Consider the following 144,179-nt stretch of genomic DNA (forward strand, 5'->3'; position numbering starts at 1 on the left):
CTCATGAATTTCAACAAGGCCTGCGGAGGCACAGGACAGCACACACACACCAATGTGATCAGGTGAAGTCCACTTTACTAGAGCATCAGACATCATTTTATACATTAGTTACATCTGTACATGCGTTTAGCTATTTTACTATTGGTTGCACACATTATTCACGCACTGTCCACGCGTCTAGTTACACTTAATGATTGGTTATATCAACACTGTACACGCGCATAAACATAAAACATAATTGGTTATACTAACTAAAACATACAAGACTTGTCTCAGTCTAATTGGTCAAGATAAACTGCCGAAGTGAGGTTGTTTGTGCCAAGTTCTCTTTATCGTGGAATGTGCACCTGTGTTTTTCTAATTGCTATCATCTTTCTTATTTTTGTCTTCTGTTTATTCTGTTCAAGGCCTTCTAAAGGCGTCTGGAATGCTCTTGTGATCATTAGCTAAAAATGTTCCACAACAAAGGCCAAGTGCAAGGTCCTGCACCTGGGTTGGGGCAATCCCAAGCACAAATACAGGCTGGGCGATGAAGGGATTGAGAGCAGCCCTGTGGAGAAGGACTTGGGGATATTAGTGGATGAAAAACTGAACATGAGACAGCAATGTGCGCTCGCAACCGAGAAAGCCAATCGCATCCTGGGCTGCATCAAAAGAAGTGACCAGCAGGTTGAGGGAGGTGATTCTCCCCCTCTACTCTGCTCTCATGAGATCCCACCTGGAGTACTGTGTTCAGCTCTGGGGCCCCCAACATAAGAAAGACATGGTCCTGCTCGAGCAGGTCCAGATTTGGGCCACGAAGATGATCAGAGGGCTGGAGCACCTCCCCTATGAGGACAGGCTGCAAAAGTTGGGGTTGTTTAGCCTGGAGGATAGAAGGCTCTGGGCGACACCTTATAGCAGCCTTCCAGTACCTAAAGGGGGCCTACAAGAAAGCCAGAGAGGGACTTTTACAAGGGCATGTAGTAATAGAATGAGGGGTAATGGATTTAAACTGAAAGAGGGCAGATTTAGATTAGATATTAGGAAGAAATTTCTTTACTGTGAGAGTGATGAGACACTGGAACACTGCCCAGAGAAGCTGTGGATGCCCCCTCCCTGGAAGTGTTCAAGGCCAGGTTCGATGGGGATTTGAGCAACCTGGTCTAGTGGAAGGTATCCTGCCCTGCCCAGGGGGGCTGGAACTAGGTGATCTTTAAGGTCCTTTCCAACCCAAACCATTCTATGATTCTTAAGAACATGTTTAAACGAAGACAGATGTATTACTGACAAAAATGGGACATATTTTTCTGAAGAACAGGGTACTACTATACTGTTTGTGTAATCTATAACTCAAAGCCTTTACTGATTTGTCAGACTTTCCCTGCAGGCAGTATCAACTTGTCCATTATGGGCATTAAGTCTTCTAGCAAAAGCTGGTTTTTTTCCTTGTGTTTAGATATTAGGGTTATCTAGTAGGTTAGGACTTTATCTGAGGCTCATAATAAGATATATCCTACTCTAAAAGATTAGTAGCTACTTTTTCCCCTTATTTTTCCACTGTCTTCAAATTATTTGAGGTCTAAGAGCTTCATGAGTAAGACTGACAAGAACAGAACAGATTTATAACAATAAGAGGCCTAAATGGTATCTTGGACCATAAGAAAGAAAAAGGATAATAGAACATGCATCAAAACAAATGGGTAGAATCTACTACAAGTAAGCTGCATTTGGTAAGTGTTGATGGCTGGGACTGCTTGAACAAAAAAATTAGAATTGTAATTAAGAACAAGTAATGACTATACATCCCCGAATCTCAAAACTGAAACGAATTCTGAAACAGATACAGCAAACTGAAGAAATACATGCTCACAACGCACAGCATATAAATGGGCAAATCTGTGCTAAAATCATGCCATTGCTTACTTCAGTTAGGTCAGTAGAAATATTCCATACTTGAAAATTCTGTTTATGAGCATAGTTAGTTCAAAGTCTGTTTCTTGAGTAGGTATTAATTTGTGTTGATGCATATTTATTTATCATCAGTTGAATAGGAGCATAAATCATACTAGTAAAATCTAATTCTGTGTGACACAATGTTCTAAATGATAGGATTATTTTAAAGAATTCTCAGTCATGGGTTTCTCTAGGTTTGCTTTATTAACAACTCAGAGTTGGGCCACCACCGCAGTGAATGGCAACCTTCCAAAAATTTCTGTCTTATATACCTTTTTACCACCCATTATCCTAGTCCAAAGTCTTTGTAATGTTCCAGTTGATCTCGCTTCCCATGTCATTACTATTCATCATCATCTTATCTCATCAATTCTTCTTTTGTTCCATCCATCATCATCCTGTGGGTTTCGAAGTCCGTCTTGGGTCAGTCATCTTCTCATCCCCTTTACTTTGAAGTCTCGTACCTACACAATTCTGAAAAAATTTGGTTGTTCCATTAACTATTTCACATTTATCTTTGTAAGTTCTACATATTTTAATCACTCCCCAGCTACGCACCTGTATCTTGCTGATTTTTCACCTTTTGTTTGATCTGTCTCTACTGATTAGCTTGACTGGGTTTTAATCCGGTCATGGATTGGGGCTATATAGGGGGGCAGGCTGAGAATGCTGTTCATGGCCTGTTGAGCAGCTCTGTTGCCATTAATAAACTTAACCCATTCTATATAAATTTCTAACAGTCTTATAGTCCAAAATTTTCTAAAATCTTCTACAATTATTATCATTATTGCTTAAAGTAACCACAGTAGGTTTTTTGCCTCAATTATTTATTCCAAGTATTCATGTAGCTTCCTAGTATGCTTTAAACATGTATTGTAGCTAATTAGCTACAGATATAGCTTCGGATATTGGAATATTATCCAAGCAGAGTTCATGACATCATAAATGAATTTATAATTGCCAGTAAGAAACACTTCCCATCTGACTATATGGCTCCAATCTTTGAAACACGAAAATGATGTGTTGCAAAGGTTTACCTGTTGTGGTAGGTTGACCCTGACTGCATGCCAGGTGCCAAACAAAGACGCTCTATCAATCCCCCTCCTCAACTGGACAGGGGAGAGAAAATAATGAAAGGCTCATGAGTCGAGATAAGGATAGGGAGAGATCACTCACCAATTACCATCATGGGCAAAACAGACTCAACATGGGGAAATTAGTTTAATTTATTACCAATCCAATCAGAGTAGGATAATGAGAAATAAAACCAAATCTTAAAGACACCTTCCCCCCACCCCTCCCTTCTTCCTGGGCTTAACTTCACTCCTGAGTTTCTCTACTTCCTCCCCCTCAGCAGCACAGGGGGACGGGGAAGGGGAGTTGTGGTCAGTTCATCACACATTGTGTCTGCCACTCCTTCCTCCTCAGGGGGAGGACTCCTCACACTCTTCCTCCTCCAGCGTGGGGTCCCTCCCACGGGAGACAGTCCTTCACGAACTGCTCCAGCATGGGTCACCCACGGGGTCACAGCCTCCTTCAGGGCACATCCACCTGCTCTGGCGTGGGGTCCTCCACGGGCTGCAGGTGAATATCTGCTCCACTGTGGACCTCCATGGGCTGCAGGGGGACAGCCTGCCTCACCATGGTCTTCACCACAGGCTGCAGGGGAATCTCTGCTCCAGTGCCTGGAGCACCTCCTTCCCCTCCTTCTTCACTGACCTTGGTGTCTGCAGAGTTGTTTCTCTCACATATTCTCACTCCACTCTTCCGGCTGCAGTTGCCGTTGCGCAGGTGTCCTGGTTTCAGCTGGGATAGAGTTAATTGTCTTCCTAGTAGCTGGTACAGTGCTATGTTTTGAGTTCAGTATGAGAAGAATGTTGATAACACACTGATGTTGTCAGTTGTTGCCAAGTAATGTTTAGACTAAGTCAAGGATTTTTCAGCTTCTGATGCCCAGCCAGCAAGAAGGCTGGAGGGGCACAAGAAGTTGGGAGGGGACACAGCCAAGGCAGCTGACCCAAAGTGGCCAAAGGGGTATTCCATACCATGTGACATCATGCCTAGTATATAAACTGGGAGAGTGAGGGTGGGGGGATCACCACTAGGGGACTAACTGGGCGTCGGTCAGCAAGTGGTAAGCAATTGCATCATGCATCACTTGTATATTCCAATCCTTTTATTATTACTGTTGTCGTTTTATTAGTTATCATTATCATTATTAGTTTCTGCTTTTCTGTTCTATTAAACTTTTCTTATCTCAACCCACGAGTTTTACCTTTTTTCCTGATTCTCTCCCCCATCCCACTGGGTAGGGGGGAAGTGAGTGAGCGGCTGCGTGATGCTTAGTTGCTGTCTGGGATTAAACCACGACAGCAGGTTTTTTCCCCCTTCTTAAATATGTTATCACAGAGGCGCTACCACTGTCGCTGATTGGCTCAGCTTTGGCCAGCGGTGGGTCCGTCTTGGAGCCATCTGGCATTAGCTCTATTGGACATGGGGGAAGCTTCTAGCAGCTTCTCACAGAAGCCACCCCTGTAGCCCCCCCCCCCCACTACCAAAACCTTGCCACACAAACCCAATACAACTGTGTTCCAATTTTGCAAGGCACAAGGCAACTCTGGTCTGGAAGTTGCTTGGAGAATAAGCTCTTGTTAGAGGCCCTTTGAGGCTATTTCTGAATAGACTCTGAACTGGGCCTGCTGAGGGTCCAGTAATTTAGAACATTAGAGGAGAGAATTCCTGATGGTAGACTGTGATTTACCCAGTGTTTCTCATCTAGAATGTAGGGCCACTATTGCAAAAACAAGAACTTTCTAAAGTTTTCCTTGTTCCACTGGGAGTCAGCACACTGAACTTTACCTGGTTTCATATGATCCACACTGTCCTGTGGCAAAAACTGTCATTTGAGAGTAACTGAACAGTACCAGCTTCTCGATATATTGTCTAGATGCTTGTGGTATATTAGCTGATGCTTGTGTGGAAGGTTGTCTCCTCTACTTGAAACCTGTCCAGGATGAATGAATGGCAGTGACTTTGCTATCCATGGAATTAATTCTCTGCTTTTCTTTGGTAAAAAAGTTGTGATATCCTGATTAATGGGGGGAAAATACTGCATGTAGAATGAACTGGGAGTAGCATACAGCCCTGAGACATGAAGCTAGTCTGAGTGGCACGTGGCCACTAGTAAGCCTGGCTAGGTCAAAGGTGATTCCTGCAGAGCTACTCAAGAGTTTTTTAGTTCATTCCTCAGCACTCTGGATTATGGGAGAATTGATTGCTCTGGTGCAGTGCTGAATACAGTCCAGTGTTATGCACTTATATTTACTGCACCAGGGTAATTAGTTCCATGAGTTTAGAATTATTTTTTTTCTGCACAGTGCATACAAATGCCTCTGCAGGAGTAAGTTCACACTGAGCGAGGCTTGATTTCTTGGCACTGCAGATAGTGAAGATTTTTAGCTTGACCCCCTGAAGAATAAGTGTACAAAATCTGTTGAGTTTAGCACTGTGTCAAAGTCATGGGCTGTTCTAGGATATAGCTTGGATAAGCAATGCAGGAGTTATTAAACTAAGCTCAACAGTTGCTCAATAGTTCTTGCTTAGTGTTGTCAGTGCTGGGTTCAGGATGACTCTATTTAAAGACATCTTCTGTGCTTTCTAGCAACCAAAGTAAGCAGGAAGGTTTATTAGCTTAGGTGTAGTGCCAGATCTATACAGAAGATCTGGATCTGCATTTAAACAATGATGCCCCTGCAATAGTTATCACTTTGGAGGCCAGGACACTTGAGAGAACAATGCAAAGATAAGAGCTGAAGTGAAGAAATTTTGTGAGCCCTTCACTAGCTGCAGATGGAGACAGTTAGACTATTTTCGCATGTGTACTGTGTCTGGCTGGGATGGAGTTAATTTTCTTCATAGTAGCTTGTATGGTGCTATGTTTTGGATTTCTGACTGTCGTGGTTTAACCCCAGCCAGCAACTAAGCACCACGCAGCCGCTCACTCACTCCCCCCCCCACCCAGTGGGATGGGGGAGAAAATCGGGAAAAAGAAGCAAAACCCACGGGTTGAGATAAGAACAGTTTAATAGAACAGAAAAGAAGAAACTAATAATGATAATGATAACACTAATAAATGACAACAGCAATAATGAAAGGATTGGAATGTACAAATGATGCGCAGTGCAATTGCTCACCACCCGCCGACCGGCACCCAGCTAGTCCCCCAGCGGCGATTCCCCGCCCCCACTTCCCAGTTCCTATACTAGATGGGACGTCCCATGGTATGGAATACCCTGTTGGTCAGTTTGGGTCAGCTGTCCTGGCTGTGTCCTGTGCCAACTTCTTGTGCCCCTCCAGCTTTCTCGCTGGCTGGGCATGAGAAGCTGAAAAATCCTTGACATTAGTCTAAACACTACTTAGCAACAACTGAAAACATCAGTGTTATCAACATTCTTCTCATACTGAACTCAAAACATAGCACTGTACCAGCTACTAGGAAGACAGTTAACTCTATCCCAGCTGAAACCAGGACACTGACCAAGCAGTCTTGATAACACAATGATATTTTAGCTGTTGCTGAACAGTGCTTGCATAGTGTCAAGGCATTCTCCATTCCTCAGTCTGCCCCTCAGTGAGTAGGTTGGGGGTGGACAAGAGGCTGGGAGGGAACACAGCTGGGATACTTGACCCAAATTGACTAAAGGGATATTCCATACCATATAATGTCATGTGCAGCAATAAAACTGGGAGGGGAGTTTTCCAGGAGCTGCCATTGCTCGGGGTCTGGCTGGGCGTTGGTTGGCCTATAGTGAGTGATGGCTTTTGCATCACTTGTGTGGGACATATTTAGCTAACGGTCACAAGTGCATTCCAGACGCCTTTAGAAGGCCTTGAACAGAATAAACAAGAAGACAAAAAAAGAAAGATACCAATTAGAAGAACACAGCTGCGCATTCCACGATAAAGGGAACTTGGCACAAAGAACCTCAATCCGGCAGTTTATCTTGACCAATTCGACTGAGACAAGTTTCGCATGTTTTAGTTAGTATAACCAATTATGTCTTATGTTTATGCGCGTGTACAGTGTTGATAACCAATCATTAAGTGTAACTAGGCGCGTGGACAGTGCGTGAATAATGTGTGTAACCAATAGTAAAATAGCTAAATGCATGTACGGATGTAACCAATGTATAAATGATGTCTGATGCTCTAGTAAAGGGTCTTCAACTATGATCATATTGATCTGTCGTTGAGTCCATGATTATGCTCCCGCAAGTGGCGCCCGAACAGAGACCCCCAAATTCTGTGCTACGTTTGGAGAACGAATGGCAGGATAAGAGGAGGACGGGAGGATCCCGACCGATAGACCAGCTGCCCTGGCTGGTGTGCCCATAGAGGCAGGAAGACAGCGCTGTCGTTTTTTTCGCCCATCAAGGTGAAGACTCACCCGTAAAGGAGGTGAGCGGTCGGGGGAGGAGATGGGGTCTACGCTTTCCAAAGAAGAAGAAGCAGTAGTTAAGCTCCTCCATATACTCTGAAAGAGAGACATAAAATATGATGAAGCTTGTTTAAAGCGGCTTTTACAATGGAACAAGGACAGAAACCTTTTAATTAGTGTGGGTACAGCTTTTGAGCTTAGTACCCGGGAAGCTATCGGAACCTCCCTATGGGATGAAATTAGTGACGGGTCTAAAGAAGTTAAAGGTCTTGCAACTTTATGGAAATTAATTAAGACAACTCTGCAAGAAATGAAAGCAGATTGTAAAGCAGCTGTGTCTGCTTTTGCTGCTCGCTCTCCAACCACAAGTGAAGGGGAAACGCAGGGAGAAAAACATAATGCAGCAAGAGAACTTTTGGCTTCCCGGAGCTTGTCCGCCTGCTCCTGTGCCCTTGACTTCTGCTCCACTCCCTGGGACTGCCGATATTAATCAGCCATCTGACAGTTCCCAAGCCTCCCTAACTGTATGCTTAAAGGAAACCCTACAGAATCAGGAAGCGAGTAAAAATCTGCCTAGGAAAAAACAGCCCCCAGATATCGCCGCTCAACATGAACAAATTATACCTAGCATATACCCTCCATTGCCTCCGTCTACGCCTGGGTCGCCTCAAGAGCACGAAGAGGGGCCGGAGCTCACTTTGCAGCAGTTGCAGTCAGTAATAGAAAAGCTGGCACAGCTGGCTGCTGTGAAGCAAGAAAAACCGCCAGCCGTATCCTTTGATGCACCCCTTCCCCCCCCCCCCCTTCCTCCTCCTCCTCCTTCAAACCCTTTTTTACCTCTGCCCCTCCTTCCTTGTCCTATACCTATACCTCTACCTTCTCCACCTCCCAGGGAACCGATCCCCACCTTTCCAGAAACAACGGACCCCCAGAATAGATGGCGAGGAATTATTCTCGATGCCTTAATTGAGGGAGAAATCATAGCAGCTCCCACAGCGTTTCCAGTTATTGCTGGGGCTGGGGGGGACCTAATCAATGGGTTCCATTTAATTGGAAAATCATAAAAGAAGCAAAGGTTGCAATTGCTCAGTATGGTTTAAAATCGCCTTTTATGCAGGCAGTTTTGTCCCATACATTTTCTGGGTCAACCTTAACTCCACATGACTCGCGAATGCTTGCTAAAACCTTGTTGTCGACATGGAAATTTATTTGTACTGCGCTGGTGCATTTATAGCCGGCAGAGAAAATCATACCAATACAACCTGATACTGCTTTTGAGGAGGCAGTTTGTAAGCAGGCCGCTAACGAGCAGGATTCTGATTCTGATAATAATTCTTTTGTATCAGGCAGGGTGGACTCTGAAAAGGAGCCGGATTTATATCCCTCATTATCTCCACCGCCGCCTGCACTAACACCGTTAACGCACACACCCCGCCGGCAGGCAGGCAGGCAGGCAGCGGGCGGGCAGCACGGGCTCCGCGGGCTCGCCGGCCCTCACCACCGCATACAGGTCCCCGCCGCCCCGCCGCCCCGCCGCTTTCCGCCGCTGCCGCGCCCGCCGGGGCCGCCGCTGTGCCGCCGCCGTCCCCCACCCCCCCACCCCAATCGCCTGGTACTCCCTCTCCAGGGTTTGCAGAACTTAGAACCTGGCTTTGCTGCACTGCCTGTATCTCCTTCTCCTGCTAATCCCTCTAACTCTGTGCCTCTGTCTAATCCGTGACGATTCACTTAATGATTTGGGAAAAATACACATAGCTTGATGCAACGCTGTCGAGAAAAGGCTCTACAGCAAGGAGATACCATGTTTACTTTTCCTGTTGTATGCACACCTGCCTCAAGAAATGCAAGAACCTCAAGAGTTAGAGTTGTTAGGATCAGTCATCATGAATCCCTGTGTGATGTTTAATTACACCCATAACACCACTCGAAAGGGTCAGAATATAAATGCTATTTTGCCTGTATATAGAGATGCTACAGCTTGGTGTAACTATATCTATTCCAGAATATCACACTCTTTTTTCTATTCCAGCTGCTTTACCTGCGGAGATGTTTTTAATTTGTGGGAATAGAGCGTGGGAGAGGAATTCCATCGAAACTTAACGGGCCATGTAGCCTCGGACACTTGCGTTACTAACACCCGATATCAATATGATTCACAGTAAAAGGCTCACGATAACTGACACAGGTTAACTGGATGGCTAACAAGTTTGGGAATTACGGGATGGTTGAAAGATTTGCTTATGCATGGCTTAGTTATTTTATTTAATTGTAATAGCAGTTGTAATGATTGTACCACGTATCATAAAAATAGTTGAACGTATGATTGCAAAAGCATTTCTGTAACTTGGCTTGCACAAAAAAAAAAAAGGGGGAAATTGTGGGAGATTTCATGGAAAATGGGGAACATTTCTTTGAGCCTGATTATTTAGAGTTAGCATAAGTAGGCCGCAGTTAACATGAGTGGGCCGGAGTACGTGACAGCTGCAGTATGAAGGACTTTGAACCACCAGAGAAACAACGGACATGAGGAACTTGGACAGTGGAGCAATTAATAAACAAGATAACAGAACTGCAGAGGCAAGAAGGAGCTGCAAGAGTTTTATCGCAATTAAGAAAGCTGTCATTTCGGCTTAGAGCATTTAGCTGCGGTATGGGGACTTAGGAGTTGGTTTGTATCTTTGTTAAAAATCGGGGTTTCTTTTATTCTTGTGTATTTTATTAGGTATAATGTTGCTTTTACTGTGTTTAATTAATTGTGTTCATAGATCTTGTAGGTCACCTTGGCCAACATAACAGGTCAAGATTCTCTGTGCATTGCAACCGCATCACAAAGCCCATGAACCAATAGACAGGATGGCTATGACTCGTGCAGCGCGCCTGGCCAACGAGCATGCGTCATAGACTCCCCATGTTGCAACCGAGGCGAATTTTGGCACCCGCTGGCCACGTGTGCTGAAATCCGTTCCTCTACAAATGTACAAATACCGGGATTTTCCGAAGAGCATCGGGTGGTGTACGGCAAGGCCATCGTTGCCTCTGTGGGGACGCCCACGTAAAGCTGGCACCTACCGATTGCTGGGCTGAGTTCGCGGAACAAGACCACAAGAATGTACGGATGGTCCATCTTCTCACAGTCCTCGGAGGGACGTAGTCATGGATACCCGCAAGCCAAAGAAAACATCTGGATGACCCTGGCTGACATGACCGGACAAGATTGCTTATGCCTCCGTACAGCAACACTAAGCAATCCCTTTTTCACAGGTTTAATAGGGGGTTCCACTGACATCAACAAAGTTTAAGAACTTATTGATGGAGACCCCTGTCAGCAGGTCATGGACTCAATGGATGGGAATGCCTGGTTTCCACGGATCGGGCATTCACCCTCATTGCCACCCCAGGAATCACAAATTCTGGGATCCCTGAATACAGATTGGTGTAGTATTATCTGATTTACTGTTAGATGTATATAGTATTAGACACACAACCTTGCAAAATAGAGCTGCTCTTAAATCATGGTTAAGATAGTTTTGATTTATCTCGTATGGGTTTTTTTTTTTTTTGTATTTAATTTGTGTGCCTTGTATGTTGCAATGTGTTTAGGAATTAATTGATGAATCAAGTAAGGCTGTGTTAATTGACAAAACAAAAAAGGGGAATTTGGACACATATTTAGCTAACGGTCACAGAGCATTCCAGACGCCTTTAGAAGGCCTTGAACAGAATAAACAAGAAGACAAAAAAAAAGATACCAATTAGAAGAAACACAGCTGCGCATTCCACGATAAAGGGAACTTGGCACAAAGAACCTCAATTCGGCAGTTTTCTTGACCAATTAGACTGAGACAAGTTTCGCATGTTTTAGTATAACCAATTATGTCTTATGTTTATGCGCGTGTACAGTGTTGATATAACCAATCATTAAGTGTAACTAGGCGCGTGGACAGTGCGTGAATAATGTGTGCAACCAATAGTAAAATAGCTAAATGCATGTACGGATGTAACCAATGTATAAAATGATGTCTGATGCTCTAGTAAAGGGTCTTCAACTATGATCATATTGATCTGTCGTTGAGTCCATGATTATGCTCCCACACACTTTTTTTTCTTTTTTTTTGTGGGTTGTTTTGTTTTGTTTCCTCTTACTTATTAAACTGTCTTTAACTCACTCATGAATTTTCGCACTTTTGTCGTTTGGATTCTTTCCCCCATCCCACTGGGAGAGGGGGGGGAGTGAGCAAGCGGCTGTGGTGGTGCTTAGCTGCCTACTAGGGTTAACCCACAACAGCATGGTACTTCTGAGTCTAGGAGCATGGCATTGGGCCCTGAAGCTGGATCCATGTGGATCCAGCTCAGATTAGTGCCCTAGCAGGTACGTGGAACTACTTGTATTGTTCACAGCCTGGTCAGTTGAATCATATTCTGGAGCTGTCAAGATTGGCCTTGGTGTCCCTTCTTTCACCACTGTTAATATATTATTAATTATATTACATTTTGTTACTATGCATAGTTGAGTTGAAAGTTTTATGATGTTGTTGTTCTTTAATTTCTGAACACAAAAATAATTAACTCTTATTAACTCAGTCCACTGCTATCTGGTGACTTCAGTATATCTGAATTTCCAATAACTCTGTAGCTATAATTATTGGCTAATAATAATGAATTTTTTTAACTGTGTATTTCATTGTATTTTTCAGTGGATCCAATTCTAAGACAGTGGGATTCCAAAACCATAGTTTGTAGCGTTAGGCCCTCACTTTAAACAATTAGATCTTTAAGCAATAGAATTTGAAAATTTCAAGACATTGGTGCCTTTTATGCCTCAGACTGAGTGTCTTAACTTGAGATATGCTTAGATACCATATTTGAAAAGGTAAATTATCTGTAGCTTCTTGAAATGAGGGCTTCTCAAAGTAATTTACATTGGTTGATTGAAAACTAAGGAACCAAAAACTAGTTCTTCTTGAAACTTTGGTGCAACTTAAAAAAAGTTTAAACTATATTTTTCAACTTGTCATCAAGTATCAAGACAATTATAAGCCAATTATCAAGACTAACCAACTGGAATATTTTCTTTCATTTTAGGAGCCATCCTGATGTACGTAGATTCAGCGTGGAGACAGTCCAGTGGTATCCTCATGATAAAACCTTGAAAATATGGGATACAAATACTTTACAAGTAAGAGAGAATTTCTACAGCTTCCAGGCTTCTTTCTATACATGTAATTCATTGCACATCTGCGGTTCACCCAGAGCTCAACAGGAGAAAGCATCTAGAAGGATGAAAACCAGCCAGTTGTTAGAACTGTGGGTGCAGCAGCAGGGTGGTGTGATTCTGGCATTCATGTATACCTTGGTGTGTACCTGTCTGTTTCTGAAGACCTGAATGCCTAAACTGTACGAGAGCTTGGAACCCTTGGAACAGTTCCTTTCTGCTTTGATGTGAACAGCTAGTGATTTTATGCTACATAAATTTGCCTACCAAGGACTGGTCTGAAGCTATAATTCATTCTGGGGGATTGTTGTGCCTCACAAAAAAACCCCAAACCATTAAATATTTAGTTTATTTTTATAGCGATGGTAGTGTACAGCAGGGTTAATTATTTTTAGTGACCAAAGCCTAAATACTGCTTTTGAAGGACTGGTTGTCTTGGCATTTAGAAATAAAGAGGACAAAGTGTTTTATATTTAAAAGCAATAGTCATATGGGTTTGGAAAGGACTTACTGGGTCATTAAGTCCAAAATTCTGCTGTTGTAAGCACTATAGACCCAGTTTCTAAAAACTCGTGGAGAATGAGAGAAACCACTAAGAAAATGCTAACCAGTGTAACTGACTTTATTAAAGTTAACAGATTTTGTAGGCTTTTAGGTTGCTCTGAATCATTAATCCTAGCATCTAACTGTTAAACTATGAATTCTGGACTGCAGTTTGTCCTGTTTCCAGTATGCATTAATAGATTTACACTGATGCTATTTGAATGGTGTTTTGTGCATAGTGAAAGAATGAAGAGTCTGTCATCCTAGGGACACAATAGAGAATAAATTTTGACCTCTTTTTTTGAGAGATGTGAAGCTATGTTTTCAGTCACTAAATCTTCTCCTAAATGCAAAGTTCAGTTCACTTTCCAGGTAGTTCTGTGAGCATCACTTACAAGACACAATGTTTATATGAAGGTTATTGATTGACCTGTTCTGTCACCAAATGGTGGTATTTGAAAACACAGAAAACTTAGTTTTAAGTTTATTTTTTTCTATACAATATTTTAGACTGAGACAACAAAAGCAATTGTACCTGAAAGTCATTGTACTGGTTATTAAAGCCAATATTATTTCATTAATTTTTAACACTGACAACGGAGAAAATAATTTTGTATGGTTTTTTTTGTTTTTTTTTTTTTAAGGAATGGAAGATAGCATGTGATGTTTGTGAATTGACAAGGGGCTTCTAAATTTAGTCTAAGTACTTCTTTCCCTGTTGACTTCTCCATATTGTAACCTTCTTGTTTGCTGTTTTTTCTTTTAGCTTTTTTAATTTTGATAATCCTTAAATCTTTTCCATTCGTGCTTCTGATTAGCCAATTTTCTTGGACTTTGTTTGGGTCATCTCCCATGTCTGGCACAGTTGTTCTAGTGTTGCAAACACCTTATGTACTTTGCAGTGTTTGCACGACTGGGTTTCTAACCAGGAAAGTTATTGTTAGTATGTAAATAGTAATATTTGTATTAGTCTAATTTGTAGCTGATACTTGAAAAATACTTAATAATGTGGATTTATGTTCTGATAACATATTTGTGCTCTGATTAATTTAATCTCTTTATTATCAGCCTGCAGGTGTATTTCACTTTGAGGGAACAGTCTATAGCCATCACATATCTCCAGTTGCTACAAAGCATTGTTTAATGGCAGGTATGTATGTGTTTTTAAGAAATTTCCTATGTATTTTGGGGTTATAGTAAAAAGCAAGTAATATTCAGTAGGGTGGTGTTTTCGGTTTTTGTTTTGTTTTGTTTGCTTTTCCTTCCCTTGTCTTACTTTTACAAATTTTCAGTCTTCATAAGATGCAAGGTCATAGGTAAAATAAAATATTTTTGATTAGTCAGATTATGTCGATGAGAATATCACATTTGTTCTTCTGAAACAATGCATCATTCAATTCACCTTCTAGATAAAAATTCCTAGCTATAGTTAGAATTTGAAGGTTATTAGATCCAAACATAATAAATTGTGTAAATGGGGGGGGGGGTATTGCTTATATAAACAATTTAATTATGTTTAGCCAAAAAATATTTAAAGAAGAGATATTTTTAATTTTTAAGTTTCATAAGTACTGTCCTGTTTACCCCCAATTTTTACATTTTTTGTTATATGGTAAATTTACTTGGACTAAAAATGTAAATCTATTAATAGAATGCATTGTTCTGACTAAATGAACTGTTATGCAGCTAACATTTTTTCTTCTAGTTCTTTGTCATTGCTAAGATTTTTTTGTTGCTGTTCTCTCAAATGCTGGGGCTTTTAACTGTCTTTGTTTCTCTTGTTACAGTTGGTGCCAAAAGCCCCAAAGTATAGCTTTGTGACTTGAAGTCTGGATCCTGTTCTCACATTCTGCAGGGTGGTACTTAGTCTGAAACAAATGCTAAACAATAGCTACTTTGAGTAAAGCAGGACCTATAAAACACTGTATACAATGTATTCTTTGTAAGTAACATGACTAATTTATTTAGTGCCAGTTGTGAAAGTTACACAGTGGAAAAAGTTTCTTCTGGGTGTTAGTCAGTTAGCTAATGAATTGGAGAAAACAAATATTAATTAATGAACAGTTACTACAGATGTTTGGGCATTTTCATGATCTAATCAATAGTGATTACTATTTATTACATGGTTAAGTGTTGACATTGGTTTTGTGTTCATGGAAATTCAATATGGGGTGCTGTTTTGTGTTTGGTTTTTTTTAAAAAAAACAAGCAAAGAACAAACAGAAAAACCTTCGCAATTTTTAACAAAGTATCCTGTGGAGGTGCTTGCATGGCTTTATTTAGAAGTTTCTGTATAACAGGCAAGATACTAATTGCTATAGAAGGGTAGTATCTAATCCTTTGCATTTACCCAATTCAGTAAGCCATAGGCTTTTATTGTTCCATAAGCCATTACTTTTTGCACTTAATGAGAATTTGCCCTTAATGTCTTTTTTTCTAATGTTTACTTGTTGGAGGATGAGTATATGTAAACATGCTCAAGTGAAGGCAATCACAAGGTAAATCTTCATGCCTCAAACCAGCAGGGCGAGAGCCAGATCTGATCTAGAACTGTAGAGAAGTGTTAGCTCAGACACAGCAATGTGCAAATGCAGCTCTATTTCTTCACTGGCCAGCTCAAGTCTAAAAGCAGCCTAGGTGCTTTCGTGTGATGAAGAGCTTGAGCTAGTAGGTCCTCCTGAACTGAATCAACCACGATGGGTGTCTCAATGTTCTGTTTCTAGAACTGAGAGCACCAGAGAGTGCAGACACAAAATAGTTCTCTAGAGAATCAGTTTGGCTTAAGCAGGGCTTCTTAATATTGACACAAGAGTTAGTGCTTTCCAGGCACAAGCTGGTTGTGTCTTTGCATGCAGTCTGGGACAGTTAGCTCAAGTGCAATATCAAAGGAACAAGTGGAGGCAGATTATGTACTTCACTAAACTTCATCTAATCATTCTTTACAGAACTTGAAGCGCTCAATGGTGTCTTGAAAATAGATGTGAATATTTTCACATAGGCTCTGACAGCTGAAATGGAGCTAAAAAGTCATGCTTGGCTGTAGTTTACTTAATGGATCCAAATAAATGTGTCTGCCCTGAGCCTTCCAACTATATACTGTAGTACCTGTATTGGAGAATTTTTCCATTATCCTGGCACCACAGACCTTTGATTACTTCAGGTAGTGGAAAGCCAACTACTAGAAGATGTACCAGAATGTATTCGGTTTGCATGGCAAGGTTTTGGTAGCGGGGGAGCTACAGGGGGGCTTCTTTGAAAAGATTCCAGAAGCTTCTCCCATGTCCGATAGAGCCAATGCCAGCTGGCTCCAAGACAGACCCACTGCTGGCCAAGGCTGAGCCACTCAATGACAGTGGTAGTGCCTCTGTGATAACATATTTAAGAAAGGGGAAAGAAAACCTGCACAACAGCAGCCAGAAGAGAGGAGTCAGAGAAACAACTCTGCAGACACCAAGGTCAGTGAAGAAGGAGGGGGAGGAGATGCTCCAGGCACTGGAGCAGTGATTCCCCTGCCCTGTGGTGAAGACCATGGTGAGGCAGGCTGCCCCCTGCAGCACATGTAGGTTAACAGTGGAGCAGATATCCACCTGCAGCCCATGGAGGACCCCACATCAGAGCAGGTGGATGTGCCTGAAGGAGGCTGTGACTCCATGGAGAGCTTGCACTGGAGCAGGCTCCTGGCAGGACCTATGACCGTGTGGAGAGAGGAGCCCATGCTGGAGCAGGTTTTCTGGCAGGACTTGTGACCCCGTGGGGGACCCACGCTGGAGCAGTGTGCTCCTGAAGGACTGCACGCCATGGAAGGGACCCATGCTGGAGCAGTTTGTGAAGAACTGTAGCCCGTGGGAAGGACCCATGTGTTGTGGTTTAAGCCCATCTGGTAACAAAGCACCACGCAGCCGCTTGCTCACTCCCCACCCCTGGCCATGGTGGGATGGGGAGAAATATAAAGGCAGGCTCGTGGGTCAAGATAAGGACTGGGAGGGATCACTCACCACTTATGGTCATGGGCAAAAGACAGGCTCAACTTGGGGAAGAAACAAAATCAATTTAATGTACTACAAATCAAAACAAAACAAGGATAATGAGAAGTAAAACTAAACCTTAGAACACCTTCCCCCTACCCCCCCTCCTTCCCGCCTCAGCTCCATTCCCAGTTCTCTCTACCTCCCTCCCCCCGGCGGTGCAGGGGGACGGGGAATGGGGGTTGGGGTCAGCTCACCACACATTGTCCTCTGCTCCTTCCTCCTCAGGGGGAGGACTCCTCACTCTTCCCCTGCTCCAGCGTGGGGTCCCTCCCATGGGAGACAGTCCTTCACAAACTTCTCCAACGTGAGTCCTTTCCACGGGCTGCAGTTCCTCACAAACTTCCCTGGCGTGGGTCCTTTCCGCGGGCTGATCTTCAGTCACAAACTGCTCCAGCGTGGGCTTTCCCATGGAGTCACGGCCATCTTGGGGGGCCTCCACTCCACCGTTCACCTCCATGGGCTGCAGGGGGACAGCCTGCCGTCTCACCACAGGCTGCAGGGGCATCCACCTCCTCAGGTGCTCCTCCTTCCCCTCCTCCTCGCTGACCTCAATGTCTGCATAGGTGTTCCTCTCACATTCCAATCCCCCTACTCACTACTGGTTCCCCATCTTAAATATGCTATCCCAGAGGTGCTATCAGTGTCACTGATTGGGTCGGCCTGGGCCAGAGGTGGGTCCAGCTTGGAGCCAGGGGAGCTTCTAGCAGCTTCTCACAGGAGCCACCCCTGCAGCCCCTCCCCCGCTAAAAAAAAACCTGCGCCACACAAATCCATAACACCAAGTTTGTGGAGGACTGTCTCCCATGGGAGGGATCCCATGCTGGAGCAGGGGAAGAGAGTGAGGAGGAAGGAGCCAGAGACAACGTGTGATGAATTGACTGCAACCCCCATTCCCCGTCCCCCTGTGCCATTCGGGAGGAGGAGATATAGCGAAAATCAGGAGTGAAGTTGAGCCCGGGAAGAAGGGAGGGGTGGGGGGAAGGTGTTTTAAGATTTGGTTTTATTTCTCATTACTCTGCTCTGATTTGATTGGTAATAAATTAAATTAATTTCCCCAAGTTGAGTCTGTTTTGCCTGTGACGGTAATTGGTGACTGATCTCTCCCTGTCCTTCTCAACCCACAAGCCTTTCGTCATATTTTCTCTCCCCTGTCCAGTTGAGAAGAGGGAGTGATAGAGCAGCTTGGTGGTCACCTGGCATCCAGCCAAGGTCAACTCACCACACAGAAACAAGGTGGTTCACATAGCTCTAAACTGCATAGAAAAAATGTATTTGTATAACTTGGTTTATTTTTTCAGCAATGTGTTTCCTTTATTACATGAAGCGTGACTGCAAGCTTTACATTTAGGACACCTTACACTTCCTATTTCTGTATTTGTTTAACATTTTTTAAAATTTCCAAGTTTTAAAGTGTGTTCGTGTATGTGTGTATATATATATTTTACTCACCACTAAGCTGTACTGGGTATGCATTTGCTAAGACAACATTTATCTTAATATCTTAATATTTGAGACGTAATGGGTGGGGGGAATATCCCAAATTCAGGACCAGAGTATTGAGGGTAAGCTGAATAAAGTCTTAGTCTTAAGTACATAAGATAAATATACTTTTTATTAAACATTTTGAAAGGATTTGAAGAAAAACAGATGGAAATTTCCATCTGCATGTGAGAATGCCATTGCTAATAATACAAAATTTAATAACAGTATTTAAAGTAAACTCAGTAGCTGTCTGTGCTAGAATGTATTTTGCACAGGTAAAACCATCTTTCTTATCAAAAGTTATACACATGTAATACTCCATGTATCACTTTCAGCTCATTGCAGTCCCACTCAAGCAAGAGGAAGAAAGGGAAATAACCTCTAGCCCAAAATAATCTGTTTTCACAAAATCCAAATTTGTATTACAATTTATATAATTTATATTATTTTTCTGGATTGCTGGATCCTATAGAACCAAGTATTTGCTTTTACTTTTAGTTATTTACGTAAAATGGTGTGTACAAATATTTTCCTAGAAAATCATACAAGCTTTCTCATATCATTTTTAGGTCACAGGCAAGAAGTACTGGCAGTGTCTTGGTCCCCGTGTCATGAACATGTTTTGGCAACAGCAAGGTAGAGATGTTGCTGTACTGTTATATGCACTAAAAATGTCTGATGGTAAAATTTTATATATTCATTATGCATGTTTTTTATAATTCAAATACACTGTTAAAGTTAATTTTCATAATTTACTTTAACCTATTTACAGCTTTGTAGATCTTGCCTAGAAAAACTAAGCCTGAAGAGCTATCAGCTTATTTTATAGGAAGATTGTACAGAATTTTGAAATAGTAATTGCATTTAAAGGTATAGGAAAATGATAGAGCATTATAGAGATACTTACTTCATACTGTTTATTAGTGTGCACATTGTTATCTGTTTTATAGCAAAGTAAAACATGTTTAACTCAAAGTATCGTCCTGGTTAATCACGCTCAATTATGTCAAAGAGCATAACGCAGGTAGCTTAGCTGATGGGCAATAACTTTCCAATCTGTAGAAATTCAGTGAGTATGGGCACGTTTGGGGTTTGTTTTTTTTTTTTTTTTTTTTTTCCATTCCAACCATTTTCAGTCTAAAAGATCCTCTTGGCTTTCCTATAGCTCTTGCAAATGTTAGCTGTTGATTATAATGTGATATTTCTCTTCTCTGTTTCTTGGTTGGCATGTTTTTTTCTTTGAATTACAGAAAGAAATGGCCATTTTATAAGTTGAGAGTGAAATTTGAATAAGTTGATATCAGAATTGCATACCCTTGGCTTGGCTTGTGATGCCAAGCTTCTGAAAGGCTCAACATAGTTGGGAAATTTTCTAACAGTGTGATTGTTTGTTTGTTTGTTTTAGCAAATGAAAAATTGTTTCCTTGTTTTTCCATCACAAAAATAGTAGCAAATTTTAAGTATTGATTTGTTGACATCTCCCAAAAACATTTTGCTTCAAAGTCATATAACTATAAACTACATCTACCTATGTTGTCATGTTGCCTTATGATAATTGCATGTTAAACATATTTCTCATGGCTCTGTTTCTTAATTCAGTACTATAGTTGGACTACTATTTCCTAATAACATAACTTAGTTTTGCATTCTGCTAAGACAAATATGGGTGAGAATGGCAACACTGAGGTAATGAAGTGAGGAGAAACTGACTGATACTGCTGAAAAGAGAATCATAGAATTATAGAATGGTTTGGGTTGCAAGAGACCTTTAAAGGTCATCTAGTCCAACCCCCCCCTGCAACAAGCAGGGACATCTTCAACTAGATCAGGTTGCTCAGAGCCCCGTCCAACCTGACCTTGAATGTTTCCAGGGATGGGGCATCTACCACCCTCTATGGGGCAATCTGTTCCAGTGTTCACCACCCTCATCATAAAAAAATTTCTTCCTTATATCTAGTCTGAATCTACCCTCTTTTTTAGTTTAAAAAACCATTACCCTTGTTCTATTCCAACAGGCCCTGCTAAAAAGTCTGTCCCCCTCTTTCTTATAAGTCCCCTTTAAGTATTGAAAGGGCCGCAATAGGGTTTCCCGGAGCCTGGACTAATTTTTGTATTAGGAGATGTGACTGTTTTCCAAAACAATTGTATGTTTGCTTGTGATCACTTTTGGGGGAGGCAAAATATACTTTTCAGTTTTATGTGGCTTGCATATGAAACGTGTTATTTCAAATTTCTCTAAACAATACTCGGCTCTTCCATAGGTTTGACAGGAGATTGGAACGATCAGAGAAGAGACACATTTTCTGGGTCTCTTTCACATGCTTCAGTTTCAGGCACTAAAGAAGTTTATAAACTCTTTCTTGCTCATTAGAACTGGCTGAAAAGATTAGCCAATAGAAACTGCATCATCAAAAATGGACAACAGTAGGCTTTTATAATAAGGAAGCTCTTTGTATGCCTTTAAGAGTATTTCAATGAACTACCTGCAGTTTGTTGCTTACTTTACAGTCAGCTCAAACCTCAACAATATTTCTATTTATGGTTTTAGAATGTTTGTTTACAGCAAAGTAATGTGTTGTCAGCATATTCAGTTGGAATACCACTTGGAAGTTAACAGAATCAATCTGTAATGGAGGGAGCACAAAAGAACAAATTACTCATTTGCTTTGTCAGCTGTGGAATGGATCTGGAATAATAAACAGTTGTTTTGTTTTGGTCAGTTAGTATATGTATAGTATACATATTTCCACTATTAATGCACTGATCTAACTTGAGAAACACAGGAAAAAGCATGTAGTACCTCAGTTAGAAGACTGCTTACCTAAGAAGCAGTTTGATTTGGTATATTTTCCAGCTGTAGAGCAAGAGATGCAGTTGTTTTTGTTTAGCTGGGGTGAAAAGTGATTTATGTGGTTGGGGATTTTTTTGTTTGTTGGGGTTTTTGTTGTTGTTTTGTGTTGTTTGGGGTTTTTTTTCTCTAAAAGGACAGTTAAGTTGCTGGGAACTGTACAAATAGTTTCAGTAAATACATCTGCATTGATGACTTACTGCATGGGAAGTGGTCTTTTCCATGAATTACCTCCTATCTGTATTTGGGAGTCTTGTGGTGCACACGGGAGTATACTATTGGAGTGCTCAAATCAAGCTGCACATCAAGATGCCATATGAACGTTCCTGTTTTAATTTTCTGTTCAGTAAAGAAAATTGTTGTTTCCTTCCTTTATTTTGAAAGAAGGACATACGAGGTAGGTCAATTTCCATGGGATTTTAGCTAATAGCAATAATGGTCTGTCATTGCTATCAGGAAAGGAAGAAATTTTACTCTACCTTGGAAATCTCTTACTTCTGCTGCTTAGTTTCAGAACACAGACATTTAAATGAAAGGACTTTTCTATCCCCATGCTACCTATGTTTGCCAGCTTGTTCTCATCACTTCGTATACAGACATCTTTCTGTCTTCAAATCACCATCACCAAAGTAGATAATGCAGTTTGTTCACTTTCCTACCCCAGCTGGATTACTGTTTTTTGTTTTTTCTGTGCCTGTTAGTTCATAGGCTATTTTACAATTTTCTTATTTGACATGGAGTAGCTTGATCCTGTCTCGCTTTTTCAAGTCCAGAATTATATTTTCCAGAGTACTGTATTTTCACATACCACCCAGAGGTATTGTTTTAAATAATTTTAAGGCACCAGCAGACAAATAAATGCATATGCAGGTGATACAAGTTCACGCTATAGTCCCTTTATTTCCCCTACTAACTAGTCCTTTTGCTCTCCATAATTTTTTTCTATACCTTTCAAAAGGTATAGAAATTAATCCATGCATATTAATTTTTTTGAGCAATGAGCCAAATTTTGGCCCTAGTGGATTGTTTCAGTTAGTAAGATAAATGAATATTGGAGTCGTACACATCTTGTGTACATCCTTTATCACAAAAAAGAATAGAAAGTACTGATTCACTGAGTATAGGAAAAATCAAATAGAAGGAGGCAGGTTTTCTGTTTGTCTGTGTGCTCAAAGGACAAAGCCAATTCTTAGGATCTTTCTTCAGTTCTTGTTTTGGCAGCATCCTTTCCTTTCCATTGCTCCTTTATTAAGCAGGAACATTTACACTGAGTATACCCATATAATTTACTTTTCCCAGCCTCCACTCTGTGGGAGAATTTGTGGGAGAAATTGTGGGAGGACGAAGGAAACTGCACAAGGCACAACTGTTGTTGTAAGTTTGCTAACTGCACAAAGGCACAATTATTATGAGCTTGCTGAAGAAGAATGCACAAAAAGTAGAACAAGGTCGGGCGTACGTGACTGATAACAGGAGGGCGACGTGACTGAAGACAGAGTGCAAGACAGCATGCAGGCGGAGGAAACTATTTGCGTGATTAGAAGACTTTATCCAATTAGACTATTGTTTAAGCGCGCGTGAACGGCACATGTTAACCAATCAACAAATGGCTTATGTGTGAGTAGATACTAGAAACATATAACCGAGTGTTGCGCAGTTAATAAACGGAGAAATCGTTTGATCCACAGTATCTGTGTTGGTCCGTTTTTCTCCCCAGGGCGAGTCCCTGGAGATTTGTGTCGTTTTCCCTAGATTGTCACAGCGGAGAAAGTGCGACACCATCCTCCCTTTCATTGTACATGCCTTTGTTATGAGCAGTGTTGTGGTGGGAGTTGTTGCTGTTATAGCTCACATGCTGTGGAAAGGAGTTTAATTGCTCTATCTATCATCAGAATAATATGCCTCTTAAAACTACTAGCATTAACAAGACTTAACACAGTCAGTATTTACAACACTTCCGTATAAAATGAGCAGTAGTATCCACAAAGGACATAACATAAGCTCCAGATCTCATGAAAATATCCTCTCAATATTTAAAAAAATAATAATAAAAAAATCAACCTACGTGTATGCTAATCAAACTCTCTTTGTACAGCTTTTATGATGATTGAGAGAGATTTCTCAGGACTCCTTTTTGTTATATTTTTCTTACGTAAGTGCTCTTCGCTATAAAAGAGCATACTTTAATAATAGAGCAAAAAGAAGACTTCTTCCTTGCCTGGCTCATCCTGACTGATGTTTATATTTGCCTCAACTTTGGACTCAGGCAATCGATGTACTATGGATCAAGAACCTGACAAAGCAAGACATTTGTATTAGAATATTTACCTGAAATTTTACAAATCTGTTAGCTTATAGTCAAGTGATTTCATACTTACTTAGGAATTTTGTTTTTGTTTTTTTTTTTACTATAGCCTGTGAGGTTTAGGTAGGGAGCTTTAAAATGAACCCAGAGAGTTTTACTAACATTGTACATATGAGTGGGTCTCTGTTTTTCAGCAGAATTAAGAGCATAAGTTGCAGGACAATACTATTTGAAAACAAATTATATTATATATAATGCTATGTAGTACTAATGAATTTAAACTAAAAATATTGTTATTTTATTAGAAAAATACTTCTTTTAAATCATGAAATAATTTGTGAATTTCAGATGTTCATAGTGGACTTATCCCTCTTCAAGAATATATATATATTGTTATGGGTTTGTGTGGCGCGGGTTTTTTTTTGGTAGCGGGGGAGGGGCCACAGGGGTGGCTCCTGTGAGAAGCTGCTCGAAGCTCCCCTGGCTCCAAGTCGGACCCGCCTCTGGCCCAGGCCGACCCAATCAGTGACAGTGGTAGCGCTCTGGGAGAACAGATTTAAGAAGGGGAACCGGTGGCGAGTAGGGGGATTGGAATGTGAGAGGAACACCTATGCAGACATCGAGGTCAGTGAGGGAGGAGGGGCACCTAAGGAGGTGGATGCCCCTGCAGCCCGTGGTGAGACGGCAGGCTGTCCCCCTGCAGCCCATGGAGGTGAATGGTGGAGCAGAGTCCCCCGAAGATGGCCGTGACTCCATGGGAAAGCCCACGCTGGAGCAGTTTGTGACTGAAGATCAGCCGCGGAAAGGACCCACGCCAGGGAAGTTCAGGAAGAACTGAAGCCCGTGGAAAGGACCCACGCCAGGAAGTTTGTGAGGAACTGCAGCCCACGGAAAGGACTCACGTTGGAGAAGTTTGTGAAGGACTGTCTCCATGGGAGGCACCCCACGCTGAGCGGGAGGGAAGAGTGAGGAGTCCTCCCCCTGAGGAGGAAGGAGCGGCAGAGACAAGGTGTGATGAACTGACCCCAACCCCCATCCCCTGTTCCCCTGCGCCACCGGGGGGAGGAGGTAGAGAGAACCGGGAGTGGAGCTGAGGCGGGAAGGAGGGAGGGGTGGGGGGAAGGTGTTTCTAAGGTTTAGTTTTACTTCTCATTATCCTTGTTTTGTTTTGATTTGTAGTAAATCAAATTGATTTTGTTTCTTCCCCAAGTTGAGCCTGTCTTTTGCCCATGACCAATAGTGGGTGAGTGATCCCTCCCAGTCCTTATCTTGACCCACGAGCCTGCCTTTATATTTCTCCTCATCCCACTGTGGCTGGGGGGGGGGGGAGTGAGCGAGCGGCTGCGTGGTACTTTGTTACCGGCTTGGCTTAAACCACGACATATATGTATGTCTTATTTATCGTAATTCTAATACTTTGTTGTAATTAGTTTGTTTAGAGGTAAGCTATGCTGTTCTCATGAATGTACTTCTGTATTTTCTCATTAATACAGTTTTGATGCCTGATAGGAACCTAATTAGACTGATATACCCAACTGGAATATTTCCTAGCATGGTTTGGAAACTTCCACTTTTAACCTTCGGTGACCTTTTTATCTGTATAGGACTTGTCAAGAGCTTGAAACGTACAGACACTAATAAGCTATACTTTTTATACTACTTTTATTTGCAAAGGCTTCCCACACACCTCACAAGCCAGGTCTCAGAAATGTAGCATTTGCTTCTATCCCAGCTGCCCTTATAGGGAACAGTATTGAATTTTTCAGTGATGATTTAGCTGTGGGTAGAAGATAGGCATTTTTATATATCACTCTTAACTAGTCCATAATAATTTAGGAAGTTATTCCTTATTTGCTTCTTCATGAGTCTGTCTCTTCTAATATCTTTACTTTTATCTTCCCCCTTTACTTATGCTGTCTTTCTGCTTGCCCTTCAGTTGTTTTCATATTGCTTATTCATCTCCTGCTGTTTCTTAGTAACTCATGAGGGAGAATGCAGAATCTTTCCCTAAGTTGCAGATGTTTTTCCTCTGTTCATTCTTCCCCAAGCAAGGGATGACTCGCTGAGAAATCCTGAGGGCTAGTTCTTGCATTGGCTGGACTGGTGCTTCTGTTCTTTGCCATCCTACTAGCATATGCACTTCAGAAATGTAGTTTTCTGCAACATCAGTCAACTCTGATAAGCAAAGGGCACTTACAGGGTAGAAGGTAGTGGTAGGTCAATTTTTGTTCAATCTGTGGACTAAAGTCTTCAGTAAACTGGGTTTTAAGTATCTTTCTGAGGTGAAAACACTTAATAGAAACTAGGCTGAGAACACTAACTCACTTTACACTTACTGCCTGAAACTGAATAAAACAATGTGGTCAGGCCTACACCCACTACCAACTACAAGAAACATTACCTTTTTGTTTTCCATAGTCTAGTTTAAAGGTGGTCTTCTTTAGGCTTCTGTTTTAAAACTAATACTTAGAAATTGATATATCAACATTTATTGTGTGTATGTGGCATATTTTGAGGAGAACATGCTGGGAAAATGTAATTGCTTTGTCTTAAAGTGGGTTCTTTAAAGCCTTATACGTTACATTTCCAATTGATGGAACTTAAGAAAACATAATGTGTATCTTATTTATAACTGTATACTGTTGTGTGTAAGGAGTTCTTTTAATAGTTTCAGTATCTGAGAGAAAATTATTATGTTGGATCATCTGGGAAAATGTTTAAGGAGGCAATTCCTGAACCAATTCTTATCTCAGTGATAATTTAGGTGCTCAGTGTAGGTCTGGCATTCAACAGCCTGTGAAAATTCTATCTCTAAGTGTGGAACTGCTGATTTTTTTAGGCATATCTTTATTTCTCTTAAAGTTTATATTAAGGAAGAGTGAACTTAATGAACAGAAAAATTATTCTTTTGATACATATCTGGATTTCAAAATCTCAGGAGTTGTGTTAACATTGGGAAGCCTATTTAAAATTAATTTTATTGGGTATTAATGAAGAAATGAAATTGACCTTTCTATGTAAAGTTATTTCCTGTAGTTTTAGTTAATAGCTAACTGCATAATCCTTCATTTTACAAGTGAAATATGGGGAAGTCTGTAATGAAAGTAGAAAAGGACTCAAATTCACCATCCTTTGTGGCTGTAATCCAGAATTTGCCTTTGTACCATATGGTAGTACCATTGCTGTTTATACCAGAAGAACTGATAACTATTCTTAGAAGGCATTATAATACTGTTGACTGCTGTGTATTTCAACCTAATTTTCAGGTAAGTAAAGTGCAAACAATATTCCAGTCAACCTGGAATATTTATGCAGATTGCCAAACCATTTGCACAGAAAGTGATAACTTTTCAGGGATGTTCTTTAATTAAAGATCTTGACATAACAGGGAGTTCTGTGGCCTGTGTGTCAAGCGAGAAGAGTTTGGCCAAGTTCTTGTGATGGCCCTTTCTATATTTGTGTCCTGGTTTCAGCTGGGATAGAGTTAATTGTCTTCCTAGCAGCTGGTACAGTGCTATGTTTTTGAGTTCAGTATGAGAAGAATGTTGATAACACACTGATGTTTTCAGTTGTTGCTAAGTAATGTTTAGTCTCAAGTCAGGATTTTTCAGCTTCTCATGCCCAGGGAGTGAGAAAGCTGGAGAGGCGCAAGAAGTTGGCACAGGACACAGCCAGGGCAGCTGACCCAAAGTGGCCAACAGGGTATTCCATACCATGTGACATCATGCCTAGTATATAAACTGGGAGGAGTGGGGGTGGGGGGTTTGCTGCTCAGGGACTAACTGGGTGTTGATTGGCAGGTGGTGAGCAATTGCACTGCGCATCATTTGTACATTCCAATCCTTTTATTATTACTGTTGTCATTTTATTAGTGTAATCATTATCATTATTAGTTTTCTTCTTTTCTGTTCTATTAAACCATTCTTATCTCAACCCATGAGTTTTACTTCTTTTCCCCGATTTTTCTCCCCCATCCCACTGGGTGGGGGGGAGTGAGTGAGCAGCTGCATGGTGCTTAGTTGCTGGCTGGGGTTAAACCACAACAATTTGGTTCCTTCCACTATTCATTTCTTCTCATGTAGGTAACTTTTCAATATATCTATATTATTTTTTTTCCTTATATTATCATTAATAAATCATATGCATTAAGGCTTTTGCCTGTTTTCTGTAAGACTGAAGAGAAAGCATTTGTCTTTCTCTGAGACACCTAAGATTAATCACAGTAAGAAAGAATGGGAAGTACATTTTGGTGAAGTGCATTAGTATTGCTATCAGTACTGAGAAACCTCTCAAGTACTTGGCTAAGGTGATCTTGCTCAAATGCCTGTAGTTATACCAATCACTTGGATCTATGAACGGTTTGATGCAGTTGTTGAGAACATGATGAGCTGCTTAAATTAATCTGAGTACATTTCACCTAAGAAACACCATGGCATTACCAGGGACTCATGGTGCTGGTAGCCTTTTATTTTTTTCCTCTCCCCTTTTTAATTCTCCTCCTATGGTATATTTTTCTCTGTAATGAAAGACTTAAGGATAACAAAGCTTCATTTGTTATGAGATATTTTACAACAAATTGTTCTTATGGCTTGTGGTGTGGCAAGAGCAGAGTGGATATTAGTATGGATTTTAAGGCTGTTACATAGTTGCCCTCAGGTGTTGAGGACTGTACTTAATGTTCCAGCTCCTCCTTTCTCGTCTTTTGTTTCTGAAATATCAGGCAGAAATATTTGAGGCAGAAAGGGCAAGTGGATATGTTTTCATGACCTCTCATATAATACATCATATAATTTAACCTGGTAGTCTTTGCTTTGAGTACAGTAACTTTGACTGAAACAACGTTTCCCTACCACTGAGATGGACTTCACTGAAAGTTTTGGACACACTATAGATGAGGCAATAGAGCCTAAGCTAATAAGCTTTACTAGACCTGGAAAGCAGTTCTGGGATGAATAGGCAGTGAGATACTGGATCCACTGAAGAGTGGAATATTCATATTATAGCTAAGGCACATCTTTTCTGGACTGTTCTTGACTAGCTTGAAAAGCTCTTTGTGTTTTTAAGAATAGTTTCCAAACAAAAGTGCTAGTGTGTTTATATTAAGTCATCTTTGGAGTTCCTTTTGGTAAGCTGAAGAGATGAGGCTTATTAAATCTCACTGTAAATCATGTTTTCCAGCCCTGGAAATGCATATCTATAGTGTCTCTATCTTGGCTTTTAAGATCCTTAGAAAAGGATCACATGTGTGTGTGTGTGCGCACACAAGAACTGCATCAGCCACTATAGCTATAGGTTTATGTTGGCAACAATTTCACTTGTTTATCCATTGTGATTCCTGATTCTCTTTCAGAATCACCCTTTTCCGGAGTTCAGTTCTACACTCTCAAAGAGTGACTGGATTTTTTGTCTTTTCTTTAAATGTCCTTGCTTTTGGTTGTATTAAATTGTTACTCTAATGGAATTACATTACTATAGTCAGTGTGTCAACACCAGAGGTAGTGGTAGTGTGATTTTGTCTGTTTATGTTCACATGTATACTTCCAAATAGCTCATTCTGTCTTGAGAGAATTAAGTACTTTCATCAGTCTTCATATAATTCCACTAGAAATGATGATTTCCCAGTTAAAACTCCTTTTCTGAGAATGCAGTCATTTGTAAAATTTAGTTACCTGTTTTATTTTACTCTTGCAAGCAGTATTAAATCAATATGTTACAAAGTTATTCACAGCTGTGTATTTCTATTTTCAGTTAAACTAGTTGTAAAGAAAATCAGTTTTGCTTGACAAAACCTGCTTTGTTCCAAACTCTGACTGGTGTTTATATTCCTATATCTTCACTCTACAGTAACTGAATCTTTTAATCACCTTTTCCTTTGTCTTGTTTAAGATTAAAGAAAAGTCAATTAGTTCATTAGTATCAGTATTATTCCACTTATTGATGTGCAGAAACAGACTCCACAGTCAGTGAGATTGTAAAGTAGGTATGTTCATTCAGCGCTGGGCAGCACGGGGGGTAGTCCCACCAAAGTCGTGCGCGCCTGACTCGGCAGTTCACTTCAAATTTATACAATCAAGTGTTAGATATTCACAATATGCCTATACATATGCATGACCTATCCCCACTTCATATTAAAATGAGTTCCGAGAGGTCATTTCCATAGTCTCCTCTCAACTGTGCTTGCGCAGTGCCTCCTTATGGTGGTCGTCTGGTGGTCGCAGAGATGAAGATAGACGACTCCATCACCGCTAGTAACCTTTCTTCTTGCGCAGGCTCAGTGGTTTCTTGGTATTCACCCAAGCCGCAAGACCAGTCTTAGCTGGCTCTTGGGGCCAGCTCCTGCTTCTTATCAGGAACTGTCTCTGCCTCATTGGCTGGTTCTTGGGGCCAGCTCTTCTTATCAAGGACTGTCTCTGCCTCAGCTAATTTCAACAATGTAAGTGCTAAACATCATCTTTCATCCCCCTTTATTATGTCTACTGAGATTCTTTTGACTCCCCTTGTCTCACTTATTTTTGTTGTTTTTCTGAATGGCATATTAGCTCACTTTCAGCTTTGTAGTATTTCAATATATTAAAACATAATTAACTTTAACAGGCCAGAAGTTTTCTTAGACAACTCTTCTAGGTCTCTCTGATATAAGGTATTCATTTACTGGTGAAATGTTAGAAAGCCATCTGCTACACATCTTTCTTTCTTATTAGTACATTTGAAATTATACGCTATCATCTTATGAAACAAGGTCTACATCTGTTCTGTATAGTTTCTACCATTTCCATCTAGTATTAAGTCTATGTCGTTGTTAGTGTTTTCTTCATATTAATAGTCTTTTAAACTTTTTTTGCTCTCTAACCCTGCTGAATGATTTTCCTACCCACCCCCAAATCTGGTCTTTAGATTTTCTTACTATTTTTTTTTCTATGTTCAAAACTTCTAAGTGATATTGGTTGCTGCCAGTCCCTCACTTTCTATTAACTGTATTTTAATCACTTTGTTTCATAACTGAAATACTCTCTAAAAGGAACTTTAACTTTGTACCAATTATGTATTTGAGGTGAGAAGTGTCTTCTGTTTGCGCAGAACCATATAATCAAATATAATCACTGATACCCAAGCAACTATCTATTTGCAATCCAATGATATTACTCTGTTTGCTCTTATAAGGTCCAAATTAATTAGCAGGTTTGTGTGGAATACCTTTTGTGTTTGAGATATTATGTGGAGCTGTCACCACAGTGGTGTGAGATTTAGTTAATGCGTGTATATATATCCCTTCTGAGATCCTGGGAATAGAGCCATAAAATCCACTATATTATTGTTGGCCTAAATTGTTCTTGCATAAATTGCTCTCTGAAGTTAATAAGATGTTAGTCTGCTTGAGTAATAAGAACTGCAGAATTTGGCCCATTAATAAGAGCCATTAATCTAATGGGAGGTAGGTAATTTCAAGGGTGGTGTGGAAGAGGAAATCCTCATTGTGAAATCTTAGATTATGTTTACTGTTGGATCTAATATGCTAGACACCATTGTACCATATTAACTGCTTAAAATAATTTAAGTAAACAAACAAGACCTGCGTCTCCCTTTCAGAAAAAGAAATGGAGTAAAGCGCTGTCTTGGTTTCAGCCCAGCCGGTAACAAAGGACCACACAGCTGCTTGTTCACTCCTCCCCCACCCCCTCCAGTGGGAGGGGGAGGAGAATCAGAAAGGAGAAAAGAAAAAAAAAAAACCCGAAAGCTCGTGGGCTGAGATAAGGACAATTTACTGGGACAACACAAAAAGACAAGTTACGACAACAGTACTAATAAAAGAATATACAAAATGAGTGATGCACAGTGCAACTGCTCACCACCTGGAACCCAATGCTCCACCACTTCCCCCACCGAAAGCCAAGAGCACTCCCCTAGCCTGCTCCCCATTTATATACTGAGCATGATGTCACATGGTATGGAATAGCTCCTTGGCTAGTTCAGGTCAGCTGTTCTGGCTGTGCCCCCTCCCAGGTTCCTGGGAAAATTAACTCTGTCCCAGCTGAACCCAATACAAGCACCATGCACAAATAACATGCCATAAAATATTATGCATGTATCAGGAAACAATTTTGTTTTAAATTATAGCTACTTCTGTTGTTCAGGAAATACCAGTGACATCTGCAAAGGTATTTGGCAAATCCAGTGGTAGGCTAATAAGTAAAGATAACTGAAAGTTAAATTAGGTTTTATTTGAAATCTTTCTTAGAGTTTTAAAGCATAATATCTCCATATATTGTACCATAAACATGCATGGAGCATGTTTATGGTACAATATATGTACCTGTCCTATACGGTACCATACACATGCATGGAGCTCACTGGTTCTTCTTTTGACTGACTTAAGGTATGAGTCACCATTTCAGGTTGTAATAATTAATTGTAAGCATTAGTCAATGCAGTGTATATTAACTGAAGATCTTGCAATGCCAGAATCAGAAAATGAGACAAGTAGTAATAAAGATTAAATGGAAGTATGTTGATGTCACCATTACATTTCTCACAAGGAGAGATTTTGGGGTGGGAGGAGTTGTTTTAAAGTTCTAGTGATATTCTGTATCCTGTCAAAGACAGGATGCTTGAGTAGAGTACTGCTGACAGGATGAAGCAGGATTTGACCTATACCTTGGTGTAACTTTGACCTGTCTTCTTTTAAGAAAGATAAGTAGAATTTTTCTCTCTCATAAAATTATAAATTCTAATCTTGCATGTGTTATGCATGAATAACTTCATTCATGGGAGCAGTTTTACAAAAGTATGTCAGCTCTCTTGAATAAGATTACCCACATAGATGGGTATTTATAGGAATTAGGCATGAAGTTCCTGCACAGTCAGCATAATTTATGCAGTTCTAGAATTAAATATACATAATATAGAAGGAGACTTTCTGCAAAGACAGAACTGCAATAATTTATTGAACTTATGTTGAATCATCTTATTAAAATAATTACGCACATATGAACAAAGTTGCTAGTTTAAGTGTAAAAGCCAACATGTTTAAAGCAAGACTTTTATACTGTCAGCTTGAATACAGAAAAAATACTTTATATGTTTTACTCAGGCAGTTTAAACACACGGCAATACTCAGGTGTTGTCAGACATCGCATATAGCCTTTGTTCCTAAATAAATATTTCATATTCTTTTTTTCCCCAGCATCATATCTATCTCACTGTTCCGTAAATTTGTATAAGAATCATTTATGCTTGCTTTCTTAAAGGAACTTTATAGTGGTAGCAAGGATTGCAATATCCTTGTGTGGATACCAGCTCTTCGAGAGCCAGTTCCTGATGACATTTCGGAAAAGGTAATAAATATTTTGTCAGCTTGAACTATACTTTTTATGACTGTTATACTTGGGGGGGATTATATGTGAAGTATGTGTTTCACCATCAAAATTTGTAACACTTCCTGATTAAGAGGAGAATTGCCTATTGTTCCTGTGCAATCTTTTGATTGTTGTGGAGTTTCAGGAGGGCATTTTCTTTCGTAGTCTAATAAAGTATTTTGCACACTTCTAGCTTCTCATTTAATTAAAAGTAGTACTTGTCATTTAGCTATCTGTAGCAGTGCTACATATCAAGGTGCCGCGATTAGATCACTGGTCGGCCTGGACCAGGGAAGAGACAGATAACACACATGGTGTGAGTGCCAACTCCGTCCTTTATTGCGCAGTTAATTCCTTTTATACTAACAACGGTAGGTGGGATTACTGATATGTCATAGGGAGGCGACGACTAGCCTTCTACCTTTCCGTGACATCGCGAGATCTTCCGAACGGTGTTCCCTACATCTCCCCCTCCTCGTGTCCAACTAGCTCCCATTGGTTACACACACTATTCATGCACTGTCCACGTGTCCAGTTGCACTCAATGATTGGCTGCATCAACACTGCACACGCGCATAAACATAAAATATAATTGGTCATACTAACTAAACATACGAGACTTATCTCAGTCTAATTGGTCAAGATAAACTGCCGAATTGAGGTTGTTTGTGCCAAGTTCTCTTTATTGTGGAATATGCACCTGTGTTTTTCTAATTGGTATCTTTCTTATTTTTGTCTTCTTGTTTATTCTGTTCAAGGCCTTCTAAAGGCGTCTGGAATGCTCTTGTGACCGTTAGCTAAATATGTTCCCACAACAATTCCCCCTCCCTTTTTCTATTAGAAGAGTATTAGCAGATCTAGTCACCACCATCCGCGAACTCAGCCCAGCAATCGGTAGGTGCCAGCTTTACGTGGGCGTCCCCAAAGAGGCAACGATGGCCTTGCTGTACACCAGCCCGATGCTCTTTGGAAAATCCCGGTATTTGTCCATTTGCAGAGGAACAGATTTCAGCACACGTGGCCAGCGGGTGCTAAAATTTGCCTCAGTTGAAACATAGGGAGCCTATGGCACATGCGGTCGCTGGCCAGATGTGCCGCACAAGTCATAGCCATCCTGTCTATTGGTTCACGGGCTTAGTGATGTGGTTGCAGTACACAGAGAATCTTGACCTGTTATGCCGGCTAAGGTGACCTACAAGATATATGAACACAATTAATTAAACACAGTAAAAGCAACATTATACCTAATAAAATACACAAGAATAAAAGAAACCCCGATTTTTAACAAAGATACAAACCAACTCCTAAGTCCCCATCCCGCAGCTAAATGTTCTAAGCTGAAATGACAGTTTTCTTAATTGCTATAAAGGTCTTGCAGCGCCTTCTTGCTTCTGCAGTTCTGTTATCTTGTTTATTAATTGCTCCAGCGTCAGAAATTTGTAGCAGATACCCAAGACGTCACAAGCCAGGAAAGGATAACAGCAATCTGTAAAGAAAAACACTCAAACACTACAAGGTTAGGGCAGGACGAACCATGTGACTAGGGACCCATTTCAGTAGCCCTTCAGGTATCTGTACACAGGTGTACCCCCGCCTGAGGCAACGCAGCTCAAACGGTCCGTCCCATTGGCGTGTCTGGGGATCACGCACACGGACCAACGGGTAGGGGTCTTTCTCTTCCGTAGTCGTAAAATGTCGTTGCACCGTCGTCTGGTCCAGGTCCCCCCGAATTGTCTGATTTAATGAAGTTAACGCAGTTAACAGGAGACGCTGTGCACGGAGAACAGGTGAATTATCCCGTAAGCAAGAGGGCTCCGCCTGGTCCCCCTCCCTAAGACGATCTAGCAGGGCGTTCTACAATGGCCTGGCCGGTGCTGTTATAAGGAATGCCATGTACAAGGGCTATACCCCAGATTGCACAAAATCGTTTCACCTTTTCCGCAGTATAAGCTGTACCATTATCCGTCTTGATCTGTCGTGGAATCCCCAGTTGGGCTATGCAAGCACGCCAGTGTTGTACAACCGCCAAGCTATTCTGCTTCCTGTGCGCTGTAGCAAGAATATATTTAGTATAGGTGTCTACGGTAACATGCAAATACTGTAGTGGCTTAAAGGGAGCGTACTCCGGTCCACTCATGCTGACTGTGGGCTACTTATGCTAACTCTAAATAATCAGGCTCAAAGAAATGTTCCCCCATTTTCTATGAAATCTCCCACAATTTCCCTTTTTTTTTTTTTTTTTTTTTTTCCCATGCAAGATTCCCTTTATTTCACAAAAGAATCCAACTTATATATGTTTCAACAAAGATCCAGAAAGTACCAACGACTCACAGCCAATACTACTAGCACAGGAGGGCATATCTGGCCCAGCTGGGATGTTTGCCAGTCCTCAGAACAGTTAAAGATAAAAACATTCCATAGACATACTTGTGACTGTCTTCAGCCACATCTTCCCAGGCCTACACAAGGCCATCCTCCAACCTGACCTTGTAAAACTAGTTCTTCAAGGCTTGGCAAACATGCAGCACAACAAATTCTAACGGTCACTCTTGAAAACAAATGCCAGGTGTTCTGAGCTGCTCCCACATCTCCCCCTTTTTTGTTTAGGAACATCAGATTCACGAGGAAGGCAGCGAGGACTCTAGCTTCGAACTGATGCAATCCTCGTACTGCTCCTCAGGTGATTCTGATTGCTGCAAACACACAAATGATTAATAATTCTCCAATAGCAATATAAATTCAGATACACAAATTTAAACCTTCAAATCATGTTTTTGGATTTAAGCATTCAACAGCATTAGACAATTCTTTGAAAAACACCTTATTCTGCTAATTTCGTATATACACTTTCATTCCCTTGTAAAGGAGTTACACAGAGCCCTTGTTTTTGAAATTCCCAATTGCAATGTAATTTCATTCTATTTTATAATGCATTTTGTCTATGTGATGGGTTGATCCTGGCCGGACACCAGTTACCTACCATAGCTATCCTATCACTCTCTCCTCCACAGCTGGACAGGGGAACGGGAAATGAGGTTTTGCGATTAGTTCATCACACATTGTCTCTGTCACTTCATCCTCCTCAGTGGCAGCACTCATCACACTCTTCCCCTGTTCCAGCGTGGGATCTCTCCCACGGGAGACAGTCCTCCACGAAGATCTTCAGCATGGGTCCCCTCCCCAGCGTGCAGTCCTTCAGGAGCACACTGCTCCAGTGTGGACCTCCATAGACCGCAGGGGAACGACCCATCTCACCATGGTCTTCACCACGGGCTGCAGGGGAATGTCTGCTCCGGCGCCTGGAGCATCTCCTCCCCCTCCTTCTGCACTGACCTTGGTGTCTGCAGGGTTATTTGTCTTACATGTTCTCACTCTTCAGCTGCCATGTCTGTGTGTTCTGCAACCGCATCTCTCTTCCCCCTCTCCAGCTGTTTGTTTTCATTAATTTAATCTTTTTTTTTCCTGTCTCTTCCTCTGTCTCTCTTTTTTTTTTTTTAAATTATTTTTATGCAAGCCAAGTTACATGAAATGCTTTTGCAATCATACGTTCAACTATTTTATGATACGTGGTACAATCATTACAACTGCTAATATTACAATTAAAATAACTAAGTTATGTATAAGCAAATCTTTCAACCATCCTGTAATTCCCAAACTTGTTAGCCATCCAGTTAAACCTGTGTCAGTTATCGTGAGCCTTTTACTGTGAATCATATTAATATCGGGTGTTAGTAATGTAAGTTGTCCGAGGCTACATGGCCTCCTGTTAAGTTTCGATGGAATTCCTCTCCCACGCTCTATTCCCACAAATTAAAAACATCCACGTAGGTAAAGCAGCTGGAATAGAAAAAAGAGTGTGATATTCTGGAATAGATATAGTTACACCAAGCTGTAGCATTTCTATATACAGACAAAATAGCATTTATATTCTGACCCTTTCGAGTGGTGTTATGGGTGTAATTAAACATCACGCAGGGATTCATGATGACTGATCCTAAGAACTCTAACTCTTGAGGTTCTTGCATTTCTTGAGGCAGGTGTGCATACAACAGGAAAAGTAAACATGGTATCTCCTTGCTGTAGAGCTTTTCCTCGACAGCATTGCATCAAACTATGTGTATTTTTTCCCAAATCATTAAGTAAATCGTCATGGATTAGACAGAGGCACAGAGTTAGAGGGATTAGCAGGAAAAGGAGATACAGGCAGTGCAGCAAAGCCAGGTTCCGTTGTAAGTTCTGCAGACCCTGGAGAGGGAGTACCAGGCGATTGGGGTGGGGGGGGCGGGGGCCGGCGGCGGCACGGCAGCGGTCCCGGCCGCGCAGAGGCCGTGGGAGGCAGCGGCGGAGGTAATGAGGGATATAAATCCGGCTCTTTTTCAGAGTCCACCCTGCCTGATACAAAAGAATTATTATCAGAATCAGAATGCTGCTCGTTAGCGGCCTGCTTACAGACTGCCTCCTCAAAAGCAGTATCAGGTTGTACCCGCCTGCAAAACTTGCTGCAAGGCCGCCGCTATCGGACGCGCTTCCCGGTGTTGCTCTCTCTCCAGTACATGGCGTATCACGTTACCTAGGGACGAACCGGCTGGCAAATGAGAGACAAGCGCTGCGCTCTGTGGGTTAGCTTGAGCCCTAGCACATTCAAGCACAATCGCCTCTTTAGCCGCCTCCGGGAGGTTTGCCGCCTACACAGCAAGCTGAAGCCGATCTAAAAAGGCAGTAAACCTCTCGGCAATCCCCTGCGGAACTTTCACGCAAGGGGGGTCCGCTCTATCCATGGCCGCGACACGCCCAAGTGCGGCCAAGGCAGTTGTTGCAAGTGCCGTAAAGTCACGCCCGCGTATGCCCTGTGCCTGTGCCTGAGGCGTTGCAAACCGTCCCTCCCCCATGAGCTGCCGAACCACCCGCCGCAACTCCTCTCATGGATACTGGGGGGGGGGCGCATCAGGTCCTGCTGGTGCCGCCTCTGCAGGAAAAACCTCCGTCTCCGCCGCACCCTCCGTGCCCATGTCCGCAATCAAAGACGGACCACTCTGCGAGCCCCGCTCCACGGCCGCCCGCTCCGTCTGAGTCCGACCCGCTGTCCCCGAGGGCGCTGTCCCCGCTGTCCCCGAGGGCGCTGTCCCCGCTGTCCCCGAGGGCGCTGTCCCCGCTGCTCCCGAGGCGACGCTGCACCCGCAGACGCAGCAGCTCGCGCCGCCAGCCAGCACGCCTCAGCCTCCCGTCCCGCCGCGACCACCTGCTCCACCTTCCCCCAACTCTGCGATCGTTCAGCAGCTCCGCGCTCGGATCGGAGCAAGGACTCCCGAATCTCTCCCCAATTTGGGGGGCTCAAAACTTATCTAGGAAACTCAATGTCCCCCCGGCGCAGCATCCATTGGATGCATTCGCCCGTGGGGCCCCTCCAAATCGAACCGCGGGCACCCACCTCATAAGCTCACACCTTTAATACCTTAATCGCTTGCGCAAGCTCCATCGTCGCCTGTGCGGCCGATCACGTCGGGGTCACCACTATGTAGCAGTGCTACATATCAAGGTGCCGCGATTAGATCACTGGTCGGCCCGGACCAGGGAAGAGACAGATAACACACATGGTGTGAGTGCCAACTCCGTCCTTTATTGCGCAGTTAATTCCTTTTATACTAACAACGGTAGGTGGGATTACTGATATGTCATAGGGAGGCGACGACTAGCCTTCTACCTTTCCGTGACATCGCGAGATCTTCCGAACGGTGTTCCCTACAGCTATCAGTCTTTCAAATTCTACTTTAGCTTCCTTAATTTCCATACTGCTTTCTGTAGTTTATGCTATTCTGGATTTAGAAAGGTGCCAAAGATTGTATTTTAATTTGTTTAGGAATATACTATGTACTAAACAGTAAGATTAGGGATGGTACACTTCATAACCAAATATTTTTGATGCAGAAATATAATAAAGAAGATTCTAAATGAGATTACTTCAGTGTCTGAGGCAAGATGTTCAGGCTGTTACAGGGAAGATCATATGTAGCGCTATTTTCCAAGAGAGTACTATTTCCCTATTAGAATTAGAGGTGGGCAATAAAAATTACAGTGAACAGTTTTGGGGGGGGGGGGGAATTCTAGACTTTAAAGAAACTGAAACCATTCACAGAATCAGTCTGGCAAACTGTACTAATGTTAAAAATCAGGAGATATTAATGTTTTGGCTCATAGCTGTATTGGGTCTGGCTGAGATGGAGTTAATTCTCCCCATAGCAGCCCTCATAGTGCTGTGCTCTGCATTGGTAGCTAGAAAGGTGTTGATAACACACCAGTGTTTTGGCTACTGCTGAGCAGCGCTGGCACAGCATCAAGGCTGTCTCTCCAACATTTTTGCCCCCCTCAACGGCAGGCTGAGGCTGGGCAAGATCTTGGGAGGGGACATAACCAGGACAGCTGACCTAAACTAACCAAACAGATATTCCATACCATATGACATCAGCTCAGCAATAAAAGCTAAGTAAAGGGAGACGGAAGGGGGGCATTTTTGTCTTCTGGAGCAACCACTACGCTTACTGAAGCCCTGCTTCCCAGGAAGTGGCCAGACATCGCCTGCTGATGGGAAGTAGAGAATAATATCATTTGTTTTTCTTTGCTTTCGCGCGCGACCTTTGCTTTCACTTTATTAAATTGTCCTTATCTCAACCCACTAGCCTTTTGTTATATTTTCTCCCCCCAGTCCAGCTGAGGAGGGGGAGTGATAGAGCGGCTTTGGTGGGCACCTGGAGCCCAGCCAGGGTCAACCCACCACAATAGCATACAAAAATTCCACTTTATAAAATTTCTGAAATGTTCCATTTTGGATGGGCAAATAAGAAATGTAACATTTTTGTAACATTTGCTTTGCAATACAACTTATTTCAAAACTATCCTACATTTAAGCAAAGAAAAAAAAAAGTAACTGCAAAGGTTAGATATCCTAAAACCAAAATGTGTTCAGTTGATCTGAAATGAACATTTTTGCTGTAACTGAGAATTCTAATGTGTGTGAATTGTCTTTTCTTAGTCTGAAAACCAAAACCAAACCCACAGCAACAGCATTATTTACCCAGCTCTGATTAGAACTGGCCCTTGAAATTTGACATGGTGGAGGTATGTAATATGTGCCATTGTTTTGAAATCTGTTAAACTACAGCTGCTCTTTGCAAATGTTGTAGATGAGCACTGCCTCTGAAAGAAGCAGTTCTGCTGTCCCCAGATGTCCTGGGTTCAGCTGGGATAGAGTTAATTTTTACAGGAACCTGGGAGGTATGGGGGGGGGGGCATAGCCGGGGCAGCTGACCTGAACTAGCCAAGGGGCTATTCCATACCATGTGACATCATGCTCAGTATATAAATGGGGAGTGGGCCGGGAGGAGTGCTCTTGACTTTCGGTGGGGGAAGTGGTGGAGCATCGGGTTCCGGGTGGTGAGCAGTTGCACTGTGCATCATTCTTTTTGTATACTCTTTCATTAGTACCGTTGTTGTTGTTGTAACCTTTTTTTTTTTGTGTTGTCCCAGTAAACTGCCTTTATCTCAACTCTCGAGGTTCCAGGTTTTTTTCTTTTCTCTCCTCCGTCTCCCCCCTATCCCACCGGAGGGGGGCGGGAGGAGTGAGCGAGCGGCTGCGTGGTCCTTTGTTACCGGCTGGGCTGAAACCACGACACCAGGCTACTAGTTCCTGCTTCCTCTTGTGCTAGAACAGATATTTGAGTACCTGTACGGCCAGAATCTGAACCCAGGATAGAAGTAAACAAGAAAGTTTTACCCAGAGTCAGAACTGTGATTTAGTGCACTGCATAGCTGCACAAACCCTTTAGCTTGACCCTGGGGGGGGCTGAGGTGAGAATTAGTTGTTGGATATGGCTGGAAGCCAGGACTACTTCTTGAGACAGTAGTGCTCAGTTATGCTGGGCCAGGGAAATTATGACTTTAAAACCAGTGACACAAACCAAACACAGTAATATTTATCTGTTACATTTTATACTCAGACATTTTTAAAACTTCTAGTCAGTGCTCCAGATATTTTTTGTTGAAATTGGAATTAAATAGAGTACTATTTCTTTTCATAACTTATCCTGTCTCTAATCAGCAGAATGGCCAAAGAAGTGGGTAAAAAAATCCAGTACCTATGAAAGACACAATGGTTTGTCTACAGATAGTAATTTAAGAAATGCCTTTAGCATTGCCCTTATTTAATTTTAGTATTTTTAATTAAGCAAACCACTGAGAGAATTTTTATTTTCTTTAGTCTTTGTCTCAACAACATTTAAATCCAGCATATGAAAATGCATGGAGCAGCAGTGATGATGAAGGCTGAATTTCAATTATGTGCTGATATGAAATTGACATTCAGGCACTGCGTTCATGGACTTTATCTACAGAATTGGATATTGTCAGATTTAATATGACTGGATTTCTGGTACAGTTCTATTAAAGCAAGATCTTTCAGAAATAAGTTTCCGCTTTTCTCTGTGTCTTTTTCAGGGTGCCTGATCAAGGGGAGCCTAGTGACGAAGCCTTCTTACTCCAGCTTCAAGAGGCATCACGCTCACAGGCTCTCATCCTGCTGGGGGACTTCAACCACCCCGACATCTGCTGGAAAAGTAGCACGGCGAGCTGTAGGCAATCCAGGAGACTCCTGGAGTACATCGAGGATAACTTCTTAGGCCAGGTAATAGACAGCCCTACCAGAGGGGATGTGATACTGGACCTGATGGTCACCAACGCAAGTGAGCTAATCGGTGATGTCAAGATTGGAGGCAGCCTGGGCTGCAGTGGTCATGCACTGGTGGAGTTCACATTCCTGAGGCATATGGGTCAGGCAAAGAGTGAAGTCAGGACCCTGAATTTTAGGAAAGCAAAATTCCAGCTGTTCAAGGAGTTAGTCAATAGGAACCCCTGGGAAACTGTCCTCAGGGACAAGGGAGCAGAACAGAGCTGGCAGATCTTTAAGGATGCTTTCCATAGAGCACAAGAGCTCTCGATCCCCAGGTGTAAGAAATCAGGAAAGGAAGGCAAGAGACCAGCATGGATGAGTCGAGACCTGCTGGTCAAACTAAAGGGCAAGAAGGAAATGCACAGAGCAGTAGAAGCAGGGACAGGTATCCTGGGAAGAGTATAGGGATGCTATGGGATGGGGTCAGGAAGGCCAAGGCGTGGCTGGAGATGAACTTGGCAAAGGACGCAAAGAATGATAAGAAGGGGTTCTACAGGTATGTCAGCCAGAAAAGGAAGGTCAAAGAAAGCGTACCCCCCCCCCCTTGATGAACACAACTGGCAAACTGGTAACAACAGGCGAGGACAAGGCTGAGGTAGTCAACAACATTTTTGCCTCAGTCTTCACTGGCAATCTCTCTTCCCACACCTCTCGAGTGGATGGACCGCAAGAGAGGGACTGGGGGAGCAAAGTCCCTCCCACTGTAAGAGAAGATCAGGTTCGAGACCACCTGAGGAACCTGAATATACATAAGTCTATGAGATCTGATGAGATGCATCTGAGAGTCCTGAGGGAATTGACTGACGTAGCTGCCAAGCCACTCTCCATGATATTTGAAAAGTCATGGCAGTCAGGTGAAGTCCCTGGTGACTGGAAAAAGGGAAACATTGCACCCATTTTTTAAAGAGGGTAGAAAGGAGGACCCTGGGAACTACCAACCTGTCAGCCTCACCTCTGTGCCTGGGAAGATCATGGGATAGGTCCTCCTCAAAGTTATGCTAAGGCACATGGAGGACAGGGAGGTGATTTGAGACAGCCAGCATGGCTTCACCAAGGGCAAGTCTTGCCTGACCAACCTAGTGGCCTTCTGTGATGGAGTGGCTACATCAGTGGTCAAGGGAAGAGCTACGGATGTCATCTATCTGGATTTCTGTAAGGCCTTTGACGTGGTCCCCCACAACATCCTTCTCTCAAAATTGGAGAGATAAGGATTTGATGGATGGACTATTTGGTGGATAAGGAATTGGCTGGATGGTTGCATCCAGAGGGTAGTGGTCAACGGGTCAATGTCCGGATGGAGATCAGTGACCAGTGGTGTCCCTCAGGGGTCCGTATTGGGACCAGTACTGTTTAATATCTTCATCAGTGACATAGACAGAGGGATAGAGTGCACCCTCAGCAAGTTTGCAGATGACACCAAGCTGTGAGGTGCAGTTGACATGCCTGAGGGATGGGATGCCATTCAGAGGGACCTGGACAAGCTCAAGAAGTGGACCCATGTGAAACTCATGAGGTTCAACAAGGCCAAGTGCAAGGTCCTGCACCTGGGTCAGGGCAACCCCCAGTATCAGTACAGGCTGGGGGATGAGTGGATTGAGAGCAGCTCTGTGGAGAAGGACTTGGGGGTACTGGTGGATGAAAAGCTGGATGTGAGCTGGCAATGTGTGTTTGCAGCCCAGAAAGCCAATCGCATGCTGGGCTGCATCAAAAGAAGCATGGCCAGCAGGTTGAGGGAGGTGATTTTGCCCCTCTGCTCTGGTGAGACCCCACCTGGAGTACTGCATCCAGCTCTGGTGTCCTCAGTACAAGAAAGACATGGACCAGTTGGAGCAGATCCAGAGGAGGGCCACAAAACCGATCAGAGGGCTAGAACACCTCTCCTATGAAGAAAGGCTGAGAGACTTGGGGATGTTCAGCATGGAGAAGGGAAGGCTCCAGGGAGACCATACTACAGCCTTTCAATACTTAAATGGGGCTTATAAGAAAGATGGGGACAGACTTTAGTAGGGCCTGTTGCGATAGGACAAGGGGTAATGGTTTTAACCTAAAAGAGGGCAGATTTAGATTAGATATAAGGAAGAAATTTTTTATGATGAGGGTGGTGAAACACTGGAACAGGTTTCCCAGAGAGGTGGTAGATGCCCCATCACTGGAAACATTCAAGGCCAGGTTAGACGGGGCTCTGAGCAACCTGCTCTAGTTGTAGATGTCCCTGCTTGTTGTAGGGGGGTTGGACTAGATGACCTCTAAAGGTCCCTTCTAACCCAAACTCTTCTATGATTCTATGACCACCTTCCTAGGGATGGAGGTGAGGTTGACTGGCCTGTATTTCCTGGATACTCCTTGAAGACATGGGTGACCTTTGCTTTTTTCTAATCCTCAGAAACCTCTCCTGTTCACTGTGATCTTTCCAAGATAATTGAGAGTGGCCTTGCAATGACATCAGCCAGCTGTGGCTGCATCCAGTTGTTGCATTAAAGGGTAAAGGAATTTGGCAGGAAATAAACCCCCTTGCATTCCAGCTTATCCTCAGATGTCAGAGAGGCTGGGGGCGGCTAGGTTTAGTTTCTGAGTAATGTCCAACTCAGCGCTATAAGTCCGGTCGCACAATGATGGATGCACTTATAGCACACTGCACTCTCGGCTTAGCCACGTTCAATGCACGAGAATTACCAGACTTAGGGAGTTTGGTTGCGTTAACGAACTATCACGACTAGATTAGTGAGCAGCACAGCTTATTAAAGCAACAGTACAGGTTCTTTTGGATTGCTGGTGATAAATACACTGTCTGCAAAGTACGTGCAAATAATAATACAGTCGACTACAAGCACACTAAATTATGAAAGAAAAGAGCTCTAAAGAATTCTAAGTTTCCTGGGGAAGCCCTCGGTACAGCTGAGTGTTTGAATCTCACCCAATAGGTGTCCCTATGGGGGGGAAGAGAGGTTCAGCCCATCGACTGATCCCAGAAGTCAGTGATGTCCTCCCAACTTGTCTATGATGGTATCTTCCCTAATAATCTTCCTCCTTTTGGATCTTTTTATCCTATTTTTCCTTTTAGGTGGAGCTTGAGTGACTCTAGTCATACATACCTTTACTTTGATTGGTATAAAGTTCTCTTGCTTTGCTTTTAAAGGTATATGCTAGAAAAAATTCAGAGCACATGCTCAGTGAGGGGTGGTTGCACCTTGGAGGTGGGTAACTTTTGGGATGGAGGTGTGTTTTGGTATTATAATGAGCAAAGTTCACCCAAAGGACATGGTTTTGCATGCCAGTACCCCAGAAGAGGGCACGTGATATAAATCAGAAGTAGGGCATTAGGTCAACAGAACCCCCATTATTTTACCTCTTTGCTTCAGTGGATTTAGTGCAGGGACCAACCGTTCTTGTTCCTATCATTCCAGTTCCCTATCCCTGTGATCACAGAGCCTGGCCGCGGCGTCTCCACTCCGCTCTGCCCTCTGTGTTACTTTTTGGAGTCAGCACACCAAGCTCCCCGGTGTTGCTAACATCTAAGGTTGCAGGTTATGTTGCTTAGGGAACTACCATGGAACTGATTCTTTACTTGTCCACTGCATTCCACCCTGGAGGGTCACTTTCCCTTGAGGCGGTGGGGGGTGTCATATTGATAAGTCATCTCCAGCAGTCATTCCACACCAGTCAAGCACCATGGACTTGTGCATGTCCAGTTTGTTTAAGTGTTCCCTAATTGAACCTCTTCCACCAAGTGTATGCCTCCCCTCCTTCAGACTTCCTAGTGGTCTCAGGGACCTGGGCTTGTTAAAGGCCAGTCTTTCCACTAAAGACTGTGGTGAAGAAGCATTGAGTACCTCAGCCTTTTCTATGTCCTTTGTCTCCAGTTCTCCTGCCACATTCAGCAATGGGCCCACATTTTCCGTAGTCTTCCTTTTGCTGCTGATATACCTGTAGAAGGTTTTCTTCTTCCCTCTCGTATTCCTCACCAGATTGAAGTCCAGATGGGTTTTGGCTTTCTGTGGTGAGTTGACCCTGGCTGGATGTCAGATACCCACCAAAGCCGCTCTATCACTCCCCTCCTCAGCTGGACAGGGGAGAGAAAATATAAGAAAAGGCTTGTGGGCTGAGATAAGGACAGGGAGAGATCACTCACCAATTACCATCACAGGCAAAACAGACTCGACTTGGGGAAATTAGTTTAATTTATTACCAGTCCAATCAGAGCAGGGTAATGAGAAATAAAACCAAATCTTAAAACACCTTCCCCCCACCCCTCCCTTCTTCCCAGGCACAGCTTTACTCCCACATTCTCTACTTACCCCCCCAGCGGCACAGGGGGATGAGGAATGGGGGTTGCGGTCAGTTCATCGCACATTGTCTCTGCCACTCCTTCCTCTTCGGGGGAGGACTCCTCACACTCTTCCCCTGCTCCAGTGTTGGGTCCCTCCCACGGGAGACAGTCCTCCATGAACTTCTCCAATGTGAGTCCTTCCCACAGGCTGCAGTTCTTCACAAACTGCTCCAGCGTGGGTCTCCCGCGGGGTCACAAGTCCTGCCAGAAAACCTGCTCCAGCGTGGGCTCGTCTCTCCATGGGTCTGCAGGTCCTGCCAGGAGCCTGCTCTAGCGTGGGCTTCCCACCGGGTCACAGCTTCCTTCAGGCATATGCACCTGCTCCGTCATGGGGTCCTCCATGGGCTGCAGGTGGATATCTGCTCCACCGTGGACCTCCATGGGCTGCAGGGGGACAGCCTGCCTCACCATGGTCTTCCCCACGGGCTGCAGGGGAATCTCTGCTCCAGTGCCTGGAGCATCTCCTCCCCCTCGTTCTTCACTGACCTTGGTGTCTACAGAGTTCTTTCTCTCACATATTCTCACTCCTTTCTCCAGCTGCAGTTGCTGTTGCGCAACTTTTTTTTCTCTTCTTTAAATATGTTATCACAGAGGCGCTACCACCATCGCTGATTGGCTTGGCCTTGGCCAGTGGCAGGTCCCTCTTGGAGCCGGATGGCATTGGCTCTGTTGGACATAGGGGAAGCTTCTGGAATCTTCTCACAGAAGCCACCACTGTTGCCTCCTCCTGCTACCAAAATCTTGCCACACAAACCCAATACACTTTCCTAATCCCATCTGTCCATGCTAAGATAGTTTCTCTGTATTCCTCCCTGCTTCCACCTCTTGTATGCTTCCTTTTTGCATCCTGAGTTTTGTCAGGAGCTCCTTTTTCATGCATGTAGACATCCTTCCACCTTTGCTTGATTTCCTGCATGTGGGGTTGGACCATCCTTGAAAATTAACTAGCTCTCCTGAACCTTTCTTCTCATCGGGGCCATATACTATGGAATCCTTCCAAACAGAACCCTGAATAGGGATCTATCTGGAAATGTGGAAACTTTCCTCTATACTTTTTGTAAGGCTCATTTTCATACTATTGCTGAGTAACTTTTTGCATATCAGTTTTGCGTAAGTTGTGCCATGAATGCGATGTGGGATTCAGTTAAGGAAGAGGTGGGCTGGGGATTATCTGCCCATGTATCTATCTATAGTTGCCTTAGGGGTTTATTGCTCCTATTAACAGCTTGTATCTTTTACACAGGAATTTTTCCAAATTCTCTTCTGGTATCAGTTGATGATGTCATTATTCTCCCTCTTGACTGTTGTCCTCTGCTGAAAGGAGATGTGTTTCTGGTGAGGGAAATTAAAAATATCTCTCTTATCTGGGCAAGAATCCAGGCTCGTTCTACAGTCCAGCACCTGCAAATCTTCCATATAATGGCAGTAGCTGGTAAGTGATGTTTAGTTTCCAAGGTTTGAAACCTCTTAGCACCAGCCAGCATCTCAAACACCAATTTCTCTGAAAATTCTACTTTGGACAATGGTGCATATGTTATGATTTTCCTCAGTATTTATAGGTCTCTGTAGATGTGGTAAACTTATTGTCCTGGCTTCAGCTGGGATAGTTAATTGTTTTTCTTGAAAAAAAGATTACTTTTTTTAAATTTCTGCTGCATTCTTATGGTGGCTGTACTTAATTACTAAGTAAAGTGTTGGTATCTTCAAAATGAAAAATTCTAAAGGACAGTGAAGGTACACTGTATGATGTTTTTCACAGGAAAGAACCAAATAATAAGCCAAGAGTGTCAGTTGCAACTGTGCACCTCTTGCTTCTAAGTTAAATGTGATAATTAAATCTGAGTCTTCCCCTTCTTTTATGACTATTCTGCTTCTATACTTATAGTATGTATTTTTATAGTATCTGAGCACTTTCAGAGCCAGAAATGTGGCAAGTGGGATAATATAGACTTAATTGTAATTCTCCTCCTTGTGTCAGTCAGAAAAAAACCCCACATTTGAAAATCCAGTCAGATGTCAGAAGGGGTGCTGTATTCACGTTGAAATCAAATCATTCACTTGAGAGGCAAGTAGCTGATAGCTGGATTCTAAGTTCCTGTTAAAAATAGGGTTCTACCAGAGAACCGTTCTGGGTATTTACTATTGCTTAGAAGACTTGCTTTGCCTGCCAAGGCAGAGATTTTTATTTGAGCTTGATACAGCAGGTACCAAAAGAGGGAAAAGAATTTATTTATTCTTACAAGAGATCAAAGAATTTCCTTTCACTTCCAGCCTAAGGAAACAATGGAGGTGGGAGTCAGTCTGAGCCAGCCCAGCTGAAGAAATTCAGAGAGCCTAAGACTGTTGTGGGAACATATTTAGCTAATGGTCACAAGAGCATTCCAGACGCCTTTAGAAGGCCTTGAACAGAATAAACAAGAAGACAAAAATAAGAAAGATACCAATTAGAAAAACACAGGTGCACATTCCACAATAAAGAGAACTTGGCACAAACAACCTTAATTCAGCAGTTTATCTTGGCCAATTAGACTGAGACAAGTCTCGCATGTTTTAGTTAGTATAACCAATTATGTCTTATGTTTATGCGCGTGTACAGTGTTAATATAACCAATCATTAAGTGTAACTAGACGCGTGGACAGTGCGTGAATAATGTGTGCAACCAATAGTAAAATAGCTAAACGCATGTACGGATGTAACCAATGTATAAAATGATGTCTGATGCTCTAGTAAAGTGGACTTCACCTGATCACATTGGTCTGTGTGTGATGTCCTGTGCCTCCGCATAAGACAAGCCTCCTTCAGTTTCAGTGAAAGTTGAGTTCTGTAGAGACAGTCAGATAGAACTCTTTGATTATTTATGTCTAGATTATGATGCTCAAAAATAATCTGGTATTGAGACATCCAAGCAAAAAGCTGGTTCTTTTTTTCCTCCTGTACAGACCTGGAAGAAAGCATTAGCACCTGACAATATAAGTATGGTTAACTCCCAAATATTGGGAAGAACAAGTTAACACCATGTGCTTAACTCCCTTTGCCCTTTTCTCTGTGCCCAATATACTCACTCTTACACACATGCTGACAAGACTAAAAACGTAGGGATTTGTTTGCCACCTTTTTTTACATTGTTTGGATTTGTAGTCAGGCCAGGCTTCTCACTGCACAAGACATCTGGGGTTTTTTTTTAATCAAGAAGTAGTTCCTTATATGCTCAGTCAGCTTAGGGTCCAGATATTAAGACCCCTGTCATCGCAACGCTGAAAAATTCTTAGATTTGGGAACATCAATAGAATTGACTATTAAATTTTTTCCCCTATGTTTACCCTTGTGTGTGGCAGTACATTCCCCCTACCCCCATCCCGCCAGCAGGAAACAAAAATTCTCCAGGAAGGGAGGAGGGGAAGGAAACCCTGGAGGCTGCAGGTTGAAATTTGAAACTGGCCAATTGAGATGCGCCAGGTACACCGAGGTGACCCTCCTGGCCAATAGAATTAAATGACCACAGGTCAGATTCGACAGGGGTATAAACGGGGTCCTGCCGGAGGACACGTTGGCAGTCCTCCTCGGAGCAGCGGGTCTGCAGTCGGGGACTCCCCCTCGGGTCGGGGCACCGCCCGAGGTAACTCCTCGAGGGAGAGAGCCCTCAGCTTTTAGGTGAGTGATACACATATTTTGAGTTGTCACTTTACATCTTGGGGATTCTTAAGTCGGCCGTGTAGTATTAATTCTCTTTACATCATTGAGCCTGTGGTTTTATAAAATGTTACTGGACTTCTAACTAACTTTTGCTGAAGAATAAATCTGAGTTTTAACACCTGTTGGATTTGGTTAGCCGTGCATCCATAACATTTTAAATTGGCGTAGTCGGCAGGATGGTGTTAATGGAGGAATTATTACGGAGGCACGGCTGCAGCCCTTCTCCCCCAGGTCTGGACTGGGCGAAGGAGAAGTGGTCTGACCCGGCAGCGGTCGTGGAGAGAGTAGAACTATGCCGCGGAAGTAGTCCGCAAGACAGCAAAGGCAGTGTGTGGGCCTTCCTGGGCTCCTGCTGGATTCAAGCACAGAATCGTGATTCTGCTAAAAGGCAAGAGGAAATAGATTATCTGAAGGTGGAATTGGAGGAAAGGGACGCGCGGCCCCTTATTGAAACAGAAGGGCACGCGGGTCCGCACGGTGGGAGCCCCCGGAGCGCTGTTTGCATGGCCCCTTGGTCAGGACCCGAGCTCGGCAAGTTGCAAGCTAAGTTTTCGCGCAAGCCGGGAGAAACCGAACCTGAGTATTTGTGGAGAGTTTCTCTAACAGGGGAGGATCAGATACTGTTGAGTGATGATGAAGCAAGAAATTACTGGGGACCGGGAGTGTTTCTGAATGATGGACCGACGGGGGATCGGTCAATAACGTCCCGAGTAGCCTACTGGGCTGGGGGTGTGGACCCCAAGGAGGGAGGAGAATCTGTTACTATCCGGGCAAAGGGACTGTCGGAGTTAACAGAGGGGATGCAAAAAGCCACCTGTGTTCAGGCCATGTATGATAGAGGGCAGCAAGGGATACCGATGGCTGCACCGGTGGACCCCCCGCCACCTCAGACCCCTTATTAGAGGTCTGCCGGATGCTTTAAAAATACACGTCCAGTCCCTCAGAGAAAGAATCCAGGGGGCCATTGATCGTAACCGACAGAACCCCCAGGGGCCGGCCGCGCACGTGATGACCTGGGCGGAAGTACAGCACAGCATAGTGGTTTACGGGCGCGAGATGGGATGGGCGGAGCCGAGCGGTGGCACGGAGGGCGGCAGGAAGGTCCGGGCAGCCGGTTGTAAGCTCCGCCCCCTCGAGCGGTCTCGATCTCGCGGGCGGGCGGACCGGAACTACGATCCCGGAAGGGACGCTCTCTGGCGGAAGGCACCGGCACTGGGGGCAGCCCGAGCCGTGCTGCACGGGCAGTCCGCCGGCCCGGGAGTGGGATTGCTGGAGGGGAAAGCTGGAGACCAAAGGGAAGCGCCAGCAACCCCGCCCCCTCGGGAAGAGAAACGGGACCCTTTCGCGGCACTGCGAGAGGAACTGGAAGGGCTAAAAAACTAGGAGCTGTGGTTTGGGGTTCAGGCCGCCCAGTCCGCATGGTGAATACCTGCCAATGGTCTGCTGATAAGGAGCCTTATATACACATTCCTGTGGGCCCAAAACAGATAAGTTTGGAATTCTTAATCGATACAGGAGTCCAAATTAGTGTTTTAAATGATCTACAAGCTAGTGAGCTGGGAATTAAACCATCAAGAAAGGCTATAAACATTAGAGGAGTAACAGGGGCGACAGAAACATGTCCCATAGCTCAAACCCAACTTTGGCTACCTGGGGAAAAGAGAATGACGGCTGTGGAGGTGGCTTTAAGCCCCTATGAGGGAAATATACTGGGATTTGATGTGCTGGCAGGCAGACAATGGGACCTACCCAATGGTGGGGTGTGGAGCTTCGGGGGCAGGGAGGCAGAGGCTATTCATGTGAGAACATTGCAGGTTGCTCCTGCACTACCCCAATCTAAGGTAACCCATGTCCCTCAATACCCACTTCCAGCCGCGGCCAAACGGGGCATTTTGGAAGTAATTAATGATCTGGAGAAAAAGAAAGATCATCAGTTGCACACATTCCCCTTATAATTCTCCTGTTTGGCCAGTGTCTATGAAAACCTGTGAAGCAATTCTTACAGCTTGCCCGCAATGCCAAATAAGGCTTAAAGCTAATCACCCAAACCAAGCTCTGGCCCAGCATATCAGACAAGGCAAGGCTCTTTGGAGCACGTGGCAGGTTGATTACACTGGTCTTCTGAGACCACCTCATGGGAGTGGAAAGACCCACCACATCAGTGCCCGGTGGACAATACCAGACTTCTAACCCTGTGACCCCGTTTTAAGACCGAGGCCTAGTTTGTGCTTTCTTACAGGACCATGAAGGAACGAGTCATTCCAGTCCTTTTGCTGACAGTGATGACGGTGACAGGCGTGGATGGTGAAGATCTGGATGATAATGTCGTGGCAAAATGATGGACATCAATATATTGCGAGTCCTTGACCTTGCATGAGAGCAATGTAACAATTATAGTTGGAGGTTCAGATTGGATGGGGGAGGAGGTTATACCCATGTTGTTTATAGTTGGTCACCAGGTGCAGTAAATGCTAGTTCAGTATGAAACACCAGATGTGACTATATCCTCCAAGTAACACATGGGATCACGGGGTGGAGTTGGAATGGTACTATGCTATGCCCTGAAATTCCATGGGGGCAACTGTATGGTACTTGAGGAACATTGATAGAGCACCCTAGAACTGAGTTTACAGCTATCAACCTTAGCCAATGCTACATCTAACAATTTGGGGACTCTCAAACAATCGGTTATAACATATCGGTAAAATGACTATCAAAAATTGGGCTGTATTGGATTAGATGCCAAAGAAAGAGAAAGGTATATGTAAAGTTTTGGACATGTCAATGGACAACTACTGTGTTCACTCCAAATGTGTCAATGTGGCTTCAAGACTAAATCAACGAGAGAATATGGCAAGAGACTCAGAGGCAATTGCTTCTGCAACAGGGACCAACTGGTTGGGAAAAGGTTTGATATGTTCAGATTTTCTTTCACGGGGTGGGGGTGGAATGATACTATGCTACGCTCTGAAATCTCACATGGAGGCAATTGTTTCTGTCACGGGGTGGGAGACCAACATTCTCTAATCTTTAATAATGCTTGTAGTTATGATTACTGTAATCTATATTGCAATAAGTTCTATCAAACGCTTGGTAGTAAAGCCTGTACTAATGGTTAAGTATACTCCTTTAAACTGTCCATACACTGAATATTCCTGTGTTCGATATTCCACTTTAGTTCTAGACCAGAAGGGAACGATGACCCACAATGAGCGTCAAACTCACCAAACTGCACCCCCTTTTAACTTTGGAGGCAAGAGGTGACTGTACCACCAGTCCAAGGAAACCAGTCAAATCGTGATTGTGGTCATGGGGTGGATTGTGGCAGTACATCCCGCCCCCCCCATCCTGCCAGCAGGAAACAAAACTTCTCCAGGAAGGGAGAAGGGGAAGGAAACCCTGGAGGCTGCAGGTTGAAATTTGAACTGGCCAATCGAGATGCGCCAGGTACACCGAGGTGACCCTCCTGGCCAATAGAATTAAATGACCACAGGTCAGATTCGACAGGGGTATAAACGGGGTCCCGCCGGAGGACACGTTGGCAGTCCTCCTCGGAGCAGCGGGTCTGCAGTCGGGGACTCCCCCTCGGGTCGGGGCACCGCCCGAGGTAACTCCTCGAGGGAGAGAGCCCTCAGCTTTTCGGGGAGTGATACACATATTTTGAGTTGTCACTTTACATCTTGGGGATTCTTAAGTCAGCCGTGTAGTATTAATTCCCTTTACATCATTGAGCCTGTGATTTTTTTAAAATGTTACCGGACTTCTAACTTACTTTTGCTAAAGAATAAATCTGAGCTTTAACACTTGTTGGATTTGGTTAGTTGTGCATCCGTAACAATTGGTTAGCTGTCATCTGGGCAGAATGTGTGGGCTGGTGGGTAAGGCTGACAGCACAGCACACAGATATGATTAGAAGGGATGAAACTGTGGGGAGTAGTTATGCACCTGCCTGAATTCCTGGCCAATCAGTCATCCCTTTTTATCCTCCATTTGCACTGTTTTTATAAAATAGACTAAAAGAAAACAAAAACAAAAGGATGGAAGAAGGCATGTCCATTTCATAACTCAGCTTTAACCACACAAAAGGACTTTATTGATATGTTTTACATACTTTTGTTTAGTTGGATATAAGCATTAACTGCTCTCCACTGAAACCAATATACTGCCTTCAAGAATGTCTCTTAGGTGTCAGAACCTCAGCACACATCTTAGTGGCTAAGCAAATGGCCAATACTCAAACTCTCTTTCTTTATGGACTACTTTAATCATGTTAGTTCCTATGTGTTACATGCCAAAAATATGTATCTGGACAGTTCCCATGGCTTACCTGATATGCCCATAACTTGACAATATATCTCAAACTTTATTTGTACTAAGCTAACACTAGGCTTACCTGTTCATTGTGGCAGATCCTAGGCCAATGTGCACTGAAGAGCTTACAATTCACAACTGCATGCACTAGACCTTTACCTACATTAAAAAAAAAGGTAGGAAGAAAACTAAGAACTTTCTTCCAATGGTGCCAAAACAGTGGTATTTTATATATATTTATATCTTGTGTGCATATATGTGTGTGTAAACATATATATCTATATATCTCCATACAAGGTAAGGATAAGGACTATAACACAATGTTATGGATGCACGGCTAACCAAATCCAACAGGTGTTAAAACTCAGATTTATTCTTCAGCAAAAGTTAGTTAGAAGTCCAGTAACATTTTATAAAACCACAGGCTCAATGATGTAAAGAGAATTAATACTACACGGCCGACTTAAGAATCCCCAAGATGTAAAGTGACAACTCAAAATATGTGTATCACTCACCTAAAAGCTGAGGGCTCTCTCCCTCGAGGAGTTACCTCGGGCGGTGCCCCGACCCGAGGGGGAGTCCCCGACTGCAGACCCGCTGCTCCGAGGAGGACTGCCAACGTGTCCTCCGGCAGGACCCCGTTTATACCCCTGTCGAATCTGACCTGTGGTCATTTAATTCTATTGGCCAGGAGGGTCACCTCGGTGTACCTGGCGCATCTCAATTGGCCAGTTCAAATTTCAACCTGCAGCCTCCAGGGTTTCCTTCCCCTCCTCCCTTCCTGGAGAATTTTTGTTTCCTGCTGGCGGGATGGGGGTAGGGGGAATGTACTGCCACACACAAGGGTAAACATAGGGGAAAAAATTTAATAGTCAATTCTATTGATGTTCCCAAATCTAAGAATTTTTCAGCGTTGCGATGACAGGGGTCTTAATATCTGGACCCTAAGCTGACTGAGCATATAAGGAACTACTTCTTGATTAAAAAAAAACCCCAGATGTCTTGTGCAGTGAGAAGCCTGGCCTGACTACAAATCCAAACAATGTAAAAAAAGGTGGCAAACAAATCCCTACGTTTTTAGTCTTGTCAGCATGTGTGTAAGAGTGAGTATATTGGGCACAGAGAAAAGGGCAAAGGGAGTTAAGCACATGGTGTTAACTTGTTCTTCCCAATATTTGGGAGTTAACCATACTTATATTGTCAGGTGCTAATGCTTTCTTCCAGGTCTGTACAGGAGGAAAAAAAGAACCAGCTTTTTGCTTGGATGTCTCAATACCAGATTATTTTTGAGCATCATAATCTAGACATAAATAATCAAAGAGTTCTATCTGACTGTCTCTACAGAACTCAACTTTCACTGAAACTGAAGGAGGCTTGTCTTATGCGGAGGCACAGGACATCACACACAGACCAATGTGATCAGGTGAAGTCCACTTTACTAGAGCATCAGACATCATTTTATACATTGGTTACATCCGTACATGCGTTTAGCTATTTTACTATTGGTTGCACACATTATTCACGCACTGTCCACGCGTCTAGTTACACTTAATGATTGGTTATATTAACACTGTACACGCGCATAAACATAAGACATAATTGGTTATACTAACTAAAACATGCGAGACTTGTCTCAGTCTAATTGGCCAAGATAAACTGCTGAATTAAGGTTGTTTGTGCCAAGTTCTCTTTATTGTGGAATGTGCACCTGTGTTTTTCTAATTGGTATCTTTCTTATTTTTGTCTTCTTGTTTATTCTGTTCAAGGCCTTCTAAAGGCGTCTGGAATGCTCTTGTGACCATTAGCTAAATATGTTCCCACAACAGTCTTAGGCTCTCTGAATTTCTTCAGCTGGGCTGGCTCAGACTGACTCCCACCTCCATTGTTTCCTTAGGCTGGAAGTGAAAGGAAATTCTTTGATCTCTTGTAAGAATAAATAAATTCTTTTCCCTCTTTTGGTACCTGCTGTATCAAGCTCAAATAAAAATCTCTGCCTTGGCAGGCAAAGCAAGTCTTCTAAGCAATAGTAAATACCCAGAACGGTTCTCTGGTAGAACCCTATTTTTAACAGGAACTTAGAATCCAGCTATCAGCTACTTGCCTCTCAAGTGAATGATTTGATTTCAACGTGAATACAGCACCCCTTCTGACATCTGACTGGATTTTCAAATGTGGGGTTTTTTTCTGACTGACACAAGGAGGAGAATTACAATTAAGTCTATATTATCCCACTTGCCACATTTCTGGCTCTGAAAGTGCTCAGATACTATAAAAATACATACTATAAGTATAGAAGCAGAATAGTCATAAAAGAAGGGGAAGACTCAGATTTAATTATCACATTTAACTTAGAAGCAAGAGGTGCACAGTTGCAACTGACACTCTTGGCTTATTATTTGGTTCTTTCCTGTGAAAAACATCATACAGTGTACCTTCACTGTCCTTTAGAATTTTTCATTTTGAAGATACCAACACTTTACTTAGTAATTAAGTACAGCCACCATAAGAATGCAGCAGAAATTTAAAAAAAGTAATCTTTTTTTCAAGAAAAACAATTAACTATCCCAGCTGAAGCCAGGACAATAAGTTTACCACATCTACAGAGACCTATAAATACTGAGGAAATTTAAAGTGACAAGATTTAAAGTGACGGCTCAAAACGCACGTATCACTCCCCGAAAAGCTGAGGGCTCTCTCCCTCGAGGAGTTACCTCGGGCGGTGCCCCGGCCCGAGGGGGAGTCCCCGACTGCAGACCCGCTGCTCCGAGGAGGACTGCCAACGTGTCCTCCGGCAGGACCCCGTTTATACCCCTGTCGAATCTGACCTGTGGTCATTTAATTCTATTGGCTAGGAGGGTCACCTCGGTGTACCTGGCGCATCTCGATTGGCCAGTTCAAATTTCAACCTGCAGCCTCCAGGGTTTCCTTCCCCTTCTCCCTTCCTGGAGAAGTTTCGTTTTCCTGCTGGCAGGATGGGAGGCCGGGATGTACTGCCACACCAATGTCATCCACCATGCTGGCAACCCTTAACCACCCCCAGTCCTGCCAAATTCCACCAAGCCCAAGAGACTGGAAAAAAATATTTGGGGCTATTAAGGAAGAGCTTTCTATTTACATATGAAAGAATTTTTTAATTGCATAGGCATACAGCTTTTTTTTAAATTTTAATTTTATCACCACTTGCTTTCAAATTAAGGCAGAAAGAATCCAGGATATTTTTAGTTACACATTTTAGCTTTGTGCTAAGAAGGAGACTTTCAGTCAGTCACTGACGTCTGTACACTTGGAAGATTACAAATCTACCCTTTTCTTGCAGCTGGGGGGGACAGATGCATCTGTGATCCTAAACCGGTTTTATAGTAAATTTCCTCATGCCAAACTGGATATTAAAATCAGCAGTTTAAATCAGTCCAACCAGTTATTTTTACAGCCATATGTTTGTAATCTAGAGTAACATGTTTAAGGAAGAATGGGGTAATTTATTCAGCAACAAAAATAATATGCCTTTGTTTAATGCAAAATAGATTAACATGAGGGGCAGAGAAAAGGGGGGTTATTAAAACATTTTTTTTCTGTTCTCAGCAGCCACATTTGAAAGATACTGAGCATTTTCCTTTTCTATTGACTGCAAAGCATTTATTTAACAGGATACTTGCTTTATATTAGTTACAGGTCTTAGCCTCCAACAGAATTGTTAAAATATTCTAAGAAAAATTGGAATCATATGTTTAGAAAAGTTAGGTCAAAAACATATTCATAATAAATGAAGAAATATATTATGCTCTTGCTGGAGATCGTTGGCAAGAATAGACTTACATTTGGTAGCCAGCCAGTTCCACTTGTATTTAAAATTTAAAGTTGAGTCTTAACCCTCTCTGTTAGTAGTTCAGGATGGCCTCTGAAGGAACTGTAGCTATTAATGCCTGCCTGCAATGTTTTACTTTCATCCACACAAATATATCTTGGTCTATATGGTGGATCTTTAATCTGTCAGTGGCATTTTAAGAAAGAGGGGTAGCTTGAAAAAAAAGAGAAAAAGACAGAATCCTTTCCTCTAACTTAGGGTATATCTGTTCTGCAGGCAGCAGCATAATACAGAGATGTTAACTCTAGTTTACGTGAAAAACCTTGCCACAGGCTAATGTACCTTGCTGTGATGCTGCATCAATTCACCTATATGGAGCTTAACACTGCCATGGCTAGACTACTTTGTTACTGTGTTAATATGCTTCTTTCCTATTCTCTGTAGATATGCTATATTAGCAGGGCACAATGAATGCAGCAGTTTGGGGAGTCCGTGTTTGCTGTGATAAAAGATATACCAAACAGTAGGTGTATGGTAAGAATATCGAGTTCTCGTGTTTTGTGGCAGTCAGTAGGGAGTGTCTTGTGTTGCTCAACAGTTAATTACTGTTGGTATTGCCTCCTACACTGTGCTGTAACACCTCAGGAAATCAGCTGATTAGGATTCTCATGCTAGCAAACATGAAAAAAATGTTTCGGGATTTTATAAAATAGTAGATTTGAATTAAGCTCTTTTCTTTTGCCCATTACTAGTTCTTCTAGGTACAGTATATAGCCCAGATAATATATTTTTGTACCTAGAGCATGCATTATGGCCTATATGAGTTGAAGCTAAGCATCTTAAGTATCCAAATGGTCTGATGCTGTTTTGTGGTTTTGCACTAGTGCAACAGGAGCCTTACACTGAGCAGGACTTCTGCACATCTTCTGTAGGACATGGTCACATTTGGCACTTACTTGAAGTGTATTGCACATTCTCAGGGTAGTACATAAATTGTTTCCCAAGTTAAAAAAAAATGCATCTCTAGAGTTGCACGGAACTTTGCCATCTGAATGCTATTCATCATTGTTTATAAAGAAAGTTTCCAGAACATTTGTTTTGCAGACAGCTAATATACCTGAGGGCCTAAATGAATGTTTGAAACAGCTGCTTCATTCTGTTCTGCCACTATGGGTAACTATTAAAGTTTAGGTTGATTAATTAGAGTATATCAAAATAATTTAAATAACACTCAGTGATGGGCTACTATATTAAATGTATATGCCTGTGAGACATGCAGAACTCTGGGGTATAAGAATTATATTGCTGCTTACCAGAATTCCCCTGCATTGGATGATATGTTTCAGTACTTCAGGAGGCTTGCTCTGTGTGCCCTAAACATGTATAAGGTCTCACTGGTACACCTCATATCAGTAGGAAGGCTTATTATATATTCCAGTGACCTTGAAAACTGTGTGGTGGGTTGACCCTGGCTGGATGCCAGGTGCCCACCAAAGCCGCTCTATCACTCCCCTCCTCAGCTAGATAGGGGAGAGAAAATATAACAAAAGGCTCATGGGTCAAGATAAAGACAGGAAGAGATAACTTAACCAATTACCGTCATGGGCAAAACAGACTTGACTTAAGGAAAATTAACTTAATTTATTGCCAATCAAACCAGAGTAGAGTAATGAGAAATAAAACCAAATCCTAAAACACCTTCCCCCCACCCCTCCCTTCTTCCCAGGCACAGCTTCACTCCCGGATTCTCTACCTCCTCCCCCCAGCAGCACAGGGGGACGGGGAATGGGGGTTACACTCAGTTCATCACACATTGTCTCTGCTGCTCCTTCCTCCTCAGGGGGCGGACTCCTCACACTCTTCCCCTGCTCCAGCGTTGGGTCCCTCCCACGGGAGACAGTCCTCCATGAACTTCTCCAATGTGGGTCCTTCCCACGGGCTGCAGTTTTTCATCAACTGCTCCAGCGTGGGTCCCTTCCATGGCGTGCAGTCCTTCAGGAACAGACTGCTCCAGCGTGGGTCCCCTGCGGGGTCACAAGTCCTGCCAGGAGCCTGCTCCAGCGCAGGCTTCCCACGGGGTCACAGCTTCCTTTGGGCATATCCACCTGCTCCGGCGTGGGGTCCTCCACGGGCTGCAGGTGAATATCTGCTCCTCTGTGGACCTCCATGGGCTGCAGGGGGACAGCCTGCCTCACCATGGTCTTCACCACAGGCTGCAGGGGAATCTCTGCTCCAGTGTCTGGAGCATCTCCTCCCCCTCGTTCTTCACTGACCTTGGTGGCTGCAGGATTGTTTGTCTTGCATGTTCTCACTCCTCTCTCCGGCTGCAGTTTCTGTGCCCCAGCAACTTTTTTTCCCCTTCTTAAATATGTTATCACAGAGGCGCTACCACCATCGCTGATTGGCTTGGCCTTGGCCAGTGGCAGGTCCCTCTTGGAGCCGGATGGCATTGGCTCTGTTGGACATAGGGGAAGCTTCTGGAATCTTCTCACAGAAGCCACCCCTGTTGCGTCCTCCTGCTACCAAAACCTTGCCACACAAACCCAATACAGTGTGACAGCAAAGGGTTTTTTTTTTTTCCTGACAGAGAGAGGAAAAACAATGCAAGTCAAAGGGTAGAAAGTGGTCCAGTAGTTCATGAGACTGCTCAAGCATTAAGCTTGACAGTCACAAGAAAAATGAAGTTAGAGAAAGGAAATAAAGGAGCCATTCTAGTTTATAGAAGGGAAGGTAGAGCCCTGCTTGTGCCCCAAGGGTGTGTATGTTTGACAATCCTCCATGCTGCAGCGGTGCATCACCAGAGCCAGTGCTCACTTCTGTGGTGCCCTGATATCCTGAACCCTGAGGTGAAAATCCTGCTCCATGCGAGTCAGTGCGCGGGAGCTGTGAAAGCAATGGCTTTCACATTGCTCCATCTTCCCCCTATCTCCATTGCTTTACCTAGGGTCAGTTAAATACAAATCTTTCATCCTCTCCCTCTTTCAGCAGCAGGCTGCTCATAATCATTGCTGTTAATTTGCATCTCCAATTCTCTGCTGCACATAGCCATGACTACACACAGCTTGCCAAGCCAGGACTTAGTCCTGGCCTGTCTCTACGCTGAAGTCCTCAACCTTTTACTCATCCAATATTATTCATCAAGCTCTTCTGCTTAAAATTGATATTTTTATTTGCATTTGAAATATCACCCAACCTCTCTGGGCAGTCCTTTGGCCTGTCCTCCCGTTTCTTCTCCATTTCCATTTGGCTGGCATGGCTACACACTTAGGTGCATACAGTGGTTTGCCAGTTCAAATAGTGTTTTGAGCAGAAGAACATGAGAGCTTTGATCTGAAAGCTATGTTAGAGCAGAATTGTACCCACAGAATAAGGCAAATGGGAGGGAGGATTCCTTAGCTTTTTCGTAACCCTATGTTAACATATACAAGCAGTTTCTAGAATAACATTAGCTGCTTTTTAATGCACTTGGACCCAGTGCAATATTTTTCTATGAAGCAGCAGGTCATTAGTTCCCACACTTGCAGCATTTGTTCATTAAAGTCAGTAGAAAACAGTTGTCTTGAAAACCTGACATTTAAATATTATTTTCATTTTATAATTGACCTATTTTCGTTATTATTTTCCCATCACCTGCAGCTTCTTAAAATCTTATGCTCATTACCAAAAGTAATCATATAAATGTTCAATGCCTGATTTATCTAAAAGACACTTAGTTAAATAAAAGTATAGCAGAAGTATTGCCGAAATATTTGAAAATCAGCAGCACTACTAACTGCCATATTAAAGTATTTCTCAGCTTTATAACTTTATTCAATATAAACCAGCTGCCAGCTTTGTTCTTTATCCTCATTTGTTGATGCTACCTCTCCGTGATCTTTCTTTACCTAAATTCACATTTCTGCTTTACTCCCCATCATTTTCTAAATGCCATTTCAGTAGTCCAAACTGAATTACTTCATTTCTCTTAAAATATTCTCACTGCCTTGTCTTCTGTCACCATATCTAAGACCAGCAGCCTCCATGACCGAGCTGTAAGCTCTGCTTCCGTACAGCATTGAGTCTGCAGCATTTGAGCCCCTTGGGGCTTTTAAAGACAGGCCAAACAGGCACAGGGACATCCTTGGAAATTGTGTGAGAGAGTTCACAATGGTTAAAATTAACTTTGCCTCACCTCTCCTCAGGTGGCAAGAAGGAAAGCTCTGGATTGCTTCTTTAGTTTCCATACATGATAAATCCTGCTATGTCTTGGCAGAGTCTTTAAAATAAATCCAGCATAATGGAAGGAATTTGTATGGAAACTCTCCTGCTTTGTCTTCTTGGGTTCTCTCTCTCCTGTTTTTCTGTTTGATCCATCTTCCTTTTATATTTTTTTAGACCATTCTCATCCTTCCCACCTTTCTTTGTAGCCTGTTCAGAAAAATAAGGTGTTTTCTTAGGAACTCTAATCGAAAAGCCTTTTAACTATTAAAGATTAACCATTAAAGCATCTGTGGAAAAGCACACATTTCCCTGACACGTGGCTCTAGCCTGCCGCATTCTGAAACTCAGCTATTAGTAATGCTTCAATACCTTGTTCACACTTAACAGCTTGATAGGAAGACAAGCTCAGATCCTACATGGAAAATACACAAATGCAGGCTAATGTCATATGCCTGGGTAGGGAGCTACAAAAGCCTCTAACTGCGAGCAAGCAAGCGTAAGAACCTGTCTTTCAGTGGCACAATTTGTTGGAGATTTTGATGAAGCTTTCTAGTGAGCTTTCTGAGAGTGGCTGGGGTGCTTTCAGTGTGGAGGAGAGGAGGGTTGCACATGTGTCTGTGCACAGAGAAAAAAGGATGAATGTAGCAAATCAGGCCCAGGCGGAGGAGATCAAACAAAAAAGGGCCTTTTGGAGAAGATGATGTGCATGTGCAGCTGGAAAAGCAAAGCTCTGAAATGACTATTTCAGAGCACACAATATGCTTCAGATAAGAAAACCCAATGCTATGGCACTGGTAGAAATTTTCCAAATGGTATCTACACTCATGTTGAATTTGGGGGCCAAACATAGTCTAAATGCTCAAACCTTTACCTGGATTTCCCTGTAAGATTAACAGATATTTGGACTTTTCCTTTACACAAGGTGATCAAAAGCAGTTGCCAATTTCAGTGAGAGGTTTCCTACACAGCATTTTGTTTAGTCCCTTTTTAGTGATATTGAAATATTTGTTTCTACCTCACCAAAAAATCACGATATAAGCCATTTCACCATTTGGACCGAATTAACTAAACTCTTTTTAAAGAAAGAATATAAGACAGGCTAGAATGAGAGATTTCTTTCCTTTTAGGAATTTTGGTGAAATTTCAATTGGCTTCTGAATTTCTGCCTTAAAAATAGAAGTAATTAGTTTTGTTATAAATTCATTTGTGATTTGGAAGCATCTAGATCCTCTAGCAGAATCAAAGACCAAACATCCTGGGACAAGAACTAACCCAACTGACAACGAGAAAGAGAGTGGGAGAAACAGAATGATGTCGGCTTTTCTTAATTATTTATTTTTAATTGTTATTTTAGTTTTTATTGTTATTACATTAACTGGTAGTATGTAGGATGATTTACTTCAGTATTTTCTGTGATTTGCACAATCTTAGACCAGAAGGATCAGGGAAAATGTCCTGACAAAGAGCACTAATTCCTGTATGGCTTCGTATATGAAAATATTGCCAACAGAAGAAATGAAGATGCTTGGGGGTAACTTCTTTTTGCTTCTCTTCAGTACATGACAAAGAGACAAGCTGCCTTAAAAATGGTAAGAGAGAATAGTAAGCAACAGTAAGTAATTTAGTCCTTTCCTTATGTCACAGTGACATTATGTGAAATATATTAACCTGATTCGTGTCAATATAAAACAATGATAGGGCTGCATGGTGAAATGTGACCCTCTCTGCATATGTAATCTTTAACTGTTTTGAATATGAAGCAATACTAATTGATTCCCCTGACCTGGAATTAAAAGTGACCTCTGCTCAGAGTCCAGCACAATTTTTGTTTAGGGAACCATCAGAAGAATTACAACATAACTGTTTAGAAGTAATTGAGACCCAAATCAAGGTGAGACCAGATTTAAGGGATATTGAATTAGAAAAAGGAGAAATACTGTTTGTGGATGGCTCCTCCCGAATGGTAGAAGGGAGGAGAAAATCAGGATATGCAATAATTAATAAGGACTTAAAGCTTGTGGAATCGGGACCTCTGAGTCCATCGTGGTCAGCTCAGGCCTGTGAGCTGTACGCCCTATGCAGGGCCCTGGAGTTACTAAAAGGAAAAAGTGGGACCGTATTTACAGATTCTAAATATGCATATGGGGTGGTCCACACTTTTGGAAAAATCTGGGAGGAAAGAGGTTTAATTAATACTCAAGGGAGAAATCTTATACATCAAGAATTAATAGTAAAAATTTTAAGGGCATTAAGAGAACCAAAAGAGATAGCAGTGGTACATGTGAGAGGACACCAAAAGGGCTTAGATTACCGAACCAGAGGAAATAATTTGGCAGATAAAGAGGCCCAGGAAGCAGCCCTAAGGACTCAGGTCGCTAAAATTAACGTAGTACAAACCAAGGGGGATACCAGTGAAGAAAGACGGGAGGAAGGAGAGAAGAAGTTTACCCCTGAAGAACAAACAAAATTGAAAAAAATAGGAGCTAAGTTAGAACAAGGAAAATGGACACTGCCCGATGGGTGAGAAATGTTGCCAAAAGCGTATGCCAGACAAATATTGGGACGTTTGCATGCGCAAACACATTGGGGTACAAAGGCATTGAGTGATCACTTCCTTAAACAATTTGGCTGTATTGGGATTTTTGAAATAGCAAAACAAATTACACAAGGCTGTTTAACCTGTCAAAAGATAAATAAGAAAGCGTTTCGACAAGTAGCTACGGGAGGTAAAAAAACAGCATACAGACCTTTTGAGAAAATACAAGTTGATTTCACTGAATTACCCAAGGTAGAGAGGATAAAATATTTATTGGTAATAGTAGATCATCTAACGTGGTGAGTAGAAGCTTACCCTGGAGCACGGGCTACGGCACAGATGGTGGTAAAAATTCTATTAGAACACTTGATACCTAGATATGGGATAATCCAGTACATTGACTCTGATCAAGGCACACACTTCACTTCCAAAGTAATAAAAATATTATGTCAATCATTAGGTATTCAGTGGGAATACCACACTCCGTGGCATCCACAAAGCTCAGGGAAAGTAGAAAGGATGAATCAAACAATAAAACAACAGTTGGCTAAATTAATGATTGAGACCCAAATGCCTTGGACAAAATGTTTACCATTGGCACTTTTAAATATAAGAACGAAGCCACACAGTGAGACTGGATTATCACCATACGAAATGTTATATGGTATGCCTTATTCTCACGGGATGCCTCTGGGGAATTGAGACAAGGGGAGTCAAAAGAATCTCAGTAGACATAATAAAGGGGGATGAAAGATGATGTTTAGCGCTTACATTGTTGAAATTAGCTGACATAGAGACAGTCCTTGATAAGAAGAGCTGGTCCTAAGAAGCAGCCAATAAGGTAAAGACAGTTCCTGATAAGAAGCAGGAGCAGGCCCCAAGAGCCAGCTAAGACTGGTCTTGCGGCTTGGGTGAATACCAAGAAATCACTGAGCCTGCGCAAGAAGAAAGGTTACTAGCGGTGACGAAGAGGAGTCATCTATCTTCATCTCTGCGACCACCAGACGACCACCATAAAGAGGCACTGCGCAAGCGCAGTTGAGAGGAGACTATGGAAATGACCTCTCGGAGCTAATTTTAATATGAAGCGGGGACAGGTCATGCATATGTATAGGCGTATTGTGAATATGTAACACTTGACTGTATAAACTTGAAACTAACTGCCGAGTCGGGCGCGCACGACTTTGGTGGGACTACCCCCCGTGCTGCCCAGCGCTGAATAAACATACCTACTTTACAATCTCACTGATTGTGGAGTCCGTTTCCGCACGTCAGAATAATGCAGTTGAAGATAAAAATATCCGAGAATATATAATCACTATCGGGAAAAGATTAAAGGAACTAAGAGAGATTGGGATGTTGACTCAAACACCACCTTTAGGATTTACAATTCATCAATTAAAACCGGGAGATAAGGTTCTAATAAAAACATGGAAGGAAGAAAACTTATCTCCCCTCTGGGAAGGACCTTTTCTTGTTTTATTAACTACAGAAACAGCTGTGAGAACTGCTGAAAAAGGATGGACGCACGTGTCGCGAATAAAAGGTCCAGTGAAGGAGTGGAAAATGACATCTGAGCCAGGAGAAACTAAACTAACCATCAAACAGACTTGAAGAGGCCTTACAATTGACTGGTAGGGATATATGTGTATCCTTACAGACTCCAGACCCAAGTGAATCCCAGCTCATTGGCTGAGGCCGTGGAAAGAACCATTGTCGTATGGGAGGAGTACCCCAACTGACAACACGGGACAGCAGAACCCTGAGTCGAGCTAGTACTCAACTTTGTCCAATTTGTCGCCGGTGCAGTTTGTATCTTATTTGCCATTGTTATTACTGTGGGAAATATATAATCCATTATAACGGATCACAACAAGTATATTTAGTGACCACACTATCTCCTTTTTTAGATGTAGACGTATTAATCAATTAGAAATACTAACAAGAAAAAGATATTTTTGTTGTCGAACTAACAGGGTTGTAGTAATATAAGATAAATTGCTGTGGGAATTTTATTATGACTATTTCTATATAATATATACAAAAACTTTTAATTCCTACCAGGGAAAACAATAATGGGGATCATTTAAGCATTAAGATGCCTATAAAAGACACTGAACTTTTGGAACATAGCACACAAATTGGACTAAGAGCTGACCCTATAATCCCTTGAGTGTTTAGGACAGACCACCTCTTAAGGAAGAGGGCAAGACCGGATAGGGAACCAGTGGTGCGGCTAAAAGGGTCTGCCAAGGGCTGCAACCCCTCAGGGCTCTGACCGCCGACCACTATGGCCCTTACCGGACCTCTTCTAGTTCTACTTGGGGTGAGTTCTTTGACCCTGGCTACTGAAAACAACTGCAGTCAATGTATAGTGACCACTAGAAGGGGACGAATAAGCTCCCTAACCTTAGTATATCATACTATCTATGACTGCAAGGGTCAGAAAATTGGAAGCTGCATTTATAACCAAACCCAGTATGCTCTATGCAGAGAAGAAAACAGAACTGTATGCTATGATCCAAAGGAACTCCCTTATCAATATTGGGTCGAGATTAGAACAAATGATCAAAATGGGAGATTAATAGGATCAAGTAAAAGAATTACTAATTCAACCATACCCGCCTGGGTATCCTTTGATGCATGTGATGCAATTGACGACGACCCAGACACAAATTGTGGGAGTGTAGAGTGGAGAAAATATTATTCAGAACAACCAAAGTACTTATGTCCAGGAGCCGGGCATTGTCAAATTAATGCAAACTACCGGCGCTCTGAAACAGCAAGATATCAATCTGCCCACTTATGTGGCAGGAGGGGATGGGGGTGTATGTGTTGGGCAACCCAAAACTGGGGATACGAAAGTCATTGTGGGGAAATACAGGCCTCCATAACCGCGGGGCCTGTAGATAAAAACTGCACCACCCGTAGCTGTAATCCTGTCAACATAACTATTAAAAACCCAGAAAATTGGAAACAGAAACAAATAGTTTACCTTGGGCTTAAAATCTATGGGACAGGAGGGGACCCAGGCATTGTCCTGAATATACAGATCAAAGAAAAGTCTAGAGAATCAATATAACATCGATTATTGTTTAACTCCTTTTATCATGAAATAGAGACAGGAGTAAAATATGAAATTCCCACAGTTGCTAAAAATTTATTTGTAAACCTTGCAGAAAATATTGCTAAATCATTAAAAGTGACTAATTGCTATGTTTGCGGAGGAACAAATCAAGGTGAACGATGGCCATGGGAGGCCATGGAGAGCAACATAAGTAATCCCCAAGTATGGAAAACAGTGGGAAAGGATAATAGGAAACAACAATGGGTGCTTCAAACGAGTATAATTGGGAAGAGTTGTTGGCAAAACCTAAGGGATGATGGAAGACAAGTAGGTAACCTGGAGTGTGAAGGAGGTTTTCTATGGAATGAAACACGGAATAATTGGGATAGGTGGGGAAACCCACTGGAAATAAATAATCAATTTAAAAATTGGACAAATGGAACGAATATACCAAATGGTTGGCCAACCCCTAAAGGACATTATTGGATTTGTGGCAGATTAGCTTAGGCATATTTGCCAAAGAATTGGACAGGGTCCTGTGTATTAGGAACTATAAGACCCAGTTTTTTCCTATTACCCATAAATCAAGGAGAGCGACTAGGAGTTCAAATATATGCAGAGACCAATGAGTTAGGAAAAAGACGTCAGAAACGAAACCTGCAAATTGGGAATTGGAAAGATAACGAATGGCCTCCTGAGAGAATTATTGCCTATTATGATCCAGCTACATGGGCAGAAGACAGATCTTGGGGCTATAGGACCCCAATATATATGCTTAATAGAATAATAAGGTTACAAGCTGTAGTGGAAATAATCGTAAATAAAACTGGAGATGCACTTGGATTAATTGCCAAACAAAATACCAAGATGAGAACGGCTTTGTATCAAAATCGCTTAGCTTTGGATTATTTGTTAGCACAGGAAGGGGGTGTGTGTGGAAAATTTAATCTTAGTAATTGTTGTTTAGAAATTGATGATGAAGGAAAAGCTGTGAATGAACTTGTAATGGAAATGAAGAAAATTGCACATGTCCCAGTTCAGACTTGGAATGGAATTAACCTAGGGGGATTATGGGGAGACTTTATGAACGGTGATTGGCTCAATAAAATTGGGATAGTTGTATTAGGAATATGTGGAGGATTGTTAATAATTCCATGTTTAATACCTTGTTTTACTAGACTAATACATTTGGTTATACAAGGAATACAGATATCTGCTGTACCTGTTGATCCAGAATCTGGAAGAGAAAAGGCCCATTCCCTAATGATAATAAAAAAAAGAGAAGATCCGAGATTGATACCAATTCAGCAAGTATTAACACGATTGAAAATGAAAACACGAATCAATACCATAAAAAAGGAAATGGGGGATTGTGAAATATATTAACCTGATTCGTGTCAATATAAAACAATGATAGGGCTGCATGGTGAAATGTGACCCTCTCTGCATATGTAATCTTTAACCGTTTTGCTTGATCTTGTATAACCGTAGGCCTAAGGGAAGTAGGAGAGTATGTATATAGTTCTTGCAAAAGCCATATAACAGTAGGGAATTACAAAAGTTGGAAACGAAATAAAATCAGACATCAAGTAGAAATCGAAAAATACCTTACACGGTCTCTCGGAAGTAGTGGAATTTAAAGAAAGTAGTGGTTTAAAGAAAAAGGGGGGGGGGATTGATATAGAGAACAAACTGCTTTTTGCTTAATGATTGTCTCTCTGTAACTTTACATACCAAGGACTGGTGTTTGTCAAGGATTAAGCCTGTCAGAGACTGGTACTTGGGAATGATGAACAAGAAGGAACCAAGAGCGATCACAAGACTTAATTAAGTGTTCGATGAAATTATGATCTTGTTAAGAAGGCACAAGTAGAGGCCTTGCTTGAATAGATAAGGCCGGAAAAGATAAGAACTCCTGCCTTTGTTCCCATCCTTGTAGATAATTTAGCTTAAACTACCCATATGGTTCTATACCACTAATGAGAACTTAGATAATAAGAACACTAACAAGCACTAAGGTATCAAAACATGTAAAGGACCATACTGCGCAGAATCACCTGAGGAGGGTCAAGAAGCGGACAAGTGAGGAAGACTATGGAAGACCACCAGAGGACTCCTGAAGACCACCAGAGACCTTCAATGCTCTTGTGTAAAGGACATTTACATATGCTAATAGTTTCCCGGAAAACTAATTTCTCAGGAATCTAGTGAATATGTATGTAGAACCTGTACTTAACCTGCACAATTAGACCTGACGGTGTGTGCCTTGGTAGAGCAGAGGCTCCCGGTGCACCCAGCGCTGTTTGCTTGCCTCTATTCATGTAATAAATTGTAAACTTTAATTAGAATCCTGTTTTGGACATGATCATTTTTCACACATTATATCTGCCAAGAGAGTTTTCAGCTGTATTCATATGTATGAGCTTGTGTAGCCTTTGAGACTTTTTATGTATATAGAACTCATTATAAACAGTAAGGACCAAGATCAAGCTGAGAACAGCCTAGAAAACAAGAGCCCGCAATGTCTCTGAAAACCTTGACATAAGTTCAAAATTTCCATTCTGTTCCCTTACTGCATCTCTTAGTAGGCAAAGGTGAGCACAATAAATATAACAGTTTACCTCAACCACAGTAAACCTCTAGATAAGACAATAGTTATCAGGAAGGAAAAAGGTTGGGGAGAAAGCTTCAGAGTATTGTCCAAAAATATTTGAGAAGCCATGTTAGAATCACAGAAAGACCAGTAGCCTTAGTTAATTGTTTTTTACTATCCAGTGGTTAAGCTTTGAAGAGGAAACTATTGGCTTCTAAGATTACAGAATTCATCCTAAGATCTGTCTAAAAAAATCATCTTTTTATGTGTTTGTGGGTGTCACATGCATAGAGAAAATAGTACCTCAGTTGCAAAACTGATCTAAGAATGTAGGTCTTGCAAACTTCACTGAAGATTTAAACCCAAAAATTTCTCCAGCTGAAGAACATCAGACTGTGTATTATTCCATAGTAGCATGCTGTAGACTAATGCAGAAGTAACAATTCATTGAACAATAAGAACCAAGGAAGCATAAGCTGGGATTTTTTAAATAAGATTTAACACACTGTAAAGAGTTGCGTTAATCTCAGCCAATCTCTGTTTGAGCTGTTCTTATAACTCATTACTCTACCTGTGGCTACCCTAGAGTGAGTGTTAAGGCATGTCAAAATGGGTGGAGATATGAAAACAAGTCCACTTAAAAGGATTTTTTCTCAGCTCCCACCTACACATAAGAGTCAGATAATGCTCTGCAATCTGATATGAAGCCACATTCCCACTTCCACCTGTTATTCTTGACCTATTTAAATTCTCAGCCCCAATAGTAAAGAGGAGAGGAAGAATGACAGCACCTACTATGAAGTGCACTGTAAGACATAACACTGTTGCATGCAGTTGCTTAACGTGTCTCCAGATGCAGCTGTTGAAGATGACGGGAGTCTGCCTGGGACAGTGTCCTCAGTGGGAATATAGACCCAGGATATACCCTGTAGCAACAACATACCCTATAACATTTAAAGTCTCTCACTGGCAAGTCTTAATTTCTCAGCTAGAATAGGAAGACAGTGATCTTTTTTGGAAGAAACCATTCGGTTCACTGAGTTCAGACTAAAAGTTTCACTAGTTTGGTGGGGTTTTTTCCTACCTTCCTTCCATACTGGCTTTAGACTCCTTCACAGAACATTTTAGGTTTCACGGCAGATTCTCCAAGACAGAATGCGTTTTTCTAGTCACATTACTATTCATATCTTTAAGCCTCGCCTCACTGATAGCTCTGATGCACTCCTTTAAACACATAAAGGAGACATCTTTAGCTGCAAAAACTCATTGTTCTGAACTGTTGCCAGTGACATTTATGGTGGGTAGTAATATAGGAATTCTGAGCACTTCTTCATAAAAAAAAATCAGACTACTTAGCCCATCTCTGTAAGCATGTCACACCTGTATCAGCAGTAGTGCTGCTTGTTAGTAGTGTCTGCTTAAAAGACCACTCTCATGGCTGCCTTGAAGATCAGTGATACTATAGCAATAAAAATGCATCCGTGTTGGCCTGCAAAGGGGTACACAGGGTTTTTTCCATGAGGCACTAATAAAGCCAGGCTGGGTAAAATCCCAAAAAGGAGGCAATGCCCAGCCCAATAACAGCCCAAGAAACTGTTCAATAACCTCATGGGGTCAGCTCCTCTCTTCTCTCCTCCACTCCTGCCATGATGCCAGTTAAGTACAGCTCAGCTTCATCAGGCTCAGCAGTCTGAAGAGCGTTTACTCAGTCCTCAAGGAAGCTTTAGTTACTTGCTCCAAGTTTGCTGTTGCTGTGGTTATGCTACTACAGACACTTGAGCTGGCAAGAATAAAGGAGTTTAGGTTTGTTTATGTGAACTGTTGTGATAGCAATGTAAGTGTGTGTCCTTCTTTGGAAGGAGAACTTTAATCACAGTGGGAAGGCATGTGTTGTTTTGCTGGTGTGTGGTGGTGGTTCAGGTGCTTCCTGTGAAAATGTCACATTTGATTGTAAAGGTTAAAGAAAAGAGGTATATAACAAGTAATGCTTTGAATAAAAGTCTGTTATACTCTAAGACTGTCTGCCTTCTCCCTCATGGAGGAAAAGATGGCAATGTGTATGCATGTCTGTGCTAGCTGGTCAGGATTGTGTAGAAAGGATTGGACTTGTTTGGAGAGTGCTAGGGATAGACTCATGTAAGTGAATGAGAACTGTTGAGCACAGCTTATCTATTTGCACATGTGATTTTATTTTCACTTTGTTTTGTTGCAGTCTTAAAACTCAGATTGTGAACTATCTGCTACCCCTTGGAGAGGGTGTAAAAGTGTCCTAGTTTCAGCTGGAATAGAGTTAACTGTCTTCCTAGTAGCTGGTACGGTGCTATGTTTTGAGTTCAGTATGAGAAGAATGTTGATAACACCGATGTTTTCAGTTGCTGCTAGTAGTGTTTAGACTAATGTCAAGGATTTTTCAGCTTCTCATGCCCAGCCAGCGAGAAAGCTGGAGGGGCACAAGAAGTTGGCACAGGACACAGCCAGGGCACCTGACCCAAACTGGCCAACAGGGTATTCCATACCATGTGACGTCCCATCCAGTATAGGAACTGGGAAGTGGGGGCGGGGAATCGCCGCTCGGGGACTAGCTGGGTGTCGGTCGGTGGGTGGTGAGCAATTACACTGCGCATCATTTGTACATTCCAATCCTTTCATTATTGCTGTTGTCATTTTATTAGTGTTATCATTATCATTATTCGTTTCTTCTTTTCTGTTCTATTAAACTGTTCTTATCTCAACCCGTGGATTTGCTTCTTTTTCCCGATTTTCTCCCCCATCCCACTGGGTGGGGGGGGAGTGAGTGAGCGGCTGCGTGGTGCTTAGTTGCTGGCTGGGGTTAAACCACGACAAAAAGGTACAAAAGAGAGAAGATGCAAGAAAGGAGTATATTCTTGATGCCCATTCCCATGGACTGAACTTGTTGACAGAGAGGAAGGGGAAGACCATGGGCAGAACTGAGCAGGAAAGGGTTTGGGGGTAAAGTTGTTTGGGTGACAACACTGTGAGGTGGAATCTGCATCATCCCCTCTGGGCAGAGTGCCTAAAGGACCAGCCTAGTGTAACAGATCTGTGATCTTCCCAGGCCTTTGCACTGTGCAGATGGATAACTGAATGGAGATCCTCAGTGCACCAACTGCTGCATTTCTTACTGGGAAAGTGTGATTTGCTGCAGCTTCAGGGTTAGGTATTTAAATTAAGAAATACCAGAACTAGTTACTGATTCAGCTCTTACTGCTCTTTCTTATGCTTATGCAGGATGAAGGTATATCACTTAAGATTATTTTCAGCCATTCTTCTGGATCAAAATATACAATAATTCCAACTCTTGGCAAATTTTTCTGATAATTATTACAGAGTTTATGAAAATTGTCTGAGCCAATGAACTTGCTCCAAATTATCACTGATGTAACTAAAACAGGGATCCACCATGCAGGGAATGTTGTCAATAAGCAGAAAACTAAGGCTTGTATAGCTGCTTTATTCCCTGACCACTCTTTGGGGTGCAGCATATAGCCAGCATTTCGGGTCTTGATGGTTTTGGTTTTCTTTAGAAAGAAAGTCTTGAGACAACTGGGTATATTCTCTGGTAGAACCCTGTTTCCTTAAAAAAAATGTTTCCCCAAAATAATAGGGGAGAAAGTTCAAGCTGACGGCCTCCTTGTTTGATATCCGTAAGGGTAGTGTCTCTATGAGGAAGTGTTTCTTGGCTTACTCCAGAAGTTTTGTTTATACACATTTCCCTTATTTGCTGTCTCTCCTGCAGTTTCATCTCATAATTTCTAGGGACTGGGAGATTGTAACCTGTGCTAGGAAAAAATATCTTTAAGATGCTGCAGCTTAGTCCTTGTAAAATCTTACTGTGTAGCTAGTTGATTTAATTGCTTTGGTCGGTGTCTACCTCACTCCATAGAGAAGCATAAAAGACCTTTCTATCGAGAGTGGCAGATGGTACTCTCTCACTCTTAAAATTAAACCAGATCTGTGACTCTCAAAATGTTTTCTTCATGACTGCCACTGCTACTTTTCAGCACAGTTGTACCATCTGAACATGCACTGTGAGACTGTGAGTGAGTGTGGTGGGTTGACCCTGGCTGGACGTCAGGTGCCCACCAAAGCCGTTCTATCACTCCCCTCCTCAGCTGGACAGGGGAGAGAAAATATAACAAAAGGCTCATGGGTCAAGATAAGGACAGGGAGAAATCACTCACTGATTACTGTCACGGGCAAAACAGACTCGACTTGGGGAAAATTATTTTCATTTATTACCAACCCAATCAGAGTAGGGTAATGAGAAATAAAACCAAATCTTAAAACACCTTCCCCCCAAACCTCCCTTCTTCCCAGGCTTAACTTCACACACAATTTTCTCTACCTTCTCCCCCTCAGCAGCACAGGGGTACAGGGAATAGGAGTTGCAGTCAGTTCATCACACATTGTCTCTGCTTCTCCTTCCTCCTCAGTGAGAGGACTCCTCGCGCTCTTCCCCTGCTCCAGCATGGGGTCCCTCCCACAGGAGACAGTTCTCCATGAACTTCTCCAACATCAGTCCTTCCCACAGGCTGCAGTTCTTCACAAACTGCTCCAGCATGGGTCCCTTCCACGTCGTGCAGTCCTTCAGGAGCACACTGCTCCAGCGTGGGTCCCCCATGGGGTCACAAGTCCTGCCAGAAAACCTGCTCCAGCATGGGCTCTTTCTCTCTCCACGGGTCCACAGGTCCTGCCAGGAGCCTGCTCCAGCACAGGCTTCCCACGGGGTCACAGCCTCCTTCAGGCACCCACCTGCTCCGGCATGGGGTCCTCCACGGGCTGCAGGTGGATATCTGCTCCACCGTGGACCTCCCTGGGCTGCAGGGGGACAGCCTGCCTCACCATGGTCTTCCCTACGGGCTGCAGGGGAACCTCTGCTCCAGTGTCTGGAGCACCTCCTCCCCCTCCTTCTTTACTGACCTTGGTGTCTGCTGAGTTGTTTCTCTCACATATTCTCACTCCTCTCTCCCAGCTGCTGTTGCACAGCAGTTTTTCCCCCTTCTTAAATATGTTATCACATATTTTTTGGTGCCAGTTCTGTTTAATATCTTTATCAGTGATTTGGATGAGGGGATCGAGTGCACCCTCAGTAAATTTGCAGATGACACCAAGTTGGGAGGCAGGGTTTATCTGCTTGAAGGTAGAAAGATTCTACAGAGCCAGAGGGATCTGGACAGGCTGGATCAATGGGCTGAGGCCAATTGTATGAGGTTCAACAAGGCCAAGTGCCGGGTCCTGCACTTGGGTCACAACAACCCCATGCAACACTATAGGCTTGGGGAAGAGTGGCTGGAAAGCTGTCTGGTGGAAAAGGACCTGGGGATGTTGCTCGACAGCCAGCTGAATATGAGCTGGTAGTGTGCCCAGGTGGCCAAGAAGGCCAATGGCATCCTGGCTTGTATCAGAAATAGTGTGGCCAGCAGGAGCAGGGAAGCGATCGTCCCCCTGTACTCGGCACTGGTGAGGCCGCACCTCGAATACTGTGTTCAGTTTTGGGCCCCTCGCTACAGGAAAGACATTGAGGTGCTGGAGCATGTCCAGAGAAGGGCAACGAAGCTGGTGAAGGGTCTAGAGCACAAGTCTTATGAGGAGCGGCTGAGGGAACTGGGGTTGTTTAGTCTAGAGAAAAGGAGGCTGAGGGGAGACCTTATTGCTCTGTACAACTACCTGAAAGGAGGTTGTAGTGAGGTGGGTGTTGGTCTCTTCTGTCAGGTGGCTGGTGATAGGACGAGAGGAAATGGCCTCAAGTTGTGCCAGGGGAGGTTTAGATTGGATATTAGGAAAGATTTCTTCACCAAAAGGGTTGTCAGGCATTGGAACAGGCTGCCCAGTGAAGTGGTTGAGTCACCATCCCTGGAGGTATTTAAAAGACATGTAGATGCGGTGCTTAGGGACATGGTTTAGTGGTGGACTTGGTAGCATTAGGTTAACTGTTGGACTCGATGATCTTAAGGGTCTTTTCCAACCTAAATGATTCTATGATTCATTCAGCGTAGACCAGGAGTTAAGTCTTCAGCATCTTATAAAATGCAGAGAGCTGTCTCCAGTGTCTACATTTGTTTCCCTCTTGCCATGTTCTTGGATGGTGAATGTAGGGAACTTAAAAGATTACTTATATTTACAATAAATCTCATGCACAGCTTTTACGCACTAACCACTGAGAAAGCCTGGTTGCTGATAGCTCCCTCTTTTAAAATGTAAATGTCTCTGACTTCCTGTGTGTGTCTGCTTTCTTTGTGTGTGCGGGGCACAGCTGTCTCCTTTATGCTGCCTTTCCCCTGCTGCATATAACTGTATGTTAATAATTTACCTGCTATGAGCAGGTCAACCATTATTTCTGTTCCCTCCAACCCTCACAGACTTGCCTGATGATTTGAATTACCTTTGCTCCTGAAGTGCACAGAAGGCAAGGCCGCTTACTCTCTTTATGGGGTTCCAAAGACAGAAGTAGCAGCTGTTGTTGCTAACTAACACTGTTGGCATCAAATGTGTTAGAGCTGTTAGCTTGCATCTGGTAATTGTTTCTATTTTTTTTCCATTAATGACAACAGCCTTGCATTTTGAAGTGTACAGGTGACCTACTTCCTTTTTATTGTTATGCACCACAGTGTCCCATTTTGTCTCAGCCAAGGCAGCCCTATCAGGAATGGGAAAATAGATATTACAACACATGAGGAATATTAATTGCTTGCTGAGCCATAAAGCTGCATTCCTCTGGACAAGTCAAGACTTATTAGTCTTAAGGCTCCCAAGGGCTCTGTCTGAGCAGGGATGTGCTGGTTCCTAAGGCCTGTTTGTAGTTTTTCTTGGCTGATGTCTTAAAAAAAATGGTTTTGAACCAAGAAATCAAATTAAAGTTTCCAACTTCTGAAAATTAAGGGTGTGGGAGAATGGTTGTTTACTTTTGGTTTGTGATTTTCCCCTCCTAGGTAAGACACACAGTATTGCTCAATGGATTGTCATATTCCTACATATCCCTTTTGGCCAATCTCAGTGATCTTATTAAGATGCCCTCTCAAAAGCCCCAGGATTTCCTCACCCGTCATAATCCTAACAATTCCAATAGGAGCATGAAGCAAACCCAAAAAGCTCAAGGTCCTCCTCCTAATCTCCAGCCTAATCAATTGCTCAGTGATGTGGAGTTTCTGCAGGATTTCTGTTACAAGCTATGTTTCTCCATCCCCATCCTGCCACCTGTTTTTCAGCTTCTCATAATATTTCCACACTCATAACAAGCTTTCAATGCTGGTTCTGCCTCTTGTGGTCTCGAACTTCTGGTTTTGAGCGTTGTTTTTGCCTCTTCTTTTGACTCAAGCTATCATCTCTATGCTAACGATCTCAAAAGCTGTAATTTATAGCTTTCTGTGGATTAAAGTGACAAACTGGATCACCTATTTACATGCTAGGAATCCCCCATCACCTTTCATTGTGACCCTTCTCTAGATGGGAGTCATTGGGGAGCATTATCTTCATCCTAAATAGCTTCTAAGAGAGGAACATACATATGTACTGCAATCTTTTTGGGGTGAGAGTGTGCCCTAAAGTACTGAGCTAAAGCTCATCAGTTTTGCTTTATTTTTTTTTAAACAAGGAATTATTCCATCTTCCTAGTGTTGCCTTCAGTGACCCTTAGTTGCCACCGATCCCTCAGCATCAAGAAGCCACGCTGCAATTCGGACTTCTCCGTGCTCACAGAAAGTGCTAGTGAGAGATCTAGGGGCGTCTGGAGAAACCCCTGAACACCGCAGCAGTGGATATCGCAACAGGGAGAAAATCAGTTGTCTTTTTCCTATTCTTAGCCTCGACTCCCCCGCCCGGTCCCCCAGGCAACCCGGCCGCGTGGGAAGGGGCAGCCCCCAGGGCCGCGGAGGGCGGCACGGCTTCCCGCCGCGAGCTGCTCGCCCGCCCCTGGGCGCAGACGTCAAACGGTGCCCGAAACCCCCCTCTGCCTCTCGGGAGGGTGCGGGAAAGGCAACGGCCGAGCTGATGACTCAGTGCAGCCGGCGTGGCCCCGGCCGTGAATGTGGGTGTGAACGCGGCGGAGGGCGGTGCCGCGGAGGTGGGGGCCGGGCGGGTCGTGCCGCCTCCGCGCCCTCCCGCGGGTTGTCTCGCCGTGCAGTTGCTGTCCGGTGGCTGCGGCGACGGGTGGAGCCGTGCTACTGCTGCGTGAGTGGTCCCAGCGAGAGCGGGAAGCTTCGGGGTGCGGTAGGGTACCGAGTGCCCGCCGCCCCCCCTCCCTCCCTGCCGCCCGCTAGTCTCTGCGGCCGCGTGGCGTGGCGTGCGCGGGGTCCGGGGTGGTGTTGGGGAGGGGCGAGGTGAGTGCGTGTCCCTCTGGCCTCCGCCGTCCCTGCGCGGGGTCCCTCCCGCGCTTGTGCGCGCAGGGTTGGGGGGGCTGGGCCCCGGGGTGCCTCCTGCCCACCTACCCCCCAAACTCCCTGGTTGTGCCCGCACCCCCTATGCCTCTCCTGCAGATCCCTGGCTGTGCCTCTTCCCTCCATCCTCAGGCTGCACCCCCGTCCCTGGCTGCACCCTGCTGCGCCTTTCCCCCAAACTCTCTGGCCACACCCTGTGGTCCCTGTCTCCCCAAAACCCCGTCAGTGACTTACTGTGCCTTCACCCCCTAAACCCTCTGCCTGTGCCCCACAGTGCCTATTTCTCCAACCCCCCTGGCTGCACCTCACACCCTGCAGTGCCTGGCCCCCAAGTTCTCTGGCAGTGCCCCACACCCCACGGAGTCTATCCCCTTAAACCCTCTGGTTGTTCCCCACACTGCCTGTCCCTCTAAGCCCTCTGGCTATGCTCCACATGCACTGAGCTCACCTTCCTGTCTTGAAGAACAAGTCACACCAAGGATGAGGCATGGGGATGGCTTCTGCCTTGCACAGGAGGCTGTATCAGGGATTTTATTCTTGAAAAATGCCTTTTCCCCCATCCACACCCCAGAGAGACGAGTGGTCCTAGATGTCAAGAGATGGAGGCCTCTTTCTTTGCAGGGGCAAAGGTTGGAGGCAGCCAGGGGAGAGGTGTGGCCCATGTGGTTAAGATGATGATATTAAAATGTAGGGCTGGAGGGATGATGTCTAGTCAGGGGTTGTCTAGCAAGTTGAAAGTGGGGTGGTTGTCTGGCTTGCTGCCTTCCTCCTCCTCGGAGACAGGTCTCCTCTGCTGCTGTGCATGGTGGGTCCATCCCCAAGGACTGTCAGCAGCAGCAGCGAGGCTGCGAGCTGAGGAAGCAGGTGTGTGCCAGCACGTGGCTGATGAGGCTGTATTGGGCCAGTCTCTTGGACTTGTCCTTTGCAACCATGGGTGTCGCATGCGTTGTTTGAGCATTGTAAGTACATTGATACTTAATTTGTAAATACATTGTAAGTATGTCGATACTGTGGTTGGGTTTTGGGCCGTGTTGCTGCTAGGATAGAATTGGGTGATGCTTGAAAAGGTGTAGTGAGGCTGCAGACCAACTCTTACTGATTTCTTTGCTTGCTTGTGTAGGAAATCAAGATAACTAAAGCTGTTCAGACAAAACAGAAACCTTATAGCTGTGTATGGATACCCTCTTCCTTACTCCATTGTAACTCAATCCTTCCCAGACCTGCGTGTAGGTCTGTACTGAACGTTGCCATGTGGGAGAAGTTTGAACAAGTTTTTCTGGTTGTTGGGAGCAGCCTGGGAACTGCATGCTGCCTGACTTTGCTGCTCAGCATCTGGGGTGCTGCCTGGGAAGCATTTGGGCTGCCTTGGAGCTGCCTTGGGTAGAGGTAGCATCGTTGTGTATCAACATGGCATTAGGCAGTGTGGATGTACCCTGAAAATGCTTCACTGAGGAATGGGTGCACTTGTATTTACATGTTTGCTTGAAGAAAAAGTACAAAGACTTAGGATATGAAAACCTAGCCAAACAGGCTTAAAGTCTTCCTAGGCAGCACCTCTGTTGCAAGTGCGGGGAATAATGCAGCTTTATGGTATTTCATTATAATGTGTCAATCAACTTTCTATTAAATAATATTTATTTACCAGTAGAGTGAGGCAGGTTATGGTACAGGAAGCAATATTCATGGAATGTGTTGGGAAAGATGCCATGGCATTAGTCAAGTAATACATGCCAAATAGGATTTGACTAGTTATGAAGCTCGCCGAATACCATGAAATACCTATCGACTAATTACATACCAGTAAAAGAACTAATTGGGTATGTTTCTGTATCCTGACGTGACAGGACTTGATGGCCTTTGCTGAGTGTGCTCCCCTTGCTGTGCTGTGCCCTTCCTGGCTTTGTTTCACTCCACTGCAATAAACTGGGAAACTTTTTTTTTCCCCTACCTTGTACTCCTGTTCTTCCTCATGAATCTACTTCTACCCAGTACTTCTGGTTTAAGGCTTATCTTATCTTTTCCTCAGGCCTGCCCCTGCCCCTCTTAACTGTGTCAGGGCTGTGTTACTCATCACAATAAAAGCAGTGAACGCTGACTCTTATCTCCACTCCCCTCATGATACCAACTTAGGCTGATGTAGTTTCACCAGCATTTCTTTTATCCCAAGTGCTTTTGCCCTTGTGTCACCTTTCTGTTATGCTGGTATAACCCTTGGTGAAGGCCAGTGCTGAAGTGCACTGAGGAACTGGTCTGGGTTAAAAATACCCTTTCCTTTTCTGTGGGACTGTCTCCCCCACCTTGGATCTGTTTCCCAATCTGTTTTATTATGCACCCAGAAAAACAGTTGTTCCAGCATGAGTCAAGGGTGATGTGGAAGCAGGTATGAGTAATGGGGGGAGAGGTTGATTTAAATTACATTGGTACCATTAAAAGCACTCTTATAATTGCAAACCTACCCTGTAAACAGTCAGACTTGCTCTGCTCTAGCAGGCTGTACTCAAGAGGAGCTGCTTGTAGCAGCTTTATGAATTCCTACATGCTGCCTGCATATGTTTAATTGTATTGTGAATTCTTTGTAGTTTGAATTGTCTTTTATATTGATATGGTGCCTTGCACATTGGGCCCTATGCTTACTAAGAATAACTCTATTCCTTTTATTCTTTGTTTTCTAACAAAAGAAGGGGACAACTCTTGCTGGAGTCTGAAACACAAAGGTCAGTTTGTTGATTTGGAAATAATTTGCATTGTATCATCAATCCTGAAATGGCTTAAAACAAAGCCACAAAAATCTGATTCAATGCTTTTCTGTATACTTTTAGAGTACAGGTGTGGTTCACGTTGGTACTGTGCTCAAAAGTTATTTGAGGTGACAAGTGGATTTTTTTTTTTTTAATTGGGTTTTGCCTGATCTATTAAAACATAAAGTGCCTGGAAAGTGTTACCAGTAGTTGATGCTGATGTTTTTTGATGTGTACCTGAGCAGAGTGCAAGGCAACGGGGAAGGAGGAAACTTCTTGGTTTAGAACTGTTTTTGCCAGTGGAGGGTCTTTTGGGGGGGAAGTGTTTCTGTTTAGTTAAGTTTTGAAATACATTATTTGTCAAACGTATCTGTTTTTTTGGTGGTTTTTTTTTTTTTTTTTTTTTGGTAAGGACTTTACAGCCAATATTTTAATTTGTTTTCTTTTGGTAAAATGTTCTTTGTTTTTAACTAAAAGGTATTGGCTGAAGCACCAAGAATATCAGAGTTATAGGTCAGATGTGCTTATTTATTCTGTTAAGTAAATACTGTGGTATTTGTTTACCATGTGACCTTATGAATAGATGGGGATGGGCAGCATGGAAATGTCTATAGTCTGTTCAGAGAAGTAGTAGCTGGTAATGTTGCCTTCTCCTATACAGGTGAAAATTACTTAAATTTGGGTATATTCCAATTGAATACTTTAGTGTATTTTACAGTGTTTGCATTTATAACATCCACTACAATCCTTTCTTTATTTTATTAGATGCACTGTTGGAAATATCTGGATTAAATACATTCTGTAATCACTTTTGTAGTCGGAGTTTTGTGGCTTGTCTTTTCACTACTGAAATAAAAGAATCATTTTTGAGACTTAACTGTACAGAATGGCCTGACAAGCTTAATGAAATTATTGTAATGCACTTTGGAAGTGCCCTGTCCACCCTTGTCTCTCGTGACTGAGGTGTGTAGAAGACACTGCGTACAAAAGCCAAGAGGCTAATGAAGTAAGCTCAGCGTTCACTGTCAACTTTGAAATTAAACCTTTTGCAAAACTACTTGTGAGTTGTGTTCCTCAGAAAATTTGTTACAGATATTAATTCCTTCAGTCACTTGCATTATTACTATTGTGCCAACAACATTGTTTCTGTAGCACCTTTTGTTCTGTACCAAGTTAGGTTATTGAAGAGGAGCCTGCTTGAGTTTGTTTTTACATGAAGAAGTAATAAAACTGTAAGGCAAGGCTGTAAATAGCTTTATGCATAGCTCTGGTGTTCAGGAAGTCCACTCATTTTAACTTCCAACCATGAACATAACTCTTATATTTTGGAGAAGGGAGAAGGTTGGGAGGGGAGGGAGTACAAAACAGAAGCTGTTAGAGCTTTCTGTGCCTCTCTTCAACAAGTCCTTTAATGAGTGTTTGAAATGTTATGGGGTGAAAAATCCCCCAGCTGAAGTTCAGATTATCCTGAAAGTGCTTCTCTTAAACTGAAGTGGTCCATTGATCAGTTATGAGAATTTATCTGAAAGTTGAAGAAAAAAGTTTCTTGAACATGGACTGGACAACACTGAGTTCTGGTTTGATCTGGAGTTCTTCCCGATCTCTTGAAATGAGGCTGCTACTGTATTTTAAAACTGAACAGCTTGGATACCCTATTTGACCTACATTTAAAAGTATGGGATGAAAATTGCCTCTGGAGCTGTGGAAATTGTGCAATTTGGTGTTCTTGCTTTTATCCTGTAGAGACTTTACGCATATCCTCGTGAAGTGGGCTTGCATGTCATCAGTTGCCTTCATCCAAGGTGCCGGAGCATTGGACAAAACTTAATTGAATCTAGACAGACATTTGCGATAAGGGAGCTGCTTTTACAGATGGTGAAATTATATGACATTGACTCATCTGTTGAGACAACAGCAGTGGGAAGAGGTCCAGTCCTCCATTCCAGTCAGTAGGAAAGCATCACGCTTTTTGGATGTAGTCAGCTGGATGAACCTACAGCTATGTAATGTGTATGGAAGACAGTGAGTGTGGGTGAAAGCAAATTCACCCACACTGTGAAATGGGAGACCTGGCTACAACTGACATGGAGAAGGCTGAGGTACTCAACAACTTTTTTGCTGGTCTTCACTGGCAAGTGCTATAGACATGCCGCCCAACTCACAGAATCCAAAGGCAGGGACTGGGAGAATGAAGTACCACCCACCGTAGGAGAAGATCAGGTTTGAGACCATTTAAGGAACCTGAAGGTGCACAAGTCCATGGGACCTGATGAGATGCATCTGAGGGTCCTGGGGGAACTGGCAGATGAAGTTGCTAAGCCACTATCCATCATATTTGAAAAGTCATAGCAGTCCAGGGAAGTTACCACAGACTGGAAAAGGGGAAACATAATCCCCATTTTTAAAAAGGGAAAAAAGGAAGACCTGGGGAACTACAGGCCAGTCAGTCTTACCTCTGTGCCTGGCAAGATCATGGAGCAGATCCTCCTGGAAGGTATGCTAAGGCACATGGAAAATAGAGAGGTGATTGGTGACAGCCAACATGGCTTCACTAAGGGCAAATCGTGCCTGACAAATTTGGTGGCCTTCTATGACGGGGTTACAACATTGGTGGATAAGGGAAGAGCAACTGACACCATCTACCTGGACTTGTGCAAAGCATTTGATGTTGTCCCACACAACATCCTTGTCTCTAAAATGGAGACACATGGATTTGATGGGTGGACCACTCGGTGGATAAGGGATTGGCTGGATGGTCACACTTAGAGAGTTGCAGTCAATGGCTCAATGTCTGGGTGGAGACCAGTGACGAGTGGTGTCCCTCAGGGGTCCATATTGGGACCAGTATTATTTAACATCATTGTTGGTGACATGGACAGTGGGATTGAGTGCACCCTCAGCAAGTTTGCGGGTGACACCAAGTTGAGTGGTGTGGTTGACACACCTGAGGGAAGGGATGCCATCCAGAGGGACCTTGACAGGCTTGGGGTGGGCCCATGTGAACCTCATGTAGTTCAACAAGGCCAAGGTCTTGCACCTGGGTCAGGGCAATCCCAAACATGGATACAGGCTGGGCAATGAGTGGACTGAGAGTAGGATTTAGCTATTAATTTTGTATAACAAAACAGTTAGTAGATAGCATCTGAATTAGAGCTCTCAGCTGTGAAAAGCTGTAAGATGTTGCAGGCTCCAGAGCAGCCACTGCAGTATCATGGAACGTGCTTGGAATGTCCATTCAATGGTTATCCTCACTGCACAACAAGCATTTAAATCTTCACGTTTATACATTTTTAAATTGGCAATTTGTATTGTGTTTGTATGGCAAGGTTTTCGTAGTGGGGGGGCTACAGGGGTAGCTTCTGTGAGAAGTTGCTGGAAGCTTCCCCTATGTCTGACAGAGCCAATGCCAGCCGGCTCCAAGAGGGACCTGCCGCTGGCCAAGGCCAAGCCAATCAGGGATAGTGGTAGTGCCTCTGTGATAACATATTTAAGAAGAGAAAAAAAGTTGCGGGACTCACAGAAACAGCAGCTGGAGAAAGGAGTGAGAACATGTAAGAGAAACAATCCTGCAGACACCAGGGTCAGTGAAGAAGGAGGGGTAGGAGGTGTTCCAGGCACCAGAGCAGAAGTTCCCCTGCAGCCCGTGGTGAAGATCATGGTGAGGCAGGCTGTCCCCATGGAGGACCCCATGCCAGAGCAGGTGGATATGCCCGAAGGAGGCTGTGACCCCGTGGGAAGCCTGCGCTGGAGCAGGCTCCTGGCAGGACCTGTGGACCCGTGGAGAGAGAAAGAGCCCATGCTGGAGCAGGTTTTCTGGCAGGACTTGTGACCCCGTGGGGGACCCACGCTGGAGCAGTGTGCTCCTGAAGGACTGCACTCCATAGAAGGGACCCATGCTGGAGCAGTTTGTGAAGAACTGCAGCCCGTGGGAAGGACCCACGTTGGAGAAGTTCGTGGAGGACTGTCTCCTGTGGGAGGGACCCCACACTGGAGCAGGGGAAGAGTGTGATGAGTCCTCCCGATGAGGAGGATGAAGCGGCAGAAAATAACGTGTGATGAACTGATCGTAACCCCCATTCCCTGTCCCCCTGCACTGCTGCTGGGGGGAGGAGGTAGAGAATCTGGGAGTGAAGCTGTGCCTGGGAAGAAGGGGGAGGGGAGGGGGGAAGGTGTTTTAAGATTTGATTTTATTTCTCATTACCCTACTCTGATTTGATTGGCAATAAATTAAGTTAATTTTCCCCAAGTCATGTCTGTTTTGCCCGTGATGGTAATTGGCAAGTGATCTCTCCCTGTCTTTATCTCGACCCACAAGCCTTTTCTTATATTTTCTCTCCCCTGTCCAGCTGAGGAGGGGAGTGATAGAGTGGCTTTGGTGGGCACCTGGCCTCCAGCCAGGGTCAACCCACCACAGTTGAGCAAGTGCAAGGCGGTGGGAAACAATGGTAAAGGAAATTAGCCCATGTCAGCATGAGAGTGTGATGTGGGAGCAGTTCAGCTTTTCTAAATTGCTGCATTAAAGAGCGAACAAAATAATATGTTGCAACTCTGCACTGGTGTTATCAGTGTTACTACTTAGTAATATTCTGAACCCAGCAAGATTACAGCTGGTGCAATAAAAGTTCCATAAAATGACATTGACTTTGCACCGTGGCATCTGCAGTGACAGTAGCTGAGTGTATGCTATAGGCAAGATGTGACTGTACAAAAATACTTCTTCCTTTGGTATCGATGAATATTTTTCACTTTACTTGCTCACCTCTTCTTTCGTAAGGTAAATATTGTGTTTTTAAGGTAACTTTTTTTTTGTCTCCCCTTCCTATGAAACTCCTTTCTGCTGTATTTTCATGTTACAAAAGATAGCACCATCTCCCCTCTTTGTCTACTGCAGGTGGAAATTTATGGTCTGATTTTTCTGTATTTATTTTTCTCCAGTGCTGAATAGCTACAGGTACATTGCCATTGATTACTTGGTTACAAGATGTCTTTGGGAATAAGAAGGCTTGTCTGCTTTTTTTCCATTGGTGTTAGCTAGATTAGCAAGATATTACCCGTGTAACACATCTTGTTCCCATTTGTTTTAAGGAGTCTCCTGGAAGCTGAAGTCTAGTTCTGCATCTCTCTTTGTTTAGCTTCCATAGAGTGCCCCCCCCCCCAGTGACTATTTAATGACAATTTATGTCAAGTGATGGGTAAACACAAACTAAATTCTTTACCAGTTCGTGGTAGCAAACTGGTTCTATTTTAATTAATTGGATGTATGAGATTCTCATATGCAGTTCTCTTGTTAACTGTTAATGAGGATAGATGATATGACAGAGCCAACCCAGTGGCTCCACTTGCAGCTGAAGGAAGGGGATGGTCTCACTCATGTCCCTTTTCATATTTTCATATGAGTAGCTTTAATCAGGCAGTTAGATACAAGCAATAGTACTCATAACTGGAGTCAATTTAAGCCATCCTATCTGGAGTTTCAGGAATGATACAGACTTTGGGTAATGGTATCACAGAGGAGAAGAAGGGAGAGCTTTAGAGTGAACACAAACCTTGGCAACATTAGATGAGTGTGTTGCTTGTGGCCTGCCCTTTGTCAGGGTGTTTTACAAAGGTATCGAGAACTGATATGTGGACGCTCTTATCTGCATTCCATGTGCTTTGCCCTAAAAGAGGTGTCTGGTAGAAAGCTGTAAGGAGTCTTACCAAAGCATTCAAATAACTATGGTGTGTACTCAAAATAAGCAATCTTCATCACCATAATGAGAAGAAATTAAATGTTATTACTCCTATTTTGTGGATGCATCCACAAAGCCCATTCATTCTTAGTCTTCTAAAATGCAAACTTTTGATGTCATCAGACATCTTTGGTCCCTTTCATTGAAAGTAATTAGTTAGCACTTGCCCTCCCCCTACCTTTTTAGAGCTTACCTATACATTTTCTTGAAAATAATATATTTCCTATGCAGGTTAAAAAAACCAGACTGTGCTATATTTGCAGCACAGGTAAATACCACTCCTTACTCCTCTAGATCAGTACAGAGTTTTATATTCTGGTTTGCTTGGTTACTAACAATGTGTATGCACTTTAGAAATACCACAGCTGTAAATAATTCTTACATATATTTATCAGAACTGTCCCTATTGTAGAGAAAAGAAAAACAGAATGGGTAAAATCTCGGCATGTTATGAAGATGTTGACTCGTAGAGGAATTAATGGGGAGCACTGGGTGTATGAGTTAGCATGATTGTGTTGCACGGCTGAAATACTAGATTGTGTTACTGCTGTCTAGCCCCTGGTTCTCATTTGGTGAAAGCCTGTTAAAAGTGACCCAAAGCTTAGCTGATCTGGTCTTGAAAGAAAAATTAAAATGCTGCAGAAAGTTTTCTGGTTACATAATAAGCAAGGAAGAAAAAGGAGGAGCTGTTAAGCCCTTTTGGTAAGGAGGAGATTAACCTGAGTCTGATATGGCCCAAATACTAAATGAATACTTTGCCAAAGGTTTTTGTTAAGGGTAATAATGTATCATTATCTAATGGAAATGAGGTTGCATTAATTAAAAAAATTACATCATAGGTGAACCTTATTTTGACTTCTAGGTGAAAGTTGTCATGCGATATTGTTGTGGTTTAACCCCAGCCAGCAACTAAGCACCAGGCAGCTGCTCGCTCACTCCCCCACCCACCCAGTGGGATGGGGGAGAGAATCAGGAAAAGAAGTAAAACTCGTGGGTTGAGATAAGAATGGTTTAATAGAACAGAAAAGAAGAAACTAATAATGATAATGGTAACACTAATAAAATTACAATAGTAATAATAAAAAGATTGGAATGTACAAATGATGCACAATGCGATTGCTCACCACCTGCCGATCGATGCCCAGTTAGTCCCCGAGCCGTGATCCCCCACCCCCACTCCCCCCAGTTTATATATTAGACGTGACGTCACATGGTATGGAATACCCCTTTGGCCACTTTGGGTCAGCTGCCCTGGCTGTGTCCCATCCCAACTTCTTGTGCCCCTCCAGCCTTCTTGCTGGCTGGGCATCAGAAGCTGAAAAATCCTTGACTTTAGACTAAACACTACTTGGCAACAACTGAAAACATCAGTGTGTTATCAACATTCTTCTCATACCTAACTCAAAAACATAGCACTGTACCAGCTACTAGGAAGACAATTAACTCTATCCCAGCTGAAACCAGGACAGATATGTGCCACAGGGCTCACCATGTAGGCAGGACTAGGTGACTTTTTGAGCTGGTGTCACCGAGCTGGAATGAAACTTAAGGGAGCCAAGTGCAAGCCATGCACTGGGGGACCAATGAGAAGAGCTTCTGTCATAAGCTGGGTGGAGGAGCCACTTGCCACAGCAGAGGAGTAGACAGATGAGACTAATTGACTGCAGGATGGCTGACATGCAAATGCTCAAGTAAAGAGTTTTTGGTAAAGGCAGGGGAGCACAGATAGCAAGTTAAACTTTTAGGAGCTTTTCCACCTGTTTATGTTTTTAGCCTTTCTCTGAAACATTGAGAATATGGGGAGAGAAAACTGGGGAAGATACACTAATGTCCATGGTGTTCACTTCCCAAGCGAAACTGAGAATCCTTTCAGGGGCCTGCCCAGTGTCTTTCTCGTACTTGAGTTAAACTGATAATTGAGTTCAGACTTGTAAAGCAACTTCCTTCCAGGCTATGATTGCAAGGACTGTTTAAATGTGATGTGGGACATTAGTCCCTAGGATCACTTTCACATGTACCACTGCAACCCCAGCTGATGCATTAAAGATATTGGTGATGACAGATCTTTTTCTGCCTTATTGTAGCACAATGTAATTTTTGTGGCTTCGGTTCTTGTGTTGTGGAGTGTCCCTTGTGGCTTCTCATGGACAGAGTGATGACTTGCTGAGGTGCAGTGTGTGAACTTCTTGACTGTGGATCTAGTACATGATTGTCTATGCAGGACTGGACACGATGATCCCGTGTCCTCTCAACATGATTTCATCATCAGCTTAAAGGGATCTGTGACAGGGCTGCTACTCCCACCTTTCTTCCTGCCTGTGGCATCCCAGTTCATGTCTTACCGTTTCCCTTGCATGAGCTCTTTCAGCCTTTCAGGTGCACCCACTGAACTGACTGAAAAATAACCTTTTCCAAAAAGATTAAGCTTTCAGTTGTGTCAGTGAGCTGTTGTGGCTTATCCTGCAGCTGCCTGAGGACCAGACCCATTGGCAGAGATGCCGTGGGACTGTGCGCCAGGGCATCCTCATTCAGCAGTTGCTGGTGGTTGGATTGGTGTGCGTGGACCAGGAGAATGCCCATATGATTCTGGCAGGGAGCTGGGCACAAAATGGGGCTGTACCTGTGGCCTGTGAAGAACCTGAAACAGTTCCCATAGGAAGGAGCTTTTCTGTGCCTGGAGCAGTTCGTGGAGGACTGTCTCCCATGGGAGGGACCCCATGCTGGAGCAGGGGAAGAGAGCAAGGAGGCAGGAGGGGCAGAGACAACACATAATGAACTGACTGCAACCCCCATTCCCCATCCCCCTGTGCCACTCGGGGGGAGGAGGTAGAGAATTGGGGAGTGAAGTTGTGCCCAGGAAGAAGGGAGAGGTGGAGGGAAGGTGTTTTAAGATGTGGTTTTATTTCTCATTACCCTGTGACTTTTGATTGGCAAATTAAACTAATTTCCCCAAGTCGAGTCTGTTTTGCCCGTGACAGTAATTGGTGAGTGATCTCTCCCTGTCCTTATCTCGACCCGCGAACCCTTTGTCGTATTTTTGTCCCCCTGTCCAGTTGAGGAGGGGGTGTGATAGAGCAGCTTGGTGACCACCTGGCATCCAGCCAGGGTCAACCCACCACACAGGAACGGTGTTTACAAGCAATATTAACAAAAAGAAAAGGCCACCTAATGCTAAGCAGGATATAGCCAACTTGCCCATGAGACAAATCTTTCCAAAAACAGGTTGCATGATTGAGAGAAGGCATAAAGGATGGGGAAGGTGATGGAAACTCCTCTCAGGGAAATCTGTAACAACAGGTGACGCCCAGCTGCAGTTTAAAACTTTGTTGCAGAATGTAGGTGAGTAATCAGTCTAATGTAATAGGCAGTTTGTATGTTTGCCATGTGGCATAAGAGGGTAATGTAGTTAAAATAACTGTAATTATGTAAGCACACAGCCTTGGGAAATAGGAAGGGCAGAGCTGGTATTTTCCAGGTAAAGCTAAAGATACCATCTGTGAAATATCCTGATTTAATTACCTTCTGAACTTCAAGAGCAGAATTAACAATAGTATACTAAGTGTTTCTGAAACATTAAAGTTTCATAATTGTGCTTGAATATGTAAGCCAGTATTACTGTCATTTCTTAAACTATCATTTTGAAATCAGACCTGCGTGGGTCAATGCTTTCTGCAGGCTCTCCCCATCTTGCTGCAGGCTCTGTGGGATGGAGGGTCCACCAGTTGTTACCTGCCTGCCAGGCCCAGGGGGTGATGCTCCAGAACCTTTGCTTTTGGCATCTGCCTTGAGTGGAAATTATCCCATTGAAGTTTGTACTGTATTGTCATACTCTCCTGTCTTTTGCTAAGAGGTCCCTGTAAAAGTAGCTTGTCCATCTTTCTAATAATTAGCTTTGCTCTCTAATGCAGATTCTGAATGTGTTTTAAGTTCCCACTGAGTTTTAGAATTTGTTTTCTGGAGTGACAAAGCTTATGTTAGATTGTTTCATTTTGCTTGGTTTTCTGTCAGGTTCTTTTGTTTGCTTGTTTTGTTTAGTAGCCATCAACATAAAATGTTGTAAAATTACTATTTAAAAGCAAATCTTGATATCTTTTAAATATTTAAAAACTACGTAGGGGAAATAAATGACCATCAAGAATGGTGAATATCTTTCATGTGGGTTAAGCAAAGGAATGTGAGAAACTTCTTGTTCTCATTTAAAAATAAGGAACATTTGAGGCATACCAGTAATTCCCATTACAAGAATCACTAATAGTTTTGTGTACTAACAGAACTTGAGCACTTCCAACAACTTATTACTTACTACCTGTCATCGTGAGGCATTCTCATATGGTTTGCTGTGGTATTTGTGGCATTTTTGGCTGGTGTAAATGATCTTATCTACCCTTGCCTCTCCAGTAAAGGTAATGGTCTGACTAAAATTGGTTCTGCCAAGCCGTATGCTTTAACTCCGCTGCAGTTAGTGGGCTCTTTCAGCTGTTTGCTGAGCCGCAGGGGACCAGAGGCCAGCAAATGACTTCACTCTTTTGACACAGCCCTTTCCATCATTTGCTTCACTTACACCCCCTATTTTTATAATGATGAAGACACATTTGTTTAAAGGTGTCTTCAGAAATTATATTAGTACAGCTGGCTTGAACCTAGGTGCACAATATTACTTCCATTGACATTTTTAAATAAAAAGGAAAAAAAAAAGAAAAATAGCACTCATTTCTAAGAGCTGAGTACCTTGCATATGTTTTTGATGTGATTTCAGTGCTTGTTTTCTGAATGTGTGCGCTTCAGAGGACTGCCTCTATGTTCTTTAGAACTTTTCAAGCTGGGCAGACTGAACTTATATGACTGCATTTTTTAAAATTTATGTAAATCACTTCCAATATGTCATTTGAAATAACCTAATTTTGAAAATTAGTCTGCTAGTGTGATTTCTCTAATTTTGAGAGAGTTTGCTACAATCTAGACACTGTATTTTAAAAAGAAAATTCCCTACTGCTAGTGCATTTTAGTTGCATTTTTTAATTTTGTTACAAGCAGAAAGTGGAACATTGGAAATAAAAGTGCTGATGTGCTGATTCTGTAAGTACCTTAGCAGGTGTGTAGACTAAATGTATATTTTCCTGACTGAACTGTGGCTATACAAATGCTTAATGTGCAGATGAGTTTACAGCATGAAAAACTAAAGCTGTCTATTTAACAAATGGCTTTCTCTGCCCCCAAGTCTTTGTCCCTTCAGGCCAAATATTTCCAGTCTCACATTTAGAGGATAAGTTCTGTAGACTTACAATCTTCCATAACGTTTGGCAGTTTTGATTATGGTCACAGCGTTATCAGGTTACTTCTTAACAACATGGTTGTACTGTGAAAAAGCAATCTTTCAAAAATTGTTTTTTGCTGAAGCACAAGCTAGTTGTTTATCTTGTGTGTGGGTATGTAGGGGTTTTTTACTCTTCTATTTAAAAAAAAAAAAAAAAAAAGGTGCCTCAGTTGTATTTTTTTGCCCCAGTATGTATGAATTTGTGTGTGAGGTAAGTGTAACAGGATAAGACAAAATACCTTCCATGCTGCCATTAACCCTACTTGTAGGTAGTTAACAAACAAACAAAAAAATTCTGAAAACCCAACATTCATGCAAACAATTGTTCATAGAAATGGACTTACAAAGGAAAACTAGGTAGCTAATTAGGTTAAGAAAATAAGTAGAATTGTAAAGCACGCTGGAAGTAAAGTAGTAGTGTTGTATACAAAAGTTGATTTTGTGACATTGAGTTGGGAAATGCTGATGCTGGAGGATGGTATTTCTGGAAGATGTGAACTTTAAAGAGACTTGCAGAGGGAATGGTGGTTTCAGGTGTACAGACACATGGGACAGGAGTGCAAGCAATAAAACAAGTGGAGCAAAATGAGAATTTGGAAGTGGTAGATCAGATGAACTCTAACAAAGGCAGGCTTGTCTGTGTTGCATCTTGTGATGAAGGGTGGGTGTAGTGTACTTTGAGGTGCCTAAAAACTCCTGTGAAATGGCAGTGAACAGGAGGTACTTGTAGAAGTGGAGATAACACTCCTGCAAAATAATTTCACCCTTAAGGCAAGAACAAATGAGAAGATGATAGTGGAGAGATCTGAGGAGTGAGTAGAGAGATGCATTACCATCAGGAGGGCAGAACTGGCTCTCCAAAGCTGCAGCTAGCTTAGCCTGGAAGAGGTGGAGAAGGGCAGCTAGAGGAAAGGAGCTGGATATCAAGGTGTGCTGCAGCCTGGACTAACAAAGGTGAATACAGTGTGAAGATTGCACAGGGGTATGGAGAGAAATCGTATGGCAAAGTGAGATACTGAGTGGGAATAGGAGAGGCACCATTCAAATGTGTTGGGATTTTTAAAAAGTATTTTCTAGGGGGAATGAGGCAAGGGAAGGGCTGATGAGTACTTGATTTTGGAGCAAAAATCAGTATTCATATAAGCGTACTTCTTTGTTTTACATATGTGGGTGGTGCTGCATGCAAACTGGATGTGCTGGATAATTTTTGTGAGTTAATGGTATTACTGGTGGTACTATGACACTTCATGGTCCTGATGTGGAAACAGTTGATTCATCAGAGTGTGATTTGCATACTAATTATAACATAGCTAATTATTGTATTTAAAAGGAATATGCAGACATATTGGCACCTTTCTTCCCTCCCACCTACCTTAGAAATACTTCTTATTTAGAAAATTAAAGTTTTGAGTAGTAAATGTTGCAAAGCCGAACTTCTTCACATATTGATGAGTTGGACTTTAAATGGAGATGACAATAAAAATGAATTTAAGCAGCTGCTCTTTATTTATATTTTCCCCTTAACTGTAACTATTAACCACAGCATGGTTTCTTGAGATAACGCTTTATGACATGGAAGCACCTTGGTGTAGTATGTAGAGATTACAAAATCATATTGCTGTGCTATAAATTATCATCAAGTATAGTGCGATGTGGTCAGCTAATGCTCCCTGATCTGTATTTTACATGTGGTGCTCTGTTAACCCTCTCCATAGTTTTTTTTCCATTTTGTTTCCTGAAAGTCTTTTCCAAAACACTTTATTGACCTTTGGTTTATTAATTACAAAAATCCATATTTCTGTTTTGTTTTGTTTCCTGCAGGCAGCATCATAAAATCTTAATCAAGTGAAAATGGCCTTTAACAATCTGACATCAAAGGCTGTGCTACTTTATGATGAATGGATTAAAGATGCTGGTGAGTCATTTAAGTCTAAAAATTACTAACTTTCAATAATTTTGAATAGCAATGTGTACCTATTCTAGGTATACTGTTTATCAACTTAAAGTAGCTTTGTCTTCCTGTAAATGTTTCTAAGACTTGTCAGATTACTTGTCGACATTTTTACCTTTAAAGAACAGACTAGTTTCTGCATTTTAAAAAAAGGAAGAAACAAAACTCAGCTAATTTATGGGTATAACTCCAGACTAAATAAAGTGCAGGTGGTGATTCTTCTGTAGGAGTTTCTGGTTTACCTGAATCATAGAATCATTTAGGTTGGAAAAGACCTTCAAGATCATCAAGTCCAACCATCATCCATGCCCGCTAAACCATGTCATGGAGTGCCTTGTCTACGCGCTTTTGAATACCTCCAGGGATGGTGACTCAACCACTTCCCTGGGCAGCCTATTCCAATGTCTGACAACCCTCTCAGTAAAGAAACTTTTCCCAATATCTAACTTAAACCTCCCTTGCTGCAACTTGAGGCCATTTTCTCTTGTCCTATCACCAGCCACCTGACAGAAGAGACCAGCACCCACCTCACTACAACCCCCCTTCAGGTAGTTGTAGAGAGTGATAAGGTCTCCCCTCAGCCTCCTTTTCTCTAGACTAAACAACCCCAGTTCCCTCAGCTGCTCCTCATAAGACTTATGCTCCAGGCCCCTCACCAACTTGGTTGCCCTTCTCTGGACACGCTCCAGCACCTCAATGTCTTTCCTGTAGCGAGGGGCCCAAAACTGAACACAGTACTCGAGGTGCGGCCTCACCAGTGCCGAGTACAGGGGGACAATCGCTTCCCTGCTCCTGCTGGCCACGCTATTTCTGATACAGGCCAGGATGCCGTTGGCCGCCTTGGCCACCTGGGCACACTGCTGGCTCATATTCAGCCAGCTGTCAACCAGCACCCCCAGGTCTTTCTCTGCCGGGCAGCTTTCCAGCCACTCTTCCCCAAGCCTGTAGCGCTGCATGGGGTTGCTGTGACCGAAGTGCAGGACCCGGCACTTGGCCTTGTTGAACTTCATACAATTGGCCTCGGCCCATCGATCCAGCCTGTCCAGATCTCTCTGTAGAGCCTTCCTACCCTCAAGCAGATCAATCCTCCCTCCCAACTTGGTGTCATCTGCAAACTTGCTGAGGGTGCACTCGATCCCCTCATCCAAGTCATTGATAAAGATATTAAACAGAACAGGGCCCAACACTGAGCCCTGGGGAACACCACTTGTGACCGGCCGCCAATCAGATTTAACTCCATTCACCACAACCCTCTGGGATCGTCCATCCAGCCAGTTTTTCACCCAGCGAAGAGTACACTTCTCAAGGAGTATGCCATGAGAGACAGTGTCAAAGGCCTTGCTGAAGTCCAGGTAGATAACATCCACAGCCTTCCCCTCATCCACTAGGCGGGTCACCTGGTCATAGAAGGAGATCAGGTTGGTCAAGCAGGACCTGCCTTTTGTAAACCCATGCTGGCTGGGCCTGATCCCCTGCTTGTCCTGGACTTGCCATGTGAGTGCTCTCAAGACAAACCGTTCCATAATCTTCCCCGGTACCGAGGTCAGGCTGACAGGCCTGTAGTTCCCCGGATCCTCCCTCTGACCCTTCTTGTAAATGGGCGTCACATTGGCAAGCCTCCAGTCCTCTGGGACCTCCCCTGTTGACCAGGATCGCTGATAGATGATGGAGAGTGGCTTGGCAAGCACCTACGCCAGTTCCGTCAGTACTCTTGGAACATATAGTTTACGATTTTTCTGTGCTACTGAATGTAAAGCTTTAACTTTTTTTCATTACTGAACAAATATTTTATCAGTTAATTGAGCTAGGTGCATGGTGTTACTGTATTTTGCTTTTGCAAAGTAAAAGAAATAAAAACCCTGATGAGTTATAGTATCTTGAAATTAATCCTCAGAGTAATTCACTCTATCACAGTCCTTTTGAAAAGGAATGTTAGTCTCATGTTGCAGCTGGTATGAGGATATAAAACATGCTTTTTTTTTACCATTGTTGTTCTGTAGTTCGGCACGCTTACTAAAAAATGACAAAGATCTCAAGTTTGGGGTTAAAACCCATCTGTCTCAGTGGCATCCCTGAGTGTTCCTCACCATGGTAGGCACATAGTGACAGGGATTAGCTGATTCCTGGGGAAAACTTGAGAAGCAGTTAAGGTTTGATCAATAAAATTACTAATTTTCCAGTATAGCTGAATACAATTTCTCTTGTTCTGTAGTACCACAGCATGCAAGTGAGAAGGGAGTTTAATCAGTATGACTTGAGTGGGTTATTGCGTTAAAGGGTAAAGGAATTTGGCAGAAAATAAACCCCCTTGCATTCCAGCTTATCCTCAGATGTCAGAGGGGCTGGGGGCGGCTAGATTTAATTTCTGAGTGATGTTCAATTCAACGCTATAAGTCCAGTCACATTCAATATGCTGAACTATCACGATGACAGACGCACTTGATAGGGTACTGCACTCTCGGCTTAGCTGCGTTCAACACACAAGAATTACCAGACTTAGGGAGTTTGGTTGCGTTAACGAACTATCACGACTAGATTAATGAGCAGCACAGTTTATTAAAGCAACAGTACAGGTTCTTTTGGATTACCGGTGATAAATACACTGTCTGCAAAGCATGTGCAAATGATAATACAGTTGACTACAAGCACACTAAATTATGGAAAAACTCTGTAGAGATTTCTAAGTTTCCTGGGGAAGCACTCAGTATGACCGAGGGTTCGAATCTTACCCAATAGGCATCCCTATGGGGGGAAGAGAGGTTCAGCCCGTCGACTGATCCCAGAAGTCAGTGATGTCCTCCCGACTTGTCTATGATGGTATCTTCCCTGACATTCCTCCTCTCTTAAGCCCTTTTATACTATTTTCTTTTTTTAGGTGGAGCTTGAGTGACTCTAGTCATACATACCTTTACTTTGGTATAAAGTTCTCTTTCTTTGCTTTTAAAGGTATATGCTAGAGAAAATTCAGAGCGCATGCTCAGTGAGGGGTGGTCACACCTTGGAGGCGGGTAGCTTTTGGGATGGAGGTGTGTTTTGGTATTATAATGAGATTATAATGAGCAAAGTTCACCCAGAGGACATGATTTAGCGTGTCACTACTCCAGAACTGGGCGCTTATGATATAAATCAGAAGTAAGACAATAGCGTTGACAGAACCCCCATTATTTCACCTCCTTGCTTCAGTGGATTCAATGCAGGGACCAACCGTTCTCGTTCCTATCATTCCAGTTCCCTATGCCTGTTATCACAGAGCCTGGCTGCGGTGTCTCCACTCCGCTCCACCATCCGTGTTGTTTCTCTTAGATTCAGCATACCAAGCTCCCCTGGTGTTGCTAACATATAAAGGTTGCAGGTTATGTTGCTTAAGGAATTATTATGGAACAGATTTCTTGCATATCCACTGCATTCCACCCTGGAGGGTCACCTTCCCTTCAAGGTGGGGGGTGTCATATTGATAAGTCACCTCCAGCAATCATTCCACAGTGGGTGAAGTGGATTGGGATGTGTATTGGGTTTGTGTGGCGAGGTTTTGGTAGCGGGGGAGTTACAGGGGTGGCTTCTGTGAGAAGCTGCTGGAAGCTTCCCCCATGTCCGACAGAGCCAATACCAGCCGGCTCCAAGACAGACCCGCTGCTGGTCAAGGCTGAGCCAGTCAGTGACAGTGGTAGCACCTCTGTGATAACATATTTAAGAAGGGAAAAAAAAGTTGCCTGGGGCACAGAAATTGCAGCTGGAGAGAGGAGTGAGAACATGTAAGAGAAACAATCCTGCAGACACCATGGTCAGTGAAGAAGGAGGGGAGGAGATGCTCCAGGCGCCGGAGCAGAGATTCCCCTGCAGCCTGTGGTGAAGACCATGGTGAGGCAGGCTGTCCCCCTGCAGCCCATGGAGGTCCATGGTGGAGCAGATATCCACCTGAAGCCCATGGAGGACCCCACGCTGGAGCAGGTGGGTGCCCGAAGGAGGCTGTGACCCCGTGGGAAGCCTGCGCTGGAGCAGGCTCCTGGCAGGACCTGCGGACCCGTGGAGAGAGGAGCCCATGCTGGAGCAGGTTTTCTGGCAGGACTTGTGACCCTGCAGGGGACCCACACTGGAGCAGTGTGCTCCTGAAGGACTGCACGCCGTGGAGGGGACCCATGCTGGAGCAGCTTGTGAAGAAATGCAGCCCGTGGGCAGGACCCATGTTGGAGAAGTTCGTGGAGAACAGTCTCCCGTGGGAGGGACCCCACGCTGGAGCAGGGGAAGAGTGTGAGGAGTCCTGCCCCTGCGGAAGAAGGAGCGGCAGAGACAATGTGTGATGAACTGATCATAACCCCCTGTCCTGGTTTCAGCTGGGATAGAGTTAATTGTCTTCCTAGTAGCTGGTACAGTGCTATGTTTTGAGTTCAGTATGAGAAGAATGTTGATAACACTGATGTTTTCAGTTGTTGCTCAGTAGTGTTTAGTCTCAAGTCAAGGATTTTTCAGCTTCTCATGCCCAGCCAGCAAGAAAGCTGGAGGGGCACAAGAAGTTGGCACAGGACACAGCCAGGGCACCTGACCCAAAGTGGCCAAAGGGGTATTCCATACCATGTGACGTCACATCTAGTATATAAACTGGGGGGATTGCTGCTTGGGGACTAGCTGGGTGTCAATCGGCAGGTGGTGAGCAATTGCACTGCGCATCATTTGTACATTCCAATCTTTTTATTATTACTGTTGTCATTTTATTAGTGTTATCATTATCATTATTAGTTTGTTCCTTTCTGTTCTATTAAACCATTCTTATCTCAACCCGCGGGTTTTACTTGTTTTCCCGATATTCTCCCCCATCCCACTGGGTGTGGGGGGGAGTGAGTGAGCGGCTGCATGGTGCTTAGTTGCTGGCTGGGGTTAAACCACGACACCCCCATTCCCCATACCCCTGCGCCGCTGCGGGGGGTAGGTAGACAATTCGGGAGTGAAGCTGTGCCTGGGAAGAAGAGAGGGGTGGGGGAAGGTGTTTTAAGATTTGGTTTTATTTGTCATTACCCTACTCTGGTTTGATTGGCAATAAATTAAGTTAATTTTCCCCATGTTGAGTCTGTTTTGCCCGTGATGGTAATTGGTGAGTGATCTCTCCCTGTCCTTATCTCGACTCATGAGCCTTTTGTTATATTTTCTCTCCCTTGTCCAGTTGAGGAGGGGGGAGTGATAGAGCAGCTGCTTGGTGCTTAGTTGCTGGCTGGGGTTAAAGCACGACTGGATGGAGCTGGGTGATGGAGCATTTCCTCTGCAGTGTCCATGACTTCAGAATTTGAATCCCTTGTCTCTCTGCCTACCAGTGCTTGTATTTGGCATCTTGTAGCATACTGTTAGTGGCTGGACGTGGTTTCCTCAGGACCAAGCTGGGAAGACCAATGGGGGAACGTTTTGGTAGTGTCAGTGCAAGGAGTGAATGCAGAAAAAGCAGTCAGTTGTGAAGAGCTGGTGATGCTCTTACAATGCAACATGTAGAGATTTCATTTTTTAGCTAACATCTAGTGCTGTGGTTCACAGTCCTTGTTGGTCTGTGGGCAGCAGCACTGGGTACGTTACAAGCTGTGTGCAGTATTATAATGTGCGTTCCTCCTCAATCTGTTTTAAAACTTCCAGTGGCTGTAAACATCAGAGGGGTGTCATGGGCAATATGTTACTTGAATGCCATAGGTTGAAGATCACTGACTTAAGACAACTGGCCATGAATTAAACATTTAACAAAAATTCCAGTGGTTTAATTTCACCCACAAAATACAGCAGCAAACCATGAAAGCAGCAGTTTACTGAGTCAATAGTTAAATTTGGGGTAATTCATAAATAAATCTTCTGAAAGTCAGTTTATAAAAATAAATAAATTTAAAAAATTATATTAAGTTTGTGTTATTTCTCCTGCTTATGGAGAAACGTTGAAGTCTTTGGTAAGCTGGGACTTGGTGATGAACCACAGAAGGGCGCAGCAGAATCATGGTGAAGCTTAGAGGGAACATCTGCCAGCCTCAGCTGTGGGGAGAGGGAGCAGGGCATGCGTAGGAGAAGGACTCTCTCTGCAAGAGTTCTATCTGGGATAACTGGAGAGAAACTTGCAACAGTTTTGCCATTTGGAGGTTTGTAATATGAAAGTGTGTGTGTTACGGTGCCGTGAAAGTGGTGACGTGTCTGGACTGAATAGGCACAAGACTCAAAAACTAAGCTATGAATGCCAACTGATGGGACAGAATGTCTTCTAACTTTAAAATCCCCATACTTACTATGTCTAATACCATACTGCTTATAAAGCTTGAGGATCTTGAAAAGTGGGGCTACTCCCTGTCTGTGACTTGAACTTGTTCATGCTTTTCCAGAAGAATGAAGCCTCACTTGGAAATGCAGCCTTAGTGATCTGCTTGCGCATTGCCTTCCTATGCTGCCCTTTGAGCCATGTTCATGTGTGAAAATGCAGACTTTTCATGAGGGAGAGCTCTAGACTGAAAATTGGGTCGCTCATGATTCTGTGTCTCCTCTTCATTATGTGTGAAGAATTGATGCAGAAAGAAGCATAGAATCCTACAGGTGCTAAATCTTGTTATCTAGTTGGTACAGATTTGAGGTGAATGGACTCTGAAACTTGATCAGTGACAGAAGAACCTAAACCGTTAAGAATTAAGTATCTTTCTGTAGCTGTTTGGGGATTTAGTAAGTATTGGAAAGATCTGATTTTTTTGTTGTTTTTTTTTTTCTCTCTCTCCCCTCCTCTAGATCCAAGACTGGAAGGCTGGCCACTCATGTCTTCACCTTTTCCAACAACCATTATCATTGGAACCTACATTTATTTTGTTACTTCCTTAGGACCCAAACTCATGGAAAATAAAAAACCTTTTGAACTCAGGCAGATAATGGCACTTTATAATTTTAGTGTGGTAACCCTCTCTTTATATATGACTTATGAAGTAAGTTCTACTTTTATTTGTAACATATTTATATATTTCATGTCTCTAACTATTTTCATACCAACTTTTAATAAATTTATTAATATAATTCCTACTCTGCAATTCTCAAAAAACCTATTATTTTGATTGTCGTAATTATATTCCTCCAAGTTGTATGCTAAACTAATTGAGCTGATACTTGGAAAAAAAGGGAATGTCATACCTAGAAAGAAAGGTTGTAAAATATTTTATGTGCCATACATATAATTTAAAAAATTAAAAATCCTCATAACTTATATAATTTCCCTGGTTTGTAGCAGGTAAAGTAGACTACATGTTTTTCTTTGTTGTAATTATTTCTGTCCTACTACACGATATTCAATACTGATGTTTCAAACACTGTATATAGAGTATGTTTACAATGTCCAATTTGGGGATCTTCATCCTTAAAAAAAAACCAAAACACAAACCTAAACCAAAAACCCAACAGAACAACAACAACAAAAAAACCCCAACAAAAAAAACCTCAAAAAACAAACCATGAAGATCTTTAGCATTGATTTTTCTCTTCCCCCCCCCAATAGTAAATGCTCTTTCTCTCAAAAGGAATGTTGAGATTTTGCTGTAGTTCATAGCTCAAGCAAATGTTAGACTTTAAGACTGGAAAGCCTGATGAGTTGTATAGGGTTATGGGTTGAATGACCTAAAAATCCTTAACCATGAATGGTATAGACTATGTAGAAGCTTTAATTTAGAACCTTAAACCTTAAGATAGCTAATATCTGTTGTTTTGGGGTTTTTTGTTGTTGTTGTTGGCGATGTTTTGTGTTTGGGTTTATTGTTTGGGGTTTTTTTTTGGTTTCTTTTTTAAAGTGTAGCTATTTAACAGTAGTATTATGTGAATGATAGCCTTATACGTTTACTTGGTGAAGCATCACTATGCTAGTAGTACTGACCCTCTTTGTGTTAAATCTGGCTATGTGGCTATTTCAGGTTTGGCAAATTGGTAATGAAAAGTTGTCAGATTATCCTGCCAATTTGTCAGGATACCTTTCTGTTACCTCAATTTGCATAAATTTCATCATGAGTTACAGTGAACTGCTTGACATTTCTTTTAACAGCACTCTAAAGGCAGTGCAGCAGCAGCTACTTCGTGTCATGACTGTTGTGTGGAAAGCTATAAGTGGTGGGCAAGATGCATACGTTTGCTATTTAGACTTTGTTTTGAAAAATCACCAAACTTCCCCACGTAATTTGGTGATAAGTTTTGTTTTGGTTATAACCCTCAGAAACTAAAAAAAATTAAACTTCTTTTAGTGTCTGACACTAACACAGTATTCAATTAATCTGCTATCAAGACTTCTATTTTACAATTTCATGAAAGAATGCATAGGTAGAGTTTAACAGATTGAATCTCTGCTATTGTCTGGCTCTCAGCAAAAAGCTGATTCTTTCCCTCTTTGGATCTAAGCCATTTTGTGGGTGCTTTAGTATTGTGCTGTCTTGATGGTGTTTCAAATCTTGTTTCATTTAAGCAACTGATTGTTTTAGGAAGTTAAACATCTATTGCAGTCACAGACTAAAACCCTCCATCTGTTAAGAGAGCTGAACCTCTTATCGTGCATGAGTGGATGATGATGATGAATTGATGAGAAGTACTCTTTAAACACATGTAAGATACAGTAGTTCTAGAGGTTGGCTGGTAAATGAGCCAAGTGTAATATTAACAATGTTGCTCTTGTCCGAGTTCTAATATATTCCAAGAGAAAAGTTTAAATGATACTTGTTACATATAGTCCTTTGGTCCTGTACGTGTGCTCTTGATTATAAAACCCTAGAATCTCATCCCTGATATCAGTGAAAGACTAATTGAATCATGCAGTTCAACTAAGCAAAATTGTAGAAACTATGATACTAAAAATATAGTGCATATTGATTTGTTCCTTGTCTTTAATGATATTAAGCCATATTTTTCTGTAGTGCCAGTTTTCTTTCAGTATTAAGATGTTGTTCTGGTTTCTTTTCAGTATCAAGATATTTGGCTGTGATAGCAATTTTCAAAAAATTTCAAAATGGTTGATTTGTTTTTGTAGTCTGATTTACACAATAAGTTGCTTTTCTAACATTGTTTTTGAGATGCAGCTGTTTTTCCTCTTCGGTTACTAATGCTGAGATAATGGGTGTAGGAAGAAAGTTCTTGTCCATAGGTGTGGTCCTGGAATTAGAAATTCATTAATCTGCAACAGCAAAGGATTTTATGGTCGCTAGCCCACACAGAGGTAGATGACTGACAAAGTTGCTGGTTCAACAAGTTTTTAATACTGTTTTCCCTTCATGCTTAGTGATTGTGAAAGTAATCTGAAATTAATTATTTTTTTCAAAAGACATGAAGTAAATCTTTGCCCTTTCCCTTTTCTTTGCTCCAGTTTCTTATGTCGGGTTGGGCCACAGGGTACTCATTCCGGTGCGATATTGTTGACTACTCAAGGTCACCTACAGCTCTAAGAGTAAGTTGCCAAATGCAAGGCCAAATTGTTATGCTACACTGATTTTATTTTTGGAAATGCTTTTTGAACAACCAAATGCACTGCTGTAGAGTGGAATGCAGTAAATGAAAATACCCTCTTGCATAATGTAGAGCATGTGAGTTAACTGGAGGGGTTGATTAGGAAAAAGAAAGAGGGTAATGTATTTGTTGGCTTGTTCATCTTGGTTTTAACATTCCTTCAGGATTAAAGAATGTTTTGTGTTTTAAAAGAAAAACCAACCAAACTATACATTTAAATATTTATGTCAACCTTGTGACACCACTTACTCATCCCAATATTTTCCTTTTATATAGTTACTTATTTTTCCTGCAGCCGTTTAGTTTTATGTATGACTATTATGACTTGACAGTTTCTGGTTTTTACTCTTGCAGATGGTACGAACTTGTTGGCTTTACTACTTTTCCAAGTTCATTGAATTATTAGACACTGTAAGTATTTGTAGCCTAATAAAAGAAGTAGTGATATTTCCTTTTCACGGTAGAAGAACCAGTGCTGTTGGGGGCTGAGGGCATAAATTGCTCTGTATTTAGCCCTCCAGCCTTCAATTATTGGAATACCATCAAGGTGTTTATCCTTATTATCTCTTCTCATCTTATTGTCCCATTACTCTGTCATTTATTGATTATCATAAAAAATGTTAATGAGAGAACACACCTTTAAAAATTTAGGAAGCCCTGATAACTTGTCTGTTTAACAATGTACTAACCTGTTGTGCTATGGCAATGCTTGTCTCAACATTGCAGATAAAATGGTGTTGATCGTGTTGAATTTTTTTTCCATGTCATCTTCAGATTTTATCTTCCATATTTGGAATATTTCCATCAGCAGCTCTGAATACAGCATAAATTGCCCTACTTACTTGCTCTAAATTCCTGTGTATGCCTTGGTGGTCATGACTATATATATGTGTTTGATATCAGGCCGGCCACTCTAAGCTGTTTCAAAGAAAGTCTGAGCAGCAATGCATTAAAGCAGAGAATGCAGACCTCGCTTACCACCAGCAGGCATCTGCCTTCCCCTTTTCCCTAGACTGACACTGAGTATGGTTGGTTTAGCTATTCTCAAACCAGCTTCTGAGTGTTGGAATCAGCTGTGATTTCATTTGCCTTATTGTGTGTGGGGTACAACAGTGGTGATTCAGGAGCTGACTCATGAGCAGTTAGGATGTTCTACACCCTGCAAGCAAAGTTAGCCATCTAACTTTCATCTGCAAATACTCCTGATGCGACACTGGAAGATTTTACTGACTGGGCCAAATGGAATGGTAATGGAAGGGCCAGGAATAATAAAACTGGAAAAGCCTGATCAGTTTAGTCCTCTATTTACCTCTACTACCCACTGGTTAGATTGCTGCTTTTTAATTAGTCCTGTGCCTGAAAAAATCAGTTGGTTTGGTTTGTTTGAGGTTTTTGTTTTTTGTGTTTGTTTGTTTGGTTTTTTTTTATCCATCCAATTAGGTACCTGTTTCTCAGAAGCTTTTTGGTTTTATTGCAAAAGTAATCTCTTAACTGTATTTAGCAGTCAGCCATTTCCAAATGTTTTTCCTGGCACACCAGACTTCTTTCTTCCTTTCCTTGCCATCTGATACTACCTTTCGCATGACCTGACTTCTTACACAGTTTTCTTGCTCTGTCTTCCCTTAACACTTCCCTCGATGTCCGTCCTTTAAAATGTGGCCTGTTGATATCCATTAAGAATACCTACTACATTTATTCTGTCCAATTTTGCCTTTTTCCAAGGGTAGCTAAGTCAGTGTTCATAATAGTGCTATTTCTCTAACTTACTATTTTCTCCTGTCTGTATCTGTTGCTAGTCCTTTGGTTAATTTTCTCAAATGGCTTTGCCTTAGTAGTTCAGGGGACTTAAAATCTGATGCTTCTAGATACTTCTCAATCCAAGCAAGTTCATCTTATGCTGTCTGTTGCATGCATAGGTGATGGCTCAACCTTGGATGCTTGCTTTCAAAGCTTGCCCTGGCTTTGAGACTCCACAGGTGGATTTTACATACTGGTTTAATTTTTTTGAAAACTAGTCTGTGTATCCAGAGCCTCAGTTTCCCTTCTTCTCCCAAGACTGCAACTGTGAAGAATTTCTAAATGTATAGTAGTGAGCAACCAGCACTGATGCATACAGTTTTCTGTAAGTATGTTGGGCTTGATTCTCTCCTGTAACATTCTGTTCATTAAAAATCTGTTTCAGATATTTTTTGTGCTGCGTAAGAAAAACAACCAAGTTACATTCCTGCATGTCTTTCATCATTCCATCATGCCATGGACCTGGTGGTTTGGAGTCAAATTTGCTGCAGGTAGTGGAGAGACAGTTTAAGTTGTACATATCTGCTGGTAGTAAAAGTTAACTATGCTAGACAATAAATATTTAAAGAACAGAATTAAAAATCTTGCGAACATCAGTGTTCTTAAATTTAGATGTCTGCAGTATTTCATGGAACATCTGAGATCACCATACATAACAATTATTTAAGTGGGTGGGGAGTACTAATTTTTCCTATTTGACAGCATTTTGTGCAATGTTGGTTCTCGTAAGGGGAAGAAGGTGCAGAGGAAAGAAGTGTATTTAAGAAAAGAGCATTATTACATGAAAAAGAGATAATATGACTGTAAAATCAGAAGTACTAGGGGAGAAGTATGAGGCAGATACTCTGTTGAAACTACTTCAAAGGCATTTGTCCCCCTGAAACGTAAGAATTGGAAGGGAGGACTGTGTTCTCATTGTTCTTACTATCCTTTGTTTTGCCCATTTAAGAAATTATTCAGGCTTTGTTGCCATTATTTTTACTGGCCTTTGATAGCATATTTGGGGCTTATTTACATCTAATACTTTGGCTTTTTCAAAACTGCAGAGTTATTTTCTGGACCTTATTTATTACAGAAACTTATTTGAATTGTAATGAATTGAAAGTCTTTGTCCACTTCTAGCTTACCTTCACTTTCTCCTTTCCTGCTCTGTGTGTCTATGCATGCATCTTTCTATGCTATAGTATTAGTGTGCAACACTAATAAATATAGCTTGCCATAAGAATAGCCTGGTAAGCATGGAGTGGAGAAATGCACGGTCATTTAGTAGTACATCTCTAGGAGGGTGTAGGGGTTTTTTTAGGAGTTTCTACCAAGAAGGGGGGGGTTGTACATGTTCTTTCACTCGTGTCCTCTTTTTTTTTTTCTTCCAGAAAATCAGTGACAAATTGATGAAAAGACCTATTGCCTATTAAATCAGATCTGTTAGTGCCTGTTTTATGAATACAAAAATAAGCCCTGAAAGTAGTCCAGAAGATTTGTAGATGAGGTCTTTTGAACATGTTTTGTGTGCAGATTTTCCTAGTGTATAAAAGGATATACTTCTGCTATATTTGTTGAGTTTCTGTTATTAGGAAGCTGGTGTCTTGATCATGTCTTTCTCAAATATTGCTGAGTAACTGGTATTTTAAGTTAATGATGAAATTGTGAATAGCTTCTCAGCATACAGTTCAGTATGTTTATAGATTTGCAAAGAATCCCAGCAGCTAACAGTCCCTCCTCTTCAACCTTGAAAACTTTCCATTTATAGGTGATTAACTTTCTGCCTTTTATCTGGACATTGGATCAGTATACCAGATACAGGCTTCAGATTTTGCATTGGATTCAAATTTCCAATGTGATAATTTGACAAATACTTTCAGCAAAGTGTGCAAGATCTGCTTTGTCCTCTGCTCATAATAGTCCCTCATACTCATGAAGAGCTGTTTATTCCTGCAACTCTATTGCTTATCTTTATACTAATCTTTCTAAATATTGATCTGTTTGATAACTTAATTTTTTTTTCCAAAAATTTCAGTCCTGCTGATTATCTTGTATTCAGTTTCATCACTGTTTATCCTTCCTTCTAAATAGTGGCATTGATCACGTTTTCAACCTGTTTTTAAAAAACAACACATTTGTGAAAAGAGATGCTGATTTTTTTTTTCTGTGATCTGATGTAAACAGGGAATTGTAAGATGGTGCTTGTGTATGGTGTTGCTTTTTGGAGCATATTTTGATACTGTTGCTTAGGTTGTTCCCCCCCCCCCCCCCCTTAACTATTTTTTTTTTCTTTTGAATGTTCACTGTGCAAGCCAAAAAAAAAAAAAAGTATGTTTGAACTGTAAGAACACTTGAATTATTTTCAAAAATACAAATAGCTAAGTTTCTTTGAAAGTTTGCAATCACAGCTGGAGGAGTTATGATCTATCAAGCTGGAAGACTAGTGTGAGCTACTAAAATCACAAAATTAGGTTTTATTTTTAACTTGAATGATTCTTAATGGAAAATTGGCTTTTGGATACAAAAGCATTCTCACTAAGTGTCTGCTTTTCGTGACATTTTGTTTTCTTCCTGATGCTCAATATTTTCATGTTCATATTTCTCTTAAAAATACTGTGCCGTATGCTGCTACTTGGATCATTTTTACCTATAATTTCTTGTGTTAATTAAAATAAAATTACTTTGAGCAGGATCATCTAACTCCACAGTTGATCCAATGGAAAAGGAAATATTTCCTTACTTGCTTTGTAAAATGTTCGTATCTTACCAGTTTCAGTCATGAGTTTGCCCCAAAGGGGGGGATTACTTGGCCTTAAATTTCCTTTTCACTGTACATATGCTTTTGAGATGGACTATGGATTTGTGAGATGCTCACTTATGTCATGATTCTGAAAACTTACTGTCTGAAACTGTGATTCTTTCCCTGGAAATCTCTGTTGGGGAGAGAATTATTACTTATCCTCCAGAGCTTTGCACAGTTCATCATGATGTCTAGAAAAGAGGTGTAAAACAGGAGGAATGCTGTTTCCACTAAATTTTCTGCACCTCCTTCATGTATATGTTTTAATAATTTAAAAAAAAATCCACTAAAACCTTTTACAGGTAATTAGATCAGCTAGGTTTTATTGCTTTTTTGGAAATGCTTAGATAAGCCTTTTCTGAGAAAGGAAACTGATGAGATACCTCAGAATTGGTGTCAACCCAATTCAGGTTAAATACTTAAAGTCTGTAGGTTTTGTGGTCTGGTTTTTTTCCCTCCAAGTCAAACCAAACTACTAGGACCTGAGGTGGCTTTTAAATACTTGATGCAATACTACCATATTTTGTTTTTCTACAGGTGGTTTAGGAACGTTTCATGCTTTGCTGAACTGTATTGTCCATGTTGTCATGTACACTTATTATGGAATCTGTTCTTTGGGACCAGCCTATCATAAATATTTGTGGTGGAAAAAATACATGACAACTATACAACTTGTGAGTAATTCTCTGTTTGACTTGAACACCTCTCAGAAAGCTGATTAAGGCTAACGCAGACTTAATGCAATACATTTGTACTTTTAGTTATGTTCATGTATGTAGCTTACAGTTGGTACAAGTTTTACTCATGTTTTAATTGAGTAAAACAAAAGTTGTGAGCTCCATTCAGTAATTTACTTAAATCTGCTGACTTTAGCGTTCACTATAATCACAGATTTAGACACATGAGCTTTTCAGTTATGCAGTACTTGATAAATATATTTACAAAACTCGTTTCCTGTATAAAAATTATTAGACTATAAGTTTACACCAAGAAAACATAATTAATTAATGTATAGAATACCATGTAAATAGCAATAAGCAAAGGGAAAAAGAAGTATTTATTAAGAATTTCATGTCCATTCATTCATAGAAATTGTTTGTGTTTAGAGAATTTACCTCTCCTTAATTCAGAGCATTAAAAAGGACTCTTGCAATAATTACATTACATGTTTTATCAGCATTAGATCGCTTTCAAATGGTTACTGCTCTGGGTGCTTTCTTCATGCCCAGCTTTTTTAATAGCTGAATTTTCAAAATTCAGCTTCTGGCTAAACAATTAGTTTGGCCTGAGCAAGGATGCTGATGGAGGAGGGAAAGGAGCAGGGAGAAGCAGCTGTGGATGTAACTGCTTGCACCAGGTCTGGTGTTACTAGAATAGTTCGTGTAACCATGTGTAACTCTGAATGATTTAGCTTGAATATTTATAACTTATTTAAAGTCTTTTTGTCTTGGTGGCACTACCTGTGGATTATTAACTTGGAGTTCATGTGGACTTTTTTTTTTTTCTTTTAAATCCTCCATGAAATTGTTTTTTTGGGACCTTGTGGACCCTTGTGTCACATGCTAGTGTGCGGGGGTGGGGTGGGTGGGACTTCATGTTCACCAGTCCTATAATGGTTGTCTTTTTGTTTTTCTGGCTAATTTTTCTAAAGAAGTCTCCCATTTGTCACTGGTCAAACACATGTCTGCTTCCTTCTTTCTTCTCTGAACTGGCCAGTGCAGACTCCTTTTCTTTTCTCCTAGTATGGGTTTCTCAATGCTGCTTGTGATTCAGTTTGTCCCAGGACTTCTCTTTCTTTACTCTGTGAAAATGTTTTTCAGTGAAGTAACATTTTGGGAGAGGGGCTTTAAAGGTACATCTCTATAGTTTTAAAAAGCCCCCCACCCCCAACTTTCTGTTTTTCTGTATGCAAGCTATGCTGAATCTTTTTAAACTTCTGTAGTAAGTTTGTCATTTATTTAAAAAGTATTTCTTTTCTACATCTTTTTCCTCCAGGTCCAGTTTATTATGATTACAGGACATATAGGACAAATCTACATCATGGATGATTGTCCATACCAGTATCCAATTTTCATGTTTATTATTTGGCTATATGGCTCTATGTTTTTAGTCTTGTTTCTCCACTTCTGGTACCATGCTTACACAAAGGGACAACGACTACCAAAGATGGCAAGAAATGGGATTAGCAAAGATCAGTGAAACAAACTCTTGTCTATAAAAAAGTGTGTATGTCAAAGTGGAAACTTGCACTACTTGACAATCAAGATATTTAGGTGCATGTACTACACTCTGTATATTTTGTATGTTTTCTTCCAAAACAGAATTTGTATCTTTACCGTAAGTTATTTGGGATTCAGAATTTGGGAGGTGGGGGGGAGCAGTGTGGATCTCTTTTTTTTTTTTTTTTTTTTTTTTTTAATCAAAGTGGGGGTTTTTTCAACAACTTGTTCATGTCTATCCTATAAGAAATGAATGGATAGATGATCTCTATCTAGAAGATGCATGAAAATAAAGATACTCATTGGGAAAATTAAAATGTGTATGACAAGTACTGAGCACTTTGAATACTGAGGAAAAAGAATTACTTCACCTTAAATGTTATAAGTTCTTGAGACTGTCAGCTGCATTTTATTAAAAGAACAAATCTTCAATAAATACTGTTTATAGAATCTAAAGCTTATTATTAATATAGTTAATACATAAACATTGTTATATGTGTTTACAAACTATATTACTTTAAAGAAAGGAATGTATGTTAATGTGTCAAAGTATAGCATTTAATTTGAAGATCATAGATTTTTTTGGATATACCATCTTTTACTAAGATAACTTAATTTTATGTAGGAAACTTCTACTCACTCGAACATTATCCTAAATGTTGGAAACCTACTAATTTGAGGATTATCCAAACTGTCTTGTAGTGTAATGATTGAAAAATCCTACTGATTTGTTCACCAAAGTATATGTGTCTGTGGATATATTTTGATATTGGTAGCCTAGGCTGTTTGGGGGGGGGAATCTTAGTCCTCAAATAACTTTTAAAGAAACATTTATTTTTATTTTTTTTAATTGAAGCCTAAATGTCACCTAGCATGATTGTACCATGCTCTATTTTCTTCTGTTTCCATTATCTATTGAAATACATGCCTAGAAAGATTTTCTGTTGAGTTTTTCATGATTATTATTGTTTTTAACAACTCAAGGTTAAAGTTTCTCCATTAATAGCACCAGTTACCTTGTCTCTGTTCTCTGGAACTAGGCAAAAAGATATGTGCCATTCTCTGAGCTACTGAGAGTGGGGCAGGCAGTGGTGACAGGGCATGACTCCAGTCCATATAGAATCAACCAGTATGTTGTTTTCCAGGGTTAGGGAGATTGTTAGGGTCACACATGTATGGAAATTAAAGAACCTAGCTATTTGTATGCAAGTTGCATTTGTACTGTATGAATTTATTAAGGAATTGGTGCACGCAACAGACCTGTAAATGAGGAGTTAGAGGTGTTTTAATTAATGTTACCTTTAAAAGTACTGTTTTCTATTATGATTGCCACTAACAGAAGAGAAGCTTGAGATTTTTGCTTCGCGCTTGATCTGATCTGTGGGATTTTCAAGTACCAAAGACTTTGGGGCAGTTTTAATTGCATCCCTGTTGTACAATTCCAAGAAAGTAAGTTTTGTTATCTGGATAATTTTATGGTAATACTGACATTTGTGGTTGTCATGGTTTAAGCCCAGCTGGCAACTAAGCACCACAGAGCTGCTTGCTCACTCCTCCCCACGCCCCCCCCCCCCCCCCCGGTGGGATGGGGAGGAGAATTGGGGAAAAAAAGGAAAACTTGTGGGTTGAGATAAGAACAATTTAATAATTGAAATAAAATATAATAATAATAATAGTAATGAAAAGGAATATAACAAAAAGAGAGAGAAATAAAACCCAAGAAAAACAAGTGATGCACAATGCAGTTGCTCACCACTTGCTGACTGATGCCCAGCCGGTCCCCGAGCAGCGATCCACCCCTCCCAGTCAACTTCCCCAGGTTATATACTGAGCGTGATGTCCTATGGTATGGAATATCCCTTTGGCTAGTTCAGGTCAGCTGTCCTGGCCATGCTCCCTCCCAGCTTCTTGTGCACCTGCTTGCTGGTAGAGCATGGGAAACTGAAAAATCCTTGACTTAGGATAAGCGCTACTTAGCAACAACTAAAACATCAGTGTGTTATCAACATTATTCTCACACTAAATCCAAAATATAGCACTGTACCAGCTACTAGGAAGAAAATTAACTCTATCCCAGCCGAAACCAGGACAATGGTGTATTGTTAATGCTGAAAGAATTTAAACTTTATCTTGGACATGAGTTGCAAATTATTTCTTATGAGATTACATAGAAGTCATCTTTATAAAACAAATAAAAAATAATTTATATTTTAGCTTTCCACTATTTAATCCCTGTAGCTATCAAGTCATGGCAGATTGAAATTAGATCCCAGAAAGGATTTGAATGGATTGAGATGTATATTGCAACCCCTAAATTTTAGACGCTTGATCCTGGAATCCTCAGTGCTGAGTTTCAGCTCTGTGACAGTGCATGTGGAGAGGTACTTTAGCACAGAATTCAAGATAGCCAGGATGCTGATCAGAGGCCACACACAGTTTCAGTGGGAAATGCAGTTACTGACTCTAAGTGTCAAATCCTGCCAGCCTCTAGCATGTGTGCATGCCCTTGGATTCCAAAATAGGGGAAGGAACCCAAGAATGGGGACCTATTGCTGTTTTTTTCAAACAGCTGGAAAGGATTTGCCTCTGATTTATTTGTAAAGCTTGAGTGGTGCCTATTTTTAATATAATAATTTATTAACTAAGTACTGATGAAGAAAGTGGGACAATTTGGTTCATTCAGGCCTCCTTGAGCCTGAGGATTCGAATGTGTTTGGGAAATGCAGGCCTTTTGGGGAAAGGCTGTAATAGCCAGTCTGTAGTGTAAGATGGATGATGCTACTCTCTGCTGCTTCTGGAGGGAAGTAGGCATTAATTACTCTGTAGTCTTGCAGATGACTCCTATGCTGGTGGGGGAAGTCCTAGTTCTAGTCTCTGACTTTGTAAAATTATCCACCCTCCCTCCAAGCAATAAAAAATGCATAAATATGCAGGGATCAGGCCCAGTTGGAAGTTTTATAGAAAGTAGGAGATACCATGCCTCCAGGTACATTTTAAAAGAAATTGATCCTACAGCTGAGTGTGAGGGGCCAGACTCTTGTTTGTTGGTTTGGGACCTAGATCAGCAACTGATTCTTCAAGCTCACTTTTGGGCTTAAGTAGGAGCTGAGAGTATACATGGTCAAAACAGCAGCTCTGCACATGTGCAGGTGCTGAACTGTAAGGAGCTAGGAAATACCTCCAAGACCAGCAGTTGTACAGTAGCCAACTGCCTCCAGAGTCAGTTGTTTGAGATTAAGAGTTAATAAACAGGAGCAGAAACTGGATATGCTGATCATTCAGTGGGCTGTCAGTAAGTGCCATTTCAGATTCCTACTGCATAATTTCTTGCATACTGGTTTAGTTTTCTGTAAGTTATGAAGCATTTGGAGAAAGAAAATGTGTTGTTTCAGTGAGTTGTATAGGTATATTCTAAGAGGTTGCATATAGCTTAACTATCCTAATGATGCCTGTACAAAATGTTATTAAACCCATCCTGGTATACACATCTTGCTCTGGACAGTTACATTTCTTTCCTACCTAAAAATTGTGCATCTTACATGCTGAAGTATAGCATACATTTGAAGTATGCTAGAAATAGGAGTGCAACAGTTGGCAAAATCATTAATGTTATAGTGAATGTTTACTGATAATGAGGGGGATTGGATTGAAATTTTATATTCCTTAGATTTGGTGGAAGAGAAACACTATTATTACTAGTATTACTCTCCTAAGAAATTTAGTCCTGAAAATTGTTGGGGTTTTTTGTTTGTTTGTTTGTTCGTTTATTTTGTGGGATTTTTGTTGGGGAGTGGTGGTGGTGGTTGTGGTGTGTGTGAATTAATGAAAAAGCTGTATTCTCTTTATCAAGGTGATAATTTACCAGACGGTCTATATTCCATCGACATGGTTTGAGTGTTTTCCAAACCAAAGCCTGATTGAGGAAGTACAAACAACAACATGTAGTTAATGTTAATTTTAAAAAATAAGTAATGTATCTTCTGGAAAGCCAGAGCTGTCCCACTGAAGTGTATGATGAGAAGCAGGTGTCGAGCTGGATTGCCTCATAACTGCCATTTCTCAATCCCTCCAGCATTTATTATCTCGGGAGTCTATCAGCGCCTACTGAGCGCTGTGCAGTTTGGTTTTTTTAAATGTTTTTTTCCCTGGAGACTGCCATAAAGGAGACGTTCCCGCTCTCGCCTGCCGGGGAGGAGTCAAGTTTCTCCTCCAGTAATCCTCCTGTGCCTAGTCCCACCTAGCTCTTTTGTTTTCTGCCCTCTTCCTGGCGCCTACTGCCCCGTCCCTTTTGTGCCACGGCCAGCCCTCCCGCCGAGGAGCATGGGCACGCGTGGAAGCCTGTCAGTGGGACAGCCCGTGAGGCAGAGGCACCCGAACCTGGGGAAGGGCAAAGGGGGAGACCCCCGGGGGAGCGGCTAGGGGCACGGGGACTTTCACTTCCCCCCTCGCCATGTAGGGGGGCGGGGCGGGGCGCGGCAGCGGCGAGACAGGCTCGACCCTTCGCCTGGCCTGCCGCGGGAGCGGGCTGTAGCAGCCCCCGCCTCGAGCGCGCCGGGCGGACCCGTCACGTGCCGTCGCCCAATGGGCGAAGGCGGCGCCTCGCGGGCCTGGATTCAAACTGTCGGTGGGTGGGGCCTGTGTGGCTGCTGGGAGACGGCGAAGCCTAGCCGTGTTTGTGGAGTTGAGGCTACCGCGCTACCTAGCTGGTGAGTGCTCCTCTGGGCTGGGGTGTCCCATCCCTGTCTTTGTCTCTTGTGTAGTCTTACGTCGTCCGGGTTGGGTCTTCGTGCCCTATAGTGGCCTTCTAGAGTCTCCTGGGTACTGGCCGGCTGCCTTGAGGCAGTCTGACTGTCTAGGCCTGCCCTGCTGGCTGGGCCTCTGCGGCCGGAGGGCCGAGCGCCGCCAGCCTGTCCGTGCCCTGGGCCTGTCCCGGGTAGCTGGTCCTCGGTCGGAACCCGGTGGAGCGCTTCCCAACCGCCGTCCGGGTGTTAGCGCTACCCATGTTGAGTCTGTGTGGGCAGCTAGATCCGTGCATGACGGGCGGCGGCAGAGCGGAGCTTTAGTCCAGCTTTTTGTCGAGTTAAAAGCCAAGGGGAGGCTAAAGCTGTAGCTGTAGAGCTGTAAGTAGCACAGGGCTCTAAAAATTGTAGTTTCCTGAATCAGGTGTTTGTTCTCAGATCTCAACTGTTTAACTCCTAGTTTTAGGCTTTAGTGTGCCTGTAAATGCAAATGATCAAAAAAGTGTGTAGTTCTGTGTTCAGATCTGGCTGCATTCTGATCTCGTTTTGAACAACTAAAATGCTTCTAGTAGAAGAGCTCCTGTAACGGTTTGCTTTATTCTTTTTCTCTAGTGGAAGGAGATTATAGAACTTTTTCATGCTGGGATGCCTTTACAGAAGCATTGATGTCACTTTGAAAGCTACAAGTGTTGCTTCAAAGTCTGGGAGATAGTGGACTGTTTATGTGAACTGCTTGGCTCTAATCAAAACTTTGGCCCAGAAGTGACTCGCAATCAAATGGTTAAGCTGCTTAAAAAAATTCCTGAAAAATCATGTTATTGAAGATATTAAAGGAAGATGGGGCAAAGAGGACATTCAAGATGATGGCCATTTATATAGGTAAACCTCTATACGGTGATGCAAAAAGTTTGGTTTTATGGAAACAGGGAGTAATAACTCTTGTGTATTGGTCTAACAAATATTTTTGTAGACTGCCTTTGAAAAGGTGTTAATGCATTTTTTCTGTTTCATTTTTTTGGTGTTTTTTCTCTTCCTTCCTGTTAAAGGCTTTATTTTCTTTGGTGGTAGACAAATATTGTGATTTAATGTTTGGTTGAGGTTTTTTTTTGGCTTGTTTGTTTTTAAATATTTTTGAAGGGCACTCTTACTCAATTTCATTCTATGAATGCTAACAAAAGCTTTTGCAGCTTTTACAAGGTAGTGAGTTCTGTTTGTTGGTAGACATCAGGTTTGTCAGTGTTGGAAGAGTGCATATCAAGAAGACATTGATGAAAGCGAAGATGGTATTAAGCATCCAACTCCAGTTGTTGTTGTCGTCCCCCCCCTTCAACTACTTTGGATGTTGTTTCCATTCCTTCTGAGAGAGGCCTTCTGAATTTAAAAGTCATTCACGATATAACCTTTTTCTATATTCCTTGGGTTGTAGATTGAAATTGTCTTAAAAGAGATGAAGTTTTATTTGTTCATCCTCAAGGATGTTTGCTTGCTTACTTATCCCTGTTTAGCCTGGTGGCTTGTTAACAGAGGAAAATAATTTTCTTTGTAATGAAAGCTTAGCATCATTGGAGTGGGTTCTTTGACCTCTTGTTAAGGTTTGGGTGTCAAGAAGTTGGAAGTTCTGATTTTGTACCATCTTGTATTGTCCTGTTCACTGAAAAAGTAGTGTAAAAATGACCATTGCATTAAGTATGGATTTGTAACTTATATCATGGTGAGTATTCTTTTGAGGAAATGGGAGCTATCTTCATGTAGAGCAACAGAGAAAATAGATCAACAATAATGCTATGTTTCTACTTACTAGTTTTTTCCTTAAAGAAATTTTATGTATTAATTTTTTTGTAATGATTTCTTAATATTGTCTTTGGGAAGACATGTGTAATGCTGAATTTCCATGTGATGTGGATGAAGTCAATTTTTCATTTTGCTCTATGATCTCAACTAGTTTGTAAAGTGTGCCTGAGCTTTTTTGCTGTCTAGTCTGTACCACCTATGCTGTGAGTACAGTTGTTCACTACTCTCCTAATTTTATTTATTAACTTGAAATACTTTAAAAGTTCAAGGTGTGCATGATGTAGTTCTTTTACTCTTTTGCAAACAGATTTGGGTCAAGATACTTTTTTATAAAATAATTGTGGCTTATGTTAATAAACTTGTTCCAGTGCAGTTCAGTTGATTAACAGTCAGATTGGATTTGTACTTAATTCCAGTAACAAATTAGTACCGATTCAATTTGTTTTTCAAGATACTGCATGACATCTTTCAGTAAAAGTGGTAGCTGGTTTTTAGCCTGCCTTCTGAAGGAAATGACACCGAGTGCTACAGCTTCCCTGCCAAGTAAGTTAAATATTGAACTGATTTCAATCAACTTTAATGGAAGAAATTTTAAATAATTTGGGGGAAATAAAAAATGAATGTTCTCTCCAAACTTAGCTCAATAAAGGGAAATTCCATGTAATAATCAAGAAAAATGTTAAATTTTAGAATTTGAGACTCAAATTCTAAGGATCCAGTATATCTAATGACTTGTATCTGAAGATATTTTGACAAATTGATCCAAGAAAGTCTGTTACCATCTATCTAAAAACAACACATGGCTCTGCAGTCTGTGAGCTGAAAATGATTGGAGGCTGGGAAAGGGTGCTGAGGAAGTATCATGTATGCTTCTCCTGTTCTTAAACTCCTCTTTGGCCATCTGCTTATGGCTGCTATAGGAGGGCAAGATATTGGGATAGTTCAGGATGGAAGACAAGAAGAGCTGCAGGGGATCTTACATCTTGACTTCAGCCTGGAGAAGGTTAAATGTAAAGGAGGGATGTGGAGTGGACTTGCTTGTTTAAACAGAGCTAGAAAAACAATTAGGTGCTGATACAGCATATGGTGATAGATGTGTTATTGGTATGGTATACTTCTTAGCCCAGTTCTGCTCCGTCTATTCTTATGGTAGCACTATCTGTGCAGTTTTGTGGATTTTTTTTTTACTGGTGCCATAGGTGTTAAGTACTTTGTCTTCTTCCTTCCTGGACATTGACTCGTTTTTGTCAAAAGATTACAGTTTCTGGAAACCATTAGTATTATACTATATCCCTTGGTTTTGGTTTGGTGTTTTGTGGGGTTGTGGGGTTTTTGTTTGTTTTGCATTGGCATCGTGACACATTCAAATTATTTTGTTCTTCTCTCCTTGTATTTTTCAGCCGTGACTTTCATGAGCTGTAGGCTGTGGAAGTTGATTGGGTGAAATATCTATGCTTTTCACTTTCTATGTGCTCTGCCTAACAGTCTGCTATTAGACAAGAGAGCTCTTTTGTGATAGCTACCTTAATGTTCTCTTTCTTTCTCTACCTCCCATTCAAAAGATAACTAAGTTATTAACTGCACAGTTAAATATTTTTTTACTAAAACTGTATACCTTTCATACATCTTGAATTGGAGCCAGCTTTTTCCCACTGGGCTTGGTGCATAAATAAAATATATGCTTGTATTGGCTTTGTGTGGCAAGGTTTTGGTAGCGGGGGGGTTACAGGGGTGGCTTCTGTGAGAAGCTGCTGGAAGCTTCCCCTGTGTCCGACGGAGCCAATACCAGCCGGCTCCAAGACGGACCCGCCGCTGGCCAAGGCTGAGCCAATCAGCGATACTGGTAGTGCCTCTGTGATAACATATTTAAGAAGGAAAAAAAGTTGCAGGGAACACAGAAACTGCAGCCGGAGAGAGAGTGAGAACATGTAAGAGAAACAACCCTGCAGACACCAAGGTCAGTGAAGAAGGAGGGGGAGGAGGTGCTCCAGGCACCAGAGCAGAGATTCCCCTGCAGCCTGTGGTGAAGACCATGGTGAGGCAGGCTGTCCCCCTGCAGCCCAGGGAGGTCCACGGTGGAGCAGATATCCACCTGCAGCCCGGGGAGGACCCCATGCCGGAGCAGGTGGGTGCCCGAAGGAGGCTGTGACCCCGTGGGAAGCCTGTGCTGGAGCAGGCTCCTGGCGGGACCTGCGGACCCGTGGAGAGAGGAGCCCACGGAGCAGGTTTTCTGGCAGGACTTGTGACCCCGTGGGGGACCCACACTGGAGCAGTGTGCTCCTGAAGGACTGCACCCCATAGAAGGGACCCATGCTGGAGCAGTTTGTGAAGAACTGCAGCCCATGGGAAGGACCCACGTTGGGGAAGTTCGTGGAGGACTATCTCCTGTGGGAGGGACCCAATGCTGGAGCAGGGGAAGAGTGTGATGAGTCCTGCCCCTGAAGAGGATGGAGCGGCAGAGACAATGTGTGATGAACTGACCGTAAACCCCATTCCCTGTCCCCCTGCGCCGCTGGGGGGGGTAGGTAGAGAATCCAGGAGTGAAGCTGTGCCAGGGAAGAAGGGAGGGGTGGAGGGAAGGTGTTTTGAGATTTGGTTTTATTTCTCATTACCCTACTCTGGTTGATTGGTAATAAATTGAGTTAATTTTCCCCAAGCTGAGTCTGTTTTGCCCGTGACGGTAATTAGTGAGTGATCTCTCCTGTCCTTATCTTGACCCACAAGCCCTTTGTTATATTTTCTCTCCCCTGTCCGGCTGAGGTGGGGGGGAGTGATAGAGTGGCTTTGGTGGGCACCTGGCATTCAGCCAGGGTCAACCCGCCACAATGCTACTCGTGGTTTTGGTGTTTGGCTTTAAGTATTAAAACATGTTTTTATCCTATTTATGGAGCTAAACATGTTTACCAGCCCTCCCTTATTCATGTATTTAATGTCCTGGTAGCTCCCTCTGCTGGTCTTTCCTAATGTTACTTTGTAAATATGTTTCTCACCGTGTTGATATGGGTAGAAGTACAAGTAGCTTTTAATTCCATTGACAGTGCTTACTCTGGAAACCTTGATATGCTTTGTACCTTTTCTATGAATTCCTATATTAATTTACTGCAACTGTACACTGTGGTGCAGAGTTGTGTCATTGGAAACAAGATAGTTAGGTCTTTTATTAACTTCTCATGTAAATGTAATTGTCTGCTCTTATTCACTCTTATTCACATAGAGTATGCAAACCAAATATTGCCAAATGTTGATTTGCCTGAGAGTATTGGGCAAATATTAAATGTAAAGGTGAGAACCAGTGGTGCTTCTAAAAATAGCAAAGACTGTGTCTGTGTGTCCTGACTTACTGGCTCAGTGTAGTCTACAACAATAAATGAGAAGTTACAGTTTTGGAAGCTTTCAGGCTTTACATTTTTTGGAATCTAAGCAATTGTATTAAAAGCAAAAGGGTTAGTACTCTTGCATTGCTAGTAAACTTCTGGGAATTCAGCTGTGGGACTTGTTATACTATTGACACCAACATTAGTTTGTGATGGATGCACTTGACTCCTTGACCAAACTAGTAGTAGTTTGGTTCAGGTTCCAAAGGAAGTAAAGGTCTAGGCCCTAACCAGGCCAAGAACTTCTCTAGTTCCAACCTGTTCTGAAAACCCCCACAAGAACAGGGTGACATGGTGAGCATTGATGCGTATGGGCTTAGAAACTGGAACGCCAGTCATGCAATTAACACGTGAATAGCAGGTGGTTTTTCCAAGACTCATTTATCAAGGAACAAAGTAAGTTGTGGGTACAAGGAGTCTCATGCATACCTTTTCCATCACATGTAATTTGACTATGAGCCAACCACTTTATTCCATAAATATGACTGCCTAAGTGAGCCTTCTTTGAGCTTTCCCTGCTAAGCAGTTGGCTGCATGGTGGTGATCTCCCCTTGAGCTGGGACACCTCTCAAGGTTAGGCCTCGAGGCTGAGACATCTTACCAACTGTAGATCTCTGGTAAGCGACCAATATCGCGCATAACCTTGTATTATAGTGCACTAAGATTTTGTGTTGGTAACTTTGAATCATTATTATATACTCTGCAGTAAGTAATAGAGTGAACCTTGCCATCGAACTTTAAGTCTCACTTTTACAACATCTTGCCTCAATAAAACTACTTTTGCTGATACCTTTGGCGGTGTCAAGCTGTCTAAATTGCCTGCCCATGACATAGTTGATCCTGTTCTCCAGCCATTGCCCTGGACACAAACAGGTATCTTTATTTCCTCCTTGTATAAACACCCCAAATTAGTGTTGCTGGCTGTAAGCCATGCTAATCTTGACATTTCAACCTTGGAATGCTCCTCAGTTGCTAGCTTTAGGTAACATTATTTTGATCATAGTAAAATCAGAGGCTTTTCACTGTTCATCCAAAAACTTGGTTCTATCTGCGTCTTGCTGTAATGCTACATGAAAAAGGGGAATGCAGCTCCTTTTTCTGGTTGTAAGAACTCATTCCTTTACTGGTTGGTTGAGAATCAGGGCAGCAAATGACATAAAGCTAAAAATTGTGAAGAACTGGAGGGGAAATAGGGAACTGATGAGAATACTTGTCGTGGTTTAACCCCAGCCAGCAACTAAGCACCACGCAGCTGCTCTATTACTCCCCCCCGCTTAGCTAGACAGGGGAGAGAAAATATAACAAAAGGCTCGTGGGTCGAGATAAGGACAGGGAGAGATCACTCAACCAATTACTGTCATGGGCAAAACAGACTCAACTTGGGGAAAATTACCTTAATTTATTGCCATCCTTCTCAAAATTGGAGAGATATGGATTTGATGGGTGGACTATTCGGTGGATGAGGAATTGGATGGATGGTTACATCCAGAGTAGTGGTCAATGGTTCAATGTCCGGATGGAGATCGGGGATGAGTGGTGTCCCTGAGGGGTCCGTATTGGGACCAGTACTGTTTAATATCTTCATCATAGTGGGATCGAGTGCACCCTCAGCAAGTTTGCAGATGACACCAAGCTGTGAGGTGCAGTTGACATGCCTGAGGGACAGGATGCCATCCAGAGGGACCTGGACAAGCTTGAGAAGCAGGCTCATGTGAACCTCATGCAGTTCAACAAGGCCGAGTGCAAGGTGTTACACCTGGGTCGGGGCAACCCCCAGTATCAGTACAGGCTGGGGGGACGAGTGGATTGAGAGCAGCCCTGTGGAGAAGGACCTGGGGGTACTGGTGGATGAAAAGCTGGACATGAGCTGGCAATGTGCGCTCGTAGCCCAGAAAGCCAACTGTATCCTGGGCTGCATCAAAGGAAGCATGGCCAGCAGGTCAAGGGAGGTGATTCTGCCCCTCTGCTCTGGTGAGACCCCACCTAGAGTATTGTGTCCAGCTCTGGGGCCCCCAGCATAAGGAATACGTGGACCTGCTCGAGCGGGTCCAGAGGAGGGCCACGAAGATGATCAGAGGGCTGGAGCACCTCCCCTATGAGGAAAGGCTGAGAGAGTTGGGGTTGTTCAGCCTGGAGAAGAGAAGGCTCTGGGGAGACCTTATTGCAGCCTTTCAATACTTAAAGGGGGCTTATAGGAAAGATGGGGACAGACTTTTTAACAGGGCCTGTTGTGATAGGACAAGGGGTAATGGTTTTAAACTAAAAGAGGGTAGATTTAGACTAGATATAAGAAATTTTTTACAGTGAGGGTGGTGAAACACTGGAACAGGTTTCCCAGAGAGGTTGTAGATGCCCCATCCCTGGAAACATTCAAGGTCAGGTTGGACGGGGCTCTGAGCAACCTGCTCTAGTTGTAAATGTTCCTACTCTTTGCAGGGGGGTTGGACTAGATGACGTCTAAAGGTCTTTTTGAACCCAAACCATTCTATGATTCTGTGAAATTAAAGTATCTTTGCTGCTGCTGTTGTCCCGCAAACAGGGTTCGTTTACCCGGTGTGCAAGCCAATAACACACAGCGTCGAGGTATTCTCACATTAATTTCATTGATGCGCATGAATGGGTGCCTGTCTCAAGACAGCACACCCTTGTCCCAAAAATCCTCACGTTTATACACTTAACTAATACATATTCATTGTTATTTTCCTTAATGATTGGTTCTTTCTTCTTTGCCCCTCATGTACATTGGTGTGCAGACTCTGTCTTCTTCCTTCATTGTCTTCTTTTGAGCAGGTGGTATCATTTGAGTAGGTGGTCAATGAGTTGGTTGTCGCAATCTCCCCCTGTAGGAATTACCTTTTACCTACTTCTTCCCTAAGCTTGGCAGTTCCAAGCGGTTCTTCAAGGTTTGTTGACCAGACCACAATCCATTACCTTTTCTGACATAAAGTCCCATTGTCTAGCAGTTAGTTCCTAAACCCTAAATCATGTCTAGTCATTGTTTACCTATTTTAAATATTGATTGATGGGGGGGGGGGGGGCTGTACACAGGACTTTAGCAGCTCCCTGGTTATTTCAATCATGTTATACATATTAATTGATAACAATTTTCCCCCCTTTGAGACTTGTGAATTTTTAATATACTTCAACAAGTCTCGTTTTCTGTCTCTTATCATTAATACATACGATCGAGATACCCGTCTCATGATGATGCTCTTAAGACATCCAAACAAAATACAAACAAAAATCACTTTAATAACCAAAATGATTAGGTTCTGTAGTAAACTCTGTAGCCATCCAGAATTTTATTCAACTACCCTCTCTCCATTGCCTCTCATATTTCTACAAGATTACTTTATCACTGGACTGTGGATTCCAAGGGATATGTAAATTCCATTTCATACCCAAAAATCTAGAAACTCCCTATACTATTTCTACAATAAAATGGGGTCCTTTATCAGAAGAAATACCTTCTGGAATACCAAATCTAGGGATAATTTCTTTTAATAAGGCCTTAATTACCTCTCTAGCCTTGTTGGTACGACATGGAAAGGCCTCTGGCCAACCAAAAAAGGTACCTACTATCACCAATAAGTATTTGTATAAATTACACCTTGGTTGTTCCGTAAAATCTATTTGCCAGTATTCCCCAGGAGTTATTCCTTGTTTCACAACTCCTCCTATAAGCCTCTTGGTAATTTTTTGGATTATTAGCACAATAGCACATCTTTTAACTATTATATCTGCTAGATTTTGCATTTTTGGTCCTATAACATATCTTTTTGGCAGTCAATACCAATGCATCTGCTCCTGAATGTGTTTCTTGATACAATCTTTTAGGTAGAATTTCTATCATCTTTGTAGAAAATAGCAAGCATTTTAAAGGTGTCACCCACCATCCCTGATCATTTTTAGAACAATCTAATTGTTCTGCCAATTAATCTTCTTTCTCAGTATACTGTGGCTGGAATTAAGGCTCCTTCAAATTTTGACTCTTTTAGAGCTGCTTCTTTTGCCACTTGATCTGCTTTTTGATTTCCCTTTATAATTTCACTGTTTGCTCTTTGATGGGCTTTACAGTATAGTATTGCAACTTCCTTTAGTTGAAGAACTGCCTGTAAAAGTTTCATTATTTCATCTCCTTATTTAATTGGGGCTCCTTGCGAGCTTAAAAGTACTCTTTCTTTCCAAATTGCTCCATGTGCATGCACCACTCCAAAAGCATACTTAAAATCAGTATAAATATTGACTCTTTTTCTTTGGCCAAGTTCCAAGGCTCGTGTTAATGCTACCAATTCTGCCTTTTGGGCAGAAGTATTATTAGGCAGAGATTTAGCTTCTAAAGTTTGAGTAGATGTTACCACAGCATATCCAGCTTTTCGCCTTCCTTTCAATACAGAACTGCTCCCATCAGTAAATAGCTCCAACTCTGCATTAGGCAAGGGTTCATCCCGCAGGTCAGGTCTACTGGAATACACCTGTTCAGTAGTAATCAAACAGTCATGATGCATCATTACCACTTTTCTATTGTTCCAGCTCTTTAGCCAGTACATTACCGAACAAGGTGGGGCTATTCTTGAATCCTTGGGGAAGAACAATCCAACATAGTTGTGTCTTTCACCCTGTAGTTGGATTTTTCCACTCAAAGGCAAAGATGGTCTGGCTTTGCTTATCTGCAGGAATACAAAAGAAAGCATCTTTTAGGTCCAACACTGTAAAATAAGTAATACTGTCAGGGATTGAAGCAAGGAGAGTGTATGGATTCGGAACCACAAGGTGAACATCTACTGTCCTCGCATTAATTTCTCGTAAATCCTGTACCAGTCTATACTCTGAAGAATGAGGTTTCTTTACAGGTAAAATTGGAGTATTATATTCTGATTGGCATTCTCTTATTCTAAAAAGGAGCTTATCATAGGTTCTAAGCCCTTTTGGGCTTTTAGCTTAATAGGATATTGTCGTCTTCTTACCGGCTGGGCTCCCGGTTTAAGTTCAGTCTTTACCGGAATCACATTCTTTGCTCGTCCGGGTATCTTCGATGCCCATACCAAAGGTGTAACTGCGTTTAGTACTTCTTTTGGAGTATCCATTTCTTCATCAGGATTCTCTTCAGTTATTAAACATATCTGGGCTTTCCAAGCCATCTCTGGAGGAATATGCAACTGAACAGAGTCTTCAGAAAAGGTTAGTTGTGCATTCAAATTACAAAGTATGTCCCGTCCAAGCAGTGGTAAGGGGCATTCTGGCATATAGTGAAATTCATGAGTTAATTTAGCATCACCAATTGAACATTCCATAGGTTTTTAAAAATGGTCTTAAGGTCTTTTTCCCTGTCTCACCAACAACATTTATTTTAGTTTTACTCAAGGGTCTCCTACAACAAGTTACTACAGAATGTGTGGCTCCACTATCAACTAAAAAATCTATTATCTCATTCCCCAGCTCAGCTGGAACCAGAGGATCATCTGAGGAGATTTTAACAGATTCCTCTGGTCCCCTTCAGTCTATCCAGATTTCTGTCATTACTTCAATAGCCTCCTCTTTCTTCTTTCCCTGATCATTAGAGAGATTAGGGCATTCCTTTTTCCAATGTCCCTCCTGTCTACAATATGCACATTGATTTGTTCCTAAAGGGACGTTGTAATTTTCTCTATCATAACCTCCCTGTCCTCTTCCCTTCCTTGAAATCCACTTCTTCCATGTCCCCTTCCTCGCCCTCTACTTCTCCCATCATTTAGGGATTGTAAAAGGAACTAGGCCTTAAGCCTCATTGTTTTAAGACTATTTGCCTTATTGTTTTAAGACTATTCATATTAGACATATAACTAATGATTAGATATTGGTTTAGATATGATTAATAGAATGCAGGTGCATATAAAACAATATCTAGGAGCTGCAGAATTGTTCTATGAGACTCCCTTTTCATGGCTGGCTTAGAATCCAGTCAAGCTGAATCAACAGAGGAAGGATCCTACATCTTAAACCTAAGACATGGGAGTAAGTGATTAACTTTAGAACAAGATAAATTAATGAAATAACCTGAGTAGTTTCTTTAGAAATTCATAGGTACCTTTGAAGTGTAAGAAGATAAGTGATGATGGTGACCGGAGACTTTCTGCCTGTGACCACCAATCTCAGAAGAACCGAGACATGAGAATGGAAAATGGATGAGATAAGATGATGAATGATAATGATATGAGAACAGAGAATTGGCTGGAAAATTACAGAGACTTTGGATTGGGACAGTGGGTGGCAAAAGGGTATATAAGATTTGGAAACTTTTGGAAGTGCGCCATTCACTGCGGTGGTGGCCCAACTCTGAGTTGTTAATAAAGCAAACCTAGAGAAACCCACGTTCGTAAATTCTTTAACAGGGATGCCTGAATTTTGGCCCGTCCTTGTTTTTCCTTCTCAGCCTCCTCATCTCGATTATTATATACTTGATATGTAATGGATAACAACTGTGAAATTGTCATTCCATCTGCCCCTTGTACTTTTTGCAATTTTTTTCTAATATCGATTGCAGCTTGACCGATAAACAACATATTAAACAACTTCAAATTGCTGGCATCTTCTGGATCTAAATCAGTCCATTTTCATGCCACTTTGCACAATCTCTCATAGAAGGCAGAAGGGGTCTCTATCCCCTTGTCTTACTTCATATAATTTGGATACTATGCATCCCTTCAGGATTGCTTCGCTATGATCCAACCACCTGTTTCCAATTTAAGAAATCAGAGGTGGTAAATGGTACATGTACATATACTGGTGCTCCTTCTGGTCCCACTGCTTGTCTAAGGGGAGCCTGCACTATAGGTTTCTGTTGTCTTGTTCTTCCTGAGACTGGACTCATATTATCACTTTCTTCATCACTCGAACTATTTGCCTCTGAATTCTTGGGGAGGATCCTAGTAATTGTACATCCTCTTCATTTTCTCCAGTCTCAGATTTTCCACCCCCACATCCAGTACAACAAGATTTAGTTCCTTTTTCCTTTTTTTTTTCCAATGCTTATATAGCTATTTGATGTTTAAAACCTACTAAGCCACAGGTTTTTTTTAACACCCCAATCATTTCTCAAAGTAAAGAATAAATCAACATAAGGGACCTCATCCCATTTTTCAGTCTTAGGACAAAATAACATTAATTGTAATATTGTATTATATTTCAAAGATCTATTTTCTGGCCACTTCTCACCATCCTCTAATTGGTATTGTGGCCACCACTGATTACAATAACGTTTAATTTATCTTTTATCAGGGGATCCCCACCACATTTATTCCAATTTTTTAGGATGCATCCTAAGGGAGAGCAGGAGGTTACTTCCTGGGAAGCAGTAGCGCCCATTTCGGTACTGAAAAGAATTTACGAGGGACGTCTCCCTTCATCTTCTGCTGCGTATCCTCCTTGATATGTCTCACGCAGGATGCAAATGCTCACTGCTTTTCAGTCATCTTCCTCTCCCCCCCTTTTTCTAAAAAAAATACTTCTTTTAATTAGCATTGCACCGTTGTGTCGCTTACCGCCCGAACGCAGGAGAGGAGCTGATGGAATCCCCGGTCAACAGGTTGGTGCGCGCTGGAGTCCACTCAGTTCTTTTCTCCCTGTTGGGTGCGGCAAGACAATCCGGGCAAGGCTGTCAGTGTAGTCCCATCTGGCTCGCCAGAAAACTGTTGTCCCACAAACAGGGTTTGTTTACCCAGTGTGCAAGCCAATGACACACAGCGTCGAGGTATTCTCAAATTAATTTCATTGATGCACATGAATGGGTGCCTGTCTCAAGACAGCACACACTTGTCCCAAAAATTGTCACATTTATTCACATTATATATTTGAAAATACTGTATTTTGGGTTTGTGTGGTGGGGTTTTTGGTAGTGGGGGAGGGGCTGCAGGGGTGGCTCCTGTGAGAAGCTGCTAGAAGCTTCCCTGGCTCCAAGTCAGACCCACCTCTGGCCAAGGCCGACCCAATCAGTGATGGTGGGTAGCGCCTCTGGGATAACATATTTAAGAAGGGGAACTTACAGTGGGGGAGGAGATTGGAATGTGAGAGAAACACCTATGGAGATACCAAGGTCAGTGAAGAAGGAGGGGGAGGAGGTGCACCAGAGGAGGTGATGCCCCTGCAGCCCATGGAGGTGAACGGTGGAGCAGATGCCCACTTGCAGGCTGTGGAGTAGCCCACGCCAGAGCAGTTGGATGCCCCTGAAGATGGCCGTGGCTCCATGGGAAAGCCCGCGCTGGAACAGCCTGTGCCTGAAGATCGGCCCGCGGAAAGGACCCACGCCAGGGAAGTTTGTGAGGAACTGCAGCCCATGGAAAGGACTCACGTTGGAGAAGTTTGTGAAGGACTGTCTCCCATGGGAGGGACCCCACGCTGGAGCAGGGGAGTGTCCCGATCCAATGTCGGGGAAGGTTTCGATATGATCCCAAGAGCGAGATTAAGACACAAACGAGGTCAAATGCTGTATAGTCAAAAGAGTTTTTATTATCAAAAGTATCAAAAGTGGAAAATGGTAGCGATAGGATAGAATGGAAGAAAAGGTAGAAATTAAGCAAGCAGTCGGGATAGAGTTGCAAGGATAGTCACCACCATGGATCCAGCGGCGTCCCGTCGGCCCTCAGGCAAGCAGTCGGTGGTGGGAGTTGCAAGGATGGTCACCAGCACGGATCCAGCGGCGTCCCGTCGGTCCTTAATCTTCAATTCTTTGGTGAGGAAGAAAAGGCCCCCTCACCACTTGTTTCTAGGGGTTCTTTATAGGGCATATTTCGATGATGTCATGCGCTGCAGGTTTCATTCATCACACAACCTTCGCGTGATCGATACCAGAAACCAATATCTTATCAGCTCCAGCCCAGTTTCCTCCCCTGGATGCCTCAATGGCCTGGTAATCGTCCTTATGGACAGAGGAGTGTCCCGCTTAAACCGGCCATCTTGGAGACAAAGGGCTCAAGATGAGCAGTTCACAGTTCCTTGATGACAGCCCAGTCCCTCATACCTAACAATCTTTGAGGCAAATGGTTCGAGATAACAATTCAGCCTCTTACACCACCCCGTGGCTCAAAGATTGTTTCAGGACCCATGGTGGTTTTGAGAAAAGATAGCTATATAGAAAAGCCAGAAAAGAGCATTTTATACAATCTGTATTGCCGACGGTGTGGTTCGGTGCACAGCGCGAATTTGTTTAACACCGTCAGGTGAAATAGTAGTTACAAATTGCATATTAGTTACAACACGTTGAATCAATTGTATAAAGCATGGAATGACACATGGTAAAAAGAATAACATGGCAAAACCACGCAACAAGTAAAATAGGATTCGCTTAACCCATGGACCTCCAGGGAGCCAGGAAAACATATCAATGTCCCAGCTTTTCCATGTCTGGACAGGAACATGGGCCAGCTTTCGTATTCCCGCAGTAATTTGTTTAACAATTTTCCCGCTGTCATCAATTTTTAAACAACAGTTAGAATCATTTAGTTTACCACAAACACCTCCTTCCTCGGCTAGCAGGTAATCGAGAACCATGCGATGTTGTAATATTGCTGTTCGCATTTGTGTAGCTTGATCCGCCAATAGATCAAGGGCACGGGCTGTCTCGTTAGTAATGATCTCTAGGACAGCTTGTAACCGGATGATGCGATTTAGGTTATAGATAGGTTCTCGAGCACTGCTAACCCACTCATTGGGGTTCCAGGTGGCAGGTCCATAATGTTGTATGATACGTTGAGGCGTCCACTTGTCTTTGCCCCAGGTTTGACCACTCCCACCTGCTATAGAGGTATCAATGGATCGTCGATATCGATTGAGATCATCATATACTTTAACACCCAGTCCATCCCCTTCATCGTCTGGGAGCAGGAAAAACAAAGGGTGAATTACCCCCACGTAACACACTCCAGTCCAATTTGTTGGTAGCAGTTTGTAGGCCCGTTGGCCACACACCCAATAGTGACCCTTTAAGGCTCGTGCACCATTTTCAAACAAACCGGTAGGTGTCCGTGGTGATTGGAAATATGTTGAATTACCTACTCCCAGAGGATGATCTGACGGACCGTTCATCAATAACCTGTCCACAGTTTTTCCCACCTCCTCTGTGGTGTCCCAACAGATAGGAAGCCCATCTGGACCTATACTCAAATGTCCCTTACAGTAGTCTTTATTATCACTTGACCACCAAATTTGAGTCCCATCAGGGAGACGAGAATATGTTTTATCAGTGAGTCTGCATTTCCAGGCACCAGAACCACGGTGCCAAAAGCAGGTAACATTAAGAAGGTTATTAGACTGATTAGTGGAAGACCAAAAATGGGAAAACTGTTTCCTGTGTCCTGTTTGATTCACCCAGGCCCATCCAGACCAGCGAGGCACAAAATTTGGAGAACTAGAACTCAAAAGGCGACAATATGCCTGGTCGCCCCCCTCTGGCAGTGATATAGCTGCCCTATGGTTTGAACAATCAATTGGTCTACAACCGTCAGTGAGGCAATGGTTGTCATAAGTATAGGTCCAGTTGCACTTGCTATTTCCCACGGGAATACCATCTTTCTGTGTTCGGTTCAGACAATATTCACCTTGGACTGGGTATTGTATTGTCCAGGGCTGTGTGTCTTCACTCCAGTAAGAATCATTTTTGACCTCACTGTAATTACTCACTAACCATTTTGGGGAAATAGGGACAGCAGTCCATGGCCAGCTTTCCAAACCTAAGGGCCCACCACATACCCAACAATTAGTCAGATTAAAAGTGTTGGCCACTTGCTGGCCTAGAGCCACAAATTCATTTTGCCACTCCAAGCCGAAAAGAGGGGCACAGGAGTTTCCCCAGATATTAAAGGCGGTAACAATAGTTGACCAAAACAACATCTGTGGTGGTATAATGAACATCCTGTGAATATTAACAAAGCAATCACCGACAAAACTACACAAACAATTAACAGCTTCACGTATTTCCTCAGGTCCGCTCCAGAGTCTTCACCTGAGAGAGAAAAGAAAAAAAAAACAGACTCGGTTCGTTCTAAGGAACCGGAAGTAAATTGTTATTAGAAGGATGGAATAATCCACCTGGTATTGATTTTATGTTCCTTTCCATAAGCATCTTTTGCTTTCCAAGCATATTTATTCATTGGTGTTTCCAGTACCAGAGGTACGGTTCCCACCGTGGGGAGTTCAACTAAGACTGGTTGGCCCGGAAAGTGTGATGGATTTCTGGGATGATCCGGGTCATCTGGAGCTGGCATAATGGTTGGGGTCTTTGGGCAAAACGCTGTAATTTTCGGGCACCCATTCATTCCCCAACGACTGTTAACACTAGTCACTGCATCCCGTAGCCGTTCAGCCCATCCAGGCTTATGTGGCTTGAGGAAGCGTTTCAGCAATCCATTTGTTCTTTCCACAATTCCATTTGCCTGTGGATAATACGGAGTATGGCGTACCCACGAGATCCCTTCCTGGGTTGCCCAATCTTGGACTATGTTAGCAGTAAAGTGGGAACCATTATCTGACTGAATTGACTGAGGTTTGGGGAAAGTGCCAAACCACTCTTTCAAAGCTTTCACTGTGTTTTCCCCAGTGGCTCTGGCAAAGGCTTCGGCCTGGACTAACCCTGACACTATCTCTACTCCAACTAACACATAATGCTTTCCTTCTGATTTTCAGAAGGGGCCAATGTAGTCCACTTGCCAAGCCTCCCACAACCCTTTCCCCTCCCTTAGGTGTAGGGGGTCACCTTCCAGGGGGTGTCTTTCCAAGCGGGTACGACATTGTTCACAGGCAGACACACAAGTTTTACATTCTTCCCTGGTAACTGGCCAACCTCGAGCTTGGGCCTCACAATAGAGATCTTTGATCCCCGAATGTTTCCTTTTTACATGTAGCCATTCTAACAATCGCTCCCAGTCTTCTGCTATTGGGGTGTTCTGGAGGGGAGCTAATTGGGCCAATTCATCAGCTTTGCCATTCCATTGGCTAACAGGGGTGCTATCCTGTTGATGGGAAGCCACCCAGGCTACTGCAAATTTTCCTTGTCTAGCAATGGTTAGAATATCTTGCCACTTTTCTTTCTGCCATACAGGTATCCTATTGACTTCCCACCCATTTTGTTCCCAGAATGGAAGCCATTCAGTACAGCCTTTAAATACAGCATAGGAATCAGTATAGATATAGACAGGAGAGGTAGATTGAGCTTCATGCTGGAAAACACTCCATACTGCAACTAATTCCCCTACTTGAGCACTACCCTCCCCTTCGGTGATTATTTGTTTGTCCTCATCTACGCGGAGCGCTACAGCTCGATATTTCCAAGTTTTTCCTTCTCGTTTAGAGGAAGCATCAGTAAACCAAACATTCTGCAACTGTTCAGAAAAGGGGGGGGCCACTTGTATTACAGGAGGAAGTTCAGGTGTTTCTCTATCTGGGCTTGTTTCCTCTTGAATGGTTAACATCTTTGTTGCCCCCTCAGACACAGTAAAAATGTCACAATAATGCTCTATCTGGGCATACCATTTTCGTACAGAGGCTCTCTGAGCCACCCCATCAGGGGGCGGAGTTCCTGTTAAAACAGTCTTGGTTACTTTAAACGGGCCTCTAAGTATTATAGACTGCTGTCGAATAGTCCGTTCAGCCTCTCTCAAGGCTAGACTGACTACAAACAAACCTTTCTCCCAAGCAGTATATCTTTTTTCTGCATCCTTAAAACTGCGAGAATAGAACCCAATAGGTCGAGTGGGTCCTTTGGGGCCCTTTTGCCATAAATGTATTGATAACCCACTTTTGGCAAATCCCCATTCAATATGGACAGTGTCTGTGGGATGAATAGGACCAAGGGCTTGATGGGCAGTTGCTTCAAAAATTAGCAATTGCAATGCCTCTTTGTGGGGCTTGGTCCATTCCCACTGAGCCCCTTTTCGCAACAAGTCATATAGGGGTCTTGCAGTAATTGAAAAATCAGGGATATGTTTCCTCCAAAACACAAGTAATCCTAGTACATGCTGTAAATCCTTTTTTGACTCTGGCATTTTAATCTGATCCAATGAGGAAAGGGTGTCAGGGGGGATACATGTCATCCCTCCCTTCCACCAAATTCCTAAAAACTTTACTTCGCTTGAGGGTGTTTGTATTTTCTCTGGTGGAATTTTCAGCCCCAAGCTTTCCAAGTGAGAAATTATGTTATCCTGAGTTTTCTGAACCTTTTCTGTTTCATCCCCACCTACAAGAATGTCATCAATGTACTGATAAACACTGACCCCTTCCTCTGTCTGAATTACTTCTAGCTCCTGCGCTAACGCATGATGAGCTAGAGTGGGGGAATGCTTGTATCCTTGTGGGAGTCGGGTAAAAGTAAATTGCTGACCCTCCCAAGTAAATGCAAAGCGGTCTTGATCCTCTGTTTGCAGGGGGGACCATAAAAAACATATCTTTAACATCCACTGTTGCCATAATCGGGTGGGCTCGTTCCTGGATTGTAGCTATAAGCTCAGCAATATTTGGTACCGCAGCTGTCAATGGACCGGTATTTGCATTAAATCTGCGATAATCTACAGTTAATCTCCACTTGCCATTAGGTTTTCGCACTGGCCACACCGGGGAGTTAAAAGGAGAATGGGTTGGAATCACAATACCCTGTCCCTTTAACTCCTCTAACACAGGCGCGATTCCCTCTCTGGCCCCCAAGGGTATCGGGTAGGGCTTAACATTTGTAAGCTTTGAAGGGGGAAGCAGCAGTGCGGCTTTTAACAGCCGAATATCTATTGTGGGAGAGCCAAACGACCACTGTCTGCTTTGGTTATCAGTCCAGGTTTTTCCTTTTAAAACATCGAGTCCTAAAAGGTTAAGTGGAAACTCCCCCACAACCATTGTCACTGTAGTGGCACTATCTTCTCCTGGCAAACGCAGGCTGACCATTGCTAATGCCTGTGGCTGAACAATGCCGAATGCATCTGCCACAAAAAGCCGCTGTTTGGAGGGTGTAATTCCGCAATTAGCAGCATCTTTGGTTTTAATAGCTGAAATCTGAGCTCCGGTATCTACCAAAAAGGTGACTGGGACTTGTCTTGGTCCCACAATGCCTGTAATTAGTAAATCACCCTGGCCGTTTTTCAGTGAGCTGTCTAATATACATCCAACCTTCGCCCCCCCGCTCACCACTGGAAGGCGAAGGATCTAGTTTCCCGCCGGCTCTTGGGTGGCATTTGTTTCTGATAAATCAATCAGGGAAGGTGTGCTAAGGGTAGTATTCTCAAAATCCACTTTTCTGTTTACTGATTTATCAGGCCACGCTGTTACCAATTTTTCCAATTTGTCTGTTGGCATCCCGTCCATTAAGCCACGCGGGATCCCCTTCTGGTATCCCCACGCCCACAGTATATTACGTTTGTTCGGGATATCTCTCCCCCCCAGCGGTTTAGCAAGGGGTGTTCTCTTATCACTCCCAGGGCACGGAACTATTTTTACTTCAGTCCGCCTCAAGCCCCTGGAGTCTGTTTTGGTGGCTGGAGGGTTAACAGGACCATATTTGCGCCCGTAATTAATTAATTCCTGGGCCACTTCTCCCCAAGTCCACATTTTCTTATCTGGGGGGAGGCGGTGCTGATCAGGCGTGAATCCTCCTGAAGCAGCCCCAACACCCTCGCCCTGGGGCATCGCCTGTATCTTTCCTTGTAATTGTATACCAATTGGTTTCAGAGAATCAGGGAGTCCCCGTATAAGGGGAGTCATTCGCTCAGGATCCACCAACATCATCATCGGGGACTCCTGCCTAGGCTCCAATTTTCGATCACACATCATCTGCAGACAAGCTGCCTTTTGCACACTCTCCACTAATTGATCAACAGTCCCCGTAATCGCGAGGGGATCTCCCCTCTCCAAGGGGTTCAAACCCCCCGCCCAATAGGCTGCCCGTTGGGTTAAAGACCAGGGGGCACAGTGATTCCCAGTAGTTAAAAACACTCCCGGTCCCCAATACCCTTCCACCTCCTTTTCACTTAACAGAATCTGGTCCCCCCCCGACAATGATACTCTCCACACATACTCCGTTTCTGACTCCTTAGGGGTTCGGCCAAATTCCTTTTTTAGTTTTGCCAACTCAGTGGCAGTATAGGGGACCTCTTTAGTTGTAACTTGGGGGAACTGGTCCTGCTCATCATCATAAGTATATTCAGTTTTGACTAAAGGTCGCAATGAAGGCAGCTCTAACTTCTCCACTCTCTCTTTTGCTGCCTGCAGGTCCTTAAAGGGGTAGCCAATTTCTGATCTTGGAGGAATTTCCTCACGGACAGTACCTGCAAGGAGCTGCTCCTTAAGAGCAATTTGCAAATGTTTCACTTGGTTCTTTTCTGCTTCAAGTTGTGCTTTTAATCCCGCCACTTGTCCCATAAGGGACTGAACAAGATTTTGGAGGGATTCAATAATTTGAGATTCTGCAGTGAGGTGGCAATCCCTATCCTCCACTGCTGCGGCCAGACTGGCACCGAGAACGGCACAGACAATTGCTTTTCCTTTCCCTGACCGCACTCTAGCATCTTTCTGTAAAGCGACCATTCGATCAACAACGCTCTGCAGATTATACCAATTTCCCTGAGCCCAGTCTATCCCAAGCACAGAGGGTCGCGCTTTATGTTTTTCTAAAAAATCAAACAAAGCTTCTTTCCCCAAAGGGGCAATTTTGCTATCACTCATCTTATACAAAGCGGGGAAGCAGTCGTCTCAGGAAGGTAGCACGTAAAGTTTCAAACACCACAAGCCTGCCCCCCTTACGTTCCTGAGAGGTCTCGCGTATTAAAGCAGGGAAACAGTACGGCACTCTCGTCTCAAGGGATCCTGTCCGTGATGCCAATTTAAATGTCCCGATCCAATGTCGGGGAAGGTTTCGATATGATCCCAAGAGCGAGATTAAGACACAAACGAGGTCAAATGCCGTATAGTCAAAAGAGTTTTTATTATCAAAAGTATCAAAAGTGGAAAATGGTAGCGATAGGATAGAATGGAAGAAAAGGTAGAAATTAAGCAAGCAGTCGGGATAGAGTTGCAAGGATAGTCACCACCATGGATCCAGCGGCGTCCCGTCGGCCCTCAGGCAAGCAGTCGGTGGTGGGAGTTGCAAGGATGGTCACCAGCACGGATCCAGCGGCGTCCCGTCGGTCCTTAATCTTCAATTCTTTGGTGAGGAAGAAAAGGCCCCCTCACCACTTGTTTCTAGGGGTTCTTTATAGGGCATATTTCGATGATGTCATGCGCTGCAGGTTTCATTCATCACACAACCTTCGCGTGATCGATACCAGAAACCAATATCTTATCAGCTCCAGCCCAGTTTCCTCCCCTGGATGCCTCAATGGCCTGGTAATCGTCCTTATGGACAGAGGAGTGTCCCGCTTAAACCGGCCATCTTGGAGACAAAGGGCTCAAGATGAGCAGTTCACAGTTCCTTGATGACAGCCCAGTCCCTCATACCTAACAATCTTTGAGGCAAATGGTTCGAGATAACAATTCAGCCTCTTACAGGGAGGAGTGAGGAGTCCTCCCCCTGAGGAGGAAGGAGCAGCAGAGACAAGGTGTGGTGAGGTGACCCCAACCCCCATCCCCTGTTCCCCTGCGCCACCGGGGGGAGGAGGTAGAGAGAACCGGGAGTGGAGCTGAGGCGGGAAGGAGGGAGGGGTGGGGGGAAGGTGTTCTAAGGTTTGGTTTTACTTCTCATTATCCTTGATTTGATTTGATTTGTAGTAAATCAAATTGATTTTGTTTCTTCCCCAAGTTGAGCCTGTCTTTTGCCCGTGACCATAAGTGGTGAGTGATCCCTCCCAGTCCTTATCTCAACCCACGAGCCTGCCTTTAGATTTCTCCCCATCCCACCGTGACTGGGGGGGGGGGGAGGAGTGAGGGAGCGGCTGCGTGGTGCTTTGTTACCGGCTGGGCTTTAAACCACGACACACTGTGATATATCACTTAAAATAGTATTACCTCCATGTTTTCCACAAGATTTGTAGAGATGTGAAATATCAGCTTGGAACCTGGTTTGGTTTGCAAATGAAACCTCCTCCAGAGCAAACCTCTGTTCGTTTTACAGACAATTGGAGCGCCTCCAAGATAATGATTTCTTCCTTGCAGAAATGACAGAACTGCACGAGTGCTTTTCATAATCTTCAGTGCAAAGTAAACACTTCAGTGTAATGCACTAGTGAAGGTGTCGCTTGAACTAGTTTGGCTGACTTCTGCAAGCCAAGTTAAGGATTTGCAATATGATCTATTTTGATGATTGATTTGTAAGAGCAGTAGGTGTAACTGGTTGATATTGAGTACTGGAGGTACTAATATATAGATGTAATTCAAGCTAGATGCTACATTAAGGTATAGCGTGCCTTTGCAATAAGTCAATCTGCCATATAGGAGGAACTTAAAGAATTTTCAGCTTCGGTTTTATAGTTTAATGCTCTTCTCAGGTTTTTTCTCCTTTTAATTTCTCTCTTATGCAGAGGAACTACCTCACTGGATAGTGTCAGCAATGAAATGTCTAGCGAATTGTAAGTAAATTTGGGGGGGACACCACGCCCCACCCCCTGTAAAAATCAATTGAACTGACTGTGCCTTTACTGCTTTGTCAAATACCATTTATATTCACAGTCAATCTTTTTTCTGATCATTTCCTTGAAAACAAAGTTGGAAAAGATCAGCCAGTATATGTTCTTCTGCCAGTGCAGTTTATTTCAATGAAATATATAAAGGTTTAACTATTCTGTTCATATTTTTCCTCTATTGTAATGAACGGGTTAACTTTGTTCATGAAATCGCATGTGGAGGTAGGGATATTCTTCACTTATCTAAGACCATGAGTACCGATGATTAGCATATGTAGAGAGACGTTTACAGAGCATGAATGGGACTTGAGTCACCTAAAGAACAGCTGAGGAAGACTTCGGCCTTCATCCCAACAACCACCAGAAGGCAAATTACGACCACTTAACACCTGATGGCACAAGATACCGAAGATACCAGCCAGCCATCACGTACCAGGGACTAAAAAGACTGTATAAATAAAGAGGCTCTTCCCCTGTTTGGGTGCGAGCTTGTGGCGGAGCACTGTCTCCCCGGCCGCCCAGCGCTGTTTTGCTCTTTTATCGCTTGCTAATAAATTTGATCTTTTATTTAATACAAATTGGCTCCTCCAATTTGTCACGAGCGTCTATAACAAACTTGGTGCCGTGACTCGGATCCAGGTTCTTTGGTGCGGACCCTTTCAAGCGGGGAGGCGCCCTATCCCCGGATAGCCCCGTCTTGAAGAGGTGCCGCCGCCATACCCTGGATCCACGAACCCCTCTAAATTACGATAACTGAGCAAAAGAACCTGCAGGACCCCTTAAATTTTGTGCACGAAGACCAAACGAAGACCCCAGGAGTGGGTGAGTATATAAAGCGTGAGCCGTTTGGTTGGGGTGGTTATCCCGAGGTGCGATTGTGTGTGAGGTCTCTCTGAGATCACGCGAGTGCGGATCCTCCAGTAGTGCAGTTCTCGTAGCCCGCGAGGGAGCGAGTCACGACCGAGGGGAAGTGAGTGTGTGTGTGTGGACAAAGGCACCTCGGAAGATGGGGCAGAGGAAAAGCAAGCCCTCTGGACCCATGGGGATGGGGAAGGGAAGTAAGTTACCAGACATACCCCCAGATAGTCCCCTAGGCCTGATGTTAAGATATTGGGACAGTTCACCAAGGAGAAAGGATAGGTCTAAGGAAAAGATGATTAGTTATTGTATTGAGGTTTGGGGTGGAAAACCTCTCAGTAATCCTCATGTACTCTGGCCTGTGTTCGGGTCCTCTGAGGATTGGGTGTGTCAACAATTAAATATATGGGTAGACAATAAGAGACCACCAGCCAGCCCAGAGGAAAGTGAATATGCTGCCTTATGGATTTCCCAATCCTGGGAACTGTCATTCCTCTTTGCCTTAAGGGAAAACAGACCAGATAAACCTCGAAAAGATGCTGAGGACCCCCTTTGGCCCCCTCCCTATGCCCCTCAGGCCCCTCCTCCTCAGGACCCACTCCAAGGCCAGGAAATAGCCCAGGCCCAGGAAGGGTCAGATTCGGAACCTAATTCCTCGACCCCGACACCCCCTCCCAGAAGGTCTGCACGCAATAAAATAAGGAGAGGAGAGGAAAGATTGTTTCTTCTTCGAGAAATGTTAGTACCTGGTGGGGATGGACAGGGGGGATCGGGAATGGGGTATGTGGCAGTTCCCCTTAATACAGGGGATGTAAGGGAATTTAAGAAAGAAATGGGGAGTTTGTTAGATGATCCCCTGGGGGTAGCCGAGAGGTTAGATCAATTCTTGGGACCAAATTTGTACACGTGGGATGAATTACAGTCTATCCTGGGCATATTATTTACCGTAGAAGAAAGGGACATGATTAGAGGGGCTGGGATGAGGCTGTGGGACCAGCAACATCAGGCTGGCCCGGCGGCGGATCAAAAATGGCCCTTAAATCGGCCAAACTGGAATAATCAGGATCCGGCTCACAGGAATAATATGTCAGACTTGAGAACAATTATAATACAGGGGATACGGGAATCTGTTCCCCGAGGACAGAATATTAATAAAGCCTTTAGTGAAAGGCAGAAAAAAGATGAGACCCCGACAGAATGGCTTGAAAGGTTAAGGAAAAACTTCCAGTTATACTCTGGGGTAGATCCTGCCACTCCTGTGGGACAAGCGTTGCTGAAAACTCAGTTTGTGGCCAAATCATGGGAAGATATTAGGAAGAAGTTGGAGAAAATTGAGGACTGGCAGGAGCGGGGGTTGGATGAATTACTTAGAGAAGCTCAGAAGGTGTATGTGAGGCGAGAAGAAGAAACTGAAAAGCGGCAGACTAGACTGCTGGTTGCAGCAGTAAGGGAAGGACAAAAGGGTGTGATAAGGAGACCTGGTAGGCCTGGTGGGGGAGATAAGGGAAGAATGGAGAGGAGAGGAGATAAAGCCGTGGAATGTTTCTATTGTGGGAAAAAAGGACACATGAAGAGAGAATGTAGAAAAAGGATTCAGGATGAAAAAATGTTCCAGGAGGATTAGCGGGGTCAGGGGCTCTATGTGCTGAGGACCCCCGGTAAGAAGGAGCCCTTGATAACTTTAAAAGTGGGTCCTCAGCGCCAGGAGGTGACCTTTCTTGTAGATACCGGAGCCGAAAGGTCTACTGTACAATCATTACCTCCGGGATGTAAAATATCCGGGGATAAAGTTAATGTAATTGGAGCAAAAGGGGAACCTTTCAGGGTCCCCGTGATAAAAGATTGTGGCGGTGGAATCAAGTTGCAGATGCGGAATCGGAACGCTCTTGTTAGTACCTGAAGCGGAATATAACCTATTAGGTAGGGATTTAATCATAGAAATGGGGATTCGAGTAGACGTGGAAAAGGAAGAGTTAAAAATTAGGCTTTGTCCCCTTACAGAGGTGGACGAGAAACAAATTAACCCCGAAGTGTGGTATACTCCCGAAACGGTTGGAAAACTGGATATTGAACCATTTGAGGTGGTTATTAAGAACCCCGAGATTCCAGTGAGAATTAAACAATATCCCATATCTAATGAAGGGAAAGGGGGACTAAAACCTGAGATCGAGAGACTAATAGAAAAGGGGGTACTCGAACCCTGCATGTCCCCTTTTAATACCCCGATTTTACCAGTAAAAAAATCCGATGGTAGCTATCGGTTGGTGCATGACCTAAGGGAAATCAATAAACGGACTGTCAGCCGGTTCCCGGTAGTGGCAAACCCACACACCCTGCTGAGTCAATTGGGACCCGAGAACCAATGGTATAGCGTAATAGATCTTAAGGATGCATTCTGGTCATGCCCTCTAAAGGAGGAATGTAGAGATTATTTTGCCTTCGAGTGGGAAGACCCAGACACTCATAGGAGACAGCAGTTAAGGTGGACTGTACTCCCCCAGGGGTTTACAGAATCCCCAAACTTATTTGGACAAGCCCTAGAATGGGTTCTGCGGGAATACCAACTGCAGGATGGGGTCGTACTAATACAGTATGTGGATGACTTATTGTTAGCAGGAGAAAATCAAGAAACAGTCAGAAAAGAAAGCATACGGTTGTTAAATTTCTTGGGCCTTCAAGGCCTCAAGGTATCACGGCCAAAACTACAGTTTGTGGAAAAGGAGGTAAAATATTTAGGACACTGGATAAGCAAGGGGACTAAGAAGTTGGACCCCGAACGAGTAAATAGAATTTTATCACTGAAAGCCCCGAGGAGTAAACGACAGATTAGACAATTGTTGGGGCTATTTGGGTATTGTAGGCAGTGGATTGAAAACTTTAGTGCGAAAGCACGATTTTTGTATCAAAAGTTAACTATGGATGGGTTGCTTAAATGGACCCCGGAGGATGAAGAGAGATTAGAGAGTCTCAAGGCTGATCTAGTTAACGCCCCTGTCTTGAGTCTGCCTGATGTGAGGAGACCCTTTTATTTATTTGTGGCCACTGAGGAGGGGACAGCATACGGAGTTTTAACCCAGGAGTGGGCAGGGAAAAAGAAACCTGTAGGGTATATTTCCAAATTATTAGACCCCGTCAGCAGAGGGTGGCCCACCTGTTTACAGGCAGTCGTTGCTGTAGCCCTGATAGTGGAAGAAGCAAATAAGGTAACATTTGGAAGTGAATTAAAAGTGTTCTCCCCCCATAATATTCGAGGGGTTCTCCAACAAAAGGCTGAAAAATGGATCACCGATGCTAGGCTTTTAAAATATGAGGGGATCCTGATCCATTCCCCTAAATTAGAGATCGGAACAACGAGCTTACAGAACCCGGCGCAATTTTTGTATGGAGGTCCTGAAGAAGAGTTAACACATAATTGCCTCCAAACCATAGAACAACAAACAAAAATTAGGCCAGATCTAGAAGAGGTAGAATTGGGGGAGGGAGAAAAGCTATTTGCTGATGGGTCATCTCGAGTAATAGCAGGGAAAAGGAAGTCAGGATATGCAATTGTGGACGGGGGGAGCCTAAAAGTAAAGGAATCTGGACCCCTCAGTCCTAGTTGGTCGGCGCAGGCATGTGAGTTATATGCAGTACTTAGGGCATTGGAACTTTTGAAGGACAAAGAGGGAACCGTGTACACTGATTCAAAATATGCGTATGGAGTGGTACACACTTTTGGAAAAATTTGGGAGGAACGGGGACTTATTAATTCTCAAGGAAGGGGTTTGGTTCATGAGAAACTGATTGTCAAAATTCTACAAGCAATAAGAGGGCCCAAGCGAATAGCTGTAATACATGTTAAGGGACACCAAAGAGGAACAACCCCCGAAATTCGAGGGAATAATCTTGCTGATCAGGAAGCCAAGGCGGCAGCACTACTTGCTGTGACCATCACCCCGCTGGCAGGTGAAACACCAGCAAAAATCCTTAGCCCACAGTTTAGTAAACCAGAAATGGATAAATTGAAGGAAATGGGAGTAGTGGAAAAAGAGGGTAATTGGGAATTACCCGATGGGAGACAAGTATTACCAAAAGCACTAACATGGAAAATAATGAGAGGTATGCACTCAAAGACTCATTGGGGTGTCCAAGCGCTGGTTGATCAATTCGCAATAAAATACATGTGTATTGGGGTTTATAATGTAGCCAAGGGAATCATACAGGGGTGCCTAACATGTCAGAGGATCAATAAGCAGCATCTTAGAGAAAAAGTACAAGGGGGACGGGAATTGGCACACCGACCATTCGCCAAAATACAGATTGATTTTACTGGTCTCCCTAAAGTAGGGCGATATAAACACTTACTTGTATTGGTGGACCACCTCACTCACTATATCGAAGCGTTCCCTACTGCTAGGACAACTGCCAATACAGTGGTAAAAGTACTTTTGGAACATATCATACCGCGATATGGAAATATTGAAACTATTGATTCAGATAGAGGCCCACATTTCGTTTCCAAAGTAATAAAAGAAGCTCTAGCCCCCTTTGGAACTAAATGGGAGTTCCATACACCTTGGCACCCCCAAAGCTCCGGGAAAGTAGAACGGATGAATGGAGAAATAAAGAAACAATTAACTAAGTTAATGATAGAAACCAAAATGTCATGGGTAAAATGTTTGCCAATTGCTTTATTAAATATTCGGACTCAGCCCCGAACGGATACTGGAATTTCCCCATTTGAAATGTTATATGGCATGCCCTATGATATGGAATGCCCAGCCAATTACCCTACTTTAGATGAAGATAGTATTAACCCTTATATTGTTCAGCTGATGAAAAGGAGAGAGAAATTGCGAAAGAAAGGAATGGTAGTACAGAGACCGCCCCTAGATATATCCATACATTCAGTAAAGCCAGGTGATATGGTATTAATCAGAGCCTGGAAAGAATCCTCTCTCACTCCTAGGTGGGAGGGGCCCTTTCTTGTTTTACTTACCACAGAAACTGCTGTCCAGACTACAGAACGAGGATGGACGCACGCCTCGCGAATTAAAGGACCTTTACCCAGAGATCAGTGGGAAG

General features: G+C 42.8%; 2 protein-coding genes, 1 long non-coding RNA gene and 1 pseudogene across 7 annotated transcripts; 3 read left to right on the forward strand and 1 right to left on the reverse strand.

Moving 5' to 3' along the window:
• Window positions 1–7,191: 7,191 nt before the first annotated feature.
• Window positions 7,192–41,463, forward strand: LOC121232856 (annotated as a pseudogene).
• A 22,571-nt stretch (window positions 41,464–64,034) lies between these two features.
• Window positions 64,035–66,328, forward strand: LOC121232893. Its single transcript, XR_005931749.1, has 2 exons — window positions 64,035–64,090; window positions 66,228–66,328. It is a non-coding gene; the product is annotated as an uncharacterized LOC121232893 (long non-coding RNA).
• A 12,176-nt stretch (window positions 66,329–78,504) lies between these two features.
• LOC121232878 (elongation of very long chain fatty acids protein 7-like) lies at window positions 78,505–111,226 on the forward strand. 5 transcript variants are annotated; one of them, XM_041121381.1, is made up of 9 exons: window positions 78,505–78,582; window positions 81,467–81,502; window positions 94,394–94,487; window positions 101,256–101,446; window positions 103,852–103,932; window positions 104,346–104,402; window positions 106,174–106,279; window positions 109,108–109,244; window positions 110,566–111,226. In XM_041121381.1, exons 3-9 carry the CDS (start codon window positions 94,424–94,426, stop codon window positions 110,767–110,769), a joined length of 840 nt encoding a protein of 279 aa, XP_040977315.1. In that variant the 5' UTR covers window positions 78,505–78,582; window positions 81,467–81,502; window positions 94,394–94,423; the 3' UTR covers window positions 110,770–111,226. The 5 variants fall into 5 exon arrangements, with proteins under 5 accessions (XP_040977315.1, XP_040977316.1, XP_040977317.1 ...); XM_041121383.1 differs by lacking the exon at window positions 81,467–81,502 and adding an exon at window positions 90,481–90,555 and having other exon boundaries at window positions 78,522–78,582; XM_041121382.1 differs by lacking the exon at window positions 81,467–81,502 and having other exon boundaries at window positions 78,518–78,621; window positions 110,566–111,225.
• Window positions 111,227–134,850: 23,624 nt separating this feature from the next.
• LOC121232857 lies at window positions 134,851–136,365 on the reverse strand. The gene has a single exon (XM_041121325.1). The coding sequence runs from the start codon at window positions 136,363–136,365 to the stop codon at window positions 134,851–134,853; it is 1,515 nt and encodes a 504-aa protein (XP_040977259.1).
• Between the last annotated feature and the right edge of the window lie 7,814 nt (window positions 136,366–144,179).

The sequence above is a fragment of the Aquila chrysaetos genome, assembly GCF_900496995.4.
Source record: "Aquila chrysaetos chrysaetos chromosome W unlocalized genomic scaffold, bAquChr1.4 W_unloc_1, whole genome shotgun sequence".
Classification (NCBI taxonomy): domain Eukaryota; kingdom Metazoa; phylum Chordata; class Aves; order Accipitriformes; family Accipitridae; genus Aquila; species Aquila chrysaetos.

What these genes read in the sequence shown, in the direction of transcription:
- LOC121232857 (XM_041121325.1), bottom strand. Translation starts at nt 136,365, where the DNA reads ATGAGTGATAGCAAAATTGCCCCTTTGGGGAAAGAAGCTTTGTTTGAT.
- LOC121232878 (XM_041121381.1), top strand. Translation starts at nt 94,424, where the DNA reads ATGGCCTTTAACAATCTGACATCAAAGGCTGTGCTACTTTATGATGAA. An exon ending in GGTCACCTACAGCTCTAAGA is followed by an intron (nt 103,933 to 104,345) that starts GTAAGTTGCCAA and finishes TTACTCTTGCAG; the next exon opens with ATGGTACGAACTTGTTGGCT. An exon ending in TCATTGAATTATTAGACACT is followed by an intron (nt 104,403 to 106,173) that starts GTAAGTATTTGT and finishes AATCTGTTTCAG; the next exon opens with ATATTTTTTGTGCTGCGTAA.